Consider the following 144,179-nt stretch of genomic DNA (forward strand, 5'->3'; position numbering starts at 1 on the left):
AGAGCCGCCAACCAGACAGGATCTGCCAGAGCCGCCAACCAGACAGGATCTGCCAGAGCCGCCAACCAGACAGGATCTGCCAGAGCCGCCAACCAGACAGGATCTGCCAGAGTCGCCAGAGAGCCATGAGCAGCCAGAGCCGTCAGAGAGCCATGGGCGGCCGGGGCCGTCGGAGAGCCATGAGCAGCCAGAGCCGTCAGAGAGCCATAAGCAGCCAGAGCCGTCAGAGAGCCATGAGCGTCGAGAGCCGTCAGCCTGCCATGAGCGTCGAGAGCCGTCAGCCTGCCATGAGCGTCGAGAGCCGTCAGCCTGCCATGAGCGTCGAGAGCCGTCAGCCTGCCATGAGCGTCGAGAGCCGTCAGCCTGCCATGAGCGTAGAGAGCCGTCAGCCTGCCATGAGCGTCGAGAGCCGTCAGCCTGCCATGAGCGTCGAGAGCCGTCAGCCTGCCATGAGCGTAGAGAGCCGTCAGTCTGCCATGAGCGTCGAGAGCCGTCAGCCTGCATGGACCTGCCAGAGCCGTCCAAACAGGACCTGCCAGAGTCCTTCAGCCGGGATCTGCCCCTTGTCCCGGTGTTGCCCCTTGTCCCGGTGCTGCCCCTTGTCCCGGTGTTGCCCCTTGTCCCGGTGTTGCCCCTTGTCCCGGTGCTGCCCCTTGTCCCGGTGCTGCCCCTTGTCCCGGTGCTGCCCCTTGTCCCGGTGCTGCCCCTTATTCCGGTGATGGTCCTTATCCTGGTGCTGCCCCTTGTTTTTGTGCTGCCCCTTGTCCCGGTGCTACCCCTTGTCCCGGTGCTGCCCCTTGTTCCGGTGCTAGCTGTTTATTTAGGGGAAGCTAATGTTTGGGTGGTCAGTGGAAGGGGTAGAAAGAAGAGGGGAGTGACTATGGTGGTAAGGGGACAGCGTCCTGAACCGGAACCACCACCGTGGTCAACTGCCCACCCGGACCCCCCCCCTGGACTTTGTGCTGGTGCGCCCGGCGTTCGCACCTTGGGGGGGGGGTACTGTAACAGTCCTGACCTATTTATGTTAGTTTTTATGTGTTTATGGTCAGGGCATGTGTTTTGGGTGGGCAGTCTATGTTACCTGTTTCTATGTTGGTTTCGGTTTGCCTGGTATGGCTCTTGATTAGAGGCAGGTGGTTTGCATTTTCCTCTAATCAAGAGTCATATTTAGGTAGGGCATTATCACTGTGTGTTTGTGGGTGATTGTCTCTTGTGATGTCTTCGTTTGTGTTCGATATATTCACTTTTGGAGCTGTTGGGCTGTTCGTATGTTTCGATGTCCGTTCCTGTTCGTGAGTTTACGTTTGTCTATGTAAGTTTATGTTCAGGTTCCGTTGTACGTCGTTTTGTTATTTTGTAAGTTTTGAAAGTGTTTGTTTTCGTGTCATCAGTTTTCGTTATTAATAAATAAAGATGGCATATTTCCCGGACTCCGCATTTTGGTCGGAAGATCCTTCTCTCCTCACCTCTTCCGAGGATGAGGAGAGCGACAGCTATGACAGTCTCTTCATAGGGCTCTGAAAGAGAGAAAGAGAGCTGGAGGGTGAGGGAGAGAGAAAGCTATAACACTTCTGATGGCTTTACAGTGAATATCTCTCGATGTAATCTAGATGAAACATGGGACCAGATCTGATCCACCTGCTGGGTATCTAGAGGCTGAGCTATAGGCAAAGGGACATAAGGTCATAGGGTCAGTACCCACATCTTTACCCTTCAAACTGGCAGTCCACTTCCAGACAGATGGATAGAGGTGGGGAGTGGACATTGCTGCTATTAAGAGCTATTAATAGCATCCAAATGTCCAGGCACTGATGTCATTTTGTGTGTGTGTGTGTGTGTGTGTGTGTGTGTGTGTGTGTGTGTGTGTGTGTGTGTGTGTGTGTGTGTGTGTGTGTGTGTGTGTGTGTGTGTGTGTGTGTGTGTGTGTGTGTGTGTGTGCGCGTGAAGTGGCAGCGGCTGGGTTCCCTGGGAATTGAAATTAATGAGTGTAATCAGAAGCAAACAGCGAGCAAAGCAAGGGCAATTAATACAAACAGGCGGGCAGTGGGCTGAGGGCTGGAGGCTGGAGAGAGATGGGGATTAAGATGCAGCGTGGACAGGCAGGCAGCTCTCAGCAGCAGATGTCCAGGAGGACGGGTGCTGGGAGGCTGGCACCAACACACATCCGCCAACCGGACGCTCTGGTCGGGGCAGCCAGCAGGCCCAACGCGAGCTGACAACCTCCTGGCAACGTTCTGATAACGTGATGATCTCTATTTAGAGCCAAGCTGAGAGAGTTGTCAGGGCCCTGGGCTGCTTGGTGAAGGCCTGGCTATATCAGAGTAACACTGCAGTATGGAGGCTATACAGTGTGTATGTTTATAGAACTCTACTGTTGTTTTAAAGGGCTGTGTGTTTATAGAACTCTACTGTTGTTCTAAAGGGCTGTGTGTTTATAGAACTCTACTGTTGTTCTAAAGGGCTGTGTGTTTATAGAACTCTACTGTTGTTCTAAAGGGCTGTGTGTTTATAGAACTCTACTGTTGTTTTAAAGGGCTGTGTGTTTATAGAACTGTGCTGTTGTTTATAGAACTCTACTGTTGTTTTAAAGGGCTGTGTGTTTATAGAACTGTGCTGTTGTTTATAGAACTCTACTGTTGTTCTAAAGGGCTGTGTGTTTATAGAACTCTACTGTTGTTTTAAAGGGCTGTGTGTTTATAGAACTCTACTGTTGTTTTAAAGGGCTGTGTGTTTATAGAACTCTACTGTTGTTTTAAAGGGCTGTGTGTTTATAGAACTCTACTGTTGTTTTAAAGGGCTGTGTGTTTATAGAACTGTGCTGATGTTTATAGAACTCTACTGTTGTTCTAAAGGGCTGTGTGTTTATAGAACTCTACTGTTGTTTTAAAGGGCTGTGTGTTTATAGAACTCTACTGTTGTTCTAAAGGGCTGTGTGTTTATAGAACTCTACTCTTGTTTTAAAGGGCTGTGTGTTTATAGAACTCTACTGTTGTTTTAAAGGGCTGTGTGTTTATAGAACTCTACTGTTGTTCTAAAGGGCTGTGTGTTTGTAGAACTCTACTGTTGTTTTAAAGGGCTGTGTGTTTATAGAACTGTGCTGTTGTTTATAGAACTCTGCTGCGCAGAAACATCAGCCCACAGGGAGAAGCACGAGATTGAACTTCACTCAACTTTCTCGAGTAGTGGTCACCAACCGGTCGATCCATGGCATTCCTAGACGATCGTCAAACATTTCTGTAAAAAACCCAACGATAAGGCCTTATGTTCCAATAAAAAAATGTTGTCTCAGCTGTTGTTAGTAGGTGCACCAGATTCAGCTGCCCTGCACGCCGTGTAGGCGAACTGTTGCATTTTTAACCATTTCATGTGTCTGAAGGTACAAACTCTGCCTTCCCAGCAGGCCCAGAGAGCAAATCAAGTGTACTATAGGCCTACCACTTTGCCAGCAGCATACCACCCTGCATCCCACTGCTGGGTTGCTTCTGAAGCTAAGCAGGGTTGGTCCTGGATGGGAGACCAGGTCCTGCTGGTCTAAATATCCTAATGCCCCAGGGCAATGATTGGGGACATTGCCTTGTGTAGGGTGCTGTATTTATGATGGGTAGTTAAACAGGTGTCCTGACTCTCTGAGGTCATTAAAGATCCCATGGCACTTATTGTAAGAGGAGGGGTGTTAACCCTGGTGTCCTGGCTAAATTCCCAAGCTGTCCCTCATACCATCACAGTCACCTAATCATCCCCAGCTTACAATTGGCTCATTCATCCCCCTCCTCTCCCCTGTAACTATTCCCCAGGTTGTTGTTGTAAATGAGAATGTGTTCTCAGTCAACTTACCTGGATAAAATAAAAATACCACTGGCCAATTGGATGGCTCAGATGACTGTGTCTGTAGTAATGTAGCAGGCCTAAAAGAAAGTTGATACTGTGAGATTTCAAAATGTTTAAAACCATGACTAGAGAGAGACTCAATGAACACAGCAAAAAATGAGTGAGTTCATGTTTAAGTTCTTCCTCAGCACTGTATTCAACACTTTTATAAGCCATAAAATGTGTGTTCTTCCTATTTTCCCTCAGCGCTAAAAGGCACACTGCATCAGTAATGAAAGAGTTGGAAAGTGTATCTATAAACTTGCGTTGTTATTATTAGCGGCTTGGGTCTTTTTTAATATTGAGGAATATTTCACTTTCTCTGTTCATAGGAGTATCAACATGAATTTGAGCATCTGGCAGAAATAATGCGGTGCGACTCGAGTTTCGCCATCATCTGGAAGACGGTGTCCCTTTTTGGTCAGTGTCAGCGGAGGAAAGGGAGAGCGGAGGGATGTTGAGAGGCGGACCCTCAGTCTGTTCCTCTCTCCCTCCGCTGAGACTGACCATCAGATGCAGGCACCATCAGCCCAGTAAAATAAAAATAAAAAGCACATTTATTTAAATGTATGCTCACTCAGCTGTGCTTTATAAGTCATACAACAATGGATCTATTACCGGTATGATCATACAGCTTTTTTAATAACGAAAAATGTCCCGAACAACACTGTCTTGGCATGGCATTTCCAGCAAAGCCAATATGCGGTGATAATCTATTGGGCCTACAGTTTACTCCACCAATCTCATTGCTACAGTACTGTTTTTAATTGATTAATGTTGCATAGGATTATGTTTTTTACGTCATGTTAAAAAAATATGAGTGGTAGATATCGGCTTACATATGATCTTGACTCAGACCACTGTTCTAGAGTTTTCCCTGTTAACACTATTAAGGTTTCCCTTTACTGGGGCAATTGTGATCGAATCAACGCAATATTAGCCACTTTCAAAGCAATATACCGAAACTGTAACGGGTGACGTCGGAAGGAAGAGACCAAGGCGCAGCGTTCTTAGAGTTCCACATAATTTAATCACAAAGTGAAACTAAAACAGGACAAAACAATAAAGAATACAACGACCGAACAGCTTCGATGTGCAAACTCCCTGCGCACAAACAAAGAACAAGAACCCACACACAAAGAGGGAAAAGGGCAGTCTAAGTATGATCCCCAATCAGAGACAACGATAAACAGCTGCCTCTGATTGAGAACCACACTCGGCCAGAAACAAAGAAAAACAAAACATAGAATTACAGAACATAGAATGCCCACCCAAATCACACCCTGACCAACACAAAATAGAGACATAAAAAGGATCTCTAAGGTCAGGGCGTGACAGAACCCCCCCCCCCCCCCCCCCCCCCCAAAGGTGCGGACTCCGGCCGCAAAACCTGAACCTATAGGGGAGGGTCTGGGTTGGCATTTCACCGCAGTGGCGGCTCTGGTGCGGGACCAGAGGATGTGGGGGACGTGGACCCCGCTCCTTAGTCTTGGGCCACTTAGGTGGTGCCTCTGGAGCGGGGACCCTTACTGCCGACCCCGGACCGGGCACCCTCGCAGCGGGCCCCGGACAGGAGGGAAACTCTGGCAGCGGGCCCCGGACAGGAGGGAAACTCTGGCAGCGCCGGACAGGCGAGAGGCTCTGGCAGCTCCGGACAGGTGGGAGGCTCTGGCAGCGCCGGACAGGCGGGAGGCTCTGGCAGCGCCGGACAGGAGGGAGACTCTGGCTGCTCCGGACAGGAGGGAGACTCTGGCTGCTCCGGACAGGAGGGAGACTCTGGCTGCTCCGGACAGGAGGGAGACTCTGGCTGCTCCTGACAGGAGGGAGACTCTGGCTGCTCCTGACTGGAGCCCGTCACTGGAGGCTCCGGACTAGAGGGCTTCGCTGGAGGCTCCGGACTAGAGGGCGACGCTGGAGGCTCCGGGCTAGAGGGCGACGCTGGAGGCTCCGGACTAGAGGGCGTCGCTGGAGGCTCCGGACTAGAGGGCGTCGCTGGAGGCCTCGTGCCATAACTCCTCACTGGAGGCTTCGTGCCATGGATCTTCACTGGAGGCTTCGTGCCATGGATCATCACTGGAGGCTTCGTGCCATGGATCACCACTGGAGGCTTCGTGCCATGGATCACCACTGGAGGCTTCGTGCCATGGATCACCACTGGAGGCTTCGTGCCATGGATCATCACTGGAGGCTTCGTGCCATGGATCATCACTGGAGGCTTCGTGCCATGGATCATCACTGGAGGCTTTGTGCCATGGATCACCACTGGAGGCTTCTTGCCATGGATCATCACTGGAGGCTTCGTGCCATGGATTATCACTGGAGGCTTCTTACCATGGATCATCACTGGAGTGGAGAGACACACAGGAGGCCTGGCTCTGGGAGAAGGCACAGGACTCATCAGGCTGGGGAGACATATAGGAAGGTTACTTCTCGTCGCAGGCATAGGACTCACCAGGCTGGGGAGACATGCAGGAAGCCTTGTCCTTGGCCGAGGCACCGGATACACTGGGCCTTGGAGGCGCACTGGCGGTCTCGAGCGCAGATCTGGCTGCTCCCGTTCTGGCTGGGTGCCAGATTCCACCCGGCAAATGCGGGACGCTGGCACCGAGCACACCGGCCTGTGGATGCTCGGCCGAGACACCGTGCCCATCACCCCATAGCACGGGGCCTGACCAGTCACATGCTCGCCCCGGTAAGAACGGGGAGTGGGCTCAGGTCTCCAACCTGACTCCGCCACACTCCCCATGTTCCCCCCCCAAAAAATGTTTGGGTCTGCCTCTTGGGTTTCCTTGCCAGCCGTGTTCCCTCGTACTGCTGGTTCCCTTCTCCTGCTGCCTCCGCTCTCCTGGCTGCCTCCACCTGTTCCCATGGGAGGCGATCCCTTCCAGCCAGGATCTCCTCCCATGTGTAGGATCCCTTCCCATCCAAAATTTCCTCCCATGTCCATTCCTCCAGAAAACGCTGCTTGGTCTTTTTGTGGTGGGATCTTCTGTAACGTGTGTCGTCGGAAGGAAGAGACCAAGGCGCAGCTTTCTTAGAGTTCCACATAATTTAATCACAAAGTGAAACTAAAACAGGACAAAACAATAAAGAATACAACGACCGAACAGCTTCGATGTGCAAACTCCCTGCACACAAACAAAGAACAAGATCCCACACAGACAGAGGGAAAGGGGCAGCCTAAGTATGATCCCCAATCAGAGACAACGATAAACAGCTGCCTCTGATTGGGAACCACACTCGGCCAGAAACAAAGAAATACAAAACATAGAATTACAGAACATAGAATGCCCACCCAAATCACACCCTGACCAAAACAAAATAGAGACATAAAAAGGATCTCTAAGGTCAGGGAGTGACAGAAACAAAACAAACTATGCAAGAGATTTTGTTGTAGGCATAATGCATCGGAGTAGGATTCTATTGCATTGATACCACTACTCAGCCCATACTCCACACAGACCGGTGAGGCATAAACAATCAGAGCTGCAGTAGGTCTATATGCAAATAGACCATTGCCATATATGAATCTGTGCCATTTACTTTGAACTGGACTGTGTTTACTGCTTGAGCAGTCGTGATGAAAAGATGCGCTGGTTTGAGATCATAGCGAGAGCTACATGTAGCCACGTATACACATTTTGTTCATTTCCTTTGCTAGTTAGTGAGTTATTAACCAGCTATCGATCATTTGTAGTCAGCAATAGGGGAGTGAATGCTTCCTACAAGAGCACAAAACGTATACATCTCTAAACATCTTTGAAAAGCGAGTCAGGTAAAGAGCTTTTTTTGGTCTTAAAGGGGCAGTGTTGTATTTTGAGACGGGCTTGAATAAGCTAAGCAGCCAATAGGCAGAGGGTAGCATAATTTGTCTGATTCTCTGTAATAATGGTATGGGAATAATAATGCATTTTATTTTGTAAAGTGGTTTCTTGCATCAAACACCACAAGTTGATAAGTGGATAAACAGGTTAATGTTAAGCCCTGCATGTTTTGTTTTTTCCTAAAGTCTCATGGATTTTAGGCCTACATTGAATACCACACATTAGCTGCAACTGTAGGCTGAATGATAGAACAGCTACTTCCATGTTAAAATGTTATGGAATGCAATTTCTCCGTTGTTTTTAATGGTAGGCCACTCTGGTAGGCCTACAGTGCATTCAGAAAGTATTCAGAACCCTTTACTTTTTCCACATTTTGTTATGTTACAGCTTTATTCTAAAATGTATTAAATAGTTTTTTCCCCTCATCAATCTACACACAATACCCCATGACAAAGCAAAAACAGGTTTTCAAATTTGAAAAAACGAAAATATGACATTTATATAATTATTCAGGCTCTTGACTCAGTACTTTGTTGAAGCACCTTTGGCAGTGATTACATCCTTGTGTCTTCTAGGGTATTACGCTACAAGCTTGGCAAACCTGTATTTGGGAAGTTTCTCCCATTCTTCTCTGCAGATCCTCTCAAACTCTGTCAGGTTAGTGTCAGGTTTTGGCCAGGACTGTTCAGGTTTTGGTCACTAGATGTCCCCATTGCACCTTTTTTGTACCTTTTGTTTTTCCTTGCTCTAATTATTGTTTGCACCTGTGTGTCGTTCCCTTGTTAGTATTTAAACCCTGTGTGTTCCTCAGTTCCTTGCTCAGTGTTTGTATGTTAGCACCCAGCCCCAGCCCAAGCCTTGTTCTGAACATATGATTCTCTTATTGGATTTTCCAGAGGTTCTCTGGTTTAGTGCTTGTGTATTTTTGAGTAGTCTTTTGAGGTTTGTTTTTCCCTGCTGTTTTTACTACTTTGTGGAGTTTCTTTGTATTTTTGGAGGATATCCATTTTGTGCTTCTTGGCTTTATGTTTGGACATTGTGGATTTAGATTCTTTGCCTGAAGATTTTGTTCTTTAATTAAACCACCATCTCTAGTACTGCTGTGTCTGCCTCATCTTCTGGGTTCTGACGATTATTAGTGACTGTTTCTCGCACCGGGTCCTGACAGTTAGATGGGGAGGTCGCTGCACAGCTATTTTCAGGTCTCTCCAGAGATGTTCGATCGGGTTCAAGTTTGTGCTGTGACTGGGCCACTCAACGACATTCAGAGACTTGTCCTGAAGCCACTCCTGCATTGTCTTGGCTGTATAAGTTATGAAAGTAAGACCCAGATGCAGTCCACGTCGAATAAAAAATGTATAATTCAACAGGGGCAGACGATAGACAGGTCAAGGCAGGCAGGGGTCAATAAATCAGAGGTGGGGCAATGGTACCGGATGGCAGGCAGATCAGGGTCAGGGTAAGGCAGAGGTTGGTAATCCAGAGGGGGGCAAAGGTACAGGTCGGCAAGCAGGCTCAGGGTCAGGAAACAGGAGACAAAGGGCTGTGAGACATGGGTTTGACTCAGGACACATGAAAGATGGGATGCATATGAAGGTTACGGGGCAACAGAAGATGAACAGCAGAGGGGCTAATGATCTTGGACATGGGGAACGGGCCGATAAACTGAGGAGAGAGTATGCGGGATTCCACCAGGAGGGGCAGATACCGGGTGGATAGCCATACCTTCTGCCCGAGAAGATACCGGGGAGCTGGGGTCCGATGGCGATCCGCTTGTTGTCGTTTCCTGTAGGTGGTCTTGATGAGGGCCGACAGGGCTGTCCTTCAGGTACGACGACAGAGGTGGACAAACATCTGGGCAGAAGGTATGTCGACCTCCTCTTCCTGCTCAGGGAAGAGCGGGGGCTGATACCCCAGGGAACACTCAAGCAGTGATAGGCCCGTGGCAGAGCAGGGAAGGATGTTGCAGGCATATTCCACCACACCAGCTACTGGCTCCAGGTGGTGGGGTTGGCGGAGACCAGGCAGTGCAGGATGGTCTCGAGGTCTTGGTTGGCTTGCTCTGACTGGCCATTGGACTGGGGGTGGAACCCGGAGCACAGGCTGGCCAATAACCCAATGAGAGTACAGAACGCCTTCCAGAACCGGGACGAGAACTGAGGACCACGGTCGGAGACAATGTCCACGGGCAGTCCATGGATCCTGAACATGTGCTGGACCATGAACCGATTCAGCATGACGCAGAGAACGTAATTTACCAGAGCCTGGAATACGGCAGGGGCATTGGTGAGGCCAAAGGGCATTACCAGATATTCGTAGTGGCCACTTGCCTTGTTGAAGGCGGTCTTCCGCTCGTCCCCCTCTCGTATCCGCACCAGGTGGTAGGCGTTTCATAGATCCAGCTTGAAGAACACAGTGGCCCCCTGGAGCGGCTGGAAGGCCGAGGAAATGAGTGGTAGCAGATAATGTTTCTTTACAGTGATGTCATTGAGTCCCCGGTAGTCAATGCACGGGCACAGGGTCTTGTCCTTGTGCCAGCAGGAAAGGAAGAGGGACGGATAAATCCAGTAGTTAGGGAGTCCCCAATGTAGTCCTCCATAGCCTTGGTTTCAGTTCCCGACAGTGAGTACAGATGTCCCCGGGGCGGCGTGGTGCTAGAGAGAAGTTCAATCCCGCAGTCATAGGGGAGGTGCGGCAGAAGGGAAGTGGCCTGGGACTTGCTGAACATCTCCCGGAGATCCTGGTACTCCGTGGGAATGGCAGAGAGATCCAAAACCACATCCGAGGACACAGGAAGACGTCCCGGGGCAGGTTGCGCCAACTTCAGACAATGGGCGTGGCAGAACGGACTCCAGCCCATGATGGCATCCGTAGACCTGTTGATGAGTGAGTTGTGTCGCTGGAGCCAGGAGAATCCCAAAACCATAGGAATCTGTGGGGGCTTGATGAGCAGGAACTGAATGGTCTCGCTGTGATTCCCTGACACACGTAGGTTGATGGGAGTGGTGTTATGGGTGATCTGACCTATAGAGCGCCTGTCCTACGCTCTAACATCCACGGGAATGGAGAGGGGCTGAGTGGGGATGTTCAGCTCGGAAGCCAGTGTGGTGTCCAAAAAGCTCTCATCGGCCCCAGAGTCAATGAGGACACTGAGAGATTTGGACTGGTCTCTGCACAGCAGAATGACATGAAAAGGGATGTGAGTAAGGGAAGCAGAAAAGTTCCCCATTTGGCCCATCAGAGTACTCGCTCCTACCGGTGAGCCTGGTCTTTTACCGGGCACGAGGACACAAAATAACCAAAAGACCCGCAATGCAGGCAGCTCCTTGTGCTGATACGGTTTTGCTGCTCCGCTGGCAACAGCCCAGCCCTGCCTAGTTGCATGGGCTCGGGAAACAGTACCTCGGCCCTCGTCTGTGACTCTCGAAGAAGGTCGGGAAATCTCGGATGCTCTCGGCCACGGGACCGTCGGGGACTTCCAGGGTGACTCGGAGGCAAGGTGGAATCCCTGGACATGCGAGTGAAATCGAATTAAAATCCTCTCCATCTGTCATTCCTACAATTACCCATCGATGTGGATGGTCATAGCGATGAGGGAGTCAAAATCTGTGGGTAACTTCCAAGCCGCAAGCTCGTCCTTAACCTCCTCTGAGATGCTATGCAGGAACATGTCGAACAGTGCTTCCGGGTTCCACGCACTCTCCGCTGCCAACGTACAGAAGTCCACCGCATAGTCGGCCACAGTGCGGACGTCCTGCCGGAGCTAGATTAGCTTCCGGGCAGCTTCTCTCCCGGAGAACAGGGCATCAAAAACCTTCCTCACCTCTCTCACGAACCCCTCCAGGTTCGCGCATATGGCCGGCTGCTGTTCCCATACGGCTGTAGCCCAGGTGAGAGCCCTACCAGACATCAGTGTGATTAGGTAGGCAATTTTGGAGCGATCCGAGGGGAAGGAGGATGGTTGAAGCTCAAAATTGAGGGCACACTGAGTTAAAAACGCCCGACAGGTGCTCAGCTCTCCATTAAAGAGTTCTGGAGGAGGTAACCCGGGGCTCCCGGGAAGGTGGAGTGGCCGGTGGGGTTACCATCGAGGCAGGCTCCCCCCCAGACGACCCGCAGAATTGCTCCAGCAGCATGTCCAATGCCCGGTCATGGCGCTCAGCCAACGTTTTGTCCCCTCCATCAGCCCACGAAGCAATTCCTTGTGCCTACCAATTGAGGCTCCTTGGGAGGAGATGTTGTTGCGCAGCTGGTCCAGGTCTGCTGGGTCAGTCATGGCCAGTTCGTTCTATCAGGTATGAAGGTAAGACCCAGATGTAGACCACGTCGAATAAACAATAGTTACAATTTTCAACAGGGGCAGGCGATAGACAGGTCAAGGTAGAGCTCGGTAATCCAGAGGGGGGAAAAGGTACAGGTCGACAGGCAGGCTCAGGGTCAGGGGCAGGCAGAGTGGTCAGGCAGGCGGGCTCGGTGTCAGGACAGGCAAGGGTCAAAACCAGGAGGGCGAGAAAAGAGAGACTGGAAAAAGCAGGAGCTGAGACACAAAACGCTGGTTGACTCGAACAAACAAGACGAACTGGCAAAAGACAAACAGAGAACATAGGTATAAATACACAGGGGATAATGGGGAAGATAGGCGACACCTGGAGGGGGTGAGAAAATCACAAAGACAATTGAAACAGATCACGTTGTGACAGGCTGAGTGCTTAGGGTCTTTGCCCTGTTGGAAGGTGAACCTTCGCCCTAGTCTGAGGTCCTGAGCACTCTTGAGCAGGTTTTCATCAAGGATATATGTACTTTGCTCCTTTCATTGTTCACTCGATCCTTACTAGTCTCCCAGTCCCTGTGGCTAAAAAACATCCCCACAGCATGATGCTGCCACCACCATGCTTCACCGTCGGGATGGTGCCAGGTTTCCTCCAGATGTGACACTTGGCAGTCAGGCCAAAGACTTCAGTCTTGGTTTCATCAGACCAGAGAATCTTGATTCTCATGGTCTGAGAGTCTGTTAGGTGCCTTTTGGCAAACTCCAAGTGGGCTGTCATGTGCCTTTTACTGAGGAGTGACTTCCGTCTGGCCACTCTACCATAAAGGCCTGGTTGGTGGAGTGCTGCAGAGATAGTTGTCCTTCTGGAAGGTTCTCCCATCTCCACAGAAGAACTCTGGAGCTCTGTCAGAGTGACCATCGGGTTCTTGGTCACCTCGCTGACCAAGGCCCATCTCCCCAATTGCTCAGTTTGGCTGGGTGACCAGCTCTAGGAAGAGGTGGTGGTTGGTGGTTCTAAACTTCTTCCATTTAAGAATTATGGAGGCCACTGTGTGCTTAGGGACTTGCAGAAATATTTTGGTACCCTTCCCAGATCGACACAATCCTGTCTCTACCGACAATTCCTTCGACCTCATGGCTTGGTTTTTGTTCTGACATGCACAGTCAACTGTGGGACCTTATATAGACAGGTGTGTACATTTCCAAATTATGTCCAATCAATAGAATTTACCACAGGTAGACTCCAATCAAGTTGTAGAAATACTCAACGATGATCAATGGACCTAGGATGCACCTGAGCTCAATTCCGAGTCTCATAGCAAAGGGTCTGAATACTTTTGTAAATAAGGTATTGCTCTTTATTTTATTTTTATAAATTAGTAAAACATTCTAAAAACCTGTTTTCACTTTGCCATTATGGGGTATTGTGGGTAGATTGATAAGGGGGATTTTATTTTTTAAAGTTTAGAACAAGGCTGTAACGTAACAAAATGTGGGGTCTGAATACTTTCCGCATGTACGGCACATTATGATCAAATAGCCACAGTAGCCTACATGGCCACTGTTAAAACTGTAAGTTAAAAATGGAACAGGCTCAGTGTTCAAAGTAAGAAGTTGCAATGGAAGTTGCACAGAATTTTCACAAAGTTCAAGTTTGCGCTCAGCAGACCTGAAATTTGCTCAGTGCCGAAAAACATTACAGGGAACATTGGCTGTGTGTTTATAGAACTCTGCAGATGTTTTAAAGGGCTGTGTGTTTATAGAACTCTACAGATGTTCTAAAGGGCTGTCACGCCCTGACCATAGAGAGCCTTTTTATTCTCTATTTGGTTAGGTCAGGGTGTGACTAGGGTGGGCAATCTAGTTTTCCTATTTCTTTGTTTGGCCTGGTATGGTTCCCAATCAGAGGCAGCTGCCGATCGTTGTCTCTGATTGAGGATCATACTTAGGCAGCCTTTTTTCCACCTTAGTTAGTGGGATCTTGTTTATGTACTGTTGCTTTCCAGCCCTACAGACCTGTGCGTTTAGTTTTGTATTTGTTGTTTTTTCGGTGTCATCAATAAAAGTAAGATGTACACCTACCACACTGCACCTTGGTCTACTCCTTCCAACGACGAACGTAAAACAAGATCCCACCACCAAAGGTCCAAGCAGCGTGGCCAGGAGGAGCAGGGATCCTGAGCCCGAGAGAGCAGGGAGTGGAGGACATCATGGACATGGGAGGAGGTTATGGCAGGGGACAAGACCCTGCCATGGAAGCAGGTAGAGGCAGCGAAGGAGGATCAACAATGACTCCGGGGTTCGCAACCACGACGGAAGCCCGAGAGGCAGCTCGGGGGGGCACACGGAGTGGTCGGCGGAGCCAAGGGGTGAACCAGAGCCATTCAGGGATTCGAGTGAGGAACTCAACGAAAGATTCCGGAGAGAGGTGTTGGTGTTGAGAGCGCTGCAGAGCGGGCGTGCTGAGGAGCGTGACACCAGTCCGGTGTCATATGCACCAGTTTCAAGCATCTGGCCTCCAGTGCGCCACCCCAGTCCGGTACGTCCTGTGTCTCCTCCATGCACTCACCCTGAGGTGTGTGTCACCATTCCGGTACAATGTGTGCCGGTTCTACGCACCGTGTCTCCAGTGCGCCTCCACAGCCCAGTGCGTCCTGTGCCAGCTCCCCGCACTTACCATGCAAAGGTGGTCCTTTGTCCAGGACGCGTTGTGCCAGCTCTACGCTCCAGACCTCCAGAGCGCCTCCACGGTCCAGTATATCCTGTGCCAGTTCCATGCACCCGGCCTCCAGTGCGTGTCTCCAGCCTGGTACGTCCTGTGCCTGCTCCACGCACGAAGCCTCCAGTGATGATCCATGGCCCGGAGCCTCCAGTGATGATCCATGGCCCAAAGCCTCCAGTGATGATCCATGGCCCGGAGCCTCCACCTTAGTTAGTGGGATCTTGTTCTTGTACTGTTGCTTTCCAGCCCTACAGAACTGTGCGTTTAGTTTTGTATTTGTTGTTTTTTCGGTGTCATCAATAAAAGTAAGATGTATGCCTACCACGCTGCACCTTGGTCTACTCCTTCCAACGACGAACGTAACAAGGGCTGTGTGTTTATAGAATTCTACAGACGTTCTAAAGGGCTGTGTGTTTATGTATGTTTGAAAAATAAAGTTGCACACTATCTTTAATACTCCCATGATATGTATTGTGGATGAACCAGTTTTGAGCTGGCATTCAAGCAATAGAAAATCTGAGTTACTGGGTCAGTGTACCAGCCCCTTCCACCCCATGTCAACCACTGTATAGGATGATGGAGAGCAGTGATTGTTTCCTGGTTTATTTTAAGCTCTTCTGATTGAAACATCCTAGTTGGCTTCATGTATTTAGGTGTTCTTATCCCTGTGTTTTCCCCTTGTATAAATACAGAAAGTGTTCTGGTAGTTGTTTGGGTTAATTGATGTTAAACTAGACTGTCACAGCCACAGGATCCTCTCACGCTCTGCCTGTTTGTTTCCTGGGATCCTGGGTATTCCCCTGTGGTATAACGTTTCTAATGTTTATGTGAGGTAATTATGTGAGTGTAAAACTACACCAGGCCGGAGCACAGAGCACTGTCAGAACCTCTGAAGCCTGCCTCTCCAGTCCACATCAATTTAGCCTGAAATGGAACAATGATGTCAGCTGTAAATAGATGCATTTAGCTGACGTAAAGGGAAGGAAGGAAGAGAGAAGGTGACATCATTTGTCAATCGATAGAGACCGTGCCCAGAATCTAGTTTACCATCACCCTCACTTTTCTTGCACAAGTTTTTTATATTTTTTTTTAGACAAGTTTACTCAACAAAGTTTGTAAAAGCTTGTATGTATTAGAAATGCTCTGACTGAATAGCACTTCTGAGATTCCAATCACATTGATTGAATTTACCTCTTAATGTGATTTGTCAGTCAATTTTGAGGAGAAATATTATTGCCTATTGATTGATTATAGCTGCCAAACATAAATCCAGTTTTTATTGTCTTTCTTCTGCAGCAGCCAATGCTGTCTCTGTCGCCTTCATGTGCATTCATAAATTACTGCCACTTCCATAACTAGTGAAATATGTGTTTTCATACCTTTAAAAGGGAATAGTTTAACGTGCCACTCTTTTAGAACCCTATTAATTTAATGGCAGACAATTCACAGTAAACTAAAAAATTTACTGTTTTGTTCATGACCTAGGCTACAAGAAACTGCCAGCTTACATAAAGTAGCCCAGGCTGTGCTTAGGAATTGACAACTTTCCTCACATAATTGCTTTAAAAGCTTTATATTTGGCCAAGGATCAAAATATCACTGCTCCCTGATGTAGCATGCCTGCCCCCTTGTGGAATGATGGGACAATGTCACTTTGAAAGTCAACAAAACTTGAAATGGGGAAAAAAGATCAGTATCATTCTTTCAGTATGAGATTATTTTTAAAAATAGGGCATAATTATCCGGTATATAACGTTTTATTATTTCATATATTATACCATCATGAAACAGTAACCCAGTTCAAAAACAGACAGGATACGTTTAACTCCATCTAAGGGAGAAATCTGGGTTTACAATGCACCAGTAAACCCATCATTTTTGGCAGAGAGTGTCTGAGAAGGGATGATGGTTCCACCATACAGACTTTTACCAAAATCTTCTCTCATTAATATGCTCATTCATCTCTATACAAAAGCAACTGTGTAACGGAATTAGAACCGTCAAATCAAACTGAAGTGCAAAAACAAATCTACTTGGCAATTAAAGCTGTTTCCATGGTTCACCACCCGAAAGCTATTTCAAAGCTCCAGGGATCCAGAGTTTAGAGTTTAACATTTCCTTTATGAGAAACACACTTCTTCATTAAAGAAAAACTCCAGTCACAGGGATCAGGAGACGCCAAACATACACACACACACACTCAGACGCCAGTGAGTCGTATTTTTGAAGCTGTGCGTCAGAGCCGTGCCATGGGCCAAACCACTTATTAAACAGAGGAAAGCCAAGTGCCATAAAGGCAGGAGGCGGGCAACTTGTTATTATTCTTTCTGTGAGGTGAACAGCCAGAGATCAATGGCCGTGGTGGTTTCCTCTGCCACAACTATGGCCTAGTAAAGTACAGAGCCCCAGCCTACAGAGACAGATATTAACTAGCTCAGTTCCTTTGAAGCGAATGCCAAGAATAATTTCCCACATGTAACATTTCCCACCAAAACCACAGAGTCACTGCTGCATTCTCTACCCCACCACACAGAGCCAGGCCTATAGGCTACATTCACACAGAGTGAGAGAGGAGAGAGTGACAGAGAGAGAGATTGAGGGTGAGAGAAAACCAATGAAAAAGGGAGTGGACACATCATTTCTGTCATGAAATTGTCTTTGTGAAAGTACATACAGTGCCTTCAGAAAGTATTCACACCTCTTGACTTTTTCCACATTTTGTTGTGTTACACATTGGGATTAAAATATATTTAATTGTCATCTACACAAAATACTCTGCCATGTCAAAGTTGAATATTTGTATTATATTTTTATGAATATAAAATAAAACTAATATATCTTTATTAGATAAATGGCCCAAGTAAATACATGTTAGAATCACCATTGGCAGCGATGACAGCTGTGAGTCTTTCTGGGTAAGTCTCTAAGAAAGGGGGATAACTAGTCAGTTGTATAACTGAATGCATTCAACTGAAAGTAAGAGCTTTGCAATCCGGGATTGTACAATATCTGCCCATAATTTTTTTTCAAATTCTGCAAGTTCTGTCAAATTGGTTGTTGATCATTGCTAGGCAGCCATTTTCAAGTTTTTGTCAAAACTGTAACTAGGCCACTCAGGAACATTCAACATTTTCCAGACAGGTCACCTGTGATACAAGTCAGTATTCGACTTCCATTCATGTCTGAGGATGTCGTGAGATGACGTGGAAACCAGCCACTAGGGGCAACAGTGAGCGCTGTTACCTTCAAGTAGATTTTGGTTTTGTTAAGGTGTTGTGGAAAGTGGTGGTGGATGGGTGTAAGCGTCTGCCTCTGGGTGCATGTATGAATCCAGTGATAGAAAGTTGTTTTTGATATTTTGGTTTTAAACCTATCCCAAACCTTAACCTTTACATTAACCATTCGGAGTTAATGCCAAACCTTAAGAATTTGGAGTTAATGCCTAAACCTAACCTTGGAACGATAAAGAGAAGTAACCAAAAACTTTGAAATTTGACGTTTGAGAAACATGGATGAACATCTAATTCTGACGTGAGACTGTGAGAGTCTTGTTTTTTGCAGTATTATTTAGTGCCTTAGTTGTAAACAGGATGCATGTTTTGGAATGTTTGTAAGCTGTACAGGCTTCCTTCTTTTCGTTATGTAATTAAGGTTAGTATTGTGGAGTAAAAACAGTGTTGTTGATCCACAGTGGCGTGTATTCATGGATATCTCTGTTTCATAATTTTACTACAATTCGCAAGAAGCTGAATATATCTCACAGGAGAAAGCATCCGAGCGAGCAAAACAGCGCCCCTCTGTCTGTCTAGTTGCTGTCTAGTCTGTCTTGTCCAAACGAGTATACTGTTGCCACCCTTGGCATTGAAGGCAAGGGAAGCCAGCGAGCATCTGGCCTTCCTTGACAAAAATAGTATAATTTGCCAATCAGCGTTGTGCTAAACTTAGCGGGCTCAAGTAGGAATGGTCCTGTCACACCAAAGAAAAGTGTCAAAGGAAGGCAGCTTGGATTTTGCCATCACTCCTGTCTTTTAAATGTCACTGTATTAGACCAAGCAGAAGTGATTTGATAATGTTGAAATGTTGAAGTTGAAATGGTGGAGGCAGCTCCTGTTTTCCACTTATGGAATTGCTTCAGGGGGGGTTGAGCATTGGCTTCCCCAGGGATTTTACCATCCAAAGTATAAGTAATAACTTCACTAAGGAATATTCATTGCCTGCTTATTTTCTACCAACAGGTGCCCTTCTTTGTGAGGCAATGGAAAACCTGCCAGGTCTTTAGAAATGCATTGCTTGACTGAGGGATCTTACAGATAATTGTATGTTTGTGGTACAGAGGTGAGGTAGTCATTCAAAAAATCACGTTAAAGACTATTATTGCACACAGAGTGTAATTTATGTGACTTGTTAAATACATTTTTACTCCTGAACTTATTTAGGCTTGCCATAACAAAGAGATTGAATGCTTATTGACTTAAGAAATGTCACCTTTTGTTTTTGATGAATTATTAAATGTTGAAAATCATAATCACACTTTGACATTATGAGGTACTGTGTCTATGACAAAACAATCTCAATTCAATCCATTTGAAATTCAAGCTGTAACACAATGTGTGAATACTTCCTGAGGCACTGTAGCTACCTGGACTATCTGCATTGACCCTTTTTGCACTAACTTTGACTCATCACTGCTGCTACTATTTATTATCTTCACTTTATTCTTACATGTACATATAGTATCTACCTCAACGACCTTGTACCCGTCCGTGCACATCGACTCAGTACTGGTAGCCTGTGTATATAGCCAAGTTATCATGACTCATTGTGTATTCATTATTACATGTATTAATTTTCTATTATTTCTCTATTTTCTTTCTCTCTGCATTGTTGGGAAGGGCCCGTAAGTAAGCATTTCACTGTTAGTCCACACACGTTTAAGAAGCATGTAACGAAAAATGTGTTTTTGATTTGAAAAGATCCGTCTTTTTGTTAGTGACAGTAAATCGAAGTAAGGATGTCATCCTTTGACATCTTATCCAACAACTCTCTGCAACCATAAAGCTCCTTGTAATTAAATCCTGACATTTTAAAAACTACAAAGAGCTAATTTAAAATCAGAAACTTGTGCTGAAACTTTTCATAGTAACTTGATGTCAGATCATGCCAGCAATATATGCCAATTTAACCAGTTCCATTTCAGCAGAGCATATCTGGGAGCTTTTGATTTCAATTAAACAAAATAGAAAATAGAAACCTTTGTAATAGAAACCTTTGTAACCTCAATAAAAAATTGAATTAAGTGCTAAACATTTGGTTCATTAACCAATGTATTGATGGTCTATTGCAAAATGATTGTGCAAAACATTGAAAATTAATGCAAATTCGGTGAATTATAAGACTGCATAAGGCACAGGTCGAAAGAGAACATATACTGTAGGACTAGGTAAATGCAGTGCATTCGGAAAGTTTTCAGACCCCCTGACTTTTTCCACATTTTGATATGTTACAGCCTTTTTCTAAAATTGATTAAATTACTTTTTTTCCTCATCAATCTACACACAATACCCCATAATGACAAAGCGAAAACAGGTTTTTAGACATTTTCGTACATTTATGAAAAAATCTAAACAGAAATAGCTTATTTACATAAGTATTCAGACCCTTTGCTATGAGACTCGAAATTGAGCTCAGGTGCATCCTGTTTCCACTGATCATCCTTGAGATGTATTTAGAACTTGACTGGACTGCTGTAAATTCAATTGATTGGACATGATTTGGAAAGGCACACACCTGTCTATATAAGGTCCCGCAGTTGGAAGTGCTTGTCAGAGCAAAAACCAAGCCACGAGATCGAAGGAATTGTCCATAGAGCTCCCAGACAGGATTGTGTCTTGGCACAGATCTGGGGAAGAGTACCAAAAACTTTATGCAACATTGTTGGGGACCTTCTGTGGAGATGGGAGAACCTAAAGGACTGTCATCTAAAGGACTCTCCGACCAAGAAACAAGATTCTCTAGTCTGATGAAACCAAGATTGAACTCTTTGGCCTGAATACCAAGCTTCACAGTGAAGCATGGTGGTGGCAGCGTCATGCTGTGGGGATGTTTTCAGTGGCAGGGACTGGGAGACTAGTCAGGTTTGAGGGAAAGATGAACAGAGCAAAGTACAGAGATTCTTGATGAAAACCTGCTCAATACCTCAGACAGGGCCGAAGGTTCACCTTCCAACAGGACAACGACAAAAGCACACAGCCAAGACAACGCAGGAGTGGCTTCAGGACAAGTCTCTGAATGGCCCAGCCAGAGCCCGGACTTGAATCCAATCAAACATCTCTGGAGACCTGAAAATAGCTGTGCAGTGACATTACACATCCAAACTGACAGAGCTTGAAAGGATCTGCAGATGTAGCAGTGTGATGTTGTTCCCCTAGATTACGCACCAAATTGCACACAAGGACCAATTCAAATAGGCCAGGTCAAGAGGGGATGTTAATAATCTGATAATAATAATAATAATTCTGTGTATTTTTTTTATTTAATTACAGCTGCATAGCTAATGTTTTTATTTGGTGTACAAACACTTTTTCATACCAATATTGTACATACAAGTGATTGTAAAAGTTTTGTATATTTTGGTTTGGCCCATCGCGGGTTATCTGTATCCCCATACCACTTTATCGTTCTCTTTTGCCTGACCCTCGGCTAGCAAGGTGTCGGAGAGCTGTGACTGCACCAAGGGTAACGTGTGTGTTGTCTCTTCGTGTGCAGGGCAAATAAAAAGATTTCAACGAGCAGACCATCAGTTGTGGCAGCGTCTTCATTAAGAATTACACAACGCAGAACGAACCACGCTACAAACTGGTGCCGCGACCTCCGACTGGTTAGCTCAAGCTGACCACCGGAGCTGTGCATGTGGAGGAGATGCGCGACCCGCGCATGCGCACTTGTTGATGGTTTGCTATAAGTGAATGTATACTGTAAATAGTGAAGGTGAATGTAGCATATTCACTAGATAATTGTATTGGCGTTTATTTGCATGTTTTGAGGGAATTTGTTTATTGCATTTTTTTTTGTATTTGTATGCAGTAAATTACATTGTAGTTTAGTTCTCTATTGAGCCATGGAAGACTCTCAAGTCCATAAGATGAGTTATGCTGGGGATTTTGGTGTGGTTAGTGTGGGTAGAGGGAGGGGTGTCCATGCATTTACACCATTGGTACAGTCAGCTCCTGGGAGTAGAGTGGCTGCTAGTCCTGAGTTTACAAGCACTGGGAGGGGTAGGCTGTTTACTCCACCTGACCAGGGTATCCCACCTCTGTCTCTTGATGTACCATTGTCCCCAGTCCTCAGTAATAATGGGACACCGAGTCAGCTTAGTGACCTTATTAAGCAGATTGGTTCAGAGATAGGAGAATCTATCAGAGCGAGTTTACTGCAGCCTGGGGCTTCAAGTCTTTCTCCTGCCCATTCCCCTGACCAATCCCAGCAGTTTCCCCTGCCTGAACAATGTGGGTCAACTTTAATTGATGCGTCCAAGCTGAATCTGGTTGTGAAGTCAGAGGTTAGTGCTCCACCTTTCTTCAGGGGTGATGGCTCAGATAAGTACTCTGTCCTGGAGTGGGAGGAGCTAATGGGAGTCTACCTAGAGAAGAGGGGTTACACTGGGTCTGAGAATGTTGGGGAGGTGATGTCTAGGCTCATGGGGAGGGCACGGGATGTGACCAAAGTCTGGATGCGTAACAACCCTGTTGTCACAGATGTTAAGGCAGTGTTCAGTGTTCTCAAGCAACACTTTGGGGATACTGTCTACTCAGGTATGCCATTAGCTGACTTCTATTCAATGAGACCATATGCTAATGAGGGTCCACTAGATTTCTGGATTAGGCTTAACAAAGCTGCAGAGGCAGCTGAACAGTTCCTTGTAAGTGAGGGTAGAACCTTGCCCAATCAGTGCTCAGAGTTGGCAGTCATGTTTGTACGTAACTGTCCTGATAAAGAGTTGGCCCAAGTGTTCAAATGCAAACCCCTGCGTGACTGGACAGCCAGTGAGGTACAGGATCGTTTGGATGAACTGTTAAGGGAGCGTAAAGCATGTAGAACACAACTTTCACAGCAGGTGGCTGCTGTCTTCGACTCCCCCCAGGAGGAAGTGGATCCTGAGAGCAGACCTAATGTGTCATCTTTTTCTCGATGTGGCCGTGAACCAGAACAGGCCCAATCTGTATCTGAGGGTGGGACATTAGAGAAGGTTTTGAGTATGCTAGGGAAGGCTCTTGTCAGCAATACTCAGTCTGTGAACAGAGGGCCCCGTAAACAGTTCCCCAAACGTGAGTGTGAGTGCGCTGTCTGTGGAAGCACTAATCACTGGACCAAAGCTCACTGTCAGATGCACCAGCTGTGTTTCAAGTGCTTCTCTCCTGGCCACATGAGCTTTGACTGTAGTGAGACTGGGAAGCGAAAGAGCCCTGTATGTGGGCAGACTGGCAGGTCTCAGGAAAACTAGAAAGTCTCCATTCTGAGGAGGGCAATGTGAGGCAGTCTAATTTTTCCTCCACTGATGATGATATCCAATCTGTTTATTCTTATTTTTGTGAGTCAGTACCCAAGAACAACACAGTAATTTTTCAGAACACAATGAGAATTTCTCAGAATGACAGTTTGTTTTACACCACCGTGCTAGTACAGGATAAAGTTGAGCTGAAGGGGATGTTAGATAGTGGGTCCATGGCTACTACTCTGCGCGCAGATATTGTACCTCGGTTGAGGGAGGCAGGAGTGGTAGAGGGGAACTTTCTAGCTCCTTCAGACATCATACTGGTGGGTTGTGGTGGGACGCAAACTAGCCCAGTGGGCATGTGTGACTTGAAACTACAGCTTTATGGCTTCAGTTATGTAGTCCCAGTGCTTATTGTAGATGGGCAGGTTGATGAACTCATTGTTGGCACTAACGTGTTGAAGTCTCTGATTAGACAGTTCAAATCAAATGACAGCTACTGGCGGGTGGTGGGTACGCCAGGTCCCTCTGGACAGTGTGAGGACAGCCAGTTCCTGCGTCTCCTATCAAATCTGGAGAGATGGAGAGGAGACTCCATCCCAGATAAAGTGGGCACCATTAAGTTGAAGAGGGCAGTAACGCTCCAACCCATGAGTGAGCATCTTGTGTGGGGCCGCTTACCCCCAAAGACAAAACTCTCTGTGGGCAGTACTGTTGTTGTCGAACCCAGCACGTCTCGTTGTATGAATCGACACATACTAGTAGGGAGAGTAGTTACGCCTCTGTGGGGGGATGGATGGCTCCCTGTGAAGATTGTGAATCCAACAACTTCGCCAGTTACCCTGAGACGAAATGCTAAAGTGGCAGATGTGTACCCTTGTATTGCATTGGAGGATTTTGATGATGTCAAGCAGAAAGCTGCTTACCAGAACGTGGCAAAAGCACAATGTGACAGCTCACATGGCAGTCTTACAGCCAAGAGTTCAGTTGATGGCAGTGTAGTTAATGGAAACAGTACACTGAGCAATCTTGGACTTCAAGGCCTGTCTGTTGAGGAGTGTCCAGTCTCACAGTTCTGGAAAGACAAACTTGTCGGTTTAATTGAGAAGTATGACACGGTGTTCTCTAGACATAGCCTGGATTGTGGAGAGGCAAAAGAGTTCTGCCATCGCATACGGCTGACTGATGACCGCCCATTTCGATTACCTTATCGTAGGCTTTCTCCAGCTGATTACCAAAAACTCAGGGAAACACTGGATGATATGGAGGAAAAGGAAATCGTCAGAAAATCCAGCAGCGAGTATGCCTCACCATTGGTGCTGGTATGGAAAAAGAATGGGGACTTGCGTCTATGTACTGACTTTAGGTGGTTAAACGCCCGCACAGTGAAGGATGCTCATCCACTGCCTCATCAGGCTGATGTACTGGCGGCGCTGGGAGGTAATGCCTTCTTCAGCACAATGGACTTGACATCAGGGTACTACAATGTGCCACTGCATGAAGAGGATAAGAAATACACTGCCTTTTCCTCTCCTTTAGGTCTGCACGAGTACAATCGTTTGCCTCAGGGCCTTTGCAACAGCCCGGCTACGTTTATGAGAATGATGCTGACCATCTTTGGGGACCAAAACTTTCTAAGTCTCCTTTGCTATTTGGATGATCTGATGGTTTTTGCTAAGACGGAGGAAGAGAGTCTGCAGAGACTTGAGATGGTTTTCCAGCGGTTGCAGGAGCACAATCTTAAACTGTCTCCGTCTAAGTGCAAGTTTTTGAGGAGGTCTGTTAAGTTTTTGGGCCACATCATTTCTCAGGAGGGCGTAGCCACTGATCCTGCTAAGATTCAAACCATTTTGAATGTGACTGAGAGTGAGATGATGGAAGCTGATGGTGTCACTCCGTCTCCTAGCAAAATCCGTTCTTTCCTTGGTATGGTAGTATACTATCAACACTACATTGAGAATTGTTCCATGGTTGCTAGGCCATTGTTTCAGCTGACTACAGGTCAGAAGAAGCCTAGGAGAGGCAAGGGCAGAAAGAGGCCTGGTCCCTCTCGCAGGCTCACTGCTGCAGACTGGACTGCCGAGTGTCAACTCGCTTTTGAAGCTTTGAAAGCAGCACTAGTTGACCAGGCACTGCTGGCTCATCCAGATTTTTCTCAGCCATTTTTGCTTTCTGTTGATGCATCTACTAGTGGTTTGGGAGCTGTACTATCCCAAGTGCAAGATGGGAAGGCCATAGCCAGGCCAATAGCTTTTGCTAGTAAATCTCTTAATCATGCACAATCCAAGTATCCTGCTCACCGGCTGGAATTTCTAGCCATGAAATGGGCCATTCATGATAAGTTCAGCCATTGGCTGCGAGGGCATAAGTTTACGGTGTGGACCGACAACAATCCACTCAAATATATTCTTACAAAGCCGAGACTTGATGCATGTGAGCAGAGATGGGTTGCAAAGCTGGCACCTTTTGATTTTGATATCCAGTACATACCAGGGCCCAAGAATGTCGTTGCTGATGCTTTGAGCAGAGAGCCATTTGTCCGCCCCAAAGTTCTGCACCGACTGACAAGAATTCCATATGATGTCCTGCTGGAGGAAGCCAGAGGTCTTCGACTGGATGATGTACAAGACATGTTCCGTCTCTCCTGTGAGCAGCCCGAGGCTGGCTGTGGAACGTCTATGGCTCCTGGGAGTGAGTTGAGTAGAGCTGGAGACGATGTCAGTGGGTTGGTTTCCTGTGAAGAGGTGTCTGCTGTCCTCCAAGCCCATCGCCGATGGGATGATGGTGCCACAGTGAGGTCCGTTTCACATGTGCAGCACCTTGAGAAGTTGATGTCCATGGGTCAGAGCCCTTTACCTGTCCTTACACACAAGGAGCTGTATGATAACCAGTCACTGGATCCTATCATCAGCAGAGTAATGTTCTTTGTAGATAGAGGCCGGCGCCCATCTCGGAGAGAGCGAGTCTTTGAAGCTAAAGAAACAGTTTATACTCTAAGACAGTGTGGGAAACTCACCACGCGGTTAGGGATTCTGTATCGTGTCTCAAAACACCCAGTGAGTAAGAAGAAAATATTCCAGTATGTCGTACCTGTGTCTTTGAGAGGCCTTGTGTTGAAGGGAGTTCATGATGATGCTGGTCATCAGGGTCAGCAGCGCACATTGTGGCTCACGAGACAGCGGTTTTACTGGGAATCTATGGAGAAGGATGTCAAGGAATATGTGGCCCACTGTAAGATATGTGTGTTGAGTAAAGCACCTGAGCCTGAAGCAAGAGCTCCACTTGTCTCCATTGTGACAACGGCACCTTTAGAACTTGTGTGTATTGATTTCTGGACTGCCGAAGATTCAAACAACAAGTCTATTGATGTGTTAGTAGTGACTGATCACTTTACTAAGCTGGCCTGTGCGTATCCATGTCCAAACCAGTCTGCTAAGACTGTTGCTCGTGTTCTCTGGAATAATTTCTTCTGCATTTATGGGTTCGCTGATTGCATCCATTCTGACAGGGGTGCAAACTTCGAGAGTTTACTTATTGCAGAATTACTTCAGTTATCTGGTGTTGAAAAGTCCCACACCACACCTTATCATCCCATGGGTAACGGTCAAGCAGAACGTCTGAATCGCACACTGGGTGGGATGATTAGAGCTCTGCCAGCTAGGTCTAAGGCTAAATGGCCTCAGATGTTGAACACATTGACATTCTCCTATAACTGCACTGTTCATGAGACTACTGGGTTTCCACCCTTCTTCTTGATGTTCGGACGCACCCCTAGGTTGCCGGTAGATGTTATGTTTGAAAGTGTGCTGTTGGATGGGGACACAGTAGATGTGGATAAGTATGTCCAGTCTCTGGGTGAGGATCTGAGAGAGGCCATGACATTGGCCCAGCAGCATGCCAGTAAGCAACAAAAGAGACAAGCCGAGGTCTACAACAGACGGTCTAAGGGTCACTCAGTGCAGAAGGGAGATAGAGTTCTACTTGCTAACAAGGGGGAGAGGGGCAAGAAGAAACTGGCTGATCGCTGGGAGAGTGTGGTGTACATAGTGGTTGCAAAGAACAGCTCACTGAACACATATCGTATCCAACACCCTACCACTGGACGCATCAAAACTGTGCATAGGAACCTGATTATGCCAGTCAACTTTCTGCCTTTACCTTCGTGGGAGGAACCTGAGGGTCACGGATCTCTATCGAGTGGTGACGTGATCTCTGAGATGTCTGCAATGTCCAGCCAAATGGATGGGAGTGACGCCAGGACTGTCCACTGGGTAGCAGGCCTTCCTGAGTCTTCTGGGAGGATACTCCAAGAGGATGGTGAAGTCCCGGCTGATGGAAGTGAGGTGGAACAACCGTATGAAGTCCCCTTAAGTGAGGTGTGCTCAGCAGAAGTGGACCAGAGAGATATCCCCGAAGCCTACAAGAGTTCTGATTGCGAAACTCCATTCAGTGTGGATGATGTTACCTTGGTTGAAGATGCTTCGTCAGTGTGGTCTGTGACAATCTACCAGGATTCTGATCAGTCGTCTGACACTACTAGTGTTGAGTCGGTAACTGAAAGTGTGCTGGCTCCGGAGATGCGGATCTGTAGTACTCCCCATCCTGAGGTTAGACCTCTGAGCAGGGTTAGTGCTGTCTGTGACATTCCTGCTAGGTTTGTGGGTGAGGGTGTTCGGACTAGACTGGGTAGACTTATTAAGCCAGTGGATAAGCTAATCCAAACTATGTCTACACAGGAAATGAAACAGTTCTTGGTTTCTCAGTGACGGTAGGATATTGCCTACCTTTTCTTTTGTAGGAATGTAGGAATCTAAGCATGTCTTAGAATGATTTGTGGATTTGTCTAATATATTTGACAATTCATGTAACTTTGTGTGTAGTCCATCGGCATAAAATGTATATGGCATTTTTCGTATACGGTTGAATAAGGGATTAGCTACCCCTTATTTTTCCTAATCCTTCGCGGGATAGCTTTTCAGCTGATCGACCATTTGTGGGTCTAGAATTAAGGGACTACACTGGGTTACTCTGTCGCCCTGTGGGTGTGAATTTTTTTTCTTTCTTTGCTTTGTTACCTTTGAGGTCATGTGTTTTGTTTTGGGTCTATAATCTAGTGTAAAACAGTGGGGGTGAATGTAGCAGTGTGATGTTGTTCCCCTAGATTACGCACCAAATTGCACACAAGGACCAATTCAAATAGGCCAGGTCAAGAGGGGATGTTAATAATCTGATAATAATAATAATAATTCAGTGTATTTTTTTATTTAATTACAGCTGCATAGCTAATGTTTTTATTTGGTGTACAAACACTTTTTCATACCAATATTGTACATACAAGTGATTGTAAAAGTTTTGTATATTTTGGTTTGGCCCATCGCGGGTTATCTGTATCCCCATACCACTTTATCGTTCTCTTTTGCCTGACCCTCGGCTAGCAAGGTGCCGGAGAGCTGTGACTGCACCAAGGGTAACGTGTGTGTTGTCTCTTCGTGTGCAGGGCAAATAAAAAGATTTCAACGAGCAGACCATCAGTTGTGGCAGCGTCTTCATTAAGAATTACACAACGCAGAACGAACCACGCTACACAGAGAATGGGAAAAATTCCCCAAATACAGGTGACAAGCTTGTAGCGTCATACCCAAGAAGACTCGAGGCTGTAATCGCTGCCAAAGGTGCTTCAACAAAGTGCTGAGTAAAGGGTCTTATGTAAATGTAATATTTAAGTAGATTTTTAACAAATGTGCAAACACTTCTTAACCTGTTTTGGATTTGTCATTATGGGGTATTGTGTGTAGATTGAGAATTGTATTTTTTTTATATATATATTTTAGAATAAGGCTAACATAACAATGTGGAAAAAGTCAAGGGGTCTAAATACTTTCCGAATGCACTGTAAGTCACATACCTGATCAATATCAATACAGTTAATATAATATCAGCCAAACAAGATGACACAGAGCGAAGCAAACAGTACACAGGCAAAGGTTTAAATTATTTTTAGTACTGGTATGATACATATTTACAATATAATATACTTCAAGTTTTAGCCATATACCGTTACCGATGATAGAGGCATGCTTCTGCTTATAGACTATTCTACATAAGGCACAGATCACAGGTCATTTAAGGGAAAATGTCTCAAATGAGAGAAGAGAAGAATCGTGAAAACCACACATTCCTACACCAACCAAGAACTTTTCCCATTACATGGAGAGTAAACCTAAACATATCCTGGAATATAGTATTAATAGCAAAAACATTTTTCATCTTGATACAGCAGTACATAATAGCTTACTATATAGTATTGAGGAAAACAGACCATGAAATGTATGTTTACCTCATCATGACAATTAAATTACTTGCATAATGTATTGAGTGCACTTTGTCTTTCATTCTCACAGGCATATCTCTAACCACTGCTCCCTTATGGTCTACAGAGCAGACCTCTTCTCTTAGTGACACCAAGTGTGAATTTCAATGATCTGAAGTGTCTCTCACTCTCTCTTCTTCTCTCCTTTATCTGCACTGACCTGAGAACCCAAGATTGGTGAAAACAATATGGTGGATGTGACATTGGCAATTTACTTTCACCTGTCCATGTTTTTCACGAGTGCAGATAAAGGAAAGGAAGCAAGGAGAGGAAGCCCCTTTAGACTATTGGGATGCACCTCAGTTCCCTCATCTGCAGAGCAGCTGTAGTTCAGAGGAGCTGCAGGTCAGTGCAGGCGAGGCCAGCTCCTCTGCTCCTCCCAGGGCATCCTGCCCCCTGATCTTCAGGTTGACAAACTTGATCTTCCAGCTGTTCTGTTCCAGCGGTGAGCGGATGAGGCCAAACACCTGTTCATAGACTCCTAGGCAGACATCATCTCTGTGAATGGTCCCTGCCACAGCCACCAGCACCAGGCCGTGGGGGGAGGACAGGACCTTCAGGCCAGGAGGGTCAAGGTTGGGGCTCAAAAGGAGCCTCTCGTCCCTCGCCAGGGCCAGGAGACGCAGGCTGGTCAGTTCAGAGCCATGGAACTCTTCCATTTGTTGGCCATCAGCACTGAGACAGAGTGAGAGAGAGAGGTCCTATGAATTAATATGGTATTTAATACTGTATGTTCAATACAAAATAAAATGGTAAGTTAGTCAAAATCAATACTTAGTCCCTAAGAGACTAAAAACTATATCATTTGTGTCCAGATTTTTACCTGGAGAAGAGGCGCAGACGGACGTCCTCCCAGAAGTGTTGTGGTCCCCAGTCCTTAGGAGGCTGGCCCAGGGAGGGGTTCTGACTGTTGAGAAGCTGGAAGAACCACTGACAGAACTGTCTGGCCAAGGCCAGGTGGTCAAAACCAGGACTGTACCCTAACTCAGAGGAAACAGAGACACTCTCAGCTGGTCTCAGACTTAGGCTGGTCTCAACTGCTGGGGTTTGATAGTCCAATGCCTACAAACAAGACCACAGACATTAAGTGACAAAAGCATGTTAAAATGTTCTTGCCAAATTCAGCCTCTATGAAAACAGAAACACAAATGTGTCTATACCTTCCCAGTAGACCAAAACTCTAGAGTCCGCTTCACTAGCTGGTGTTTCTCACTGTTGGGGGGCATCACCACCCCCTCCTTTGCCAGGTACTTGAATATAACGTCACGGTGGACCTTTTTTCGTTTTAGCAGCTCCGCCGTATCCTTGGTGTATGAAAGAATGGCCTCAACTGCTTCTGTAACAGACAGAGACGACCCCAAGATTTTACTATGGTATACCATTTACAGATCAAAACTTGCAATGGTTGGCAGCTAGCTAGTTAGCTAGCCCAATAATGGACTAAAGGAGCCTAATGTTACTCCTTATAGTCCAAGGACCGTACATGTTCTGTTTAAAGGCGAATTGGCTGTCTGCCAAATACTCCATCTAAATGTGAATCGATTCTCAATTGAGGTATGGTCCTAGAAACAAAAAGCCCTTTACTATTATATCACAAAATAATTTCACAAATGAAAAATATACACTTACTGTACACTGTTTTAACACAGTTGCAGCCAACAGTGCTGTAACTTGGAAATATTGCCTTGTGGGAACCTTAACAAAGGTGTGTAATAATTGAACCTTTTGTTTTTTGAAAAATATTTCTCGATTATATGAAAGATGTACAATCCTTATGTTTCTAAAACTGTACCACAAGCGATGCGTTTTAACGTTCATAACAAGCATCGGGGCTCTTAACAAAATACCCTGGCCAGAAGACACTATCATCAATAGGCGCTAGAGGTAGTTATGAGTGGGTTAGCTACCCCTTGATCATGACTCTTATTACACACAAGAGTCATTGGATGAAGGCGTCTTCTGTATGGGGGTGTTTTGTTAAGAGTCCCGACTTTCGGTCTGAACATTAACAGCATGGCTTGGGGTATGGTTTTGGATGCATGAAAGGTCCTTATCTTTCATATCTGGGATAAATCATAAGAGGTTACATTGACACACATATTTATAGGGTTTGAATTCCCACACATATGTCCATGTTACAGCGCTTGTTTGCGGAAAAAATACGTTAGACAGTGGTTGGACTAGTTACATGTGCTAATTAGCTATCTGCGTCTCCGAACACCTACCTGTATGTAACCATACGGAAGCCAAAAACATGTTGACACTGAACAATACTGCGGGCTGCGACTGTATTAAAACAATGTACAGTAAGTGTGTATTTTGCATTTGAGACATTTTTTCGAAGTGGGGGGCGGCAGGTAGCCTAGCGGTTTGAGCGTTGGGCCAGTAACCGAAAGGTTGCTGGATCGAATCCCCGAGCTGACAAGGTAAACATCTTTCGTTCTGCCCCTGAGCAAGGCAGCTAACCCACTGTTCCCCGGTAGGCCATCATTGTAAATACGATTTTGTTCTTAACTGGCTTGCCTAGTTAAATAAAGGTTACATTTATTTAAAAAATACAAATTGTGATATGAAAGTAAAGGGATTTAGGATTATACAGCCTAACCGCAATTGACAATCGATTCACGTTTAGATTGAGTATTTGTCTGTTTCTGCATCCAGAGCCAATTCGCATTTAAACAGAACGTGTGGTCATTGGACTAAAATGCAGCAACGTTCGGCTCCTTTAGTCCATTATTATTGGGCTAGCCTAGTTAACATTAGCCGCTAAGTTCTCACCTGTAATGTTTTCCACTGCAATCATTTTGTTGGTGACTGTATCGCTAAGCGAAAGTATGTCGCCCCTTGACATGATAGCCAACATATTTTTACAGCCCTTACGCTCCGTATCGGACAATACAGGCATATTTAAAAGAATAGCGTACAACTTTTAACCCAATAAACACCTGCAACGGCTGTGGTTGTACTTCCGTCATCCACCACTCGAGGGTACCAAAGGGAACGTCCGGGAGGAAACACCGCATCCCTCAAAGGTTCCGCAAGTGTTTGCACGCTGCCTGTAGACAGAAGCAGAAGTGACAGTGCCATCTATAGTGAGTTAACTAATCATTTTCAGCATGTACTAGGTACTCTTTTTTTTTCTTAATAATGCATACTAAGGCATTATTATCACGACAGAAGAACATCATTTATTCCGTGCATCTCTGAGATTTGGCGATAACGGTTGTGGCGTATTGCAAGTAACGTTAGGGTGTCCGACGCTGTCCCAAAACAAGGTAGGCAACGATGATAACTAGCTAGCTAAGGTTACCTAGACTATGCCATGGTGAGTATCATTAACTAGCTATGTCAAGCATCTGCATTTTATATGATAGCTTAATGTTGGCCAGTGGCCAGTTGATAGTACATTACTGTACTACTGGGCTTCGCAATCATTTAGCGATTCAGTAGCTAGCTATATGGGACTTGCTAGTACAGTATGATGACGTTCATTAGCTAAGGGTGTTCCTAGTTAACGGTACGTTAATATCCCTAGTAACCCAAACAACCCCAACCCTTAACGAACCCTATTACCAGAGAGGATGAACCTCTTTGCAGAAGATTGGACAAAGTGGATGTCATCAGTAGCCAAGTTTTTTTTATTTCTCACGATTGCTCTATCTTGTCAGATTTATTAACAGGAAGTTGTAGGCAATGTTTAAACCACAGAGTCCTTAAACAGTGTGTTAAATGTCATCATGGAGGTAAAATATACTTTTTCCAGTATTGATGAACTCTGCAGGTAAGCTTGTTTTGAGGAGGAAGTTGAGTGTACCATGATTTCATCAACCCAATGAACCTATATTGCAAATCACTGTAATTTCCCCACAAGGAACTTGGTACATAATTATTGCTACACCTCTTCAAGGAAGTGTTGTCAAAACACTTAATTTCACCACTTACCACCCAACAATAGCTGCTTACTAAACCTCTGTCTCTTCTCTGTTTATCCTCTCCGGTGGCTGTTTAGATGGGGGAGACTGAGGGCAGGGTGCTGGGCAGGGTGACGGTGTACTCTGTACTGGGCTGTCCCCACTGTGTGCAGGCTAAGACAAGCCTTGGCCGTCTGGGTCTGCCTGTGTGTGATGTAGACATGGGAAAGCACCCAGAGCTCCGGGGGAGTGTGAAGGAGCTGACCGGACGGAGCACAGTTCCTCAGATCTTCTTCAACAGTGTCCACATCGGGGGGAATGATGACCTGCAGGAACTGGTAAGAACACTGTCTCTCAGATGGATGGATATATTGTCTCTTTGACTGCTCTATATTCAGTCATTCAGTTAAGTGAACTTTAGGTACTTTACCAACATTTTTACAAAAGGTGGTTTTGCTATTGTAGTAAGTAGAGGCTTGCTTCTGAATGCCTTGCCTGGCTAAATAAAGGTTAAATAAACACTACTCTCTGAAGCTTCCAGAGGAGTTGGAGCGTCTAGTGCGTTTGGTGAGGGAGGAGCCTGTCTTGTCAGAAGCCCTACCCCTGCCCAAGGAAAACCAATCAGATGGCTCAGACACAGCTGAGGAGGCTGATGGAGGTCAGTGGACACACAAGAAGCCCTGTGCCTGATTAGATTACAGTCGATTTAGAGTTGGGCCCTACTCTATAGAAATGTTTGCACCGTAGAACAGGAATGGGTAGACTGGAATGGCTGCAAAGATACATTCAGTCAAATGTGTTTATTAACCATTTTTAGAAGAAAAAGAAACGCACACCTATTTAGGCGAGGTGCTGGCTAGCGGAGTAGAAAACTTAAAAATAAAGGAGAGCCGGGAGCTCAGATGCAAAAATGTAATTACCAACGTTTTGACGGCCAAGCTGTCTTCATCAGGGTATAATCACAAACACTGCGGGATGACTCGTAGACTTTGATCTGAAGCCATTCTTGTGACTTTGCCATTGTAATTGTTTGTAAACTTGTATAGTCTAAAATGAATCTATGATCGTATGCTATACATTTGTTTTTTGTATGCTGCTCTTTGTATGCCATTTTAATATTTGAGAATTAACCAATGATATTAGGCCACACTTGGCCATGATTACAGACACCTGTGTGTCTTTTGACACTATATAAACGAGTCATCCCGCAGTGTTTGTGATTATACCCTGATGAAGACAGCTTGGCCGTCAAAACGTTGGTAATTACATTTTTGCATCTGAGCTCCTAGAGTGTGCGGCTCTCCTTTATTTTTAAGTTATTAACCATTTTTGCCTATTGCAGTTAAAAGACAGACCTCCTGTGGCGAGACTAATCTAGTCTTCCTCTAGTTATAAACATGAGCTCTGATTCGACAGGGTTATTTGGATATGATACTGATATTACTGGACATGCTACTGTTTGAATACCAGCTGTAATATCAGTGTCATAAGACCTGGGGAAGAAGTGTCTGTCTTGTCAGTGTGGAATGTTGGCGTTTGCTGCATGAGAGACAGGCTGGTTTTGTGGTTTTGTTTCAGCAGCCACAGCTCTCTGTGTGTGTGTGTGTGCGCCCATCTCCTGTCACCACAGCAGACGCAGAGACAATGGATCAGTGTTACCTGATAGCCCCAGACCAGCCAGCACCTGGCCTCTCTGCCCAGCCACAATATGTGTCTCTGAGTTCTAGTCTCCTCTGCTACCACTCAGGTCTATAAAATACATTCATATGGACTACAGTAAGAAATAAATATTGTCAATTGCTCCAACCATTTTCTCTTACACATTCCTATAGTGTTGATGTCTGGTGAGTGGCATCCATTCACACATTAGATGATTGCCAAGCCTTGTGTGCATTCTCTGCAGAGTTTAAGTGTGAGAGGGATGCGTTAGCAGACGTGGTAGAGGAACTCAAGCGGAGCGGTGTGATTGGATTTCAGTGGAGGGGACTGAGCATGTGCAGAAACAGCTTCACAGGAGCACAGCTGGTTGGCTGGCTGCAGAAAGAGAGGGGCATGGGTAAGGAATGAGAATGAGTAAACCGGTATTCCTAAATTCTACATACAAATTCTAATTCTATTGTTCTATTCTATGATTCTAACTGATTCTAATTCTCGGATTCTGGCAGAGATGACTAAGGCATGTGAGACTGGGCAGATGTTACTGGACAGGAAGTACATGGTGGGCGTGGCTGGGGCAGGGAAGGGGGTGGGGTTTGGAGTGAGTGACAGGCTGTACAGGCTGATGGAACGCAACCCTCACTCGGCCCTGAACGCAGGACAGACTGCTGCATGCTCCCCTTTACAGGGTAGGTAGGGAGGACTCTCTTTTCCGAGTCTGGTTCTTCTCAATGTTTCTTCTTGCTAGTGAGCTTTTCCTTGCCACTGTCGCCTCTGCTTGCTCTTTGGGTGGTTTAGGCACTTTCAGATAAATCCCACTGTGTAGGTAGGGGCTTTCCTGCATGGAGCTTCTCTTTCTACTAGTTAAACACACAAGTGTAAGAGGCAATCCACACCTGGTGTGGGCTATTACATTAATTCCATGATACGATTAACTGGGATTGCAGTAGGTGTCCTTAAAAGCAGCTGATCTGTCTGTGTTCGTGCAAACGTGTGTGTGAGTCTCTGTCATTGCATAAGTTTAGTCTTTCTGCATGCCTCTTGTTGTCTTGCATAAGAAGTAACCTTAATCAGAATGTCTTTCCTAGTAAGGACATCTGCTCATTATCTCTTAAAAATAGTTTATTCATTGTATGTGTCTATATTCTCTCTTTTTCTCCCTTTCCCTCTGTCTTTCTTCCTCTCTCAGCTGCTGAGTTGTCTGCCATTCTAAGGGATATGATCCTGAAGTTGTTCTCTGAGTACCTCTCTTCTGATGGAAAGGTAACAGTCACACTGAACTAACTGAACCCTCCACTACAGTAGATATATTATGACATGACAGTTGTACTACAAAATGTGTGTTTCCTTAGTGTGTGGACTACAAGGCCATGTCCCTGAGCCCAGTGTTTGAGCGCTACTGTGAGCTGGCTGTTCAGCTACAAAGAGTGGAGCTGCTGTCGCTGACCAGAGAGGAGAAACTAGCCTTCTTCATCAACACCTACAATGCTCTGGTCATCCACGGAAACGTCCGGATGGGAGCCCCAACCAACATGTGGCAGAGATACAAGGTAAGAGCACCATCTAGGATTGTGGAAAGACAAGTAATAGTCTGTTTAGCAGTGATATTACTTTGTTCCTGTGTGTTGTTTGCAGTTCTTTAACTACGTGAGCTACCTGATTGGAGGAGAGGTGTTCACTCTGCAGGACATAGAGAACGGAGTTCTGAGAGGGAACAGAAAGGGCGTCGCACAGCTTCTGAGGCCCTTCTCTAAGACTGACCCTCGTCTACAGGTACACTACTCCGCTGGACCGGGAAAACTATTCAACTTATTATCATTTTTTTATTCACATCTCTGATTTACTGGTGCAAATGTATGTTTTTATCTGAAATGTGCACAATCTGTGGCAGTGGTTGTAGTGGTGATAGTGGATGTTCTGTTTGTCCACCAGGTGGCTCTCCCAGACGCTGAGCCTCTCATCCATTTTGCTCTGAACTGTGGAGCCATGGGCTGTCCACCCATCAAAACATACACTCCACAGGTAACACACTGGGTTTTTACACTGAAAATAGTACACAGTATTTTCTGAATCTGGAGTTGAGTAAAGTCACATGATTTGTCCTCTCTGACCAATCAGGACATCGATAGTCAGCTGCGCACGGCGGCCGAGTCCTTCCTGGAGAACGATGATGGATGTGTGGTGGATTCTGAGAAGGGGGAGGTCCGTCTCAGCCAAATATTTAAGTGGTACAAGGCAGACTTCGGAGGCACAGATGAGAAGGTATCTCAACACTGACCTTTCACCTTTAACTGAAGAGTACGGTCTCCTGTCCTAACACAGCCTTGCCTGGTCTCTCCTTCAGCTGTTGAACTGGATCCTGGAGCACATGGGGGAGTCTCCCAAGAGGTCCAGCCTGCAGAGTGTCCTCTCCTCTGGGAAGATCAAAGTCAGCTACCTGCCCTATGACTGGAGCACCAACAGCTCTCAGAGGCAGAGTAACAAGCCATAGGAACACACTGTTCTGTCCACAACACAGAGAAACACACAGCTCAGCCTGCAGACATGTCTATCCTCAGTAAAGAGGTCTGAGTGTCTAACCCTTTCTTTCGATCTGCTTCCCTACTCTCCCACAGCATGTGAACCTATAGTTTAACCTGGTTTTACTTCCTCTTCTTACTGGGTCTTCCATATCCAGCCTTGGAAGTGCTAATGCTGCATTTTAGCACGCACCTACTTATTATAAATTTGTTTTATCATTGATTATAAATATATTTATTGATACTGTATATGTTAGGAAGGCTTGATTAATTCCATGCATGTTTATGATCCAATTCAACACTTAAAGGACACATTTGTACTTTTTCTAACAAAATAAAAAGTTAACTATTTATTTTTAAAAAAGGATCTAAAACTGTTTAGTAAAACTTTTATCCCAAATGGTTTGTTCATCTCCTGTTTTATGCACACCACATTGTGCTGGTCTCTGTATAGCCAGGTACCAGTAAATTGTTCACCAGAAAGAGCTTTGTACTGTGTAGCACACTGAGTCTGTTCTAGCCCATCTGTTTTTAGAACTCTCCCACGGTATGACAACGGAGGGATATGTCTCCCTCTTTACCCAACAATCACTGGTGTGTTTATCTCAGGTCAGCTGCCCCATGATGCAATGGTAGGACTTCTTGTATGAGCAAAATCTGGAAAACCGTTGTCATATCACTAACATGTAATATCTGTATCATTCATATACCTGCAGTATACTGCTATTTCTGTCAAATCCTGATGTATTAACCATTTGCTCTGTCTCCCACTCCGATGTTTGTCTTTGTTTGTTGGGTTTCTGTGAGAGACTTGCTGTACCTCTAGTGAAGCAGATTCTCCAGTGAGAGGAATAACTCTCCTGCTCTGAAGGCAAAGCCGACCTTAGATACTGTTTAGAAGTATTACTATTTTTACTGTCTCGTTCACTCACTGAAATGCATGTTACAATGACTGGAATGCGTTAGTTTGTTTGATGCATGTACTACTGTATGCTTGGGATGCTGAATCCTCTCATCCTGAAGCCTGTAGTTAGAATATATGACCCTGTTCTCTAGCCAGTGCCTTCTAACCCTGCATGAGAGAGAGAGTACCTCAGACCCTGGCCACATCTATAGCTAGTACTCCTATAACAACTACTCCTAACCCCTACTGCCAACAACAGGCACCAGTACTCCATACTAACAGTTATAAGTACTACACTGGTAGACATGTTGCTGGGAAATTCCAGTTGGGCAGTGTTCTTTACTCCTGGTCCTGGATAGCCACAGTATGTGCAAGCTTTTTTTGTTCCAGCCCTGCACTAACATACCTGTTTCAGACCTTGATTAGCTCCAGGACCAGTAATGAAGAACACTGCTTTAGTAAGGTTTCATGCATCTGCAACAGTAAGAGCTTGTACTCTGAATGATACCCTAAAGGTTGGAGAGCTCAGTCTGCTCTGACGACCACTGTACTTCCCTAAACTTACCTCATCTCTTTGTATTTGTCAGGGGGAAAAAAATGTGATGCAAACCTGTAGAGAACAACACTGTCGTGGCTTTTGCCTGGATCTAACTATGACCTAACTCTGAAGCAATATTTTTTATGATGGAAATGATGCAATTTGTCATCTGAAATAAATATCTTATAGTTCACTGGTTGTGCTCTCCCTTCTTGACCCATTGCAGTAAAGCACTACTTTGGTTCATACTGTAAATTGTTTATTGAAAACAAAAGGGACTTTTCTTTTAGAAAAATAGAGTTGAATTGAGGATATTTACATTGAGTACAAACTTATAACATTTGTACATATAATCAACCAATGCAGGTAAGAGCACATCACTATATTCATCCCATTATGGGCTCTTCAACAGTGATTTTTATTTTCAAATGCATTTGGACTCCTTTACAAAATAAATGCATAGATCAATTTCTAATACATTGTAAAACAGTTTAATTTGACAGAACAAAATCAGTTAAAATACTGAACTAAAATATAGATTTTATGTGCCAACTAAAACTTATGGCTAAAAATACAATTAGAAGTACTTTTGAAGCACCATACCTACAGTGCGATTCTTCATACTGATTTTAAAGCAAATAAGAATTGAACAAAGAAGTGTAATGACTGAAAGGCAGTACTGTTCGGTCCACATGTATGTACAGTGAAGTGTAGCAGTAACACTGATTCCAGAGGATTGTGTGTGTTGTATTTTTAGTGCCCGGCAAACTTCAGGCTGCAAGTATTAGTCTGCCACAAGAGTCTGGCCCTACAGCTCTCAGAGCCGACTGTCTGCAAGTAGTGCCTGTATTAGGCCCAGTTCAGAGTACAGATAAAACACAGAAGTGGAGACACCTGTCTGATAGGAGCATTGTGGAGCTTCATATGGACTCTGTAGTGCTCGAACATGAAGAGCATTTCACTCCCCTTCACCACTAACCTGGGAAGGAATAGAACAAAATGTATATTTGCTTTACAAAACAGAGTTGTCACATAACTATGCTTTTTGTATATGGTAGAAAAATTGTTGACCAAGTTCATGTTTCAAAACATTCTCTCCCTTTTGATATAAAGCTGTGCTCTATTCATTAGGTGTACAGTAGCTCATTTTCAAAGATGCATTATGGTACATTACAAGCTCAAAACATGTTTCAACAAATTACAATTATGATAAGTGGATATTTGCATGAGAATTAATCGTTACCCCAAATGTAATAATGGTCACAGCCCTAGCTCCCCGTTTGACAAATTCAGTGAACAGAAACTCCCACGTACGCTACTCACTGTCGTCATCGGAGTCGAAGCTGAAGAGGGAGGAGCAGGTATTTTGGGAAAGGTGTTTCTCCAGTTCCTCGGTGCTAGTGAAGGAGGAGAAACACTTGGAGCAGCGCTGTCTTTGAGGGGCCTCCTTCTCCTTCTTCCCCACCACACTCCTCTTTACCGCAGCCTTACTCTTTTTGCCAGGCCCGCAGGAAGTGACCTCGCTGGGCTTCCTGCGCTTGCGCATGCTGAGGGCTGCCTCGGTCAGGTATGTAGAGGGGGGCGGGCGGATGAGGGGAGCTTTGGCCAGTGGTAGGAAGGAAGGATCCTCTAGTTTGAAGGTCTTGTGTTCCGCGATTACTGGTTCCTCTCCGCCAGGCACCACCTGAGCCAAACTGACGATATTGTCCACGTCCCTCATAGTCATTGGCTCAGTGATGTTTTGGAAGATTCTGGGATGGGGGTGTGTGGATGTGGTTGTTTGGGATGGGGGTGTGGGAGAGGTGGTAGTGGTGGCAGGGACGGCTGTCTTGGGGGCTTTGTCTTTCTTATCCTTTTCATCATGGCCATTGATGAGTTTCAGTGTGCAATGATTAGGAGGTGTGGTGACAGCACCATGAACAGTGCCTGGAGTCTCCACTAGGCCGTCATAGTCGTTACCGTTGGTGTCTGACTCTGGAGTCTGCCCCTCCTCTTTGGTAGCGCTCTGCTCCTCTGTCAGCTCGTCATTAGGCTGGGCCTGGACGTAATGCCTCCACTCGTGGTCATGGAGAGAGGGGAGGCGGGAGAAGATCAGCCCACAGCCGGAGTACCCACAGGGGGCCTGGAAAGGCAGGTGCGTATCCATGTGCTCCCAGAGTAAGTGGGTTCTGGAGAAGCGCTGGCTACAGTTCAGGTGGAGACACACCTGTTTCAGAGGAGCATCATGGATCTTCATGTGTTCTAGGAAGTGCTGGTGGTTCCACAGGTACCTGGAACAGAAAATAATAGAGACATAAGCAACACCATTTTCAACAGGCCTTAATTTATCGGCTCAACCATCTATGGGCTGGTTCCCCAGCCTAATCATGGAGAGCAGTAGATTTGGTGTTCTCACTTGCTTCTGCAAGTCGTGTCTCAGGCCTGGCCTGAAGAACACCTCAAGGTTGAAATGTTGTTTTGATAGAAATAATTTGACAGCAGTGTGTGGAGTCTCCCTCTTTTCACCTGTTACAGTGAAGGCACTTCTCATGAGGATTAGAGCGCCTGCTTTTGGGAGTAGGCGTTTCCCTCTGCCCCCTCCACCCGTGCACTGTCACATCTTGGCCCTTCGCCCTCTGTTTCCAGGGGGCCTCGCCCTCAGGGCTCAGCTCTGTGGTAGCGCCCTGCTCCAGCTCGTCTTTAGACTGGGGCTGGGTATAGTGCCTCCACTCGTGGTCGTGGAGAGAGGGGAGGGTAAAGAAGATCTCCCTACAGCCGGAGTACCCACAGGGGGCCTGGAGAGGGCGGTGGGTGTCTATGTGGTCTTTGAGCTCCTGGGCAGTCTTGAAGCGTTGGCCACAGTTCGTGTGGAGACACGCATGTTTTAGAGGAGCATCGTGAAGCTTCATGTGGTCTCTGTAGTGCTCAATCACCAACAAGAGCCTGGGGCACAACAAGAAAAAGATGGAGACATAAGTGACACCATAGTAAAGTTGGAACCCCCGCCACACCTAGATACATTCTGATCTAGTTGGAGCCTACATATTTTTCTGTGCCTTTGCATCTGACCTGGGAAATAATCTGTGGGGAAAGACCCTTCTTACCTCTGGCAGATCTGGCACTTCCCCTTCCCCCACTGGAAGGTCTTGTCCAGGACGGCTGCGTCCTCCCTGTGGTAGGTGACAGCGTGTCTCAGCAGCGATGGGCCGATCTTCATAAAGATGCTGTCACAGCCCTCTGAAGGACACAGGTGGTACTGCTTCTGCTTCCCCTCCTCCTCTCCTCCCTCGCTCTCCTTCCCAGGCACCACCTCTCTCACGATCACCACTTTGTCTTTCACAGTCACCTGTTCATCAGTCACTTCCACAGACTTCAGGTTGTCCGTGTCCATTTTACACTTCTGGGTCTTTCTGATCAGGTTTCTCAGGTTCTGGATGATTCTACTCTGCTTACTCACCACCGGCTTGGCTTTAACACGTTTGGGTTTAGGAGGCTGGTCCGTCGGAGTCGAGGGCTCGGTCAAGTTCTCAACGGGTTTCGCTTCGTTCTCTGAGGCTTGATTAATATTCTTTGACGAATATGTCTCCCCATTGACAGCGGGTTTGACCTTAATGTTGGCTGTGGAAGTTCTCAGTTCCTCTATGTGCTCTAGAACGTGTTCCTTGGCACGGTTGTACCTTTGGAAGTGTTTACCGCAGAAGACACAGCTGAGCCTGGTCTTTCTCAGCTTCAGGTGGGCCAGGGTGTGTCTCACCACGTTGCCTCCCTTGAAGAGTTTCTGGCAGTGGCTGCAGTGGAAGCGCAGGTGTTTGGAGCGTACTGGAGCCTTGCCTGGCTCAGTCTCTTCACCCTGTAGGTGCAGAAACAAGCTGTTATGCTGTCAAAGTGGAGAGGTGATATTCACAGAACCGGGTGTACTAGATAAACACTAAAGAGCTCTGGAGGAAGGTTAAGAATACATTATAGATGAATGAATCACTAGATTTTTTTTGCTCCAGATAACACTAACCTGAGTGTTTGAGTCTGATCCCGCCTCTGTCACTGTGAATTCACTTTCTCTAGAAAGTAGTTCCTTAGCAGCTGTCCTTTTGGAAAGTTTGGCGTAGATGTGGAACAGTTTCAGTGGACACTCCTCCATCTCCAAGGCTGGACCATCCAACTCTGGGTCAGTCTGCTCACTGGGACCTTCTAAAACCTTCACACCTGAAGGCTCCACGTCTAAAGGCTCTACTTCTAAAGGCTCTACTTCTAAAGGCTCTATGTCAGAAGGCTCTACTACTGAACGTTTGGAGTCTGAAGGGTCTACCTCTGAAGGCTCCACTTCTAAAGGCTCCACCGCCGAAGGCCCCCCTGCCGAAGGCTCCACCACATAAGTCTCTACGTCTGACTCTGGTTTATACTTAAACGGTCTCTCACCATATACACCATTAGGCTGTCCCATGTTAACATATTTCTCAGACTCACTGTGCTGTTGTTTAATACGAACACTGGGTTCTAGATGACTCTCTACCACTTCCTGGTCAACAGGCACTTCATTTTCAGGGAAGGACAGCTCCATGCCAGATATAGTCCGACGGTAAGGTCTCTTACTCTCCCTTCCCTGCCTCATCTCTCTCTTATCCTCCTTTTCATGCCCCCTCTCTTTCCCCTCCTCTCCCTGTCTCTTACACTCTCCTCTCATTCTCTCCCGTCGCTTCTCCCTCATTCCCCCTGGGGACATGTTCTCCGTCTGTCTGGTCATCTCCAGGAGCAGCCATCTTGGTTTCCTGCTGCGTCTCTTCAGGATCTTGTTCTTCACATGTCTGGCCAGGTATTCTCTCTGCCGATTGGCCGGTAGCTTGGTGGAGCTTTCAGAACTGAGATTGTGAATGAGGGAGTACTTAATGTCTGGGTCGTCAGCATACTCAATATCTGACCTACAGTTTCTTCTCCTCCTCCACCTCCTCTTCCTCCTCCTCCTCCTCACAGGGAAGTCCTCTGTCTGTGACTCAGGAGCATCCCCATTCAATCCCTCTTCAGGTTCATGACCTACAGTGTCAGAACTCTCCAGTGCTGTGTTAGTGTGTGGGTGGAGGTGGGAGGTGTCTGTGTGTATTCTGCATGTCTCCTCCTCCATCCAGTAGCTTGGTATCCACTCCTCCTCCACCTGCTCCAACTCCTCTTCCTCCTTCAGCTCATTGAGAGCATCCCTCATGGCCTTGTCAGTCATCAGCTCCAGACAGTGGGTTCTCAGGGTCAGCAGATTCCAGAACTCTGGGTCAAAGAACAGACCTTCCTTCAGCACCTGGACCAGGACAGAGTTTTCAACTCTAAGTATTACATTGTTATTACAACATGTATCCTCAATGAGGATATCCAACATTTTCTTACATAGAAAAAAAATACATAGCCCAATGGGCTTTGAAATGCCATACTGTACAATGAAATACACTTTTGACAAACGTACTCCCCGGTGCCCCTCTCTGACCTGTAGGATATAGAAGCGGATGTTGGTTCTGACATGGGTGTGCTGGGGGTGTGGCTCCTCATCGGGGTATGTGTAGAGCAGATACATGGTCTTGTAGGCTTCCATGCTACGTTCCAGACAGAACACCAGCAGGGCACAGAGGCGACATACCTCCAGGTCCCTGGGGAGCAGGAAGGCGATGGTCTTACACAGCAGACAGCGTGTTACAGGGTCAGACTGGAGGTCTGTCTGTAACGCTGTAGCACAAAGCTCCACACACAACGGCACTCCCTCACTACCCATCTGTCAAAGAAATAAGAACACTGTGTTACATTTAATTATGTAAATAGCAGAACAACAAAGTTAATTTCTAAGTCAGGGTAAACTAGGACTATAAGCAAACAAGAGAGTCAGATGTGTTGGTGGTTGGCTGTACACTCACCTCTGCTGTGATGACTTTGATGAAGGGGAAGATGGCGCTGGCGTTGATGGCGAAGCCCATCAGCTGGCGACACTCAGACAGAAATCCCTGCTTAGAGGGATGGGCCCTGAGGTACAGTCTGCTCCACAAGAACACCAGATCCCTGTATGAACACAACATTCTATTATGTTACAGTACTGTATTATTACTGACCAGATTTAGTACAGTCGTGGCCAAAAGTTTTGAGAATGAAACAAATATTAATTTTCACAAAGTCTGTTGCCTCTGTTTGTATGATGGCAATTTGCATATACCCCAGAATGTTATGAAGAGTGATCAGATGAATTGCAATTAATTGCAAAGTCCCTCTTTGCCATGCAAATGAACTGAATCCCCAAAAAACATTTCCACTGCATTTCAGCCCTGCCACAAAGGACCAGCTGACATCATGTCAGTGATTCTCTCGTTAACACAGGTGTGAGTGTTGATGAGGACATGGCTGGAGATCACTCTGTCATGCTGATTGAGTTCGAATAACAGACTGGAAGCTTCAAAAGGAGGGTGGTGCTTGGAATCATTGTTCTTCCTCTGTCAACCATGGTTACCTGCAAGGAAACACGTGCCGTCATCAGTGCTTTGCACAAAAAGGGCTTCACAGGCAAGGATATTGCTGCCAATAAGATTGCACCTAAATCAACCATTTATCAGATCATCAAGAACTTCAAGGACAGCGGTTCAATTGTTATGAAGAAGGCTTCAGGACGCCCAAGAAAGTCCAGCAAGCGCCAGGACCGTCTCCTAAAGTTGATTCAGCTGCGGGATCGGGGCACCACCAGTACAGAGCTTGCTCAGGAATGGCAGCAGGCAGGTGTGAGTGCATCTGCACGCACAGTGAGGCAAAGACTTTTGGAGGATGGCCTGGTGTCAAGAAGGGCAGCAAAGAAGCCACTTCTCTCCAGGAAAAACATCAGGGACAGACTGATATTCTGCAAAAGGTACAGGGATTGGACTGCTGAGGACTGGGGTGAAGTCATTTTCTCTGATGAATCCCCTTTCCGATTGTTTGGGGCATCTGGAAAAAAGCGTGTCCGGAGAAGACAAGGTGAGCGCTACCATCAGTCCTGTGTCATGTCAACAGTAAAGCATCCTGAGACCATTCATGTGTGGGGTTGCTTCTCAGCCAAGGGAGTGGGCTCACTCACAATTTTGCCTAAAAACACAGCCATGAATAAAGAATGGTACCAACACATCCTCCGAGAGCAACTTCTCCCAACCACCTAGGAACAGTTTGGTGACGAACAATGCCTTTTCCAGCATGATGGAGCACCTTGCTATAAGGCAAAAGTGATAACTAAGTGGCTCGGGGAACAAAACATCAATATTTTGGGTCCATGGCCAGGAAACTCCCCAGATCTTAATCCCATTGAGAACTTGTGGTCAATCCTCAAGAGGCGGGTGGACAAACAAAAACCCACAAATTCTGACAAACTCCAAGCATTGATTATGCAAGAATGGGCTGCCATCAGTCAGGATGTGGCCCAGAAGTTAATTGACAGCATGCCAGGGCGGATTGTAGAGGTCTTGAAAAAGAAGGGTCAACACTGCAAATAATGACTCTTTGCATCAACTTCATGTAATTGTCAATTAAAAAGCCTTTTGACACTTATGAAATGCTTGTAATTATACTTCAGTATTCCATAGTAACATCTGACAAAAATATCTAAAGACACTGAAGCAGCAAATTTTGTGAAAATTAATATTTGTGTCATTCTCAAAACTTTTGGCCATGACTGTTGTACATGAAGTATACATCATAGTGTTACTGAGCAGATTTAGTACATGAAGTATACATCACAGTGTTACTGACCAGATGTAGTACATGAAGTATATATATCACAGTGTTACTGACCAGATGTAGTCATGAAGAATATATATCACAGTGTTACTGACCAGATGTAGTACATGAAGAATATATATCACAGTGTTACTGACCAGATGTAGTCATGAAGTATATACACTGCTCAAAAAAATAAAGGGAACACTTAAACAACACAATGTAACTCCAAGTCAATCACACTTCTGTGAAATCAAACTGTCCACTTAGGAAGCAACACTGATTGACAAAACATTTCACATGCTGTTGTGCAAATGGAATAGACAAAAGGTGGAAATTATAGGCAATTAGCAAGACACCTCCAATAAAGGAGTGGTTCTGCAGTTGGTGACCACAGACCACTTCTCAGTTCCTATGCTTCCTGGCTGATGTTTTGGTCACTTTTGAATGCTGGCGGTGCTTTCACTCTAGTGGTAGCATGAGACGGAGTCTACAACCCACACAAGTGGCTCAGGTAGTGCAGCTCATCCAGGGTGGCACATCAATGCGAGCTGTGGCAAGAAGGTTTGCTGTGTCTGTCAGCGTAGTGTCCAGAGCATGGAGGCGCTACCAGGAGACAGGCCAGTACATCAGGAGACGTGGAGGAGGCCGTAGGAGGGCAACAACCCAGCAGCAGGACCGCTACCTCCGCCTTTGTGCAAGGAGGAGCACTGCCAGAGCCCTGCAAAATGACCTCCAGCAGGCCACAAATGTGCATGTGTCAGCATATGGTATCACAAGGGGTCTGAGGATCTCATCTCGGTACCTAATGGCAGTCAGGCTACCTCTGGCGAGCACATGAAGGGCTGTGCGTCCCCACAAAGAAATGCCACCCCACACCATGACTGACCCACCGCCAAACCGGTCATGCTGGAGGGTATTGCAGGCAGCAGAACGTTCTCCACAGCGTCTCCAGACTCTGTCACGTCTGTCACATGTGCTCATGTGCTCAGTGTGAACCTGCTTTCATCTGTGAAGAGCACAGGGCGCCAGTGGCGAATTTGCCAATCTTGGTGTTCTCTGGCAAATGCCAAACGTCCTGCACGGTGTTGGGCTGTAAGCACAACCCCCACCTGTGGACGTCGGGCCCTCATACCACCCTCATGGAGTCTGTTTCTGACCGTTTGAGCAGACACATGCACATTTGTGGCCTGCTGGAGGTCATTTTGCAGGGCTCTGGTAGTGCTCCTCCTAATCCTCCTTGCACAAAGGCGGAGGTAGCGGTCCTGCTGCTGAGTTGTTGCCCTCCTACGGCCTCCTCCACGTCTCCTGATGTACTGGCCTGTCTCCTGGTAGCGCCTCCATGCTCTGGACACTACGCTGACAGACACAGCAAACCTTCTTGCCACAGCTCGCATTGATGTGCCATACTGGATGAGCTGCACTACCTGAGCCACTTGTGTGGGTTGTAGACTCCGTCTCATGCTACCACTAGAGTGAAAGCACCGCCAGCATTCAAAAGTGACCAAAACATCAGCCAGAAAGCATAGGAACTGAGAAGTGGTCTGTGGACCACTCCTTTATTGGGGGTGTCTTGCTAATTGCCTATAATTTCCACCTTTTGTCTATTCCATTTGCACAACAGCATGTGAAATGTATTGTCAATCAGTGTTGCTTCCTAAGTGGACAGTTTGATTTCACAGAAGTGTGATTGACTTGGAGTTACATTGTGTTGTTTAAGTGTTCCCTTTATTTTTTTGAGCAGTGTATATCACAGTGTTACTGACCAGATGTAGTACATGAAGTATATATATCACAGTGTTACTGACCAGATGTAGTACATAAAGTATATATATCACAGTGTTACTGACCAGATGTAGTACATGAAGTATATATATATATCACAGTGTTACTGACCAGATGTAGTCATGAAGTATATATATATCACAGTGTTACTGACCAGATGTAGTCATGAAGTATATATATATATCACAGTGTTACTGACCAGATGTAGTACATGAAGTATATATATATATCACAGTGTTACTGACCAGATGTAGTCATGAAGTATATATATATCACAGTGTTACTGACCAGATGTAGTCATGAAGTATATATATCACAGTGTTACTGACCAGATGTAGTACATGTCTCCGTTGTGTAGCTGTTGGCTGAGGAAGGCTTTGCACAGAGACAGCAGCAGCTCATCTTTCTCCTGGCTCTCTGCGTTACAGATTATCTCTACTGCGTCTCTGCCATCTATCTCAGCCATCTGAGGTAGGAAACAAAACCATGAGTCCATGCTGATGATGCTCATTGTCCATCAACCTACTCTGATTAGAGAGACTGTCTGAAGATAGAGTGAAAGGTAGTTATAGATGGTTGCTGTACCTCCTCGTGCAGGTGTTGGTGTAGTGAGGCCTTGTACAGGCAGGTGAGGTAGGCCTGGTGGAAGAACAGGTGCCTCCACACCTCTGGGTGCTCCAGGCAGCACTTAGCCAGGGCCATGGCCTCCTGCACGCGCTCACAGGCCTGCAGGTACCGCACACGCAACTCAAAGAACACTGGCTTCTCTGAGCTCAAATACTTCTCCACTTTAACAGGGAGAGAGAGTGGGAGAAGGAAGAGAGGAAAAAGGAAGAGGGGGAGAGGAGATAAAAGACAATAAGAAATGCATAGGAACCTCACAAACAAAAAAACAAACAGAGAATGTGTATGTACCTTCTGTCTGTGTGAGGGCTGTGTCTTTCAGGATGGCTTGCAGAGCGGGTCTCTCCCAGGGACCGCCATCTTTGATGATCTGCCTCACCTGCAGCAGGTACACATTCCTGTGTCTCAGCAGGCGGCGATGGCAGGCCTACAGAGGAGTAATAAAAAAATAAAGATAGTCACACACTCCATATATAAACTCCCAGCAATTTATTGGGTAAATCACCAACGTTTCGGCATCACTGTGCCTTCTTCAGGGTCAAAGAGGAGGAAATGGGACTCATGTTAACACAGTGTACATGGATCATCATGATGATTGCACTCAGTGAGAATAAAAACATGACACCTTTTTGCCTCACCTGAAAAGAGGCTAATATGTCCCTCAGGGGGGCCTCTAGGAACTCCTCTTTCCCGAAGAACAACATCAGCTCAAAGAAGCTCCTGAAAATGACATTTACACACACACACACACACACACACACAGTGCATTTGGAAAGTATTCAGACCCATTCCCTTTTTCCACATTTTGTTACGTTACAGCCTTATTCTAAAATTGATTAAATACATTTTTTTACTCAATCTACACACAATACCCCATAATGACAAAGCGAAAACAGGTTTTTAGACATTTTTGCAAATGAATTACATTTGAAAACAGATACCTTATTTACATAAGTATTCAGACCCTTTGCACCTTAGCCAAATACTTTTAAACTCAGTTGTTCACAATTCCTGACATTTAATCCTAGTAAAAATTCCCTGTCTTAGGTCAGTTAAAGGCTGACCACACCGCTCGCGTCGCGTCCGCGTCGCGTACGCGTCGCGTTGCAAAATAAATTAAGAAATCTATGTTATTCAATTATTGCGCGCGCCAACGAGCGTCTGCGTTGCCAAGGGCTAAAATAGAAATCAGTTCCATTTCTGACGCAGATTGCGCTGCAAGTCCTGCCTCTCCCATCTCCTCATTGGTTTATAGAAGCAGGTACCCATGTGCCATCTCCTCATTGGTTATACCCACGTGGGTGACTGAAAGACAAACAAGGTCAGTGGCGGTAATGCACCTAATTTATGAAAGTTGCCAATCGCAATATAAAGTCAAGAGAAGAAAAAGCCTGGAAGGAAGAGAGATGACTAGAGACGATTCGGTTGACTGTTTTATGTGTGGATTAATTGCCGGAGTAGAAGACCTTGTGCATTTCAGGTAAAATAACAACTCAATGTTTATATCCCAGGACAAATTAGCTAGCAACAGCTAAATAGGATAACTTAGCTAGCAAGTGCAAGCTAGCTAGCTAAATTGCCATAAAGGTTTAATGCTTTTCGACTTGTCTCCAAATTAATGTAATTGGTTCAGAGTTTGTTTTGATATTTTAACCTGCGTGTGGTGATTGCGTTTGGTGTGGGGGGACAAAATAAATGTATGCGCGCAGCCGGTTTGGGTTTCCCGTGTAAGGATCTTTAAGCTTTAACTTCCTGACTGATGTCTTGAGATGTTGCTTCAATATTTCTACATAATTGTCCTACCTCATGATGCCATCTATTTTGTGAAGTGCACCAGTCCCTCCTGAAGCAAAGCACCGCCACAACATGATGCTGCCACCCCCGTGCTTCACGTTTGGGATGGTGTTCTTCGGCTTGCAAGCCTCCCCCTTTTTCCTCCAAACATAACGATGGTCATTATGGCCAAACAGTTCTATTTTTGTTTCATCAGACCAGAGGACATTTCTCCAAAAAGTGCGATCTTTGTCCCCATGTGCAGTTGCAAACCGTAGTCAGGCTTTTTTATGTTGGTTTTGGAGCAGTGACTTCTTCCTTGCTGAGCGGCCTTTCAGGTTATGTCGATATAGGACTCATTTTACTGTGGATATAGATACTTTTGTACCTGTTTCCTCTAGCATCCTCACAGGGTTCTTTGTTGTTGTTCTGGAATTGATTTGCACTTTTTGCACCAAAGTGCGTTCATCTCTAGGAAACAGAACGCATCTCCTTCCTGAGCGGTATGACGGCTGCGTGGTCCCATGGTGTTTATACTTGCTTACTACTGTTTGTACAGATAAACGTGGTACCTTCAGGTGTTTGGAAATTTCTCCCAAGGATGAACCAGACTTGTGGAGGTATGCAAAACAATTTCTGAGGTCTTGGCTGATTTATTTTGATTTTCCCATGATGTCATTCAAAGAGGCACTGAGTTTGAAGGTAAGCCTTGAAATACATCCACAGGTACACCTCCAATTGACTCAAATGATGTCAATAAGCCTATCAGAAGCTTCTAAAGCCATGACATCATTTTCTGGAATTTTCCAAGCTGTTTAAATGCACAGTCAACTTAGTGAATGTAAACTTCTGACCCACTGGAATTATGATACAGTGAATTATAAGTGAAATAATATGTCTGTAAACAAACTGTGTATATATACACACACATATATATATACTTTCAGAGAACAGTCGTGCTGGATAGCACATTGTAGAAAGAGAATATTCAAGTCAGCTTTGTACAGTGTGGGTCAGCATTACATGATGAAAACCAAACAAGTACTTACAAAGCCAAGCTGCTGAGAGCATAACAGACGTGCTGACAGTCATCGGGGTAGGCAACAGTGGCTCTGGTGAAGCAGGTCAGAGCCGTCCGCAGCACCTTCAGCTGGGGCAGCGGCACCTGCCATCTCCCTGTGTGCACCTCTACCAGCTTTACAGAGAGACAGTCAGACAGAGATACAGGGGCTGTGATTGAGATACACAGGCCAGTGCAGATTATTGGATCCGTATGTCATTAGTTGTTGTGGTTGCTGAATTCTGAAATATTAAAACCTTTTTTCAGGTGAGGTATTGTAGAGATCTCAGCATCTGTGCAGTCGAGACTTGTGTAGCTGGCTAGCAATCTAGATTGTAGACCATGTGGCAAGGGAATGCTTCAGGGAAGAGTGCTGCTCATCTGAAATGTTTTACAGTAGCTAGCTCAAATTGGGTTTCATTGCTTGTTAGATGTGCTGGGTAGTACCACCTCAAGACTTACTATAAAATCAAGTGACAGCGCGCCTTATTTGTCAATGTTTTTGACAAGTGGAGTGAGCCAATATATTTTTTGCATAATCCTCTCTTTGACTAGACTACTGACGTTACATAAAATTCAAAAGGCAGTAAGGCACATTTCCTCATATGAATAAATTCAACGTTTTTGCTTACCGTTTCATACACATCTGTGTGGTTTTACTATGAAGATGATACGTTTAATTCGTAACTACATCCATCGTAAAAAGACATTGATTACACTCGTGGTCATTATGTCAACAATATCTATGTTTTTGTCACTCGTTATAACTAATTGGTGGAGCAGTCCGTTGCTGTTTTCATGTTATCCAGAGCGTTGGTGACTGGAACTGTGCTGCTGGCAACAATTTATTACGCTTTTTTGCAGACGTTTACTGACACCCGCCATATTCAATGGTGCGCGAGTGCTCTGAAATTGGAGTAGATTGACAATTCTTGCTATGTCCATTGAAACGCACAATGACTATCCCACTTAGCTAAGAATGATGTGAATAATCAAGTCAATAAACATTGGTTAGTTATTTAATATACTGCATGGCAAGTTCAATGTATTATTATCCAAATAGGTAACTAGGGCGGCAGGTAGCCTAGTGGTTAGAGCCAGTAACCAAAAGGCTGCTGGATCGAATCCCGTCATTGCATATAAGAAATTGTTCTTAATCAATAGGGTAGGGGGCACTATTTTCACCTCTGGATGAAAAGCGTGCCCAAAGTAAACTGCATGCTACTCAGGCCCAGAAGCTAGGATACGCATATAATTAATAGATTTGGATAGAAAACACTCCAAAGTTTCTAAAACTGCTAAAATAATGTCTGTGAGTATAACAGAACTGAAATGTCTGGCAAAAACCTGAGAAAAATCCATCCAGGAAGTGGGATTTTTTTATGTTTGTAGTTTTCCATTGACTGCCTATTTAGATCCATTGACTTAGAACTGAAATTGCACTTCCTATGGCTTCCACTAGATGTCAACCATCTTTAGAAATTGTTTCAGGCTTGTTTTCTGAAAAATGAGGGAGTAAGACCACTCTGAATGAGTGGACACTGCAGTGTCCCAGAGGTTTTTCATGTGCGCGACCGAGTGTGCGTCTTTCTTGTTTAACATTTATTTTAACTAAGCTTTTGTCCGGTTGAAATATTATTGATTATTATGACTAAAAACAACCTGAGGATTGATTATAAACATTGTTTGACATGTTTCTACGAACTTTACTGATACTTTTCGGATTTTTCATCTGCCTGTTGTGACTGCCTTTGAGCCTGTGGATTACTGAACAAAACGCGAACAAAACAGAGGTTTTTGGATATAAAGAGGGACTTTATCGAACAAAACAAACATTTATTGAGTAAATGGGAGTCTTGTGAGTGCAACCATATGAAGATCATCAAAGGTAAGTGATTAATTTTATCGCTATTTCTGACTTGTGTAACTCCTCTACTTGGCTGGTAACTGTTTGTAATGGTTTGTCTGCTGGGCGCTGCTCTCAGATAATCGCATGGTATGCTTTTGCCATAAAGCCTTTTTGAAATCTGACACCGTGGTTGGATTAACAAGAAGCTAATCTTTAAACTGATGTATAACACTTGTATGTTTTATGAATTTTTATCATGAGTATTTCTGTTTTTGAATTTGGCGCTCTGCAATTTCACTGGATGTTGGCCAGGTGGGTCGCTTCAGTCCCACACTGTAAATTATAGAGAGGTTATTAACTGACTTGTCTGGTAAAAAAAAAAAAAAATTGCTTACATACTGCTGTAATGCTATTCGTATCTGACAAATTGTCAGCCAACATAGCGTGTAATGTAACTTGTTTGAAAAGTCATTACATTTTCTCAACATTTGTCATTAGTCAGTTCTCGTTAAACTTTGGCTGTATATTTTCCACCATTTTCTTCAAAACTGAAAACGATGTGAAGCCACGCCCATTTCCTGAAGAATGTGTGTATACTTCATAATTTGGCGAATTTAGTACACAGGAACTTTTGGCATACTCACTACATCCATACTATGACCAATAAGCATACTATATAATCAGTGCGGGTTAGTATGAGTATTCGAACACAGTTCTAGTTAGTTTCTAGTAATCTCTCCTAGTTCAGTCTTCTTCTTTAGACTTTATATGGCATTTGGCAAGCAACTTCAAGGCGCATCAACCGACTGGACTGGAGTGTGGACCTCATTCATCTGTCAATCACCACGTGGGTATATCCTCCTAAAAACAAATGAGATGGGAGAGGCGGGACTTGCAGCGCAACAAGCATCTAAAATAGAACCAAGAACCAAAAAATTTTTTTTTTATATTTCTATGTTCTATCTACCAAGTTCTATTTTAGCGCCTGGTTACGCAAATGCTTGTTGACACACGCGAGCACTTTGGATGAAATTATTGAATAACATGCATGTGTACATTTTATTTTGCAGGCGTTGTGGTCAGCTTGTTACGCAGCAAGTGGCAATAGATTTCAGGAACTCAGCTCCTTACCACTGTGAGGTAACTGTCCAAAACCACATTTGTAAAAGATGGCCATTATTTTATTATGAGTGTGCCAGTGGACTTATGGTAAGTATGCTTTACTGAGAAAGTGTTGGGATCAGGTACAATTACCCACCCCTAAACGAATATTTATGAGCAATTCCCCCACCCACAACTTCTCACCTTAATGCATTATTTTTTTTTCTTGGAGGGGTTGATTTGGGGTTGATCTCAACGACGCGTATCCAGTCGTTGAGATCTGATTCTGCGCAGCGCAAGATGAGACCGGCATATCATCAATCAACCACATTTCTCAAATACTTTGGGGCTAAATTCCAGCAAAACTTGGGAGAAGGGTGCAAGTTCAGCCTGCAGTTCAGAGCGATCCTGCATCTGCAGGAACCCCTCTAAACTTATATTGGTACATGTTTATTAAGCTAAGACAGGTGGGAGCGCCCCAGTGCAGTACGTGGTGTTCATGCACAATGTTGGATATCAGCCGCAGAGAAAAAGGAGCGGGGCCGACAACAGTAGCTAGCCATACACTAGTAGACAGTGTCCTTCATCCCGCCTGTCGGGCACTGTTTTCCCGCAGTTCTGTTAACGACAGCAGGTGATCGGCAGGCTGGAGCGAAGGACACTGCTAGTTTTTCCAGCTAGTCCGGTACACAGCAGGCGGAGGCTACCTGTGGCTACACCGTGTACTAACTAGCTATGTGCGCTAGCTAACTAACACATGGTGTCGCTAACTAGCTAGCTAGTTAGCTAGCACACGGTATCGCCCCAGCCTGCTATTCTAGTGGGAAGCGGGTGCTACCGGTAGACAGTGTCCTTCGTCCCCGCCTATCAGGCACTATTTCCCCATAGTTCTGTTAAATACGATGAGGGCCATCTAGAACACGGTGTCGCTAACTAGCACGCTAACACATGCTATCGCTCCAACCTGATGTTCTAGCGGGAACAACCGGTAGACTGTCCTTCGCCACTGCCTGTTAGGCACTGTTTTCCAGCATTTCTGTTCCGCCTGAAGAAAAGGACACTGTCTACCAGTGTCGATCCCGCTAACTAGCAAGGAGGACTTCGGGAGGCAGGGGATTAAAAAACCTCAGATAATACTTTTATTTCTCACATTCAAAAGTGTCACAAGCATGAAGATGTGCCCGGGGGGGGTGGCCTAACTACTTACAAAATGCGTGTTTCTGACGAAGTAAGGTACCTTAACATTTAAGGTCATTTCATAAAACTTGAGGCTCTCCATGCTCACTAGTTTTTATTTATTTATTTTTTATTTTACCGTTATTTTACCAGGTAAGTTGACTGAGAACACGTTCTCATTTGCAGCAACGACCTGGGGAATAGTTACAGGGGAGAGGAGGGGGATGAATGAGCCAATTGTAAACTGGGGATTATTAGGTGACCATGATGGTTTGAGGGCCAGGTTGGGAATTTAGCCAGGACACCGGGGTTAACACCCCTACTCTTACGATAAGTGCCATGGGATCTTTAATGACCTCAGAGAGTCAGGACACCTGCTTAACGTCCCATCCGAAAGACGGCACCCTACACAGGGCAGTGTCCCCAATCACTGCTCTGGGGCATTGGGATATTTTTTAGACCAGAGGAAAGAGTGCCTCCTACTGGCCCTCCAACACCACTTCCAGCAGCATCTGGTCTCCCATCCAGGGACTGACCAGGACCAACCCTGCTTAGCTTCAGAAGCAAGCCAGCTGTGGTATGCAGGGTGGTATGCTCATTCAACATATTTGCTGCTACTTCAATCAGACCCGTTTTAAAAGACTCCCTTCTTATCTGTTTTACATTCCCTGAGACCAACCAGAAATGATTTCTTGGCCAAATATTCCCAGATTTTTATAAAACAGCCACACACGTGGGCTCTCGTTTCTGCATCACCAAATTTTACGTGAGGCAAAAAAGTAGGCTACGTGTGTTTCTATTAGCTCGTTCGGTGCAGCGGGAGCAAGGCTGTAGTGGAGCGCTTCTCACAAATGGTGCTCATTTAAAGTCAGATCAAAACATGTATTTGTACTGCTCTAATTACATTGATAACCAGTTTATAATGAAATAAGGCACCTCTGGGGTTTGTTGGTGGTATATGGCCAATATACCACGGCTAAGGGTTGTATCCAGGCACTCCGTGTTGCAGTACGCTTAAGAACATGTGGTATATTGGCCATATACCACATCCCCTCGGACCTTATTGCTTAATTAACACCATCTGCTGTAATTTGTTTAAAAAAAAAAAAAAAGATCTAAATGCATATTCCCATGAAACTAATTTGAGATCACATGATTGACATGCAGATGCAATTTGGACGTTTCACGTGAAGAATTGTCATTCATGATTAACAGTGATGGCCCATTTTGAAACTAGGTATGCCTTACTTGGTGTTTGGGGGTATTAAAAAGAGGGCGCTGCCGTTTTTTTATGTTATTGATGTAGGCTACAATGTCCCACATTCATCCTGTTGTTCATCCTATTTTAAATATGGTTACCCTAGCCTTTTGCCAACAGACATAGCTATGTGACAGCTTTAGCTAGCTTATCATTAGACAACTGGCTAAATGTAAACACGGTATTAACATATTAGCGAAGAAAAACGTATTACAGCACAACTAGCTACATGCCAGTTTATTGTCATTTTAGCTAAACTTGTGGACACAATCAGTAACGTTAGTCTTCTCCACAGTGATAGGTAGACAGTTTTGCATTCTAGCTAGCAATCCTAGGTTGTGTTCATAAATTCAGAGCGTTGTCAGATTGTCCGTTCATAAATTCCGAACGTTTCGCCACAGATTGAACAATGAGACAGATATTTTACCGGGTGTATAAATGTGAAGCATTTGGTTGGCGTTTCCACACACTACCAAATATCCTGCCGAGACGAAACCCAGTAGCAAGCAGTGGAAGAAGATGGATTTTGGGCGACATTCTGTACATTTTCTCATCGATGAAACATTTGATATCCATACAGTTCAGAAATGTAATCTGTAACAAACAGTGGACTGCGTGTTGTAGACTTTACTATTTTCAATATATATCCAACATTGTAAATGGTGTTATTTAGGAGTGCAAGGGCGAATCGTTCCCTAACGAAAATATGCAAATAAATGCTAGAACGCGCCAATTGGATCCCGCTAGCTCGTTCTTGGCTCTGCCCATCTCCTTGCTTGTTCTGCCCACTAGGATTTATTGCTCCCATTGCAAACGACAGGTCAAGATTTGGTTACGCTCTCCGGAGCGTACACTGGATGCTGTGGCCAAGGAGTAGGGTTGATCAGAGCGTTCTGGCCTCACAACAACAACAGTCAAGCACCCAAGCTAAATGAGCTTGATAACATGCTACTTCCAGACACAAATGAGAGAACACCTCACTCTGGCCATTTTAATCACCCCAGCAGAACTGGTTAAGCTGTCATTTAGAGCGGTGGTGACTGTGCTGCTAGCAACAATTTAATTGCTGACGTTTACAGTACTGACACCGGTCATATTCAACGGATGTTGCGTGTTCGTAAATTCCTCATTCTTCGAGAGTGCTTTGAATTCGGAGTAGATAGCTAGAGTGAATTTACGAACGCACCCATAGTTAGCGTGTAACGTCACATAGTGGTAGCCAACTCAAAGAGAAATAAAAGCTCTGTGGGGTAACGTTATAGCTAGCTAGACCAGTATGGGTTGACTAAATTTGCGATGAATGCTAGCTAATTAATGCGATGCCACGTAACGTTGGCTAGTAAAGTAATGTATTTGCTATCTAGAGTAGCTGAACTGCCTTGCTTCGTACTGCAAGCAACTGGCTAACTTACTTAGTAGCTAGCAAGCTTGGCTTAAGAACTCGCCTCTCTCCCAACTAAAACCAGGACTTGGCGTGATTTAGCTTACCTTACAAAACTCGGAGCAATATTCTTTGCTTTGTACCGAAGAATTGTCGTTAGAGTATATGTACAAAGTCTCCAGTTCCAATTCTAGCCTGTCTGTTTCTAAATCACTTTCCCCCTCCGCCATACTGTCTCGTTTACCTTGCACATAAAGGGCCTACTAGCGGATAGGTTGACATACTACAACAACTAATATCCTGGATCGAGATTGGATAAAAACTACATCAATATGAAGGGTTATGAGAAAGCAAGGCAGTTGCTCGTAATGCTTTTTTACATTTTTATGACCAGGCATTAAACAGTATGAAATCTTACGGACTGTGCATGTTTTTTTTATTAAGTGCCAAAGTGATGATAAACTGCTGGAATGGGTAGACAACAGAGATCACTACACATGGGTAAAGCCAGTGCTTGCTTGACTTGGGCAGGAGCTCACGAACTGAGTACCAGCACCTCAAATGTTCTTCTGCTGGAGTTCCTGCATCTCCTAGAATATTAGCTCAAAAGTATAGAGTTCCTGCACATAAATATAAATGGTATGTAGAGAGAACATTCCTCATGTCACTGTGCAAAGGGCAGTTGATGTCCCTCTCAAGAATCTCTGCCCTGCCAGGTGTGGCATCACTATCCACATACTACAAAGCAACGTGGAATGTCAAAGCACAATACAATAGGCAGAATAAGACAATACAATGCAAGTGATCCCAAACAGAGGAGAATACATGATTCAGACAGAAAGACATACAGTCGTTGATTGACGAGATTAGTTTTTATATAACTGAGAAATTATTTTGGAGGCAGTGATTTGGGTTACGAAGCACCTTTGGCTCTCAGCTTGGATAGCAGCATTTCATTCTTACGACACTCCTGTAAGAAAGAGTATTGGATTAATAAAGCAACGTCAGTGTTTCACTTTATCAGTTTAGAAGGGAAAATGCAAAAATAATTAAAAAATATATATAAAAATGTTTTTTTTAAATTAGCTCTGGGAGACTACGGTAGAACACATTCATAAAACAGTTAACTAGTTCCGTCATGTTTTACCATACATAACCAGAATGCGGTTCTCTCTCAGGCCTCACCTCTTTGAAGTCCTTGACAGTTTTGAAGTAGAGCCTCTGTTTGTCCAGCAGCTCCAGGTACTCATCATTCAGCTGGTCTCTCCTCATCTTATTCTCCTGCTTCTTCTTCTCCATCTGTAGACCAGGAGAAGGCATCCCCAATATGCATCACACAGCACTGTCATATTTAAGTGTTTTTCACTAGGGCCAGGAGGAAAGCACCTGGCGTCTTCAGCTCAAGCTGTCATTAGGCAGCGGACGGTGAGATAAGAGAGATGGTTAGTTACTGTACTCACCTTAATGCGGCTTTGTTTGATTCCCACCACTATCTGCTCCATCTGTCTCAAGAACTGCTCCTTGGCCCCCAAAGACGCCATCGCCCTGAGCAAGACAGAAGACCACGGCTTAGACAGGAGGTAAACCTGCTGGACTCCATTACCCATAATACAAAAAGCAGGATAGGTTTATAAAGGGTAAATTGTGAAAATACTCACTGTTGGAAGTTGTCATGGATGGAATTCAGCAAGTTCACCTACAGAAACAGATCAACACGGGGTGGCAGGTAGCCTAGTGGTTAGAGCAATGGGCCAGTAACCGAAAGGTTGCTAGATCGAATCCCCAAGCTGACAAGGTAAAAATCTGTCGTTCTGCCCCTGAACAAGGCAGTTAACTCACTGTTCCTAGACCATCATTGTAAATAAGAATTTGTTCTTAACTGACTTGCCTAGTTAAATAAAATAAAAAACATGAGTAAACAAGCTGATTTCAGCTGCAATGGCTCTATGAAATTGATGCCCTCTCCTCTTACCTCCTTCTCCAGGTATACCTTCTTGTCATCTAATGTGTTATACAAGGTGAAGAACTGCTTGGTCTCTTAATGTGTTGCTGAAACTAGGGGACACACACAAAAGTAATGTTTCTTTGATGTAAGAATTTGTTAACAAATCAATAAGTGGTTGAGGCTAAGATACCTACCTTGGCCATAGAGCTCAATGAACCTCTTCTGATACTGGTTCAGTTCTTCCCTGCTCGGCACCTCGTCCATCTTCCTCTGCAGGATGGCGATCTCACGGTTCCTCCGAGCCTATCAGAGAGTAGCCCTCAGGTCATGAGCAAATAAAGGACTTGATAAGAGGACCACTATTTGCATGCTCCAAACAGAATACCTAAGTGAATTCAAATTGATTAAGGAGGAATGAATCCTGCTACAGCAGTGTGCATTGGTGCTTTTACCATCAGCAGTCTGATCTTCTGTAGCTTATCTCTGTCTGTGTTGTACTGCTTGTCGATTAGCTGACTCCTCTCCTTAGGGAGAGAGTGAGAAAGAGGGGGAAAGAAAGTCAGTCACAGTGTAACATTTATTAAACATAGACAAAAAAAGAGTTAGCTGGTCTTGGGAGTGTATTACCTTCTCGTCCTCCGTATCATCTCCTGACTCCATCTTCAGGTCCTCAATGTTCTGCTGCAGGCGAACCATCTCCTCCTGGGAAAAAATTGCACTACATGTTAGTTGTTTTTCTCTTACCAGGAAATAAGGGAATTACATCACAAATACACCTGTGAAGTAGGTCCATTTCAAACTTAAATCTAACAAGTCATATATGGACGGACTATGACAGACGAGCTAAATTACTTCTATGCTCGCTTCGAGGCAAGTAACACTGAAACATGCATGAGAGCATCAGCTGTTCCGGACGACTGTGTGATCATGCTCTCCGTAGCTGATGTGAGTAAGACCTTTAAAACAGGTCAAGGCCGCAGGGCCAGACGCATTACCAGGACGTAATGCGCTGACCAAATGGCAAGTGTCTTCACTGACATTTTCAACCTGTCCCTGAGTGAGTCTGTAATACCAACATGTTTCAAGCAGACCACCATAGTCAATGTGCCCAAGAACACTAAGGTAACCTGCCTAAATGACTACCGACCTGTAGCACTCACATCTGTAGCCATGAAGTGCTTTGAAAGGCTGGTCATGGCTCACATCAACACCATTATCCCAGAAACCCTAGCCCCACTCCAATTTGCATACCACCCCAACAGATCCACAAGATAATGAAATCTCTATTGCACTCAATACTGCCCTTTCCCACTCATCACTAAGCTAAGGACCCTGGGACTAAACACCTCCGTCTGCAACTGGATCCTGGACTTCCTGACGGGCCACCCCAGGTGGTAAGAGTAGGTAACAACACATCCACCACACTGATCCTCAACACGGGGGCCTCTCAGGGGTGCATGCTCAGTCTACCTCCTAGTACTCACCGTTCACTCATGACTGCATGGCCAGGCACAACTCCAACACCATCATCAAGTTTGCTGATGACACAACAGCGGTAGACCTGATCACTGACAACAATGACACAGCCTATGGAGTGGTCATCAGAGACCTGGCCGTCTGGTGCCAGGACAACAACCTCTCCCTCAACGTGATCAAGACAAAAGAGATGATTGTGAACTACAGGAAAAGGAGGACCGAGCACGCCCCCATTCTCATCGCTAGGGCTGTAGTGGAGCAGGTTGAGAGTTCCAAGTTCCTTGGTGTCCACATCACTAAACAAACTATCATGGTCCAAACACACTAAGACAGTTGTGAAGAGGGCACGACAAAACCTATACTCAGGAGACTGAAAAGATTTGGCATGGGTCCTCAGATCCTCAAAAGGTTATACAGCTACACCATCGAGAGCATCCTGACTGGTTGCATCACTGCCTGGTAGGGCAACTGCTCGGCAACTGACCACAGGGCACTACAGGGGGTAGTGCGTACGGCCGAGTACATCACCAGGGCCAAGGTTCCTGCCATCTAGGACCTCTATACCCGGTGGTATCAGAGGAAGGCCCTAAAAATTGTCAAAGACTCCAGCCACCCTAATCATAGACTGTTCTCTCTGCTACCGCACGGCAAGAGCTACCGGAGCGCCAAGTCTAGGTCCAAAAGGCTTCTTAACAGCTTCTACCCCAAGCCATAAGACTCCTTAACAGCTAATCAAAGGGCTACCGAGACCCCTCTTTTACGCTGCTGCTACTCTCTGGTTATCTATGCATAGTCACTTTAACTCTACCTACATGTACATATTACCTCAACTTGACTAACCGGTGCCCTTGCACCTTGACTATGTACCGGTACCCCCTGTATATAGCCTCGCTATTGTTATTTTACTGCTGCTGTTTCATTATTTGTTACTTTTTTTTTCAATTTTTTTTTTTTTACTTAACACTTATTTTTCTTAACCAACAATGCTTCAAGAAATTTAAGGGCTTGTAACTAAGCCTTTCACTGTAAGGTCTACACCTGTTGTATTCGGTGCATGTGACAAATAACATTTGATTTGAAAGTGTGCAGACTCACTCTACAATGTGTCCGGAACTCCTGCTCTTGGTGCTTCAGGTTCTCATTCATGCCTACCAGAGCCCTCAGCTTCTCCAACAGTCTGTGGCACACACAGGGAGGATGAGAAAAGTCCAAAACACCTGTATAATTTCAGAAAGAAAGAATGCCCTAATGATTTGGTCTGTATGTGCAGCACTCACCCAGTATCAGCCTGGCCCTCAGCCTCTTCCAGGGCACTCAGCTCTTTCTCCAGTCTCTCTGTCTGCTCTGTGGCCTCAATCAGTTTGCTCTTAGCTTCCACACACGCTGATTTTACCTCCAAGTGTTTGGCTTGTAGCTGAAAACACACCAAATACACATACTTTTAATTACTTCTGACAGGAAGATAAAGTGCATCATATCCTTCCATTTAAGAAATGCATGGCTATTTTACACAATGTTCTATGAAATTCATAAAGTCCAGTCGTCACCTCCTCCAACTGCTTGGTCTTCTGTTGGATCTGTTTGTTAAGAGAGGTCACTATCCTACGGTGCTGCTGGACTGGCCCGTACCGCTCTGGACGGTCCTCTGCAGACCTCTCCAACTGATGGAAATGTGTATGTGGAAACACATTTAACTACACACTGTGGCATTGACTTATTCATTAAAATATGACAAATATTTTATGATTGCAGTTAACCATTTAACCCTGCTGTGGGAGTTGCTCACCTTCCCAGCATACTCAGATGCTATCTGTTTAATCTCCTCAGACTGCAGCCCAACTATCTGTCCCACTGTGCTAGCCGTTAGCCTCCCCTGTATTGATGTTACATATTAAATCAAATAACTTTACACAGTAATCAACCACACAGTAAAGGCACTGGCAAAGAGAAGAACTAAAGCCATGCCTACCTCCTCAGTCGCCATGGCAGCCATGCTGGTCATCAGTGTTTTGATGCACAGCTGAGAGGATATATCACAAAGAGTCAGGGACATCATCACAAAGAGGGATGCATTTCTGTAGTATTGGACATGAGGCTACGGTTAGGTTTAGTGATGTGACCTCACCTCCTCCGCTGCCTGCAGGTCCTCCTCCTCCTGCGACCCCTCTGTAATCCCTGGGGGTGTGGCCTGAGAGCCTGGCATCAACAAGGCTTTCCGTTCCTCTGCCTGTAGGGAACAGGGGGATACCATCTTTCATCGTGGTTTCACTTTCTACTATAGCTACAGTTCACAGAACACCTATGATCCACCCTGTAATATTGGTTGTAATGATCGACCTCCTGTCCCTGTCTTCATCATTCTGTAGTTATAGGCTTTGAATTCATATAATGCTACAATTAACTTGACAAATATGACAGTAATTTCAATAAATCTCACCTGGTCCTGTTTTGTCTGCTTGCTGAATCCATACCGTCTAAAACACAGGCGTAATAAGTACTTAAATCACTGTTAGGCACAGGAGGTTGGTGGCACCTTAATTGGGGAAGACAGGCATGTGAAAATGGCTAGAGCGTTATAGTGGAAAGGTATCAACAACATCAAACACATGGTTTCCATGTGTTTGATGCCATTCCATTTGCTCCGTTTCAGCCATTATTATGAGCCGTCCTCCCCTCAACAGCTGTAAGGATACTGGTACATGAAAGGAACACATAACACATGTATGCACACACTAACCCACTCCATGCTTTTTTTGAAGTTTTGTACCCTCTTCTGTATTGAAACACACACACACAACAAGCATTCATGTGAAACACTCCTTGCAGTGAATGAGACCATTTACATACTTACAGAAGGTAATCTGACATTCTAATATAAGGATGGATGAGACACAGGAAAAGAATAGGAAAATGAAAGGAACACAATTGTCAAATGGGATGAGATCACATTGGTTCTGATTCTCAATGACAAGGTAAAGATCTATCGTTCTGCCCCTGAACAAGGCAATTAACCCACTGTTCCTAGGCCGTCATTGTAAATAAGAATTTATTCTTAACTGACCCACCAAGTTAAATAAAGGTAAAAACATTTTTTTTTTTTTAAATGTGAACATGTAACATGGACTGTGGAGAAAGTTGGATATGGAGAGATGGAGAGAGACAGGCAGCCTACCTTCCGTACTCCAATAGAGTGGAGTGAACCCTGGACTCCTCGTCCAGCAGCGCTCCTGCCTCAACCTGTCTCTTGTATTTCCTATGAGGTTTATACACTTCCTGTCAATACCAGAGGAGAAAAACAACATGCTGTGTGGTTTTAAAGTTTCTATACTATTACAAGGGGGGCCTTTAAATCAAATAAAATTTCATTTGTCACATGCTACGTAAACAACAGGTGTAGACTATTTTTATTTAACTAGGCAAGTCAGTTAAGAACAAATTCACATTTACAATGACGGCCTACACCGGCCAAACCTGGACGACGCTGGACCAATTGTGCCCCGCCCTATGGGACTCCCAATCACGGCCGGTTGTGATACAGACCTGGAGACAAACCGTATCGAGTCGAATCGATGAGGTAATTGCGGTAGATATGTATATATAAGCAGAATTGGTCAGAAGCCTGTAAAACGACTGCTATCCACTGCAGCACCATCTTTATGCCATCTATATTGTAAAGGCTCATGGAATAATTTGACCCAGACATGGCATGACAGCTTCATGTCAGGGAGTCACTCACCAATACATCTAGGACTGCTTTCACAACCTTTTCCTTCCTCTGGAGGAAGTCTTCATCCTAGGATGGAGGGACAATACAGGGTACATAAGACAGGGGTTTATTCAATGAAAAGTTCAAAACATTGCACTTTGAACATTGAACATTGCAGCACAAATGTAATGAGTAGAGTTGGAATTGAATATCCCTGCCATGGAGCCACCCTACAATAACAGCACTCACCTCAGGAAAGCTGTGTGTCTTCTGGAACTGAGAGACAGAATAGGCTCTCACATAGTCTCCCATCTCCTCCCTCGTCTCTATGGCCCTCTTCACCAGCCACTGAAGATCATACAACACAGGCAATGAATCAGACATGAGGTCACAAACCAAGTGTGATACTCTATTACAAAACTCTAATGTCTAGGAATACACACCTGTGTCACTGGAAATATATGGATGAAATCCAGCCCTTGGATCTGATGGGGCTCCAGGTGATGAGGGCACTTCATTTTGGGCAGAACAGACACAATCTTCTCTGTGAGAGCTCTGCAAAGAGATACACAAGTTCATCCAACATCAGTTACACTGGTCCAGCAACATCACTAACAGTAAACAAAATAATGCTATATGTTAGCTACTTACATTTTCTGTCCAATAGTTGAATTCTCCTGGAACAGCAGATTCACATCAATGTCAAAGTTACATGTTGTGATGCACCATGTCATCCCTCCAACCACCTATAAAAATACATGGTTCAGGGAATGGAATTAGAAAGGGTAGCAAGGAGATGGTAAACTAGGAATCAAAAGCCTGCAGAGCTTCAGGAGGTTTGTAATGTAAGTCGGTTCTCACCTTGTCAAAAGGTCCCAGTCCTTTTATTCGGGCTCTGAAATATCCAGCAGCAAGCAGAAGTTCCAGGATTTCTGCTAGCCTGACACTCTGCTCCTCGTCCTCCCTTGTTTCAACCTGCAAGCCACAGTTGCTAACATCAGTTGCTTTATTTAGCAAACTGCGAATTCGCTAACTTAGCCCCAGTAGGTATCTAGCCAAGTGGCAAACCCAGAAATGTTTACATTACAATGTTGTGTTGTTATATTATGACAGAAACCGCACCATATTAGGAAAAATGACAGACTAAAAATGATGTTACCTGAATAAGATTGCCCTCTTGATCATATGGAGCTCCTATTTTCGAACTTGTTCTCGCTCTGTGGAAAACAGACGTGGCCGCCATGTTGGACTGTGGTGTGTAGTTACATGACGAAAGCATATGACTTTGGTCTTAATTCTTGAAAAATTGTGCGTTCAGGATGTAGCTGTAATCTTTATACAAAAAGTAAGCTAACCTCACTTAGATGTCGACTGCAACACGGCCACTGTCGAGTGATGGGAGTCGATAAAGTGATTATTGAGTTAACATTTAGAAAAACAAAAGGGAACAATGTTGCATGTGAATCGCTGCAGCGGTTCTAAACGTTGCAATTCCACTTTTGTCCACTGGAGAGAGCTCTAATGCCACTACAGATTATATGGAAAGGCTGACATGATGAAGCTCTAGGTCTGAAGCCTTTCCAACATCATTGCATCTTTCATTTCAACAGGGTTGTCAGTATTCCTAGAGACAAATAAATCATGCACGTTGTGATTAATGATCCTCAGTTGTTGAAGTCATGTAAGGAACCAGGACCATCAAGTACACATCCTGTCCAATGATCCTGCCATAGGCCTATAATGCAAACCATCAGTTTGTCACACAAAACGTAAAATCTATTTGGTGTGTGTGTGTGTGTGTGTGTGTGTGTGTGTGTGTGTGTGTGTGTGTGTGTGTGTGTGTGTGTGTGTGTGTGTGTGTGTGTGTGTGTGTGTGTGTGTGTGTGTGTGTGTCATCAACCATAAGCTGCTCTCAGATCCAGTGTTCATCTGTCATGGGGAGATATTCTCAATAGGGCAAAAGTGTGTCCTCTCCTCGACTCATCTGTCCTCCTTTCCAACGTGACCCCGAAAACCGTTAAGTGGTTGCCATATGTAGGAGAGCATCAATTAGTTAATAGGTGAACAGAGAGTAGTTTGCTCCTTTCCTCGACTGCCTTCTTCTGGCAGAGGATGCTCCAGTGTATCCTACATGGAAGAGTTTTAAAATCCGCAACAAACCCTTTGAAACATATATTTTCTCAGAGGTGAAAAGCATGCACATATTTAAAAACAATATGCTACGTATATTTTTATCCATAAAATGTCTAGCACAACTAACTAGATGTATTTAGGATCTAGGATTTTAAAAAAAATAGGATTTAAATCATAATTTACCTGATGGGATGCTAGAGGAGTGTGTGTGTGTGTGAGAGAGAGAGAGAGAGAGAGAGAGAGAGAGAGAGAGAGAGAGAGAGAGAGAGAGAGAGAGAGAGAGAGAGAGAGAGAGAGAGAGAGAAAGCGAGAGAGAGAGAAAGAGAGAGAGACACTAGAACGCTCCCATTTAACAACTTGAGTTTTTGAATTCCTTCTGCCTTTGTCTTCAGTATGCTTTTTGTTACAAAGAATAGATTTACCATATTTATAAATAATACTGCGCCATTGTATAAAAGAACAGCCATTACAGAGCGGGTTAGACCTTCACATAGGTGTGAGTGCTTTGGCAGGCACCTGATGTCTCTGTATTTCACATGAAGAAAGCTAAGATAACTGAGCTAAACGACTATCGCCCCATAGCACTCACTTCCGTCATCATGAAGTGCTTTGAGAGACTAGTCAAGGATCATATCACCTCCACCCTACCTGACACCCTAGACCCACTCCAATTTGCTTACCGCCACAATAGGTCCACAGACGACGCAATCGCAATCACACTGCACACTGCACACTGCCCTAACCCATCTGGACAAGAGGAATACCTATGTAAGAATGCTGTTCATCGACTACAGCTCAGCATTTAACACCATAGTACCCTCCAAACCCGTCATTAAGCTCGAGACCCTGGATCTCGACCCCGCTCTGTGCAACTGGGTCCTAGACTTTCTGACAGGCCGCCCCCAGGTGGTGAGGGTAGGTAACAACATCTCCACTTCACTGATCATCAACACTGGGTTCCCACAAGGGTGCGTTCTCAGCCCTCTCCTGTACTCCCTGCTCACCCATGACTGCGTGGCCATGCACGCCTCTAACTCAATCATCAAGTTTGCAGATGACACTACAGTGGTAGGCTTGATTACCAACAACAACGATACGGCCTGCAGGGAGGAGGTGAGGGCCACGGAGTGTGGTGTCAAGAAAATAACCTCACACTCAATGTCAACAAAACAAAGGAGATGACCGTGGACTTCAGGAAACAGCAGAGGGAGCACTATCCACATCGACGAGACAGTAGTGGAGAAGGTGGAAAGTTTTAAGTTCCTCGGCGTACACATCACGGACAAACTGAAATGTTCCACCCACACAGACAGCATGGTGAAGAAGGCGCAACAGCGCTTCTTCAACCTCAGGAGGCTGAAGAAATGTGGCTTGTCACCGAAAACACTCACAAACTTTTACAGAAGCACAGTCGAGAGCATCCTGTCGGGCTGTATCACCGCCTGGTACGGCAACTACCCCGCCCACAACCGTAAGGCTCTTCAGAGGGTAGTGAGGTCTGTACAACGCATCACCGGGGGAAAACTACCTGCCCTCCAGGACACCTACACCACCCGATGTCACAAGAAGGCCAAAAAGATCATCAAGGACAACAACCAACAGAGCCACTGCCTGTTCACCCCGCTATCATCCAGAAGGCGAGGTCAGTACAGGTGCATCACAGCTGGGACCGAGAGACTGAAAAACAGCTTCTATCTCAAGGCCATCAGACTGTTAAACAGCCATCACTAACATTGAGTGGCTGCTGCCAACATACTGACTCAAATCTCTAGCCACTTTAATAATAAAAAATTGGATGTAATAAATGTGTCACTAGTCACTTTAAACAATGCCACTTTATATAATGTTTACATACCGTACATTACTCATCTCATATGTATATACTGTACTCTATACCATCTACTGCATCTTGACTATGCCGCACGGCCATCACTCATCCATATATTTATATGTACATATTCTTATTCATTCCTTTACACTTGTGTGTATAATGTAGTTGTTGTGAAATTGTTAAATTACTTGTTAGATATTACTGCACGGTCGGAACTAGAAGCACAAGCATTTCACTACACTCGCATTAACATCTGCTAACCATGTGTATGTGACCAATAAAATTTGATTTGATTTGATTTGATGGACACTATTAAAGTGGAGGATCCCATAATGGAATATGCATCAGTGCAGGTAATAGTAGTCAGGTTGAGCACCCAGGAGGCAGTGGAGGGTTCCATTAGAGACTCACAGTTCCTAAATCAGTAATGCTCTCTCACTCTCTCTCTCTCTGTCTCCCTCTCCCCTATCTCTCTCTCTCTGAGTGTGTATTGAACTGCCTCTTTCAGGTAATTACCACAGCTTCATAAACTCTCTACTCCTCGGCCTCCTCAACAATGAAAAGAGACCTAGTCCTTGGACATATCAATGCCCACCCAGCTGAAACCATTACACAGTGGCTCTCACTCAAGCATAAGAGGCTTACAACAGAACATCACCTGACAACAGGTGTATAGACTGAAGCCATGTCAAAACAGGGTTTTGGGCTATAGGTTTTTGTTATATGTTGAAGCCATATTGCAAGTTATTTATAACAGAATAGGCTAAAGGTTTTTCTTAGGGTGATTACAATATTATTATTGCAATATTATAGCTTACTGTGACCACTATTGTATCATATATATATATATACAGTTTAAGTTGGAAGTTTACATACACTAATGTTGGAGTCAGGGGCTAGGCCCCTTTTTTCTCAATTTCCGCCTGAATGACGTGCCCAAAGTAAACTGCCTGTTGTTCAGGCCATGAAGCCAGGATATGCAGGTTTGTAGAAAAGTTAAAATAATGTAGGAGAATGTAACACAATAGATATGGTAGGAGAAAATCCAAAGAAAAACCAACCAGACTTCTTTTTTTGAGAGAGACCATGCTCTTACAAAGGAAAGTATAAGAAAATACTGGAAATTAGCTCCCTGGATGCAATTCCTATGGCTTCCACAGGGTGTCAGCAGTCCATGTTCAAGGTTTCAGGCTTGTAACTTTAAAAACGAAGAAGAAATATCAGTTTTAGTACAGGGACACAGTCTTGGAAATTCGTGTTTGGCGCGCCATGAAGAAGGAACGCACCTGCTAAAATCAGTTTCCTATTGAACATACCGCTTTCCATAAGAAATATTCTAGATTTATTACATTTTAGGGTATCTGAGGAGTAAATAGAAACTTATTTTGACTTGATGAAACAAAGTTTAGGGGTAGATTTTTGGATTCCTTTCCCTGCATGTTGAAAGAGTGGATTACTCAAATTGATGGCGCCAACTAAACAGACTTTTTGGGATATAAAGAAGGATTTTATCTAACAAAAGGACACTACATTTTATAGCTGGGACACTTTGGATGACAAATCAGAGGAAGATTTTCAAAAAGTAAGTGAATATTTAATCGCTATTTGTGAATTTATCTAACCTGTGCTGGTGGAAAAATATTTTGATTTGGGGTGCCGTCCTCAAACAATCAAACAATAGCATGCTTTCGCTGTAATAGCTACTGTAAATCGGACAGTGCAGTTAGATGAACAAGAATTTAAGCTTTCAACCGATATAAGACATTTACATTTACCTAAATGTTTAATATCCATAATTTTAATAAGTATTTATTTGAATTGTGCGCCCTCCAGTTTCACCGGAAGTTGTCCCGCTAGCAGGACGCCTAGCCCTAAGAAGTTTTAAAACTCGTTTTTCAACCACTCCACAAATTTCTTGTTAACAAACTATAGTTTTGGCAAGTCGGTTAGGACATCTACTTTGTGCATGACACAAGTACATTTTCCAACAATTGCTTACAGACAGATTATTTCACTTATAATTCACTGAATCACAATTCCAGTGGGTCAGAAGTTTACATACACTAAGTTGACTGTGCCTTTAAACAGCTTGGAAAATTCCAGAAAATTATGTCATGGCTTTAGAAGCTTCTGATAGGCTAATTGACATCATTTGATTCAATTGGAGGTGTACCTGTGGATGTATTTCAAGGCCTACCTTCAAACTCAGTGCCTCTTTGCTTGACATCATGGGAAAATCAAAAGAAATCAGCCAAGACCTCAGAAAAAAGATTGTAGACCTCCACAAGTCTGGTTCATCCTTGGGAGCAATTTCCAAATCCCTGAAGGTACCACGTTCATCTGTACAAACAATAGTACGCAAGTATATAACCATGGGACCACGCAGCCGTCATACTGTCACGTTCCTGACCTATTTCTGTTAGTTTGTTTTATGTGTTAGTTGGTCAGGACGTGAGTTTGGGTGGGCATTCTATGTTTTCTGTTTCTATGTTGGTTTAAGGGTTGCCTGGTATGGCTCTTAATTAGAGGCAGGTGTTTGGCGTTTTCCTCTAATTGAGAGTCATATTTAGGTAGGTTGTTTCACAGTGTTCGTTGTGGGTGGTTGTCTCCTGTGTCAGTGTTTGTCGCACCATACGGGACTGTTCGGTTTGTTTGTACATCGTTCTTTTTGTGTAGTCTATTTTTCCCTGTTCGTGCGTTCTTCGTGTTTCATGTAAGTTCGTCGTCCAGGTCTGTCTACATCATTTTGTTGTTTTGTAATATATCAAGTGTTCTTCGTGTGTTTAGTTCGTCTTGTAAATAAATCATTATGTCTTCACAACCCGCTGCGCCTTGGTCGAATCACTACTCCTCCTCTTCTTATGAAGAGGAGGAGGAACACCGTTACAGAACCACCCACCAAACCCAGATCAACCAGCGGGTTAATGGACAGCAACGACAGCGCACGAAGCAGGATTTATGGTCTTGGGAGGAGATCATGGAAGGAAAGGGACCATGGGCTAAAGTGGAGGTGAATCGCCGCCCATGGGAACAGCTGGAGGCAGCTCGGAGAGCGGAGGAGACCGGAGAGAGGAACCTGCGTTATGAGGGGACGCATCTAGCACGGAAGCCCGAAAAGCCCGTGAGTACTACCCAAAAATTTCTTGGGGGGTGGCTAAGAGGTAGTGGGCCGAGGGCAGGTAGGAGACCTGCGCCCACTTCCCAGGCTAACCGTGGAGAGCGGGAGTACGGGCAGACACCGTGTTACGCAGTAGAGTGCACGGTGTCTCCTGTACGTGTGCATAGCCCGGTGCGGGTTATTCCACCTCCCCGCACTGGTAGAGCTAGATTGAGCATTGAGCCAAGTGCCATGAAGCCGGCTCTACATATCTGGCCACCAGTACGTCTCCTTGGGCCGGCTTATGTGGCACCAGCCTTACGCATGGTGTCCCCGGTTCGCCTACATAGCCCGGTGCCGGTTATTCCACCTCCCCGCACTGGTCGGGCGACGGGGAACATTCAGCCAGGTAAGGTTGGGCAGGCTCAGTGTTCAAGGGAGCCAATACGCCTGCACGGTCCGGTATTTCCGGCGCTACCTCCCCGCCCCAGCCCAGTATCACCAGTGCCTACACCACGCACCAGGCTTCCAGTGCGTTTTCAGAGCCCTGTTCCTCCTCCACGCACTCTTCCTATGGTGCGTGTCTCCAGCCCAGTGCCTCCAGTTCCGGCACCACGCACTAAGTCACCTGTGCGTTTCCAGAGCCCTGTACGCACTGTTCCTTCTCTCCGCACTCGCCCTGATGTGCGTGCCCTCAGCCCGGTACCTCCAGTTCCGGTACCACGCACCAGGCCTATAGTGCGCATTGAGAGTCCAGTGTGTCCTGTTGTTGTTCCCCGCACTAGCCTGAAGGTGTGTGTCCTTAGCCCGGTACCTCCAGTTCCGGTACCACGCACCAGGCCTACAGTGCGTCTCATCCGGCCAGAGCCATCCGTCTCACCAGCGCCATCTGAGCCATCCGTCTGCCCAGTGCCATCCGAGCCATCCGTCTGCCCAGTGCCGTCTGAGCCATCCGTCTGCCCAGTGCCGTCTGAGCCATCCGTCTGCCCAGTGCCGTCTGAGCCATCCGTCTGCCCAGTGCCGTCTGAGCCATCCGTCTGCCCAGTGCCGTCTGAGCCATCCGTCTGCCCAGTGCCGTCTGAGCCATCCGTCTGCCCAGTGCCGTCTGAGCCATCCGTCTGCCCAGTGCCGTCTGAGCCATCCGTCTGCCCAGTGCCGTCTGAGCCATCCGTCTGCCCAGTGCCGTCTGAGCCTTCCGTCTGTCCCGAGCCATTAGAGCCGCCCGTCTGTCCCGAGCCGTCAGAGCCGTTAGTCAGTCAGGAGCCGCTAGAGCCATTCGTCAGTCAGGATCTGCCAGAGCCGCCAACCAGACTGGATCTGCCAGAGCCGCCAACCAGACTGGATCTGCCAGAGCCGCCAACCAGACTGGATCTGCCAGAGCCGCCAACCAGACTGGATCTGCCAGAGCCGCCAACCAGACTGGATCTGCCAGAGCCGCCAGCCAGACTGGATCTGCCAGAGCCGCCAGCCAGACTGGATCTGCCAGAGCCGTCAGCCAGCCATGAGCGTCCAGAGCCGTCAGCCAGCCATGAGCGTCCAGAGCCGTCAGCCAGCCATGAGCGTCCAGAGCCGTCAGCCAGCCATGAGCGTCCAGAGCCGTCAGCCAGCCATGAGCGTCCAGAGCCGTCAGCCAGCCATGAGCGTCCAGAGCCGTCAGCCAGGCCGGAGCTGCCAGTAATCCAGAACTGCCCCTCAGTCCAGAGCTGTCTCTCTGTCCGGAGCTGTCTTTCAGTCCGGAGTTGCCCCTCTATCCTGAGCTATCTATCTATCCTGAGCTACCTCTCTATCTCGACCTACCTCGCTGTCCTGAGCTACCTTGTCTTGGTGTTGCCCCTTATATTAGGTGGGTGGAGAAAGAGGGTGGTCATTCTAAGGGGGAGATGTAAGCTGGGTTTGACTATGGTGGGGTGGGGACCTCGTCCTGAGCCTGAGCCACCACCGTGGTCAGATGCCCACCCAGACCCTCCCCTAAACTTTGTGCTGGTGCGCCCGGAGTTCGCACCTTAAGGGGGGGGGGGGTTATGTCACGTTCCTGACCTATTTCTGTTAGTTTGTTTTATGTGTTAGTTGGTCAGGACGTGAGTTTGGGTGGGCATTCTATGTTTTCTGTTTCTATGTTGGTTTAAGGGTTGCCTGGTATGGCTCTCAATTAGAGGCAGGTGTTTGGCGTTTTCCTCTAATTGAGAGTCATATTTAGGTAGGTTGTTTCACAGTGTTCTTTGTGGGTGGTTGTCTCCTGTGTCAGTGTTTGTCGCACCATACGGGACTGTTCGGTTTGCTTGTACATCGTTCTTTTTGTGTAGTCTATTTTTCCCTGTTCGTGCGTTCTTCGTGTTTCATGTAAGTTCGTCGTCCAGGTCTGTCTACATCGTTTTGTTGTTTTGTAATTTATCAAGTGTTCTTCGTGTGTTTAGTTCGTCTTGTAAATAAATCATTATGTCTTCACAACCCGCTGCGCCTTGGTCGAATCACTACTCCTCCTCTTCTTATGAAGAGGAGGAGGAACACCGTTACACATACCACTCAGGAAAGAGACGCGTTCTGTCTCCTAGAGATGAACGTACTTTGGTGCAAAAAGTGCAAATCAATCCCAGAACAACAGCAAAGGACCTTGTGAAGATGTTGGTGGAAATGGGTACAAATGCATCTACACTACTCAAAAAAATAAAGGGAACACTTAAACAACACAATGTAACTCCAAGTCAATCACACTTCTGTGAAATCAAACTGTCCACTTAGGAAGCAACACTGATTGACAATAAATTTCACATGCTGTTGTGCAAATGGAATAGACAAAAGGTGGAAATTATAGGCAATTAGTAAGACACCCCCAAAAAAGGAATGGTTCTGCAGGTGGTGATCACAGACCACTTCTCAGTTCCTATGCTTCCTGGCTGATGTTTTGGTCGCTTTTGAATGCTGGCGGTGCTTTCACTCTAGTGGTAGCATGAGCCGGAGTCTACAACCCACACAAGTGGCTCAGGTAGTGCAGTTCATCCAGGATGGCACGTCAATGTGAGCTGTGGCAAAAAGGTTTGCTGTGTCTGTCAGCGTAGTGTCCAGAGCATTGCGGCCCTACCAGGAGACAGGCCAGTACATCAGGAGACGTGGAGGAGGCCGTAGGAGGGCAACAACCCAGCAGCAGGACCGCTACCTCCGCCTTTGAGCAAGGAGGTGCACTGCCAGAACCCTGCAAAATGACCTCCAGCAGGCCACAAATGAGAAGAAGAAGAAGCGTCCTCTCACTGTCAACTGCGTTTATTTTCAGCGAACATAACAAAATTCAACAACTGAGACATAAACTGAACAAGTTCCACAGACATGTGACTAACAGAAATGGAAATGTGTCCCTGAACAACGGGGGGACAAAATCAAAAGTAACAGTCAGTATCTGGTCTGGCCACCAGCTGCATTAAGTACTGATGTGCATCTCCTCCTCATGGGCTGCACCAGATTTGCCAGTTCTTTTTTTTTCTCTCTTTTTTTCTTTTTTTAATAATTTTTATCCCATTTTCTCCCCAATTTTCGTGGTATCCAATCGCTAGTAATTACTACCTTGTCTCATCGCAACAACTCCCGTACGGGCTCGGGAGAGACGAAGGTCGAAAGCCATGCGTCTTCCGAAGCACAACCCAACCAGCCGTACTGCTTCTTAACACAGCGCGCCTCCAACCCGGAAGCCAGCCGCACCAATGTGTCGGAGGAAACACCGTGTACCTGGCCCCCTTGGTTGACGCGCACTGCGCCCGGCCCGCCACAGGAGTCGCTGGAGCGCGATGAGACAAGGATATCCCTACCGGCCAAACCCTCCCTACCCCGGACGACGCTATGCCAATTGTGCGTCGCCCCACGGACCTCCCGGTCGCGGCCGGCTGCGACAGAGCCTGGGCGCGAACCCAGAGACTCTGGTGGCGCAGTTAGCACTGCGATGCAGTGCCCTAGACCACTGCGCCACCCGGGAGGCCTGATTTGCCAGTTCTTGTTGTGAGATTTTACCCCACTCTTCCACCAAGGCACCTGCAAGTTCCCAGACACTTCTGGGGGGAATGGCCCTAGCCCTCACCCTCCGATCCAACAGGTCCCAGACGTGCTCAATGGGATTGAGATCTGGGCTCTTCGCTGGCCATGGCAAAACACTGACATTCCTGTCTTGCAGGAAATCACACACAGAACGAGCAGTATGGCTGGTGGCATTGTCATGCTGGAGGGTCATGTCAGGATGATTTTTACGAATGATCTTTGAAAGACAGGGTCCTGAAAAGGTATGTTTCTTATTTTGCTGAGTTTGGTATACTATTACCTTAACTGTAATGAAAACAGAAGACATTCACAATGGTGTACTACATATGATATAAAGCCTGTTTCATAGAAGTCTTTCCTGTTTGCCCGTGATCCAAGGCCCTCTCCGCACTGACAGTTGTAAGATTAATGTGGTTAGGTGATAACCTGCTCATGCGCACCAAATTAAATCAATGGAACAAATTTCCCTCCTAATTAAGATGGAAATTTGTGTCAGTTGTAACCTTGCTGAGCACTAATTATGTACAAATGATTTGTCATCTGTTTGGTCCTGAATAGCAATGGTCTCACCTCACTGATAGCCGTGGCCGCAGTAAGAGATGGCTGCTCATTAACACTAACAGTTTGTGCTACAGAGGAGCAGCCAATGAGAACATATGCACTGAATCTCCCTCCTTTCAATTCACCTATATTGGATGCGTAACTGAGTTTCACTGGGCTCGGCTCCGACGTATTTCTCTTTCCTGAATGAAAATAAAGTGTCTGCTGACTGAAATTTTTTGATGAGTGTTTCTCGGTTTGTAATTGATGATGAATCCCATGTAGACCATTTCAAATTTAGAGTGCCCTGATTATACCTGTATGATGACTGATAAATATACTGTAGGGGTAAATAAACATCCTCATATAGCACTCCTCATATATTGTCTTCTCTTTCCTCCCAGTAGAAACAATGGGTTCCGTTAAGCACATCTGAGTTTGTGCATTTGACTTGATAGGCTGACCAGGCCAGTTCTATGATGGTGCCAGTAGATGGTGCAATAGGTTAAGATTGACGGTGAGCAAGTGGGGTATAAAATGCAGTTGGGCTAAAAATGGCAAAACACGCAGCGCTCTGTGCAATGGTGTAACTGGTGTATTCCATTCTATTTCCCTGCTTTAGAGCTACATGGGAAAATACATTTCAATGGGAGCCAACAGTGATTAGCATTAGAATCCTGGTCCTCTTGGGGGTGAGGACACACTGGCCAATCTGTAATCAGCGTTCCACAGACTTGCTCACAAGGGATATGGCGTGCTTTGTCATTATCATTCAAGATGCCACACACATGCTGGTATTGGTGCTTCCGTGTGGCCAGCTAAATTACATTAGCATTTTACCTCATACTCTTAAGAATTTTCATAGACAATGATGAACTAGTAGACTACCCTCTGTTTCTAAAGCTCCAGCATATATATTATTTTCCATACTGTGTTTCTTTCTCATTTATTTTGAATTATAGACATAAGTATGTGTCCCTATGTGCCTGAATGCTGTGCTCCTTAAATTTCACATGGAATGTCTAATCATGCAATTATGGACCATTTGACTTTCCATTATTACTCATTGAGCAATACCATGAATATGACGGTTGGTATTTTACTGTTGCATTAAATGCCAATATACTTTCTGAGGGAGGTACTTGCATGGTTCTTTATTAATTATTGGCTTATCTTCTGATTGGCCATCCTCTGCTGCTGTAAACACAACACATTACAGATGTTCATGCAGATTCACAGCATGTCAGTCAGGCAGAGAGAGACAATAAATATGTCAAGCCCTGCTGATACACCATGTGAGCCCTGCGGACCAGGGGGCACGCTAGAACGTGCAAACAGATGTGCGTTAGTGGAATTTCAAATAAGACATTTCATTAATATTATGAGTTTATGTTAGAAAACTATTCTTAATTCTATATGGCATTTAGACAACAGCTTTATAAGTGATTGAAGACTACCACTGTTGTCCGCAACAGAAATGACACGCAACGGCATAAAAAATGTTACAGGTATTTATTGGTCATGATGTACAGGCAGCCCCAGTGAAACACATACTCAGCCATTTTCCTTTGTTGCCCTCAGTGGTTTTTAGTTTTAAATAACACCTCTGAGAGGCTGAGAGTTCCAGTGGCACTGCAAAACGCATCTATTATCCCTGTCTGGGGATTGGTGGGCAAGTCAGAGAGGGGAGGGGTTTAGGGGTTAATTAGAGACAACAGAAAGGTCAGGGGACCTATTATGTGTGAGCTGAGACCTGTAACGGGCCAATAGGGGTTGACTTTAACTAGAGCACACCTCACCCTGTACCTTCCCCATCAGTCACATTTATACCAGGGTTGTGTCTGACTGGGACACACGGGGCTGGTAATGAAAAGGCCCTTAACATTGAGCCAGTCAGGATGATGAATTGGGTCCCTGACCATTTTCTCTTAGTGCCAGGGGGCCTCCAAATAGCCCTTGACAACTAATTGAAACCCCTTCTGTATCCTGCCTGTACCTAGCAGGCTCCCTCCATCACTCTGATTATTAGGGTTAAGGACATCTCCCCGGGGATTGTTGGTACTGCTGTAGTGGATGGGATTTGCAGTGTCCCAATTGAATCCAGAAAACCCAAGGTGATAACAGTTCTAAATGAATTCACCACCACTATTCTTCTTCTCCTCTTCTATGTGATTTTACGTCCTAGCCATCCAGTGTAAATGGATACTAAGGCGTTTTCACTGGTGTGTTGGGAAGTAGTTTAGTGACAGTTCATCCTACTGTATGTCAGAAGAAATGGAAATATCCCTTAATAGTTCAACTATCTCTGTGCCAAATAATTCAAAAGGCTTTTGTGTCCCTCAAAAGTACAGCTGCCCAATATCCCTGTCCTGCTTCTCACTGTATACTCAAACAAAAATGTAATCCCATTCTCTCTCCTGTCATCTTTCATTCATGATGGCTGAATGGCTTCCCTTAAAGTCTCTTACCACTGTTCAGTCAAGACATTCCTTTTGCTCCAGCATGTGGTCTACTAGGCTTATGCTATGTAGGTGAGGCAGTCACAGTGTGGAGTAGATCACAGATAATCCCCATTCCCATTTCCACCTGATTTGGTATTCAGTATTCAGACTTTTGCCTTCTCAAAGTCTTACAGACCATTCACACTCTCTCAGCCTATTAGGATTTATTGTTATGTTTACAGCAACTCTGGATTTCATCCAATGGATAGACCAAAAATTACAATAGGCCTACACTAATGACAGATGTGATCCACATTAAAGACATTCTTATATAATGGGGTGGCAGGTAGCCTAGTGGTTAGAGTGTTGGACTAGTAACCGAAAGGTTTTTAGATTGAATCCCCGAGCTGACAAAGTAAAAATCTGTTGTTCTGCTACTGAACAAGGCAGTTAACCCATTGTTCCTAGGCCGTCATTGTAAATAAGAATGTGTTCTTAACTGACTTGACTAGTTAAATAAAGGTTACTTTTTTTTTATATATATATAATCATCATTGCTTTGATATGCACATCCAATTATACCTGTTGACAACCAATTGCCAAACAACTCAGCCATTTTATCATTATGTTTATAAATTAATGTATTTTAATTTGAACCACTTCTGTGCATTTTCTAATGTTTTATATCAAAGACAATTTTGCATTTATTCTACCTGGGCAAAACGTGGCCTTTGTGCAATGAGATTACGTCAGGGTTTTAGAAGCCGATTGGTTGGCCACGTAGCCAGTGCCAAACCAGTTCATCCGAAATTAGCGAGAAGGCGAGTTTTTTTTCCCCCCTCGAAGCTAGTTCTCAAACTCCTGCTACTACCTAAAACAAGAAGCAAAATGTGTCTTTTACCATTTTAAAAAAATACTTTATAAACATTGAAGGTAATATTTATTATTTAATTCAAGGCAAATAGCGTGTGACTGTAAATATCAGCTGACGAAGTGTGCTAGCTAACGTTAGCTTGGCTAATAAACAAGATGTGTTTGCTGATTATCAGCAATCAACTGTTGCTAGCATATATACAAAAACTATCAAATTCGTTTTATTTAACACTACACTATATAGTTAGCTAACGTTTGGTATTTATTGTTTGTATCCAACAGTGTATTCAAAGTATTAATGTTAGCTATTATGCTAACTAGATATTATGCTAGCTGGCTATCTTCTAACGTTAGCTAGTTTAGCTGATTTCAATGACCTTCGCTAGCTAGTTAGATAACGTTACGTTGCTCTGGCAGTGCCAATACTGCCACAGGTTACTGTTATATCAGCTTCCAATCTCGAAGTAGATGAAACGTCACTGTAGGTAACTAACTAGGTCAAAAGTAGCGAGCCATCTGGCAAATGTGATGTATTCATTTGCTGAGGCTGAGCATAACTTGGTTTGATCAAATGACTGAAGAGTTATTGTCTCTTCTTGAGACAAAGAAATCCACATAACGCATAGCTAGCTACTCTTAATTATTTCACTTGTGTTTGTAAGCTGAGACATGAACATTGACTAACTAGACCAGGGATTAGACTCAGGGTCTGGAGTGGTGTCACACTTTTTGCCCATCCCTAGCAAACACAGTTGAAGATCATGATTAGTTGATTGTTTGAGTCAGGTGTGTTAGCTGGGGCTGGGGCAAAAGTGTGACGCCAATCAGGCCCCAGAGGACTGGAGTTGCCCATCCCTGAACTAGACACACATCTATGTTTGTCCACTGACTTCACACCTCTGGGCTGTGGTTGTTTTGTTGGATGATCATGTAGCCACATCTGAATCCCTAAACATGTTCCTGTGTTTTAGGGTATTGGTGATGTCAGTGGACAGCGCGATCACTGGAGGATAGAGTTAGCATTTCCCCTGGTGTCCACGATTGCCCCAGCCATGGCCGACTCCACAGTAGTCAGCAACCAGCAGCAGTCTGGGTCTGGTCAGACCGCTCCTTCCAGAGGACCATACATTGCAGTGATCACCAACAGAAGCACCACCCTGGTGATCCGTGGGTTCATGCTGTTCTCTATAGGAGTTTTCCTGGCTCTGGTGCTCAATCTGCTGCAGGTGAGCTATGTTTGTATTTTAATGATACATCTCTTGAATGGGGAAACATTTAAGGGGAAGATATGACTAAGAGTACTAAAGTAGCTAATATTTGTTTTCTCTCACTGCAGGTACAGAGGAATGTCACTCTGTTCCCGCCTGATGTCATTAGTAGCATCTTCTCATCAGCCTGGTGGGTGCCGCCCTGCTGTGGGACCGCCTCAGGTAGGACACACACATTTACATTTTAGTCATTTAGCAGACGCTCTTATCCAGTGTAACTTACAGTTAGTGCATTCATCTTAAGATAGCTAGGTGGGACAACCACATCACAGGCATAGTAAGTACACTTTTCCTCAAAGTAGCTATCAGCAAAGTCAGCGCTAAAAGGGACACACACACAGGTTTTTGCTGCCAGACTTGACTACTATCATTATTGAATTGTTGTCCCCTGGGTCTACAGCACAGCACAGAGAGTAGATGTAGCTGCTGATTCCTAGTGGACCAGTAGAAAAGCACAACAGCCGCAGGCCTGCATCCCCCTGAGACTGAGACTGCCGCGCTCGACTGCTCAGCCTGGGGGAGATGCAGGTTTCCACTGTTACTGCGCACTGGGCTGTTTGCATCATGCAGTAGTTATCGGGTTTTATTTACTAGTCAAGACCAGAGCAGTTTACTGTACATAGTTACCTAAATTTGCACAGCAATCTGTATAGTTATTGTGTAATATTTAAACAATCGCTTTAAAAGGAGGCCAACCTCAACAAGTGTTAAAAAAAATGTTTGGTGTGTCATCAGAATAGCGTTGATGCTATGTGGTGGGCTGGCATGGCAGCATTTCTCTCCACAAACATACTAACAGGAATGTACGGCACAGGCCGTGCTACTGCAGCAATAAAGCTGATTGTTGATCTATGATCCCCTCTCCATATTTCTGCACCCTCAATCCCTTACTTTTATCCCGTCTACCCCTCTCTCTCAGCAATAATCGGTTTGTTGTATCCGTGCATTGACTGTCGGCTCGGCGAGCCCCACAAGTTCAAGCGGGAGTGGTCCAGTGTGATGCGCTGTGTGGCAGTGTTCGTGGGCATCAACCATGCCAGTGCTGTATCCTCTATGCCCCTCAAACTCAAGTCTGGACCTGGAAGCCAGTTCCACTGCATTTTTTCATTATTCCCCTCTATAATCAGGGACTGATTTAGACCTGGGACACCAGGTGTATGCAATTAATTGTCAGGTAGAACAGAAACCCAGCAGGCTCCACACCACGTAGGGTAAGAGTTGAGTATCCTGCTCTATTCCTACCTGCCTGTCTGACACTCACTGAATTTGATGTGAATAATAAAAAGATGTGTAAAAACCTGTAAACCATGGGGCAAAAGCATTCCTTGTTGACATTTTTACTTGCAAATCAAACTTGATTTAAATTGTATTTATAATCACAACACACTTTACAGTAAAACAAAATTAATCTGTCGATGTGCCCATGGGCAAGGCACTTTACCCTAATTGCCTCTAAGTTGCTCTGTATAAGAGCATCTGCTGAAAGACTCAAATGTAATGTATAAAACAATAAGATCAGTGACTAAAGGCCCAGCTAAAACGATGGGCTTTTAAATGTGATTAAAAGAGCCTGTTTACAAGAAAGAACCTTACTGAGTAGAACCCATGGTTCCTGTGTGGACTATCCTACTACATGATCAGCTGTCCTTAACCCCTCTCAGAAAGTGGACTTTGCGAACAACGTGCAGCTGTCCCTGACGCTGGCGGCCCTGTCCATCGGCCTCTGGTGGACATTTGACCGGTCCCGCTCCGGCTTTGGCCTGGGGGTGGTCATCGCCCTGCTGGCCACTCTATCCACTCAGCTCCTGGTCTACAACGGAGTCTTTCAGTGAGTACTAATACAATACAGTTTACAGGACATACGTGTATAATAATTAAGCAATAAGGCGCGAGGGGGTGTGGTATATGGCCAATATACCATGGCTACGGGCTGTTCTTGTGCACGAGGCAAAGGGGAGTACCTGGAAACAGTCCTTAACCGTGGTATATTGGCTATATACCACAAGCACCGAAGATGCCTTATTGCTATTATAAACTGGTTACAACCTAATTAGAGCAGTAAAGATATATGTTTTGTCATACCCGTAGTATACATTCTATTGTATACTGGGTGGTTTGAGCCCTGAATGCTAATTGGCTGACATCTGTGGTATGTCAGACCGTATACCACAGGTATGACAAAACATTTTATTTTTACTGCTCATATTACGTTACGTCATGCCTAAGAACATCTGTAGCCGTGGTATATTGGCCATATACCACACCCCCTCGGGCCTTATTGCTTAAATATACAACAGCTTTGACCCAATCAGCATTCAGGGCTCGAAACACCCAGTTTATAATATTTTTCAAGATACAGGAGGGATTTCTGTGGATTTTCATGCTCATTTGGGGATCGTCCTACGTTTAATACCTGTTCTATTGTTTTGTTTCAGGTATACCTCTCCAGATTTTCTGTACATTCGCTCCTGGTTACCTTGCATCTTCTTCGCTGGTGTGATAACCATGGGGAACATAGGACGACAGCTAGCCCTGGTGAGGAAACTTTATTATGCTGAATTAAAGTGTCATAGGTTTATAAATGTCCTACATGCATGTATTCATTCATTCCAACCAGAGCTTTTTACTGAATGTTCAACTGCCACATTACATTATCCCTTGTCTCCTGGGTTCTCTTTTCCAGTATGAATGCAAACTTATGTCAGAAAAGACTCATCAAGACTGAGAGAAATTCTGGCTATATCAAACTTTTGCACAAAATAAAATTTTCGTAGCAACAAAAAGCCAAAAGAGGATGGTAAAGGACATCTGTATGCAGCGTTGATGGAGATTGGTCAACCTTGGAGGCGGAGCAGTCATCCACAGGCAACAAATTATGTGCTTCTGCTTTGCTGATGAGTGCTTTACTGTGGAAAATAGTGTTTTGGTTTGTTCTTATGTGCCCTTTCTGGGCCTAGGGGGACAGACACCAGCTCGCTTTATTATAAGCATTCAATGGATGTCTAAGGAGAGGAATAACGACTGCCGATGTGATGTTGTGTGTGTGTGTGGTAGGTAGGCCCCATCTACAACGCAATCTGTGATTGCAACTCAACGGGCACCAATATTAGTGTAGCTCTGCTGTTGTTCAGGGCACTTTCGGCACCAGTGGTGCCAAACAGGATCATCTGAATTATTTTCTTTCTTCATCCATTCTTTCTATCCTTTATATACTGGTAGAAGCTGCAGTGTATATAGCCCATATATGTAGAGACATTTATTCCATGCTTTTACAATGTACAATTATATACACATAGTTATTTTTCTTATGCCGATAATGTCTGTGTTTGCTGGCAGTCACGAAGGGGTGAAGTGTTCAGTGTTGCACTTATTTGTGCCATCCCAGCGTTATATCAAGGCAACCAGCATCCTGGGTCCAGTTTGGTATTTCATCCAGCCTTACCAGACCCTGCTTTTCATTCATTTCATTTTGAAATAAAACGCTCATAGAAGTTTATGGGCAAATTTCACTTCATTAACTTAATTTTGGTTAATTTCCTAAATTCAAAACTGAATTAAACCAAACCCTGATGAGATCCAATCAGAGACCAGGCTTCCCATTTCATTGTCCAACCTCCAGGTGCACGCAAGTATCCACATCATCAGTGGGTTCTTGGGTCAGGCATCTAATGCCAGATCTGCATTTTTTTTAATAGAAAAATTTGATATAATACAGTGTTACATTCCTGGATGCAGTTAGACTTGATTTAGGAACCTCATTTCTCATTGTAAAGATGGTCTTATTGGAAATATAGAAAGCCATCCCTTTTTCTTGGTCTCTATCTAGAAAATGCTGCGAGACTGCTAAGTGAAGGAATTTTATTCAAATGTTATTTTTTTTCTTTAGAAGAACTAAACAAATTTAACATGACTGATTGAATTAGAGGATGCTGAAAATGTGTTAGTGTCTCAACAGTGTTTTTGTAAAATATTGTTTGTAATAATTTCACTGTGCATGATAAGGCAAACAAACTGCCAATGACTACAGAGGAAAGAAAATTAAGAACCAACAATCAATATTAAAATGACTAACTTGGATATCCTAGCATGTCAGCGTTATAGCTATGGTGAATTTTTCTAGAAATAAGATGAACTAGTTTTATTTCATCCATCTCTTCAGGAAGTAGAGGATTTAACTAGTTGAACTGGGACATGTTTATCCTCTCACCAAACAGAAAATCTGGAACTTGTGCAATCTCTTTGGTTAAATAAAGAACATGCCTTTTGTTGACGACAGGTTTATGTTTCTCCTTGATCACGCACACGGCTCTGAAAGATTTTAGGGAAAGTTTGGGAAAGCATTTTTTTTGTTCTAGACATTGTACATTTTGTTATATAGAGAGCCACTTTGTCATGATGCTTAGGCTACATGGTTAAATGAATGTGTTTTGGCATGAATATACCAGTGCTGCAGTCCAAATGTGCAGTGCCTGTTATGGCAGGTTTGGCCTATCTAACTGGTGTATTCTACTAATGTGGATTGATGTCGCCTGTCTTCACCTGCCTCCCACAATAACAGGCTTCTATAGACACATAATTAAGATGAATAATCTGAAGTTGACTCCTTTGTTTGCGTGGTTGCTAAATTCCAGGATATGTGGATGCTTTTTTTTCTTTGGTTTTACAGTCCTGTATGAGGCAATTTACTGTGTGAATGTTATTGTTCAAGACTAACTAGCTAAAACAATAGGCGTGATGTGTCATAGCAGAAAGTGGTGCTGTGAAGAGCTAAACTCCCTTCTGCTAATGAATTCATTAATCTCTCTATTTATTCCTGACAAGTAATTATCTCTTCTTAGAGACTGAGGGTCCGGAGGCAAGGTTGAGAGCACTCAGATACACTGCAAGGAAAAACTGAGATGGGTTCTTTTCCCAACCAGCCAACCATTCCACAGGCTCCTTAGCATGGTCGTGGATAGCACGTTCCTTTGAAACGTTCACCTTGAGTGGTGTTAGCTATCCCCACTTCTGACACCAGTGTAGCGGGTAGCTGGTATTGAACCCAGTAGTACCCTATTGCACTGAACGGTAAGGTACAGTTGTGTCCAACACACCTCAAAGCAAGTCTGTGGTTAACTGTGGTCACTGCATATGCTCATCACATGACAACAATGGTAGGAGTTTGACCTTGCCCACTGAGGTGTTTTCACACACGGCAGGGCACAAAATCCATAATGTCTCAGTGAAATTGAAATGGGGGTGGGTCTTCATACAATGAAATGGATGCTCCACTGCCACGTTTCCTGTAAGTCTCTGAGGAATGACCATCTAAATCGGAGCAAAATCCTGTTAAACGGTGTCAACATGAATCACCGGCTGCACAGACATCCATCAGGGCTAAGAAGTTGACCACAAATGACCTGTGGACCACTATATATTGATTACTCATGTACGGCCAGTGTCAGGTTTAATGTTGTGGCCGCCTGAGAGTGGTGCCTCTGACAGCGCGTGATCTAACTCTCCTCTAATAGATTTTAATGGTGAGATATTGATTTCTCTGTGGCCAAGGTCTCCCATTGAGGATCATTTATTGGGGTAATGCAGGACAACCCATGCATCCATCACAATCTATCACTTTGACAGGGAGCACCAGATATTATCCATGACAGAGGGTTGAGCAGAGTGCTACAGTACATGGCTGAGAGCTCCTGCAGAGAACAAACTCCAGCTAGATAATATGAATACTAAGATGTGTTTATTGAGTGGGAATGCTCAGCAAATCAGCGCTGACGTGAAAGCAGCTAGTCGGAGTGTCTGGAGCAGGGAATGAGGATCTCAGTGAGAGGGTCTATATTTTATTTGAACGTCTGAGGCTGCTCGAGACTGCAGCAGGTAATGTGTTGTGTTACAACCCAGTGGCTGTATGGTTCTCTCCACCCACAGCGATAACACACTAGCTAATGGGAGCACATCAATCACAATCACACTCCTATTCCACCAGTGTCTCGATCTGCTCTTTCCTCCTCCCTACCGGCTCTGTAGCATGAACAGCACAGGTAATAATGGAGTTTTGTAGCCTAACACATTCCAGGATCATATTTACAGCTAAGGAATAAAATGGCTTTGCCAAGTCAGCATCTCTTTGACAAGGTAACAGAAAAGTCAGTGAAAGAATCATGAGAATCATGAGATGATGAAAACTGGCCTTGTGTCAAGTGGGACATTATAGGTGGATGTTTGGTGCTGAATACAGCTAATTATTTTGGTTTCATTACCTTGCAGATGCAAGGGTGCTATCAAGTCAACTGCTAAATAATCTGAGCACAGAATGGACAAATTAACACATTGTTAGGATGATTTTCTTACAATATTCTACATCGCTTGATATATTTTAGGGCCTTCCATTAGTACTATAGTGATATATTTTGCTATCACAAAGGCTGCGTTTAAACAGACAGGCAGCCCAATTCTAGTATTTTTCACTAATTGGTCATTAGACCAATCAGGTCAGCTCTGGTAAAACAGCTGATGTGAAAAGATCTGATGTGATTGGACAAAATACCAATTATAGGAAAAAAGATCAGAATTGGGCTGCCTGTCTAAACGAACCCATGTGTTGTGAATAGGACCTGGATGACCAGAAGGGGGCACAAAACTACAGGACTGTTACACCAACCTTGATCTGTGTAAAACTCAATTGCTCTGTGAATGGAGTTCCTAAATGTATTATTGTTTCCCTGTAGATATCGTTTTTTTATTATAGATGTACAGTACCAGTCAACCTACTCATTCCAGGGTTTTTCTTTATTTTTACTGTTTTCTACATTGTAGAATAATAGTGAAGACATAAACTATGAAATAACACATATGAAATCATGTAGTAACCAAAAAAGTGTTAAACAAATCAAAATATATTTTATATTTGAGATTCTTCAGTAGCCACCCTTTGACTTGATGACAGCTTTAAACACGCTTGGCATTCTCTCAACCAGCTTCATGAGGTAGTTACCTGGAATGCATTTCAATTAGTAGGTGTGCCATGTTAATTTGTGGAATTTCTTTCCTTCTTAATGCGTTTGAGCAAATAAGTTGTGACAAGGTAGGGGTGGTATACAGAAGCCCTATTTGGTAAAAGACCAAGTCCACGTTATGGCAAGAACAGCTCAAATAAGCAAAGAAAAAGGACAGTCCGTCATTACTTTAAGACATGAAGGTCAGTCAACCTGGTAAATTTCCAGAACTTTTAGTTTCTTCAAGTGCATTTGCGAAAACCATCAAGTGCTATGATGAAACTGGATCTCATGAGGACCGCCACAGGAAAGGAAGACGCAGAGTTACTAATGGATTAGTCCATTAGAGTTACCAGCCTCAGAAATTGCAGCCCAAATAAATACTTCACAGAGTTCAAGTAACAGACACATCTCAACATCAACTGTTCAGAGAAGACTGCGTGAATCAGGCCTTCGTGGTCGAATTGCTGCAAAGAAACCACTACTAAAGGACACCAATAAGAAGAAGAGACTTGCTTGGGCCAAGAAACACGAGCAATGGACATTAGACCGGTGGAAATCTGTCCTTTGGTCTGATGAGTTTTTGGTTCCAAACGCCATGTCTTTGTGACGCAGACTAACAGATGATCTCCGCATGTGTAGTTCCCACCGTGAAGCATGGAGGAGGAGGTGTGATGGTGTGGGGGTGCTTTGCTGGTGACACTGTCAGTGATTAATTTAGAATTCAAGGCACACTTAATCAGCATGGCTACCACAGCATTCTGCAACGATACGCCATCCCATCTGGTTTGCGCTTGTTGGGACTATCATTTATTTTTCAACAGGACAATGACCCCACACACCTCCAGGCTGTGTAAGGGCTATTTGACCAAGAAGGAGAGTGATTGAGTGCTGCATCAGATGACCTGGCCTCCACAATCACCCGACCTCAACCCCATTGAGATGGTTTGGACCACAAAGTGAATGAAAAGCAGCCAACAAGTGCTCAGCATATGTGGGAACTCCTTCAAGACTGTTGGACAAGCATTCCAGGTGAAGCTGGTTGAGAGAATGCCAAGAGTGTGCAAAGCTGTCATCAAGGCAAAGGGTGGCTACTTTGAAGAATATAAAATATTTGTTTTAACACTTTTTTTGGTTACTACATGATTCGTGTTATTTCTTAGTTTTGATGTATTCACTATTATTCTAGAATGTAGAAAATAGTAAAAAATAAAGAAAAACCCTTGAATGAGTAGGTGTGTCCAAACTTTTGACTGGTACAGCATATATGTATAAACATGTTAAATGTAATTTATTTTTAAATAGCACTTAAAATTGTTCAGCGCTACACAATTTCTATTTTGGTAAAAAATAAAATAAAAAGCTTAGATCGACCAACTATCCTATTGCACCTTTAACATATTTTTCGGGAAAATATATTATTTAACAAAACACATATTGAGAACGTATATGAATAACAATTTCCAATGGTGTGTGTATTGAAATATATGGTCATCTTCTCTCTCCTTCCCCTCACTGTTATCATCATTATCAATGAATTACACTACCACTCTGGTATTTGGGCTGCTGTCAAATAATATAGCTTACCAAAAAGTCTGTTTTGCTCTTGACACACACACACACACATACACACACACAGCTAGACCTAAACATTGCATCCCCAGAGGGATCAAGACAAGGTTAGACTTGTAACCAGACTAATGGCTGACTTCCTCCCTGTATTGTTTTGTGGCCTCTAAGCCGTCGGCAGAGAGCATGTATGTCAATCAAAGGTTTTCTGTATGTGCCAACATGTTGTCATGGCAACAGGGTAGAATCTGGAACAATGTAGGGGGGAAGGGGCCCTAGCTACCCCACCCCTGTACCTGAAACCAATCAGAGGCCTTTGAATGAATTTAATGTTTTTGCCCAACACAAATCAACATAGATGATCCAAGTTGAGTAGCTCTTTTGGTGTGTGTTTTTTTTATGCACCCTAACATTTCACAGAGAAGCAGCCCTTTAAAATCGATTGAATTATCTTAAGTTCAGCATGGTCTCAGCGTAGCATGGCGAGCCCAGTTGGTTTTGAGAGGGGCACTGAGCAGAGAGGATCGCACATCAAAGTGAGCATTTTATGTGAGAGGAGCAATGGTGGAGTCACACATGAGGGGCTGTGTATTGTGCTGGATGTGAATCTCCACGGGAACCCAGTCACTGTAGGCCAACACTTCGACTAAGATTAAGACCAAGGTTAACAGTCTCAGATTTTTTTTAAATAGAATTTATTGAAGAATGGAAACCAGTTGTACTCCTTGGGAAATTCACAATCCAGACACTCACACTTACTCTGTAACCAGGAACATGTAAATCATTATTTCTACTATTATTTAAATGTATTAATAAAAGACACATACCAGCCATGATAACAGTAAATAATGTTACAGTCTGAGGACTAAGGCTGTATTCTGTGGCTCAGAGACAGTGAGTTTTTGTGTAATCACATATGGCGTTGTCATCATACAGTGAATTCCTGCTTTGACACTGACTATACATTGATTCTGTCACAGGGTCAAATTGAATTTTCTGAAGAAGGGTCTGAAGATTCAAAGCACTGTCATGGTCCCCTTGGTGATACAGCATCCCCCTCAGGAAAGATCCAAAAGACATTTAGAAGGAAAATAGAGCTCTCCATTGTAGTAAAGGCATGTGGGGTAGTGGCTAGGTTAGTCTTAAAACCCAATAGGTTGAGATGAGCGGAGGGTTATTGGAACCGAACCACACATGACAAACTAGAATTCCAACACCATTTCAAATTATACTTTTTTTACACACCAGACACTTACAGTATATATCCTGTAAATAGTTTAATATGTCTAACTTCATCTTGACGCTATATTGTTGCTTTCATTCTATCTTTGACTTTTCTTCGGTTCGTAATTAGCATCGGCTTCAAGTATAGGCTTTCATCATGAATCAGTATTGTTAACTGTCTTCGATATAGCCTACTATCAGTAGCCGGTATGAGTTTTGCATATTGACTCTGTCTACGAGCCACATCATTACATATACACCATATGTAATGATGTGGCTCGTAGACAGTCAATATGCAAAACTCATACCGGCTACTGATAGTAGGCTATATCGAAGACAGTTAGCGATACCAATGTTGAACTGAAGACCAAACCAGACCAGAGCATTTTAACTCAACCTCCATTCAGATTCAGTTCATATTTCTCCAGTTGGTCTCTCTCTCATACAGTAGACAGTACACAGTCTCTATCTATCCCACCCTGTTAGTTTACATGCTGACAGACACATCTGACATGCTAAATCACCCCCACCATTAGCCATGGTTGCTGACCAAACGGATGACATGCTAGAATCCTAATCACGAGTTTGAATTGCTGTGCGCTCCGTGACTAAATGCTTTTGGTCAAACACAAATCATCAGTGTGTAATCCACTTAGCTGTGTGTGAGACTGTGTGTGTGGTCCCACATAACACAGCCTAGCAGAGGTACTAAAGCAGCCATACATGAGCGGTGGTGTGGGCCATGGGTCATGGGATGAGCTAACCCACAGCAGAGAGGAGCAGTCGGTCCACAGTAGTAGTTGAGCTCATGTACATTTGCTTAGGTCTGCTGATTTTGTGGTCAGAGGCCTGCAACTTACAGTGCAACACTGATAAGAAATTCATGGTTATATTTTCCTAAAAGCTCTAAATGAAAAACAATGGACAATGTTACTATTGCAGTAGTAGTCTTATTTATTACTTACTGTGATCATGTTATTATATGCCATTTAGTTAGAAGCATTTATCCAAAGCAACTTAGTCATGCATGTATACATTTGTACGTACGGGTGGCCGTGGGAATCGAACCCACAACCCTGGCATTGCAAGTGCCATGCTCTACCAACTGAGCCATACAGGACCATTCTATTATTACATTTTAATAAACTAATAATTACCCTTTATTCCATTCATACATTCCAATCAGATGGAGTTATATTATTAAGAGCTACTAAAGTGTGTGGCTCACCCTCACAACAACTAGCATCATTTTTTACACCATTTATAGTGATGTTTTAAATGCGTCCCAAGACGTATCTCAAATACAACTGTGAACGTGTGTCTGTGTGCATGTTTATCTGTGTGTGGATATGTACATGTATGTCCTGCATTCATGAGTATCATGGTATTCGTGAGCATTTAAAGGAGTAATCTCCCATAATCCTCCAGAAAAAAACTATTTAGCTTCCATAAAAGAGCTGCTTTACCTTGCCTTTCTGTATCCACACGCACACACAGTCCCTCTGATAATGGAGATTAGGGTTATTAAGAGGGGTTTTTGTCTGTGGTGTCATGGATACCAAATTATTACATATCCCATGGCTGCTCCTCCTCTGTTCAGCTTCAAACCTCTGGGGTATCTCTCGCTGCCAAAGTCAAATAAATCATTTTTCACATTCACCTCTGATGTTATGGTGCAACTATAGTGCACTGTGCCATCGACTAAGATTTGGTGCACTGTGCCATCGACTAAGATATGGTGCACTGTGCCGTCGACTAAGATATGGTGCACTGTGCCGTCGACTAAGATATGGTGCACTGTGCCGTCGACTAAGATATGGTGCACTGTGCCGTCAACTAAAGATATGGTGCACTGTGCCGTCGACTAAGATATGGTGCACTGTGCCGTCGACTAAAGATTTGGTGCACTGTGCCGTCGACTAAGATATGGTGCACTGTGCTGTCGACTAAAGATATGGTGCACTGTGCTGTCGACTAAAGATATGGTGCACTGTGCTGTCGACTAAAGATATGGTGCACTGTGCTGTCGACTAAAGATATGGTGCACTGTGCTGTCGACTAAAGATATGGTGCACTTTTTTAATTTTTTTTATTTCACCTTTATTTAACCAGGTAGGCTAGTTGAGAACAAGTTCTCATTTGCAACTGCGACCTGGCCAAGATAAAGCATAGCAGTGTGAACAGACAACACAGAGTTACACATGGAGTAAACAATAAACAAGTCAATAAAATGGTAGAAAAAAGAGAATCTATATACAATGTGTGCAAAAGGCATGAGGTAGGCAATAAATCGAATAATTACAATTTAGCAGATTAACACTGGAGTGATAAATCATCAGATGATCATGTGCAAGAAGAGATACTGGTGTGCAAAAGAGCAGAAAAGTAAATAAATAAAAGCAGTATGGGGGTGAGGTAGGTAAATTGGGTGGGTAGTTTACAGATGGACTATGTACAGCTGCAGCGATCGGTTAGCTGCTCGGATAGCAGATTTTTAAAGTTGTTGAGGGAGATAAAAGTCTCCAACTTCAGAGATTTTTTCAATTCGTTCCAGTCGCAGGCAGCAGAGAACTGGAAGGAAAGGCGTCCAAATGAGGTTTTGGCTTTAGGGATGATCAGTGAGATACACCTGCTGGAGCGCGTGCTACGGGTGGGTGTAGCCATCGTGACCAGTGAACTGAGATAAGGCGGCACTTTACCTAGCATAGCCTTGTAGATGACCTGGAGCCAGTGGGTCTGACGACGAACATGTAGCGAGGGCCAGCCGACTAGGGCATACAGGTCGCAGTGGTGGGTCGTATAAGGTGCTTTAGTAACAAAACGGATGGCACTGTGATAAACTGCATCCAGTTTGCTGAGTAGAGTATTGGAAGCTATTTTGTAGATGACATCGCCGAAGTCGAGGATCGGTAGGATAGTCAGTTTTACTAGGGTAAGTTTGGCGGCGTGAGTGAAGGAGGCTTTGTTGCGGAATAGAAAGCCGACTCTAGATTTGATTTTGGATTGGAGATGTTTGATATGAGTCTGGAAGGAGAGTTTGCAGTCTAGCCAGACACCTAGGTACTTATAGATGTCCACATATTCTAGGTCGGAACCGTCCAGGGTGGTGATGCTAGTCGGGCGTGCGGGTGCAGGCAGCGAACGGTTGAAAAGCATGCATTTGGTTTTACTAGCGTTTAAGAGCAGTTGGAGGCCACGGAAGGAGTGTTGTATGGCATTGAAGCTCGTTTGGAGGTTAGATAGCACAGTGTCCAGGGAAGGGCCGGAAGTATACAGAATGGTGTCGTCTGCGTAGAGGTGGATCAGGGAATCGCCCGCAGCAAGAGCAACATCATTGATGTATACAGAGAAAAGAGTCGGCCCGAGAATTGATCCCTGTGGTACCCCCATAGAGACTGCCAGAGGACCGGACAACATGCCCTCCGATTTGACACACTGAACTCTGTCTGCAAAGTAGTTGGTGAACCAGGCAAGGCAGTCATTAGAAAAACCGAGGCTATTGAGTCTGCCGATAAAAATATGGTGATTGACAGAGTCGAAAGCCTTGGCCAGGTCGATGAAGACGGCTGCACAGTAATGTCTTTTATCGATGGCGGTTATGATATCGTTTAGTACCTTGAGCGTGGCTGAGGTGCACCCGTGACCAGCTCGGAAACCAGATTGCACAGCGGAGAAGGTACGGTGGGATTCGAGATGGTCAGTGATCTGTTTGTTGACTTGGCTTTCGAAGACCTTAGCTAGGCAGGGCAGGATGGATATAGGTCTGTAACAGTTTGGGTCCAGGGTGTCTCCCCCTTTGAAGAGGGGGATGACCGCGGCAGCTTTCCAATCCTTGGGGATCTCAGATGATACGAAGGAGAGGTTGAACAGGCTGGTAATAGGGGGTGCGACAATGGCGGCGGACAGTTTCAGAAATAGGGGGTCCAGATTGTCAAGCCCAGCTGATTTGTATGGGTCCAGGTTTTCCAGCTCTTTCAGAACATCTGCTATCTGGATATGGGTAAAGGAGAAGCTGGGGAGGCTTGGGCGAGTAGCAGCGGGGGGGGCGGGGCTGTTGGCCAAGGTTGGAGTCGCCAGGAGGAAGGCATAGCCAGCCATTGAGAAATGTTTGTTGAAGTTTTCGATTATCACGGACTTATCAGTGGTGACCGTGTTACCTAGCCTCAGTGCAGTGGGCAGCTGGGATGAGGTGCTCTTGTTTTCCATGGACTTTACAGTATCCCAGAAATTTTTGGAGTTAGAGCTACAGGATGCAAATTTCTGCTTGAAAAAGCTGGCCTTTGCTTTCCTGACTGACTGCGTGTATTGGTTCCTGACTTCCCTGAACAGTTGCATATCGCGGGGGCTCTTCGATGCTATTGCAGTTCGCCACAGGATGTTTTTGTGCTGGTCGAGGGCAGTCAGTTCTGGAGTGAACCAAGGGCTATATCTGTTCTTGGTTCTGCATTTTTTGAACGGAGCATGCTTGTCTAATATGGTGAGGAAGTAACTTTTAAAGAATGACCAGGCATCCTCAACTGACGGGATGAGGTCAATATCCTTCCAGGGTACCCGGGCCAGGTCATTAGAAAGGCCTGCTCGCAGAAGTGTTTTAGGGAGCGTTTGACAGTGATGAGGGGTGGTCGTTTGACCGCGGACCCGTGGCGGATACAGGCAATGAGGCAGTGATCGCTGAGATCTTGATTGAAGACAGCAGAGGTGTATTTGGAGGGCAAGTTGGTCAGGATAATGTCTATTAGGGTGCCCATGTTTACGGATTTAGGGTTGTACCTGGTGGGTTCCTTGATGATTTGTGTGAGATTGAGGGCATCAAGCTTAGATTGTAGGACTGCCGGGGTGTTAAGCATATCCCAGTTTAGGTCACCTAACAGGACAAACTCTGAAGCTAGATGGGGAGCGATCAATTCACAGATGGTGTCCAGGGCACAGCTGGGAGCTGAGGGGGGTCGGTAGCAGGCGGCAACAGTGAGAGACTTATTTCTGGAGAGATTAATTTTTAAAATTAGAAGTTCGAACTGTTTGGGCATAGACCTGGAAAGTATGACAGAACTTTGCAGGCTATCTCTGCAGTAGATTGCAACTCCTCCCCCTTTGGCAGTTCTATCTTGACGGAAAGTGTTATAGTTGGGTATGGAAATCTCAGAATTTTTGGTGGCCTTCCTAAGCCAGGAGTCGGACACGGCAAGGACATCAGGGTTGGCAGAGTGTGCTAAAGCAGTCGACTGTGCTGTCGACTAAAGACATGGTGCACTGTGCTGTCGACTAAAGATATGGTGCACTGTGCTGTCGACTAAAGATATGGTGCACTGTGCTGTCGACTAAAGATATGGTGCACTGTGCTGTCGACTACACATATGGTGCACTATGCTGTATGTAAACTCAGCAAAAAAAGAAATGTCCCTTTTTCAGGACCCTGTCTTTCGAAGATAATTCGTAAAAATCCAAATAACTTCACAGATCTTCATTGTAAAGGGTTTTAACACTGTTTCCCATGCTTGTTCAATGAACCATAAACAATTAATGAACATGCACATGTGGAACGGTCGTGCACATGTGGAATGGTCGTTAAGACACTAACAGCTTACAGACGGTAGGCAGTTAAGGTCACAGTTATGAAAACTTAGGACACTAAAGAGGCCTTCTACTGACTCTGAAAAACACCAAAAGAAAGATGCCCAGGATCCCTGCTCATCTGCGTGAACGTGCCTTAGCCATGCTGCAAGGAGGCATGAGGACTGCAGATGTGGCCAGGGCAATGAATTGCAATGTCCGTACTGTAAGACGCTTAAGACAGCGCTACAGGGAGACGGGACGGACAGCTGATCGTCCTCGCAGTGGCAGACAATGTGTAACAACACCTGCACAGGATCGGTACATCCAAACATCACACCTGCGGGACAGGTACAGGATGTCAACAACAACTGCCCGAGTTACACCAGGAATGCATAATAATCCCTCCATCAGTGCTCAGACTGTCTGCAATAGGCTGAGAGAGGCTGGACTGAGGGCTTGTAGGCCTGTTGTAAGGCAGGTCCTCACCAGACATCACCGGCAACAACGTCACCTATGGGCACAAACCCACCAGACAGGACTGGCAAAAAGTGCTCTTCACTGACAAGTCGCGGTTTTGTCTCACCAGGAGTAATGGTCAGATTCGCATTTATCGTCAAAGAAATTAGCGTTACACCGAGTCCTGTACTCTGGAGTGGGATCAATTTGGAGGTGGAGGCTCCATCATGGTCTGGGGCGGTGTGTCACAGCATCATCGGACTGAGCTTGTTGTCATGTCAGTCAATCTCAACACTGTGCGTTACAGGGAAGACATCCTCCTCCCTCATGTGGTACCCTTCCTGCAGGCTCATCCTGACATGACCCCCCAGCATGACAATGCCACCAGCCATTCTGCTCGTTCTGTGCGGGATTTCCTGCAAGAAAGGAATGTCAGTGTCCTGCCATGGCCAGTGAAGAGCCCGGATCTCAATCCCATTGAGCACATCTGGAACCTGTTGGATCGGAGGGTGAGGGCTAGGGCCATTCCCCCCAGAAATGTCCGGGAACTTGCAGGTTCCTTGGTGGAAGAGTGGGGTAACATCTCACAACAAGAACTGGCAAATCTGGTGCAGTCCACGAGGAGGAGATGCACTGCAGTACTTAATGCAGCTGGTGGCCACACCAGGTACTGACTGTTACTTTTGATTTTGACCCCCCCCCCCGTTGTTCAGGGACACATTATTCAATTTCTGTTAGTCACATGTCTGTGGAACTTGTTCAGTTTATGTCTCAGTTGTTATGTTCATACAAATATTTACACATGTTAAGTTTGCTGAAAATAAACGCAGTTGACAGTGAGAAGACGTTTCATTTTTTGCTGGGTTTATATCCATTATCATTATTATTTGTATATAATCTATTGATGTTGTCCAAAGAGTATTTAAGTAACTCATTGACAGATAGGCTATAGAGTAGGTGGTGATTTGTGTTCTCCTGCAAGCTCCATGCAGTCCCAGTATTGTTTCTAAACTCAGAACATTAAGCCCCATAGGTGCCTCTGTACCCTCAGGAGATCCACTGGTCTTGTCCCAGGGGCCCAAGGGGTTTAGATGTTCCTTTTGCAGCTAAGGCACTTGACCCTGGCTGCCCTGAGAGCACCGGTTCAACAGTGATGTCATGTCGCACTGTTTTCAGTGCTGGAATATTTCAAGGAGGCTGAGACTTAGAGGGCAATAAAACTGTGAGCGCAGAAGGCCTTGAATCTAAACATATGGGCCAGCAGTTTGGCCTTAACTCTCACTTGGCGTCCGAACGCATTTTTGCAGGTCCCACAAATCATCAGGTGGAGAGTGAAATTACCACAGGGTCAAAATAGGTCACATTTTCCAGGAATTACTTGTTGTGTGGGTGCGTTTGTTATGGTAACGTATGTTCTGTATGTGTGTGAGGTGTGGGGCGACTCACATTTGCCGAGTCTGAGTCAGCGTTCCTAATCCTCTGGTGCTGCTGCCGCGCCTGCTCTAGATCCTCCTCACACCAATCAGGTGCCACCGCAGCCACAACTTGTCCACATAAATGTGAGGTATCTGAAGGGAAAAGATTGACTGACGTTGAACTATGAGCTGTGGGCTGTGAAACCTCCAACACAAGTAGCACACAGTTGTGTAATAAAATGTGTAATAAAATCCACAGCTTCTAATTGTGATCTCGGGTGTCAGGGCTCTAAAATGTGAACAATTTGTTAGTTTTAGTTTGGAAGCACTGTGCTACTATGAAAAAAATCTCCCAGATAATAATTATTGTAATGATAAGGCTTCACTAAACCGTTGTTTCTGAGTGTCCTGGAGAAACAAGAGAGTGCAGATTCGTTAGCGTCACGGATGCACTATTACTACAGCAAAAATGGCTTGCTTCTAACCCAACCAGGTAAAATAAATCTGACCCATATTACGGGAGCAATATTTTTATTTTCCTATAGCGGATCGCCGAAACCGCATTTTACATTCATAAACCATGTCATCGGCCGTTCTAAAACTACTCACGCGTACTTAACCATTTGTTTACACTTTGTTCAGTCAAATAAAATAAAATGTATTTATATAGCCCTTCTTACATCAGCTGATATCTCAAAGTGCTGTACAGAAACCCAGCCTAAAACCCCAAACAGCAAGCAATGCAGGTGTAGAAGCACGGTGGCTAGGAAAAACTCCCTAGAAAGGCCAAAACCTAGGAAGAAACCTAAAGAGGAACCAGGCTATGAGGGGTGGCCAGTCCTCTTCTGGCTCTGCCGGGTGGAGATTATAACAGAACATGGCCAAGATGTTCAAATGTTCATAAATGACCAGCATGTTCAAATAATAATAATCACAGTAGTTGTCGAGGGTGCAGCAAGTAAGCACCTCAGGAGTAAATGTCAGTTGGCTTTTCATAGCCGATCATTAAGAGTATCTCTACCAGTCATGTTATCTCATTGGCTAGCTAGCTAACTAACTACCTGGTAACTTCACCCGTGTATACATTTGGGGGCACATAAAGTGTTACATATTTGTTTCTAGGGCACACCATGTTCTTCAAAAGCACTGGAATTCATATAGGCCCAATATAGGTTGTATCTCAATCAATTAAAAAATCGTATTTTCTGGTGCTCCGAAATTTCATGTGGTGCTCCTAACTTTTTTAATTTGGGCGCACCAGTGCTACCAATTACATGTTTTAATTTAGAGCCCTGGAGGGAGTCATGACGATCTTTACTGATGTTCTTGTGATTTTTGGCTCCACCTTGACTGCACCTCGTTGGTTGAAATGCTATCTACACCCCTCTGAGAAATGAACAATTAAGAATGTTTGTTGAGATAGGAGAGAGAGTATAATTGAGGTTATGACAGAGACAGGTTATCATCTGCAGTCAATAGAAATCCAACACAAAGGTGCTGCTCTTTATGTGTGAAGACAGCAGCGCCAGGGGGCTGGGGGTGCAACCAGACAGAGAGGTCTCTAACATCCAGAGACCAGGCCATTGATAGGCTGATAGGCACTAAGCAGGCCTCTTCAGCCGGTTAGCGTTGACATAATTAAAAAGATAAACCTTTTGAGCAGGGCTCAAAGATAAGGTTGTAATGAGAGGGAGACGTGGGATGAGACAGTGGAGAGAAGAATTGGGGGGTAAGAGGGGGCTTGGAGGGGGGTACTAATCCCCAGGGAAATAAAGACCCAACCTGTCAATCATTTTCTCCAGATAAGTGTGGATGGATGGATGGATGGATGGATGGACAGACAGACCTGTCCCGAAGATGATCTCTGTCTGCTAACTAGGCTTGATCTGTACCTTGACTCACAGAATGTACAGATGATTGCAATGCCTAATTTTGAAACAAATCAGCTAATCTTGGTGCTTGATCATACCTAAGACATACACCCTTCAACAGATGTTGCCAATAAGTAGGCATGAGATCAGATTATTTGTTCAATATGGCCGATGACTCAAGAGCTTTGATGCGCTTGTTGTTTTGAACAACAACATAATGTAGTTTACAGGACTAAGATCGAATCCTACTACACCGGCTCTGACGCTCGTCGGATGTGACAGGGCTTGCAAACTATCACAGATTACAAAGGGAAACCTAGCCACGAGCTGCCCAGTGACACAAACCTACCAGGTGATCTAAATGCCTTCTATGCTCGCTTCGAGGCAAGCGACACTGAACCATGCGTGAGAGCACCAGCTGTTCCAGAAGACTGTGTGATCACGCTGTCCATAGCCGATGAGTAAGACCTTTAAACAGGTTAACATTCACAAGGCGGATTACCAGGATGCGTACTCAAAGCTTGCGCTGACCAGCTGGCAAGTGTCTTCACTGACATTTTCAACCTCTCTCTGACCCAGTCTGTAATACCTACATGTTTTAAAAAGATCACCATAGTCCCTGTGCCCAAAAACAACAAGGTAACCTGTCTAAATGACTATCGCCCCATAGCACGCACATCTGTAGCCATGAAAAGCTTTTAAAGGCTAGTAATGTCTCACATCAACATCATCCCAGATACCTTGGATCCACTCCAATTCTTAAAAAGATCCACAGTTGAGACAATCTCTATTGCACTCCACACTGCCCTCTCCCACCAAAAGGAACATCTACGTGAGAATGCTGTTCATTGACTGCAGCTCGAATCTCATCACTAAGCTAATGTCCCTGGGACTGAACACCTCCCACTGCAACTGGATCCTGGACTTCCTGACAGGCTGCCCCCAGGTGGTGAAGATAGGCAACAACACATCCACCACGCAGACCCTCAACGCACAGGCCCCTTGGGGGTGAGTGCTTGGTCCCTTCCTGTACTCCTTGTTCACCCATGACTGCGTAACCATGCACGACTCCAACACCATCCTTAAGTTTGCCGACATCGTGATGGTGGTAGGCCTGATCACTGACTAACGGAGGAAACGCACTCCTCTACTAAACTAACGTGCGGGAAAGGAGATGATCGTGGACTACATGAACCAGAGGGCTGAGCAAAAATTCATTCACATCGACGGGCTGTAGCGGAGCTACAGGGCTGTAGCGGAGCGGGTCGTTAGCATCAAGCTCTTCAGTGTCCACATCGCTAAGGATCCATTATGGTCCAAACACACCAACACAGCCATGAAGAGGGCACGACAACACCTCTTCCCCCTCAGGTGGCTGAAAAGATTTAGCATTTGCCCTCAGATCCTCAAAAAGCTACTGCTATTACTGCTGCTACTACTACTGCTGCTACTGCTACTACTGCTACGACTACTGCTACTGCGTAGGTAATAGCTTTTTCCTACAGCAAATCATTACTTCCCTTCAGAAAACACAGAGCAATCTGTTCCAGCTGCAGATGTACCAGTCTCTCTCACTGGAGTGTGTAAATAATCTCAGAGTACTTTGTCTTTCTGTCCTCCAGTACAGCCAGCTTACCATGTAAGCCTTACACCGGCGAGAGCCTCCAGACTGACAGGTAGCTTGTCTCTTTGACACTCATATATAGAGTTAAAGCCGTGAACAGAACCCTGCGTCTCCTTTGAGATGCTCTCACTTTTTCTGACACCTCGATTAGAAGGCAAACCTGCGTGGAGAGAATGCATCTCTAACTGGAACAGTGTGTGTGTGTGTGTGTGTGTGTGTGTGTGTGTGTGTGTGTGTGTGTGTGTGTGTGCGGTGCTGTGAGGTGGAAACACAGCTCTCTTGTTACAGGGCCAGTGGTGGAGGTTGTTTACATGACTACTTTAGGAAGAACAATGTACAGGCTGACAGGCAAACCGTGTTACTTCATTTCCAGGGCTTCCTTGTTTAGAAATAAGAGTACATAACTGAGTGCCATACATACACGATGGAGCATATCTGAAGATGTGTTGTAAATGTACTGACTTATAATACATAGACGTATGACAGTCAGTCTGATAGTGCATCAATGTAATTACTCTAATCACATATTTTTATAATAATATGAAGAAAAGACACTGCCATGTCGTAGATGCCTAGCGCTAAATTCCAAACCGACCCCAAGCCCTTTCTCCCATAGGCACTACTTTAGATCTGAAAGGGGTGCATAGATATAAACATTATGGTAATAGCTTCGTTTTATATTCTGCTTGGCTTGGTAGAAATGTCACAATGTTGCTTCCACCTACTTAATTATCCCAGATCTACAGGAGTGGCTATAAGGAGGGTTAATTGGCGATCCAGAACCAGACAGACGCCAACCCTACAAGTATAACGTTTTCTGTACACAGCTTGCCTCTGCTGTAGAACGTGCTCCAGCCTCTGTCAGATGTACCTAAAACTTCACATGTTCTATTCTAGAGGAAAATAAAACACAGCAAAATAGAAACACAGAAGTGTATCCATTTCAAACCTTCTCAGTCTCGTTCACTATTCAATTACGTCTTTCATTTCATCTTTTCAGTATTTCCAGGAAACATTTTTACTGAACCTGACATGCTGCATTATTTGCATTGGAGAGATTTACTAAACAAGAGACATCTACAAAATAGCAGCTCCAAGACAGCTATGTTTTAATGTGTATTTGTAAATGAAGCTTAATTCATCTTTGTGTGTAGTGAGAATTATTTTTCCCTGATGGTGCTACATGAATAAGGCTTTACTGACGTAATGGAGACAATATGTAACTCTCATACAAGAGCTTCTGACAGATAATTAGCGTTATTCATCAACCAAAACAACCCATAAAGATGTTGAGAAATCTCTCTCTCTTCCTAATGAACAATGTGTCTTCCTTCAATCTGCGGTCTGTGTATTCAAATGTGACAAACCCACAAATTAGGATTTAAACAAACGTCAGTCATTTCTTTTTCTTTTTCCATTGCAGAAAAATGGAAAGATGAGACTGTTTGTTGGTGAAAATGAAATGCTCTCCAACCATATGAATTTAGTTCAATTATAATTTCACAATGCATGGTTAAAAATCCCTCAAACTATCCATCTTTCATTAATATGACATGTAACACAAACAGTGTAGCTACTGTATATGACTGATGCATTATAGTCTTATTTCTAAATGTATTCTCTGCATACCTATAGGACACAAGCACATTATTAGAACCTTAAAGGAAGAAAGTGATTTATCATTTTCTAGAATACATTTGATACATTTTCCTTAAAAAAAATGGTTTTCTCTGTCAAAATAATACTTGTATCCCTTGATTGATTTGTTGCTCCTTGTAAGCACTTTTATGGCATGATATATTAATCAGAGAGCTGGTGAACAGAAGCATTCTGTGTAATCAGCAGATGTGTACTGTTTATAGGCTTGGCACAGCGTCGCTCACAGCAGCTGAAAATCTCTACCTCTGTGTTGGGAGGTCTTCCTCCTGAGGACAACTGAACCCAAGGAAAATGCCTGTCTCAGTGGAACAAGTCTTGATTTGCAAGGACAAGTATAGCTGGGACTTTCTACATTTCTGCGTTAGAGCTGGAATTACAGTTATTTTCTAAATTTGTAAATTAAATCCACAATTATTTTGCGCTTAATTCATTATTCATTCTTGTGAATGAATAATCTTGGTCTTAATTTACTTGTTTTTATTTTATTTAGTTGCATTTTATTCTTTACAATAGCGTATCTGTGTAGAAATGAGAGAGGTATGTTTTGAACTGTTCATTTTGAGTTCTATGGGTTCTCTGTGTTGTAAAAACTCCTGATGTCCAGCCAGTCAGTGGACATCAGGACATTGGTTACACCAACACTGCTTCGGGCATATTATTAAGCAGCAATGTTGGCAACCATGTTAGCGCTCCAAACTTCAGATTTCACACCACAGGGTCCGAGGATGACATAGCTGACGCGCTATGCAGCCCCTCACCATGATAATACACATTTGCACAGAGCAATGGATAATTTATATTTTCTCAGCAGTCACCCCTTCTAGAGAACAGAGCTATAGTCACTGGCTCCATTGTGAGCCGCAGACTAATGCATTATTAATCTGGATTTATGTTGTTACTTTCCTTACATGGTTTGGAATAGGACATCACATCCAATAACCTATTTATACAGAATGGACCAGTGTAAACAGGACAGGAAAGGGAATATATACTGTAAGCTCTTAGGACTTCTACTCAGTACTTCTACTCAATAAAAGTAATGTTCTTGGATGGATTGCAGTTAGGGTGATAGGGCTATACAGTTGTGAATGATCCTGTTGAGGTGACTGATGCCTCTGAAGAGACAAGCCATGTGAGAAGACACAAAGATTGTATTGGAGATTTGTTGGAGATCTATTGGCCCTGGTCCAACATGTTAGTCCTCTGTTACGCCACTAGAACGTGCTCTTCAGCAGCCTATCAGTCCTCTGTTACTACTGTAACATCATCTCTCTCTCTCCATTTATATATATATCTCTCTCTTTCTCTCTCCATTAATTTATATATATCTCTCTCTCCATTTATATATATATATCTCTCTCTCCATTTATATATATCTCTCTCTCCATTTATATATCTCTCTCTCTCTCTCTCCATTTATATATATATATATATATCTCTCTCCATTTATATATATATCTCTCTCTCTCCATTTATATATATATATATCTCTCTCTCCATTTATATATATATCTCTCTCTCCATTTATATATATATCTCTCTCTCTCCATTTATATATATATCTCTCTCTCCATTTATATATATATATCTCTCTCTCCATTTATATATATCTCTCTCTCCATTTATATATCTATCTCTCTCCATTTATATATATATATCTCTCTCTCCATTTATATATATCTCTCTCTCTCCATTTATATATATCTCTCTCTCTCCATTTATATATATATATCTCTCTCTCCATTTATATATCTCTCCCTCTCCCTCTCCATTTATATATATATATATATATATATATCTCCATTTACATATATATCTCTCTCTCTCCATTTATATCTCTCCCTCCTCCTCTCCTCCTTCTCCTCCTCATCTCTGTCTTTATATCTATCTATATCTCTCTCTTTCTGTTCTCTTTCTCTCTCTCTCTGTCTCTACCTCCCTCTCTCTGCAGATCCTAAGACAAAGCTCTGCGTCTAATTTGTTGAGGAAGCAGAAAGAATGTGATTTAGAGCTGTGAAGAGCAGCAGACCACCAACACACACACTCTCAGGGGTCTCCTGGGGTTCTCTGGGCTGGTCTGTGGAAAACACACAGGATGAATAAATCACAGAGACATACAGTATCAGAGACCACCATACCATACCCCACTGCTCATAGTCCATACCCATTGATTGATTGTGTGTGTGTGTGTGTGTGTGTGTGTGTGTGTGTCAACCCTGTATCTTCACAGTCTAATAAATGTTAATGACACATCAAGAAGACATTAGGGAGTCATGGTAGACCGAGTCACCATTAGTTTCTCTCATAGATAACTCCTGAGGGACCAAATATTTTAGGTGCCCTGTCTGCTGACCTGTAATGGCCAATACGTCTTAATTATTGACACTCTTCAACAAGCACTGAACTCTTTAGTGAGCATTGAATATAACTTCTAGGTGTGGTCCTCAGGGAGTGAAGGGGTGTTGGGATGTTTTCTCCATGGGGTCCTGGTTGACTGGTCCAGGGCCTCCCCAGGGCCCCTAGAGAGTACTGAGTCTCACCATGGAGTCACAGTTACATACTGGGGTTAAATCTCTACAAAAGAGACCTGCTCAGTCTTCCACTTATAAACAAAGGAAAAAACAAGTGCATCAGGCATACAACACCATTCATTGATTATTCATTACAATCTTTAGATCAATAGGTTTATTTTCATGATGCAGACATTGTAAGTGAGATAATTTATGTGTATTTCAGACTTATAAATGAATCCAAATCCAATCCAAAACCTTTCACTACTGCACCATACAGCCTGGTTGTGTTAGAGGCTTCAAGCATTGAATGTGCTGATGGCTTCCATTACCCCTCCATTATCCATCAACACACTGATGGCTTCCATTACACCTCCATTGTCCACCCAACAAACTGATGGCTCCCATTACCCCTCCATTGTCCACCCAACAAACTGATGGCTCCCATTACCCCTCCATTGTCCATCAACAAACTGATGGAATCCATTACCCATCCATTGATCATCCACAAACTGATGGCTTCCATTACCCCTCCATTGTCCACCCAACAAACTGATGGCTCCCATTACACCTCCATTGTCCACCCAACAAACTGATGGAATCCATTACCCATCCATTGATCATCAACAAACTGATGGCTTCCATTACCCCTCCATTGTCCACTCAACAAACTGATGATGGACAAAGAAATACTTGGAAAGTCTTTCAATGTATATTTTGGTAAAATAACTTTAGTTGTACACATCATTCTGTGTATTACAAAATGGAGCTAATGATTAAAATCAGCAACCTGACTTATCTCCTTTCATTCTCATTTTGAATGACTCATCCCTCTCTGTGCAGGGATACCTAGGTCTTTCACTGACTGGCATAATAGCCCTTTACAACACTTTCATTCATCTGATGAGGAGATATCAGTAGAGGTTGATATGGATAGTAATTGAGGAGATATCAGTAGGGGATAATATGGATGGTAATTGAGAAGATGTGTGTAACCACCCACACTATTATTAAAATTCTTAATTTCCTCTTTCATTTGGAATTAATTGGAATAAAATCCATCCTACATTAGTCTCATAATGAAAGGCAATAATCTATAAAAGAAAATGTATAAGTGCGAAGATCTTCTCCTTAGGTTCAAATTAAGGAAATTCCTTTTTAGCCATATTTGATTAAATTGCTCTCATTTCACCAGTATTGGGCCTATGCCATTCATTCTCGAAGTGCATAAATTAAGAAAATAAAAAAGTGAATTATCTGAGAGGAGCCAACTGTCAGTGAATTCAGACCAAGTTCATTATTTCAGCCTGATAACCCTTCTCATCTCCTTGACTCGCTTTATAGAGACAATTAATTATGTCAAACATGCTCTCTTTCTTTTCAGAGAATAGCCAGGCACAGGCAGGCTGGTGGGGGTGTTTACGATACGAGGGATGGGGGGTCTTCAGGACGAACGAGGGAAAAGCTTTCCCTAATCTGGACACACCTGTCAGACATATAGATCGTTATGTTGCCACTGAGGGCTAGATAACAAGCTGAATGTTGAACTACAACATCCAGGGGAGTGCAGAGCTGAGCTGATCAGACCACTGTCCACTGGTAGACAATTCATTCAATTAGCCAACAGCACTCAGCCATGGCTGTAATGAGCTTGTAACAGGGCGTGAGTTGGGCTCATTGACTGAAGATCCTCAAACCTCGTCTATATTATTGATACGGGACATTGACTTCATCTCCATCAAGGACGTTTTGCCGTTCCCTGCTTGTGGCTGCATGAAGTGGTGTTTGGGAATAGCAGGAAAAAGCAGTAACGTCTGGCAATGAGAGAGAGCCTGATCATCCTAGTGTTGAGTGGGGGACATCAGCATGACACCAAAAGAAAGCATGAGCACATGGCAGTGTCCTCAGAGCTAGCGTGTATCCTGTCTGAGCATGTGGACTTGGCTGTGACACCTGGAGATGCGGGGGGAGCATTTAAGAATTCCCTGAGTCACTATTGGAGGGAAGTGGGACCCTATGGTGTAGCTACCAGAGCTGTTTCATCGGCAGGAACACACTTGGGAGACAAAAGTCTCTAGAAAATGCATGGTTTGTAATCCATCTCAGGAAAAAGGGCGGAAAATCACGCCCTCTGTCCGAGGGGCCCGCTGCATAGTTGCTACGGCTGGTTACACTCTGTCAGTCATTGGGTAAGGTCTGAGATGAGAGGGTGACGTTGGGTAACAGTTTTAATGGCTAGGGAAAATATGAAGTTGAGTCACAAGGTTCTGAAATGGTAGTCATTTTGAGGAGCATGGTCTTCAAAACATTTGATCTTTGCGTGTTTGCTGTATTTCTTCATTTGACTTCATACAAGCCGCCTCTTCCTCATGAGAGAGTCTGAGAGAGTATGCATAAGCACATCTGCCTGCCTCTCTAGCTGTAACATACCACAGATGTGAGTACAGACAATTTACAGACAATTTAGTAAAAGTGTGAGCCATGGTAGCCGTGCATGGGCTTCCCCCCCGACATCAAAGAGATGGACAGAGGACTGGTTGGAAGAATGAGGAGAAGAAGTGAATTAGAAACTGTAGCTTTCTACAGCTCAGCGTGAGAGTCTGACCTCCACCTCTGACAGCAGGCCATCCAGGTAAACACACTGTCTATCAGCAGGGGATCTGAATGCTGCTGGAGAAATGTAGGCTCAACTTACAGCCTAGAAATTAGCTAGTGATATACCACATATACATGTGTGTGTGTGTGTGTGTGTGCCTACGTGTGGGTGTGAATGTGCATGTGCGTGTGCGTGTTTGTGTGTGTTTGTATTTTGAGATGCCTGTTGGTTGAGTAAAAAGTAATTCTCTTTGATTCGTTCCCAGTCACACATCCAAATGAGTCGGGATGAGAAAGACAGCGGGGAGTCTCTTGGCCTTCCCAAACTCAAGGCCCATTTTTGGTGCATGGAATTGGCCTCTCTCTGTTTGGATTTATTCATTTGATATGTGGAACCTGATATTGAAATGAATGGCTTTAGACTGGTGCTGAAACAAAGAGAAAGACTGAAGGTTTTAACCATTTTTATATTGACTCTTCAGCAGTATTCCGTTTTATGTCTCATCAAATTCAAATAGTTGTTTAAGCCCCCTTTTTCTCCCCAATTTCATGATATCCAATTGGTAGTTACAGTCTTGTTCCATCGCTGCAACTCCCGTACGGACTTGGGAGAGGCGAAGGTCGAGAGCAATGCTTCCTCCGAAACACGACCCCACCAAGCCGCACTACTTCTTGACACACTGGTCGCTTAACCCGGAAGCCAGCCGCACCAATGTATCAGAGGAAACACCATCCAGCTGGCGACCAAAGTCAGCTTGAAGGCACCTGAAGTCAGCTTGAAGGCACCTGAAGTCAGCTTGAAGGCACCTGAAGTCAGCTTGAAGGCACCTGAAGTCAGCTTGAAGGCACCTGAAGTCAGCTTGAAGGCACCTGAAGTCAGCTTGAAGGCACCTGAAGTCAGCTTGAAGGTGCACGGCCCGCCATAAGGCACAAGTCCTGCCTTAATTTTGCTGGACCCCAGGAAGAGTAGCTGCTGCTTTGGCAAATTCTACCTCAATTTGACTTATACTGTTACACATAGTCCAAGTGAAAGCACTGCTCCAGTACTGCAGGTGCACTGACTGTGTATGTGTTGAGGGTGTAAAGGACGGCTCAGTGACCCGGCCTCTGGAGGTCATCCCAGAGAGCTCTGGTGTCCAGAGCTGCCTGAGTGGTGACCTAAAAGTCAGCGGACAGCAGTCCATGGCAACAGGTTGACCACATTTCACAGCCAGCTTGTGCAGGTGCCTCTGAGGTCAGGGGTCTGTAGCTGGAGGTCATAAGGGTCGCAGTCTGTTTTAAACAGTAGGGTCCTCCCCTGCCCCCTGGCCACCTGTCCTGAGCGTGCTATGTTTGGTGCACCAGAAAGAGTGTGTGGGTGATCAAATTCATTTCCCAAATTTCTCCAGCGGTGCTGGGCCTTAAAAGGACGGATCATTAAAAACAAGAAAAGCCTGCACACTATAAAACAGTACAACTTGATGAAGGCTATTGCAGCTAAAACATTCTCCATGTTTGTGCAGGGGGAAAGCATGAGAGCAGCATATACTGCCATGTATACCATATGCATGTTGTTCTGTCTTTACTATGGGTGTGGTGATCAGCCAGCCAGACTCAGGGAGAGCGGTCAGCGGCCTGTCCAGTCTGGATGGACACCAGCAGGGGGTATGTGTGGAATGTCCAGACTGCAGGCCACTCTACCCCACCATGGTATGCATATGGAAGGGAAGACCAACAGGACCTCACTCTACATGCACCTGTGTTTTTGATGCATGTGTGTGCGTACATGCGATAGTGTATGTATTCGCGAGTGTGTATGCATGTTGAGTGTGTGTGGGGTGGGGAATCCTGGCATTGGAATGTGTGTTAACTCTTGACTGCCAGGCCACACCATCAGCTGGACATCTGGCCTGGATTCATTTAGGCTTTCTTCCTTCCCATCAACCCCCCTCTCTCCATCAACCTGTCGTCCCCCTCACCCTCATCAACCCCCTCATGCCCCTTTCTCACCCATCACCCCCTCCTACCCATCAACCCCTCACCCCTTCTTTCCCATCAACCCCCCACCCCCTCTCTCCCCTCACCCTCCTCTCCCTACTCTCTCCCCTCACCCCTACTCTCCCCCATCAACCCATCAGCCCCCTCTTTCCCATCAACCACCTCTCTTCCATTACCCCCCTTACCCCCACAACCCCCACCCCCCTCTCCTTCTCACCCCATCAACCACCTCTCCCCATCAACCCCTCTCTCTATCCACCCTCACCCCTTCAACCCCTCAACCCCTCTCTTCCTCACCCCATCAGCCACCTCTCCCCATCAACCCACCACCCCCTCTCCCCATCAACCCCTCTCTCTATCCACCCTCTCCCCATCAACCCACCACCCCCTCAACCCCTCTCTCTATCCCCCCTCACCTCTTCAACCCCTCAACCCCCAGCCCCCTCTCCCCCTCTCTCTATCCACCCTCACCCCTTCAACCCCTCACCTCCCTCCCCCATCTTTCTCCACCCTCCCATCAACCCCCCTCCACACTCCTCTCTTCCTCTCTTTTCCTACTCACCCTCCACTCATCTCTGGCAAACCCAACACTATCTTCTTTATTCTCTCATCATCTCCTTCTCTAATCTGTAACCCTCTTTAACCTGTTCTCTCTATTTTACCTCTAGTTCTCCTTCACCTGCTGAGCCTCTATTGTCTGCTCCCTCTTTTCCTCTCCATTAACTCCTCTCACAGATGTTTTCTTTGACTTTACTGGTGTTCGCCCATAGTACATACACCATCTGATATTATGCTCTATCCGGTGGCTGTAGTGGTATGTTAGCCAGCTGTCCTGTGGGTGTCTGCTATGTGTCTGCAGAAATGGCAGCAGGGGTGCGGGTCAGGGAAAGAGGGTTTGTTTCATCACTATCGCAGCCCTGAGTTACGGCCCCGCTAGACGTGTTACTGGATAGCCTGCTCCCCTGTCGGTGTTTGAAGTCCCGTCAGATTTAGCAGTAGGGTGTACATCCATAGGCGATGCATACGGACACTTGCTCTGACACCGCTGATGCGTCGTCCAGTGCCATCCAAACATATTCACACATTTGCGCAAGCATGCGCGCACACACACACACACACACACACGAGTAGCAAGGCCAGGGGCAGCCCTGCAAACTGTGCCGTAATAGAGAGAGTGTAGAATGTGGAGGGGTCAGGGACTAGGCCAGGGTTCATACATAGGCCCACCCACATGTAGACTCACTCAACTCCATACAGACAGACAGAGGCTTACAGTTTCCCAGATGCAGATTAAGCGTAGGCCTACTCATGGCCTAAAGAAACATGCTCAATAGAGAAACTCCACTGAAAGAAGGTCTGGATAAACAAAATAAGTCTATAATCACTGCATGGCGGAGAAACAGACTCTATTCTACCCAAGGTGTTACCCATCAGAGTTATTGAGACAGTCAGTGGGCAGAGCTGTCACCATAGTCTAGTCAGAGTCTAAACAGACAGTACAGCAGTTTGAATCGCCTCCAGATTATCTTCACTCATTCAGAATGTTGAAATGCTCCTCTACAGTCCGAAAATAGGCTTGTTCCCTGCTGCTCTCCTCGTCACACCAGCAGCCTGTCCTCTCCTCTCAGCCCAGTATCCAGAAGCCATCAGCAGCCCTGGCCCCCTGCTGGGACAGTCTGGCTGGCTGACCGACAATATCCAGAGTTAACAACAGCCATGATGTCAAGAATCAGAAGACAGATGTAGTCGTTTTGACAGAGAGAGAGAGTAGAGTATTACGATCTTATATTGTAAACTCTTTTCAATGGCCAAAGTAACATGGAGTCAGATGGTATTCTACAGTTGTGAGTGAACACCAGGAGAACAACTTTGGTCTGATGCCTCCACATCAATAACTTATTCATCTGCTATCATGCTGAATCCTTTCAATACCCTCTCTATTTATAAGCAATACCTTTCAAATATTTATAAGTCAGTGTAAGCGGGTAATTTGTGACTGACTAATGATCCTTACAGTCTGTCTAATTCCAGCAATTGAAAAGGGATTAGTCTGTTTTCATGTCTTAAAGGCCCTTGAATACCAACCACCATCATTAGACATTCACACTGACACAGAACATTACAGGAACGCTAATAAAAGTGTGTAGTTTAATTAAGGCTAACGTTTCTTCACATAATAAAGCACCGCGCTGAACACCGTGAGCCTGGCGTATCTGGTGATTTGTATTACACCCCCGCAATGTAATTAATAAGACAACAATATCGGTGCGCAGTGCCCGTGGTTTGGAATGCCAACGGCAAACCCATGCAGCTAATGTACAAAGCCACTAATAAACAATATGGAAATAGAGGGACCCAGATGAGCCCCTGAGGGCCAGGCCATTCTGATGCGTAATTACAATCACACTGTATTAATGAACACAGAACACTTATTCTCTGAAACGTGAGAAAGAACAAACCGTATTATATAGAGAGAGCAGACAGAGCTCAAAGCCAAGTCCTTCAGCACTTTGGGGAAACGGATTTGAATCGGAGAGAGGATACACAGTGGCCTCCCATACATCACGGACAGAAGGTCATTGCTGATATGGAGAGGCTTTGATAGCTATTATCAGGCAGCACAAACAATGAAGGGTGTTGATAATAAGCGTATGAGAGTGGTCTTTGTGGGTGGGGTCTCTGTAGAGGCAGCCCCTCTGGTGTGAACAGAGCCAGGCACGCTGTGGCTCCTCCCTCTGGCTGGTGTGGCCATGTAGTCATTAGCTAGTGATAAGACAGGACAACAAGGAGGCAGGGAGGAGGAGAGAGGGATGTTTACTGGAACAGAGCTGGCTCTGACTGGAATATACGAGGTGTACAGTGAATCTCAACCTAATGCTCAGGTACACTGCATTCTCGCAGTCATTAGGATGGCAGAATTGTGGCAGGAATCCTGAATGATTTCACCTTTGAGTGAAGCATTCAACACAATCACTACCCTGGCAAATATGTGAGATGTGTTAATGCATGGCATGTCAACATTATGTCGGCCATGATAGTAACAATTATTCAGTCTGCAGTCTAATGTTGTTTTCTGTGTGATTGACAGCTGCATCCGCCAGCCCTTGGAGTGCAGCCAGGCGTTAACGCCCTGCATGAGCGATCATGGGGTCCGCCCCCGAACCCGGGCTGCTGGGCCGGTGGGGCGTCCCACTACCACGACACGTTTAGGAAGTGGCAGAGGCCAGGGATTGTCTCTGGCCAGCAGGGAAGATGGAGAGACACCAGGATAGACAAAAGGAGGAGAGGATGAACGTGAGGGCTGAGGCCTCTGTCTCTTTCATTAGAGAGGAGCCGTCTAGACATCAATGTTCCACAGGAGAGCAGGGCCTCTTTTAAAGATGACTTTGAGAAAGTCTTTGCTGGGAAAATAGGGGTGGGGGTCAAAGTCAGTGATCAGTATAGGCACCACAATACTAAGGTAAAACTGAATGTCTAAATAAACCTACATTCATCTCAAATCACATTCTGTGACATTAAGATACATCAATCACAATATTGTGATCACAATGTTTTGTATACAGTTTGTGTTTTCTGGTGTCTTCCTACACAAAATAGCAGGTGCAATGTGTGCATGTGTGAATGTGTGTGCACACATGCGTATCTGTGCTTTGTGGTGTACCTTCCTTTCCACAGCAGCAGCACAGGGAGACGGTGGGGGGTGGGGAGGAGAGGGTAATGAGCCACGGCTCTATTTTGAACACGTACTTACTGGTTCTTTAATAAACCTTTGACCCCCCCATGGGGTCATATATCCCAAAACAACTGTGCAGCTCCGCCACCCACAGAGCCTGCTGCCTGGCTGTCACAGTCACAGAGAGGCTCTGTCTCACACCAACTGCTCTGTACCCAATACCCTTGTGCCCTCATATAATTATTGGTGGTATGTTTGTAAGAGGTTCTCTCCCTTTTAACCTCTGCTCCTTAGCTGAATGTATGTGCTAAACTGGACAACCATCGGCTCTCATATAAGAATGCGTGTATTTACACTCCTGCATACTGTACATGTAATGTATTGTTATACAGTGAGGCCATATTTCTTTCCCGTGCATGATTATATAGCACCTCTGCACTGTTTATTCTATTTGTTTGCCTAATGCAATGATTGCGTACTGTTATGATGGTCCTGCATTGAGTCACATTCATTACCTAAACCTGCACTGACATTTGAAATATGCACCTGCAGTGCTCCTTCTAGAATGTTACATCAGGTTCCTGTTATAAAGATACACTCAGACATTAAACTTGATGGGAACATTTGTACATTTTGTCTTGCAAATAGTGTTATTAAAATGTCTAACTAATTGCAGGATGTAATGGCCCGAATATAGACATATAGACCTATTCAGATTTTAGAAATATTTAGTTACCTCGCATAAAAGATGTGATATACAGTAACCTGGGTAGAAAGATGCTCTACAGCGTGTGACCATTTTAGATAATCCTATTCCCAAAATAAGTTATTGTTTTGTATAGCTTTGTTTGTAGATGCTTCCTCTCCTTACCTGCACATTAATCCCTGTATCTAACCCTCTCTAAAAACAGTTCACCGAAGGCAGATGGGTCACTCTTCTGTTATTTAGTTGTTGATGGAAAATGTGTTCATCCTTGTCGTCTGTTCATCCATTGAGCACTGGCATTGGACTGAGTAGCGGGTGGAGGGGACCAGACGGTGGCACATTTGCATGAGAAAGTGTTTATGGTACCCTATCTCTCCCCTCTCCTCTCAGGCAGTGCATTTTGAATCAGTCTTGTTGGCTTTCTGGCCCTCTAGATGAGGGGAGGGGTCAGGAGGGCAGCCTATTACAACGCCCCCTATCACTTCTATGTCACTCAGACCCCGTCACATGACCCTTTGTCAACCAGAAGGGCGACAGCCCTCTTAAGAATAATCAAATTAGTTATCAATAAGCTCCATAACTCTGGATGTAATTGGCTTTTTATGGACAGAGGAGGTGTGCAGCTGGTGGCAATGATTGAGGTGACACACACACACATAAATACACAAAGGTGTGCGAAAGAATGATGGGATGGAGAATAATGCAGTCTCTAGGGGGTACTCTCTCTTCAAACCCTCAACCAAAATCCTAATTGAATTAGCGGAGCTACATTGAGAGAACTGGGAGGGCAGTGTATTATTGAAAATTTTGTGCATTATTTTGGCTCCTTTTTGGTCAAACTTGAGTCCAAAGTAGTTTAGATAATACTTGATCGTGACATTTCCTCAACTAAAATAATTGTTTTGAATATTTCATTTTTAATGAATACAACCAAGAATTGGCCCATATGGCCACTCCACTGACATGTGCGTGAGGTATATCACCTTCACGTACGAGGTGTCCTAATCTTATATTATGTGTAAATTGCAACATCCCTCCTAGCTGCTATCAGACAACTCACCCTTCTGAATTGTTCTTTCCCCAATATCAATTCTCCTCACCCTGCAGAATCGTTCTCCCCAAGGCTCCTAGCTACAGCCAGAGCCACAGTGCTGCCTCGCTACATTAGCTGATCGTCCAGCACCAGGGCCCGGGCCCTCCTAATGAGACGGGGGCGTGGGGCCCTGTAGCTCGTTCATCATCCTGCTCCCTCCAATCCCAAGCCCTTTTATCAAGCCCCCTGTCATCTCCACCAACATTAATCAGCTGTCCGCTGAGGCACAGGCTCTGATAATGCCCTATTAGTCGCCATGCTGCAGAGTCATTACGGGCCAATGAAAAGGCCAAGGAATTACATCCCCAAGACGCTCACAGAGCGCGCTCAGACAGCGCGACTGGTATGGCCCGGATATTAGTGTTAGCTAGCAACAATGGCTCAGGTTCTGAGAGAGGAAAGGTCCTGCTTGGCTTGTTTGCTCTCTCACTCTCTCTGGAAAAATACTATTCGGTAATACTGAAGGGATGAGAATATTTCAAAGTAAGACCAAATAGTCAATTTTCTGTAAATAAAATCTTCGACTACCAACTAAAGAACATGAACCAAAAGCTAACCCTGGACAGAGATAATTTACATCCCCATCTTATCAGACAAAACATCACAATGTATTCTAAACAAATATGTCCTTTCAGTTCCTCCGCACCCATCTTACAGCTAGCTCCCTGCAATAACTCATTCATTATCACCATCAAGATCAACACTATGATCCACACTCTTAGAACATAGGGTTCCAAAGGGGTTCTTCAGCTGTCCCCATAAGATAACCCTTTTTGGTTCCAGGTAGAATCCTTTTGGATCCATGTAGAACACTCTGTAGAAAGGATTCTAATGGGTTCTACCTGCAACCAAAAAGGGTTCTTCAAAGGATTCTCCTATGGGGACAGCCAAAGAACCCTTTAAGGTTCTAGATAGAAAAAAAAAGAGTGCATGGTTATGAATATCATCAGAGCCATGCTGAACATATCCCCACCGTCAAAATATGGTGCTTTGGATCTTAATGGTAATTATCTGAGATATGCGTTCACTTCCCTTTATGATTATCTCTGTGTATGCTTGAGTGATCTGGCATTAGAGGTAGCATAACATCCATCATGGGGAGACACAGGGAGATTAGCAGGGTTAGTCGTGTGATAGATAGCCCCTGATAGGCTAATGATAAGCTTCTTAGTGTCCATGTAGCCAGCCTGGTTCTGAGCTCCACTAACCATGCAGATGAGAGCCCATTTGTATTCATTAGACCATGGAGGTCCTGTCTCTCTCTTTCATTCTCTCTTTCTTCCCCTCTATCTATAGCCCCGTTTATACCTGGTGCTAACATAAGTCCTTTGTCCTGATCTTGTCTACATTCTGATTGTGCCCACATTTCCAGAAATGTGTCTACACGTGGTATTAAAATATGTTTGTTATCCGTCCACTGTGTCTACCTTGTGACCATATTTCCTGTTCCTTTCCTTTATGCAAATTATTTCATAGTTATTCATTCAAAATATTATTTCTTTATTTAAACTGATGTAATCAGCCAATGATGCCACCTGTCAATGATTTTAGAGAGCGGAATAATGATGATTTAAACAGTTTTTCTGTCCAGATCTGTCGACACTTGTAAGATATAGAGACACAATGTGTGTCTAACTACCTTAGGAGGTGGGCAGGATGATCTGATCACAATCAGATCACAATATGTCTTTTGATTGTCTACACCTGTCTAAAAATGTGGGCCCAATCTGAATATGGACAAGATCAGGACAAAGGAATCAAGTTAGAACCAGCTATAAATGTGGCTTTTGTCTCTCTACCTCTCCATGAACATAAAAGGGTAAAATCTCTGCGGAAATTAAATCAGCACTACAATTCTAGAAAACCTATAAAAACCTGAATTCCTGGAAGATACAAAAAAAGCTGTATGTTTAAATTGACCAGGTAGACTTTCCTGAGAGACGTTGTTCCCGTCAGTGTCAAAACGCAGCCTGTAAGTCTAGACTGACTGAGACTATCTCTTCTCTGGCCTTGTAGATGAATGGTGTGCATCTGACAGCTCAGCTTGTTCTGAGGGCTGATAGCATCTCCACACCGGCCCAGGCCCTGAGGTGAGGTGAGTCTAGCCTTATACTACAGTATGTCAAGCTGCTGCTGTGACACTGAACAGAGTGCTGGCCGCAGGCTACGTGTCGAGTCATGTGCCACAGGCAGGTGGACACACCCCTGACTCTGTAAAGTGTATCTACTACCTGTAATGGTTCCTGTGATCCATAATCATTAAGCTTTTAGAACAGCTGGAAGAGAACTGAGCCATAGACAAAAGAGGGAAAGGACTGTGATATTCCTCTCTTCACTACATGCTGCCAATGTTCATTGTTGATATTGTTGCTGAGAGTAAACCAGGAAACATGTTGGCCAATTAACTAGCTGTGTTGTCATTCAGACAGTAGACAACAGGTTAGATGACGTTTGATATTCTAATTAGTCCAGCAGGGTATTACAACATGTTGGTTCCAAACAGTTACCTCTGAAGGCAGGCAAGGCACAAACACACACTTTCTGTCAGTAGATCTCTTTCCTAATGACAGCAAGGCACAAACACACACTTTCTGTCAGTAGATCTCTTTCCTAATGACAGCAAGGCACAAACACACACTTTCTGTCAGTAGATCTCTTTCCTAATGACAGCAAGGCACAAACACACACTTTCTGTCAGTAGATCTCTTTCCTAATGACAGCAAGGCACAAACACACACTTTCTGTCAGTAGATCTCTTTCCTAATGACAGCAAGGCACAAACACACACTACTGTTACTGCAGGCTAGGTCCCTTTCCTAATGACAGCAAGGCACAAACACACACTACTGTTACTGCAGGCTAGGTCCCTTTCCTAATGACAGCAAGGCACAAACAAACACTACTGTTACTGCAGGCTAGGTCCCTTTCCTAATGACAGCAAGGCACAAACACACACTACTGTTACTGCAGGCTAGGTCCCTTTCCTAATGACAGCAAGGCACAAACACACACTACTGTTACTGCAGGCTAGGTCCCTTTCCTAATGACAGCAAGGCACAAACACACACTACTGTTACTGCAGGCTATGTCCCTTTCCTAATGACAGCAAGGCACAAACACACACTACTGTTACTGCAGGCTAGGTCCCTTTCCTAATGACAGCAAGGCACAAACACACACTACTGTTACTGCAGGCTAGGTCCCTTTCCTAATGACAGCAAGGCACAAACACACACTACTGTTACTGCAGGCTAGGTCCCTTTCCTAATGACAGCAAGGCACAAACACACACTACTGTTACTGCAGGCTAGGTCCCTTTCCTAATGACAGCAAGGCACAAACACACACTACTGTTACTGCAGGCTAGGCCCCTTTCCTAATGACAGCAACAGAGAAGAGCACCCAACTAGCAACTTTTTTAGAAGAAGTGAGCAGGTTATTTATCATTTCATCAACACAGCCCATCCCAGCCAGGTGATTTATGGGACATCAACAGCTCAGGATGTGGAGTCGTCTGCAGACAGAGGAAAGGTGTTTATCTGCTGCTGTCTGGATGAAGGGGAGGGAGGACAAGACACTCGACTTGGCTGTAACCGTCCGGTGTGATCTTTAATATACACCCTTCAGACAGTTTGGGTCTGTCCTCCAGACCTACTCTGATGAGGCCAAGAGATCAGAGTGAACTGAAGTTCAAGATTTCAACAGGCTTGTTGCTGCTGACTTACACTTTACACTCCACCTAGTGTGTCAAAAGGCCACTAAATTAGTGAAATAATGCTTCTCACTTTGTCTCTTTCTATGAAAATTCCTGACAACTCAAACAAATCTTCTTCCTCAAAACAAATTTAGTCAGATGCCAGTGTGAGGCAACGTTACCTTGTGACCTGAAACCCTATGGAGAAGAGACCTCTATCTATCGCTGCGTCTGTGCAGTGTCAGGGTGTGTGATGGAGGGTATTAGTCAGGACCTCTGTGGAGGAGAACAGGAGGTCTGTCATTACCACGGGACCAGGAAGGGATTACTACGCCTGAATTATCTGCACTGATAAGGACAGAAGGATGAGCCACAGACATCCTCCACTCTGACCCTGTTCCCCCGTACAAACATTTGATGTACAACATCTTGGGGTTGTGTCTGTCTCTGTAATTGGAGTCAAATGCAAGATCCAAAAGTTCACAAATATCACAGACAGAGACCATAGATTTATCTCCAAACCCCAACATACTAAATTAGCCAAATACCCACAACCAAATAGTGAGCAAACAAAACACACACTCTACTCGCATCACTGGATCAAAAAGCAGAGATGAGCTGCAATGTGAATGCCACGACAGATGTACGTGACGCACTAGAGAAGCGATGCAAGACAAACAGGCCAACATGGGTACAGAGAAGCGCCAAGGGGAAATGGTGCTCTAATTATACCATTCAATGGTTCCCGACGAAGGATGGCCTGCCTGTGTTTCTCTGCCTGCTGCTGTGCCGTGAGCCGCCGTTCAGCAGCACAGTCATACGCCCTGGGAGGAGACAGACACCCACCGTCTGCCTCCTCGGTATGTGTGAATGCTCCGTCGCCCGTCCTCCCCCACCTCGTCCTCCTCCCACCGTCGCCCCTCTTTCCCCCACTGTTGCCCGTCCTCCCCCACCGTTGCCCATCTTCCCCACCTTGCACGGGATACTTCCACTGAGATAATTAGTCTTTATTGCAGATGAGAGAGTGTGGTGCTGACAGCCAGTCAGCTCAGCAGACTACCTTTCATGTAGTGCTCAATATTGTGGCACCAACCAACCACACTTATCTTTGGCGCTGCTTTGATGCAGTGTAGTGTTACAAGGTGGTAAGGTTTTGTTTCTATGTTTGTGTTTGTACACTGAACAAAAACATAACCGAAACATGTAAAGTGTTGGTCCCATGTTTCATGAGCTGGAATGAAAGATCCCAGAAATGTTCCAAAAGCACAAATAGCTTATTTCTCTCAAATTTTGGGCACAAATTTGATTACATCCCTGCTTATGAGCATTTCTCCTTTGCCAAGATAATCTATCCACCTGGCAGGTGTGGCATGTCAATAAATTGATTAAACAGCATGGTCATTACACAGGTGCACCTTGTGCTGGGGACAATAATTGGCCACTCTAAAATGTGCAGTTTTGTCACACAACACAATTCCACAGATATCTCAAGTTTTATGGGTGCGTGCAATTTGCATGCTGACTGCAGGAATGTCCACCAGAGCTGTTGCCAGATAATTTAATATATACTTCTCTACCATAAGCCGCCTCCAACGTGGTACGTCCAACCGGCCTCACAACCGCAGCCCACGTATAACCACATCAGCCCAGAACCTCCACATCCGGCTTCCTTACCTGCGGGATCGTCTGAGACCAGCCACCTGGATAGCTAATGAAACTATGGGTTTGCATAACCGAAGTATTTCTGCACAAACTGTCTCAGGGAAGATCATTTGTGTTCTCACCAGAGTCTTGACCCGACCGCAGTTCGGCGTCGAAACTGACTTCAGTGGGCAAATGCTCACCTTTGATGGCCACTGGCACGCTGGAGAAGTGTGCACTCCTCAGATGAATCCCGGTTTCAACTGTACTGGGCAGATGGCAGACAGAGTGTATGGCGTCGTTTGGGTGAGCGGTTTCTAATGTCAACGTTGTGAACAGAGTGCTTCATGGTGGCAGTGAGGTTGTGGTATAGGGAAGCATAAGCTACGGACAATGAACACAATTGCATTTTATCGAGGATGCCCATTGTCATGCCATTCATCCGCCGCCATCAACTCATGTTTCAGTACGATAATGCAAGGCCCCATGTAGCAAAGATCTGTACACAATTCCTTGAAGCTGAAAATCTCCTAGTTTTTCCATGGCCTTCATACTCACTTCACATCACCCATTGAGGATGTTTGGGATGTTCTGGATCGACGTATACGGCAGCGTGCTCCAGTTCCCAACAATATCCAGCAACTTCGCACAGCCATTGAAAAGGAGTAGGACAACATTCCACAGGTCACAATCAACAGCCTGACCAACTTTATGCAAAGGAGATATGTCACGCTGCATGAGGCAAGTGGTGGTCACAACAGATACTGACGGGTTTTCTGATCCACGCCCCTACCTTTTTTAAAGGTATATGTGACCAACAAGTTAATATCTTTATTCCCAGTCATGAAATCCATAGACTAGAGGCTAATGTATTTCTTTGAATTTACTGATTTCCTTATACGAACTGTAACTCAGTAAAATCTTTGAAATTGTTTCATGTTGTGCTTTTATTTTTGTTCAGTGTATTTAGCTGCTCTTTGATCAAATAACTGTCTTTGTTTTGTCTGCTTGTAGTTTTTGTTATGTCTGTGTTTCAGTTGTTGTGTCTATGTTATTTGTTTGGTACATATTTAACCCATATTCAAACGCAACCCAAGCGTCTTTGGTGTGAGAAAATCTACTTGTCCCTCTCAACCTGATCTTCTACCTCACACACGTCTACAGAGAGCTCTTGACCTACCTCTGAACGGTAAATCTAATGAAAGGCAATGGCACTGCGATCAAGGGCTGGTTTCACAGCTGCTTTGGGCTCGAGTTCTATGTTCTTTGAACCACAACCACCAAAGGACGCTGGGTATTAGACTAAACACACACACAGTCCCCAAAGAATTGCTGGCCGTTTTGAGTTTTTCATATATTTTCTCTCCACATGAGCGAGGGGCACGGCACAGGAATTCTACCCCAGAACTTTTATTGATTCTGAGCACAGTCTATTAGAGCCCCCCGCTAGCCTTAACATTGAGTGCACTTGAACCAACACTGGATCGAACTGCCGTTTTTCATTATGTGAAATCCAGCTAGATGTGATTGAGTAATTCTCTCCAACTATTCTCAGTAGTCGAAAGGAGTCGTAACCACACAGATCTGATACCATATGAGAAAATATACAAAAAAAGTACAAGAAAAAAAACAATTTTTACCAGGTGATATTGTATGTATAGGCATTGAAACAAACAGTATGTCTCACTAAAGCCCAATGACCATATAAATGGACAGTCATCGATCACGTGACACCAATCATTCCTATGTGAAGAATTAATAGCGCATTGAAGCCAATAGGAGGTGGGCCGAAGCCGAAAAACATGAACCCCGTCGAGGGAGGATCTGATTTTTTGTATATGACAGTAAAACATTCTTAGGATTATTGGCACCTTCAATTCTTGCACATTTTCTCATAAAACGTATATTTGAATACTCTGTCCGCTCAGGTAAATTTGCCGAATTGCTAACCTTGGAACCAATCAGAACCACCGTACATACCCCTCGTGATAAAGGCAGCCAAAGGTCTGCTTCTATCTATGATGTAAGCATAGCCTCTTGTGAAAACACGAGCTGCTGTCTGATGAAGAGGAACAGATATAGCTAGCTCCGAAAGACTGCAATAAGATGAATATATTTTTTTAGAGTGCACTGGAAATATGCAGCATGATTTTCGAATTGTCTTTATCGTAAGAAGAGGTGACATGCTAGCTAGTATAGTTAGCTAACTAGCAAGCTAGCTACATTACTAAGGTTGCTGTGTTCTAAGTTAGGAGTCGTTTTACAGCTTGCATTGATGGTATCACGTTTCTATAGCTAAATAGTTAGATTACAAATAAAAAAATACTCTACCTGGTAGCAGTTTGTCGGAAGGCGATCTCTTTCAAGATGTCACCAGCTGTCTACTACCTTAGATATGGACAGATCTAGGGACAGATCTAAATTTACTGGGGGTGATTGGCTGGTCCAACTCAAGGTGTCGTAAAAACAATTATCACCATCCTCCCCTTTTTTTCACCCTCCCCCTCATAGAATTAACTCAAAATAATGTTTACGACCAAATATAACAATAACTACTGACCCTTTGTTTAGAAACATGGATATCAACTTTGCAACTTCAGCATGCTTTTGTGGCACAGTCGATGCCACACAGGGCCACGGGCCAGAAGGTTGGGGGTTCGCCGACCACTATAAACGAGCTCACTCTCCCTGCCTGTTTTATTCCACTACAAACAGAGCTGGCTGCAGACAATGATCAGCTTGGGGGAAATCAGATTTTCAACATTTTGATGCCATATTTATAATTATGTCAAATATATGCAACTCATTATCCACCAACAGATTTCTGTGCCAATGCACCACACAACCAATAAACAAAGCATAACAATTTCGGGCACTTCACTATCATGGTATATCATGGATTCAACATCACAATAAATAGACCATGTAAATCTCGACAAACAGAAAATACATCCCTCCCTACCTTGTAGGCGTACCCAGTATAGAAGGCTTGGCTTGACCATCTCCGAATGTCATTAAATGTGTGTGTTTTGTAACAGATGTTTCTTCCCATTCATCAATTGGCCGCTGCAGAGTTTGGATTGATTGATTGATATTATTTGCCAATTAAAAAAATACATAGTGTACAGTATATACACAAAGATTTATATAAGTGACCGGGATTGCACAATAAGGTTGGGGACTTATTTCCATTGTGATCCCTGTTTTTTTACATAAATACATATACAATTACATAAATAGACACATTACAGAGATAAAGACAAAAAAATGCTCAACCTCCAGATGAGTATGAGGGGAGAGTTTAAGTACAATTCTTACAAGCTTTTTTGGTTTGTAGCTTATTCTTTAGATGTTTGGGGCTGCTGGTGAACCATGATGTGCAGACATAATCAAAGTGACACTGGACTACCACACTAGCTAGGTTTCCATCCAATTGGTGACAGATTTTCATGTGAATATTCTGAAATCTTCAAATAAACAAAATTAATTTCCTTTCTGAAAATGTAGTGCCGAAAAACATGACAGGGAAGATTTTCATATACAAGACATTTGAGAAATTTACCAGACATCCATATGCATTCAGATCCAACCTGGCGCAGCCAGCGCTATCAATAAAGGGATACTGGCCAAATTAGCCACATTTACGTGTCCTTAAAAACAGCCTATAACACATTACAAAAAAAACAATTCCTTGTGTTTCGATGTGAAGCATATGCAACACTTGATAGCCTATTTTTGTAATAGTTTTTTAGGCTACTTTCCTAAAACCATAATTGTCAATCTCAAGGTTCAGTTGTCAGAGATTTGAGCACTAAATGTATCAGGGCATTGCATGCATAGGCGTATAGGCTTAGGTGTCCACTGTATGATAATAATATTTAATAAATATAAACTCAGAAAAAAAGAAACGTTCCTTTTTCAGGACCCTGTCTTTCAAAGATAACAGATCACAGATCTTCATTGTAAAGGGTTTAAACACTGTTTCCCATGCTTGTTCAATGAATCATAAACAATTAACGAACATTCACCTGTGGAACGGTCGTTAAGACACTAACAGCTTGCGGACGGTAGGCAATTAAGGTCACAGTTATGAAAACTTAGGACACTAAAGAGGCCTTTCTACTGACTGAAAAACACCAAAAGAAAGATGCCCAGGGTCCCTGCTCATCTGCGTGAACGTGCCTTAGGCATGCTGCAAGGAGGCATAAGGACTGCAGATGTGGCAAGAGCAATGAATTGCAATGTCCGTACTGTGAGACGCCTAAAACAGCGCTACAGGGAGACAGGATGGACAGCTGATCGTCCTCACAGTGGCAGACCACATGTAACAACACCTGCACAGGATCGGTACATCCAAACATCACACCTGCGGGACAGGTACAGGATGGCAACAACAACTACCCGAGTTACACCAGGAACGCACAATCCCTCCATCAGTGCTCAGACTGTCCACGATAGGCTGAGAGAGGCTGGACTGAGGGCTTGTAGGCCTGTTGTAAGGCAGGTCCTCACCAGACATCACCAGCAACAACATCGCCTATGGGCACAAACTCACCGTCACTGGACCAGACAGGACTGGCAAAAAGTGCTCTTCACTGACGAGTAGCGGTTTTGTCTCAACAGGTGTGATGGTCGGATTTGCGTTTCTCATTGAAGGAATGAGCGTTACACCGAGGCCTGTACTCTGGAGCGGGATCAATTTGGAGGTGGAGGGTCCGTCATGGTCTGGGGCAGTGTGTCACAGCATCATCGGACTGAGCTTGTTGTCATTGTGATCTTAATCCCATTGAGCACGTCTGGGACCTGTTGGATCGGAGGGTGAGGGCTAGGGCCATTCCCCCCCAGAAATGTCCGGGAACTTGCAGGTGCCTTGGTGGAAGAGTGGGGTAACACAGCAAGAACTGGCAAATCTGGTGCAGTCCATGAGGAGGAGATGCACTGCAGTACTTAATGCAGCTGGTGGCCAAACCAGATACTGACTGTTACTTTTGATTTTGACCCCCCCCCCCCCCCCCCATTATTCAATTTCTGTTAGTCACATGTCTGTGGAATTTGTTCAGTTGTTGAATCTTCTGTTCAAACAAATATTTACACATGTTAAGTTTGCTGAAAATAAACGCAGTTGACAGTGAGAGGATGTTTCTCTTTTTGCTGAGTTTATATATCCTTTATAAAGGAAGAGAAGCTTATGCCTAACCCCAGAGATATAAAGATATTCCCGTGGCATGCTATGACACCGACATACATTTCTTTAAATGTCAGATGGCTGCTGCATCTGCTATACAGATATAAACACGAGACTAAATTGTACATTTTCTATCAGAATATTTTGTATAAAGTTAAGGATTATATTGTTAGAATATAGCAGGAACTTTGGTAGGCCTGAAACAGTCTTCCTCACCTCAAGTTCAACTGTCGGAGTCAGTTGGAGCGCCGGGGCGCACTGCCTTCTTATCTTAGGCCTGCAGTAGCCAAAGCTTAATAGTCACACCATACCAAACATTTCTAAACTTTATTAGGGTAATATCAAAAGTTAGTCAAGGCATTGTTACAGGGAAAATACGAGCAGAGCAAATGTAAACCAGGGAAAAAATATATACTTAGAAAACAGCTCCTCTCTTGACAGAGATCGAGCTCGAGAGATTGAAGCAAATAGCTTTCTACTGCTCACCACCTACAAATGAAGTCGGTTAAGATTGCATTTCATAGAGACATAACATGGGCAGTTTGAGCTACTCCAGTCTAGTTCAGTGCTGCCCCCTCTCATTGAGCATCTCAAATTGAAGGCCAACCAGGGTACTACTGCAGGCTTCCAATAGCAACTAAATTAGCCTGAATTTTAAAAAATGATCCTTAACTTCTGTGTGCAATTTTAAAATAGTCAGTTCAAGGACATACTTCTGGTGTATTAGATGCAATTGATACCACGATGGTCTTAGAATATTTTTTTTTTTACACAAAGATTGCCATTTTTTCCATTCACTATAATTCGGGGAGATCTGGTTTTCTGCTAATGTCAAAGGCTGGTCAAGAGCAGCTTTGACTAGACACAGTTCAGTACCATAGATAAGACTACACTTAGGTTTAGACCAAGAGCAAATAAACACCAAGAGACCAAGAGCTCAAATAAACACTTCTACCATTGGCTACACAGGTTCTTTCAGTTTGAGTTTGAACAGAGGAATATGAAAGGAGGATCAGAGGCATGCTACAGTTCACAGTTTGTTTTTTCTCCCAATTTCAGCTTCCATACCCACTTTAGCATTAGCACAAATGGAGGACGGATAACAAATACAAACATTTATATCAAACAAAACAGGTTTCAGTGCATGTGGAGCATTTTAACATTATCTTTAGCTTAAATCATTATTTCATCAAGCTAACACTTCTCTTAGCAAAACCCTCGGCTTCCAACGCTCTGTCACAGCTTTAATCAACATCACTTCCCTCTAACCTGAGCCTTCCCCTGGACAGCCACGCTTCAAACAAGGGTTATAAACAGAGCCAAACACATTGCTCCATGAAACATCAATTAAGAATCAATTAGGAACACTCAATTAGGGCAAAAGCATACACAGTAATTAAGGGCATTCGTCACACCTGGGACACTTACAATGTCTTCAGTACAGCGGTCGGTCTTGAACTTCCGTGGCTTCAATGAGAGGGGGTAGTTGTTTTCCCCTTACAAACAGTAGCTCTCTGCATCTATGATGTCACCATAGTGTCATGAACTTAACATTCTCTTTGACAGGTTAGTATTATGACTTTATGTAATCTAGTAGGGGTCGGAGACATACAGCTCTGTTATGGCTATTCTATGTCCACTGACTGACTTGTCTGATGGATGTGGCCAAAAAACTTGAATAAGTATCTGCCTAAATGAGGCTAAATGGTTGGCAAAGAGTTATAAGTGTTGATAGGTAATGGTGTTGAAGAGAATGACAGTGAACGACAGATTCATATTTACTACTGGCTAGCTCTAAGTGTTGACCTGAAATGTCTGTTAGATCAGTGTAAATATGTTGAGGCGAACTTGGCCAGTTTATGTCCCTAATGAGCTTATCTTCTGTAACTGATGAGAGTTTCTTTCAAGGTTCCTCTGAAGGGTGCAGAGTGACACATGATCCCATCTCTTTCTCCAACGTTAACACAATGTATCTTGTCTTCATATTTATTTTACTCTGTATGGGCAAAACTCTGGCATTGCTCTTCATCTGGGGTGTCAGACATAAGTCTGCTGTGACTATGATGAAGAAAAAAAATCCCTAATTTTTCAACAAAAGTATTCCTACATGGCCAAAGTTCCTGGGCCAAATCACTTTGAGCATGGTGTCTATGAAAACCAGGCATACAGTGGAATCTAAGCCTCCACAGCTTCTGAATAACAGAAAGATATTTTAGGGACATGTCTGCATTTCTGGTGTCAGGGCATCGGGTATCTAAACATTGCCAGAGTTCATTTGGACTAACATTGCGTCATGTGACATATTTTTCATAATGTACAGCAGACCACTGCAAAAGAATAAGGTCCAAAAATGATTTTGTTCAATATAAAATACATTTTCTCTGTGTTTTTCTAGGAATATAGGCATGGACATTGATACGCCTTTCACTTAAAAAATGTATGTGTTTGATTTATGGTAAATGTAAAACAGCTTCTAAGATTGAGCAATGAGGTGGTGCTGAGTTGAGTTCTGCATTGCTGAGCTGATATTTTGTGTTCAAAGGTATGCCTGTGATGGTGAAAAGGGGAAGAGGCAAAACTACATTGGCACACATAATTCTGTCAGAATTCTGGTGACAGGGATGCAAATAGTTCTCAAACCTTCAAGAGCATGTGACCTTCATATCACTAACACTCTGCCACTCCATGTACGGTAACCACGTCTCAGATTATGCCGGACAGTCCCGCGTTTTGGCCCTTTGTCTCGCGTCCTGCAACCAAACAATCATATCCCGTATTTTATCAACAAATTTAAACACCACTAATTTAGAAAAAAAGGTTGATTTGGCCGTTATTTCAGTCCGACCTGTCTCTTGCAGTCACACTGTGCTTATGAAAATATATACACTACCGTTCAAAAGTTTGGGGTCACTTAGAAATGTTGTTTTTGAAATAAAAGCAATTTGTCCATTAAAATAACATCTAATTTATCATAAATAGTGGAGACATTGTTAACGCTGGAAACAGCAGATTTTTCTTATGGATTATCTACATAGACATAGAGAAGCCCATTATCAGCAACCATCACTCCTGTGTTCCAATGGCACGTTGTGTTAGCTTATCCAAGTTTGTCCTTTTAAAAGGCTAACTGATCATTAGAAAACAATTTTGCAATTATGTTAGCACAGCTGAAAACTGCTGTCCTGATTAAAGAAGCAATAAAACTGCCCTTCTTTAGATTAGTTGAGTATCTGGAGCATCCGCATTTGTGGGCTTGATTACGGCTCAAAATGGCCGGAAACAAAAAACTTTCTTCTGAAACATGTCAGTCTATAATTGTTCTGAGACATGAAGGCTATTCCATGCGAGAAATTGCCAAGAAACTGAAGATCTCGTACAACACTGTGTACTACTCCCTTCACAGAACAAAGCAAACTGGCCCTAACCAGAATATAAAGGAGTGGGAGGCCCCGTTGTTGAGCAAGAGGACAAGTACATTGGAGTGTCTAGTTTGAGATACAGGCACCTCACAAGTCCTCAACTGGCAGCTTCATTAAATAGTACCCGCAAAACACCAGTCTCAATGTCAACAGTGAAGAGGCGATTCCGGGATGCTGGCCATCTAGGCAGAGTTGCAAAGGAAAAGCCATATCGCTGTCCAGTGTCTGTTCTTTTGCCCATCTTAATATTTTATTTTTATTGGCCAGTCTGAGATATGGCTTTTCCTTTGCCACTCTGCCTAGAAGGCCAGCATCCTGGAGTCGCCTCTTCACTGTTGATGTTGAGACTGGTGTTTTGCGGGTACTATTTAATGAGGGGCCTGTTTCTCAAACTAGACACTAATGTACTTGTCCTCTTGCTCAACAACGGGGCCTCCCACTCCTCTTTCTATTCTGGTTAGAGCCAGTTTGCGCTGTTCTGTGAAGGGAGTAGTTGTATGAGATCTTCAGTTTCTTGGGAATTTCTCGCATGGAATAGCCTTCATTTCTCAGAACAAAAATAAACTGACAAGTTTCAGCAGAAAGTTATTTGTTTCCGGCCATTTTGAGCCTGTAATCAAACCCACAAATGCTGATGCACCAGATACTCAACTAGTCTAAAGAAGGCACGTTTTATTGCTTCTTTAATCAGGACAGTTTTCAGCTGTGCTAACATAATTGCAAAATGGTTTTCTAATGATCAATTAGCCTTTTAAAATTATAAACATGGATTAGGATGTGCCATTGGAACACAGGAGTGATGGTTGCTGATAATAGGCCTCTGTATGCCCATGTAGATATTCCATTAAAAACTCTGTTTTCTAGCTACAATAATAATTTACTACATTAACAATGTCTACACTGTATTTACGATACATTTTATATTTTAATGGATAAATGTGCTTTTCTTTCAAAAACAAGGACATTTCTAAGTGACCCCAAACTTTTGAACGGTAGTGTATATGTTTTCATAAGCGCAACGTGACTGCAAGAGACAGGTCGGAATGTGACTGAAATAATGGACAAATCAACCTTTATTTTCTAAATTAGTGGTGTTTAAATTTGTTGATAAAGTACAGGACATGATTATTTGGTTGCAGGACTCAACTAGTCTAAAGAAGGCAAGTTTTATTGCTTCTTCAATCAGAACAACAGTTTTCAGCTGTGCTAACATAATTGAAAAATGGTTTTCTAATGATCAATTAGCCTTTTAAAATGATAAACTTGGATTAGCTAACACAACGTGCCATTGGAACACAGGAGTGATGGCTGCTGATAATGGGCCTCTACACCTATGTAGATATTCCATAAAAATCTGCTCTTTCCATTTTATTCATATAGGCTACACTGTCCCACAAATCACAATATTGTCCTGCATTTGGGTATTTTAAATATGGTCACCCTAACTCTGTGTGTGTGTGTGTGTGTGTGTGTGTGCGTGCGTGCGTGCGTGCGTGCGTGCGTGCGTGCGTGGAGCATATAGACCATACTGACATCAAGCAGGCAGACAGACTAGTATGATATCTTATTCAACAACCTCTCACTGTCTCACTCCATAATTAGAAGCTCATCCAAGTTCTCCAAATATCAACTTTTGAAGTTAACTTTAGGCGCTCATTCCGAATGGTTAAGGTAAGTGTTAAGGTTTGGCAGAGGGTTAAAACCAAAAATAAAAAAACAGTGCCCAAGACTGGGATGGAACACACAACTTTTTGAGCCAGACTCATGGGGTTACACCATCCACAATGCCCCAGCAAAACCCAACCATACTCAACATGAATGGCGCTCACTGTTGCCCCAAGTGGACGGTTTTAAAGGCATTTCCGGTCGTACTCAGGACATGGATAGACGTCCAATTTTGACGTCAATCTTGAACAACCTGGCTGATGTTATTGTACCTGAGGGGCACTGACAAGATATTGGCAGGGGTGGGCAATTCCAGTCCGTGAGGACCTGATTGGTGTCACAGGTTTGCCTCAGCCCCAACTAACACACCTGACTCCAATAATCACCTAATCATGATCTTCAGTTTGGAATACAATTTGATTAATCAGCTGTGTTTGCTAGGTATGGAGAAAAAGTGTGACACCAATCAGGCCCTCGAGGACTGGATTTGCCCACCCCTGGTAGTGCAAGTGAGTGCAAACTCAGGGTGTACGGCCCTTTGCTCACCAATGGAGGCAGGCTACTCCCATGCACGTACACAAAATGGTTAAATCAACATTGTTTCAGTGTAATTTGTCTACGTATTGTGATGTGGAGAATACATTGGATTTGAAAAAAGTAATCAACTGTCATTTTTATCCACAGGATTATTTCATTATGGTAACCAATTTTCAACATAGACAAACCTTGTATAAAATATGTTGAATTTGTTCCTTTTGAAACAACGTCAGATCTTCAACGTAATATCCACTAAAACAAAAACAAATAGGATGGGTAGCACCTCCTACTGGAGAGTTGATCTATCTACAGCTATCCCATTGGTCTCCCATCAAGGGTTTTAGCCAAGCCCAGCATTAATATTTGTCACTGACTATTACCAATGTGCTATCGTGAGAATTACTGTTGAGAACTATCCAGTTAACAGATTCACTGTTGTTATCAAAGTCATTCCAAAGGGTAGGATCAACAGAGCAAATTAAATGTAACCATACAATATCAAGCATATATCATCAATGGGGCTATTTAGCCCTATATAGCATTTGGGAAGTCATCAACAGCTAATGCTTAAATTCAGCCCAGGATTAAACTAAAAATAGACAATACATACAGTGCATTTGGAAAAGTATTCAGACCCCTTGACTTTTTCCACATTTTGTTACGTTACAGCCTTATTCTAAAATTGATTAAATAGTGTTTTTCCCTCATCAATCTACACACAATACCCATAATGACAAAGCAAAAACAGTTTTTTAGAAATAGTTGCAAATGTATAAAAAAACAACTGAAATATCAAATTTACATTTTTACATTTTTACATTTTACATTTACATTTACAAATGTACATTTACTGAGTACTTTGTTGAAGCACCTTTGGCAGATATAACATCCTTGAGTCTTCTTGGGTATAATGCTACAAGCTTGGCACACCTGTATTTGGGGAGTTTCTCCCCTTCTTCTCTGCAGATCCTCTTAAGCTCTGTCAGGTTGGATGGGGAGTGTCACTGCACAGCTATTTTCCGGTCTCTCCAGAGATGTTTGATCTGGTTCAAGTCCTGTCTCTGGCTGGGCTGCTCAAGGACATTCAGAGACTTGTCCCAAAGCCACTCCTGCGTTGTCTTGGCTGTGTGCTTAGGGTGGTTGTCCTGTTGGAAGGTGAACCTTTGCCCCAGTCTGAGGTCCTGAGCACTCTGGAGCAGGTTTTCATCAAGGATCTCTCTGTACTTTGCTCCGTTCATCTTTCCCTTGATCCTGACTAGTCTCCCAGTCCCTGCAGCTGAAAAACATCCCCACAGCATGATGCTGCCACCACCATCCTTCACCGTAGGGATGGTGCCAGGTTTCCTCCAGATGTGACACTTGGCATTCAGGCCAAAGAGCAATCTTGGCTTCATCAGACCAGAGAATCTTGTTTCTCATAGTCTGAGAGTCCTTTAGGTGGCTTTTGGCGAACTCCAAGCGGGCTGTCATGTGCCTTTTACTGAGGTGTGTCTTCCGTCTGACTACTCTAACATAAAGATCTGGTTGATGGAGTGCTGCAGAGATGGTTGTCCTTCTGGAAGGTTCTCCCATCTCCATAGAGGAACTCTGTGGTCACCTCCCGGACCAAGGCCCATCTCCCCGATTGCTCAGTTTGGCCGGATGGCCAGCTCTATGAAAGAGCCTTGGTGGTTCCAAACTCTTTCAATTTTAGAATGATGTTGGCAACTGTGTTCTTAGGCACCTTCAATGCTGCAGAAATGTGTTGTTACTCTTCCCCAGATCTGTGCCTCGACACAATCCTGTCTCAGAGCTCTACGGACAATTCCTTCGACCTAATGGCTTGGTTTTTGCTCTGACATACACTGTCAACTTTGGGACCTTAGATAGACAGGTGTGTGCCTTTCCAGATCATGTCCAATCAATTGAATTTACCACAGGTTGACCCCAAGTTGTAGAAATATAAGGATGATGAATGGAAACAGGATGCACCTGAGCTCAATTTCGAGTCTCATAGCAAAGGGTCTGAATACTTATGCAAATAAGGTATTTATGTTTTTTATTTTTAATAAATTTGCAAAAATGCCTAAACATGTTTTCACTTTGTCTTTATGGGGTACTGTCTGTAGATTGAGGAGGGGAATTCTTTTTAAAAATCAATTTTAGAATAAGGCTGTAACAAAATGTGGAAAAAGTCGAGAGGTCTAAATACTTTGTGAGAATGCATAGTATAGGCCTAGGGTTTCAAGTGTTGGTTGATTTCAAATGGCATCTACAAGTTAATTATAAATATGTTTGATTCACATCTCCATCTAGACCAAAAATATAAATTAAAGAATAGGATTAAGCCAGTAACTCAGATGGAACTGTCCAAGCAGTAGATACAGCTCCTTTAAATGTTGATATTTGGTTGCATTGTCAACCAAACACAATTCAATATTATGCTGAACAAAAATATAAGTGCAACATGCAACAACTTCATATAAGGAAATCAGTCAATTTAAATAAATAAATTAGGCCCCAATCTATGGATTTCACATGACTGGGAAAACAGATATGCATCTGTTGGTCACAGATACCTTAAAAAAAGGTAGGAGCGTGGATCAGAAAACAGTCAGTAGGGTCTCCCGGGTGGCGCAGTGATCTAGGGCACTGCATCGCAGCGCTAGCTGCGCCACCAGAGACTCTGGGTTCGCGCCCAGGCTCTGTCGCAGCCGGCCGCGACCGGGAGGTCCGTGGGGCGACGCACAATTGGCCTAGCGTCGTCCAGGTTTGGCTGGTAGGGATATCCCTGTCTCATCGCGACTCCTGTGGCGGGCTTGGTGCGGCTTGGGTGTGCGGCTTGGGTTGGGTTGTGTTTCGGAGGACGCATGGCTTCGACCTTGGTCTCTCCCGAGCCCGTACGGGAGTTGTGGCGATGAGACAAGATAGTAATTACTAGCAATTGGATACCACGAAAATTGGGGAGAAAATTTAAAATAAATAAACAGTCAGTATTTGGTGTGACCACCATTTGCCTCATGCAGCTCGACACATCTCCTTTGCATAGAGTTGATCAGACTGTTGATTGTGGCCTGTGAAATGTTGTCCCACTCCTCTTCAATGGCTGTGCGAAGATGCTGGATATTGGCGGGAACTGGAACACGCTGTCGTACACGTCGATCCAGAGCATCCCAAACGTCCTCAATGGTGAGTATGCAGGCCATGGGAGAACTGGGAGATTTTCAGCTTCAAGGAATTGTGTACAGATCCTTGCTACATGGGGCCATGCATTATCATGCTGAAACATGAGTTGATGGCAGCTGATGAATGGCATGACAACAGGCCTCAGGATCTTGTCACGGTATCTCTGTGCCTTCAAAATGCCATAACCCCATTCTGTTCACAATGTTGACATCAGCAAACCGCTCGCCAACACGACGCCATACACGTGGTCTACGGCTGTGAGGCCGGTCGAACGTACTGCTAAATTATCTAAAATGACATTGGAGGCGGCTTATGGTAGGGAAATGAACATTAAATTATCTGGCAACGGCTCTGGTGGACATTCCTTAAGTCAGAATTACAATTGCACTCTCCCTCAACTTTAGACATCTTTGTGGTGCACCTGTGTAATGATCATGCTGTTTAACCAGCTTCTTGATATGCCACACCTGTCAGGTGGATGGATTATCTTGGCAGGAGAAATGCTCACTAACAAGGATTTCTGCCCCAAAAAATATAGAAATAAGCTTTTTGTGGGTATGGAAAATTTCTGGGATCTTTTATTTCAGCTCGTGAAACATTCAACACTTTACATGTTGGGTTTATATTTTTGTTAAGTGTACTTTTGTAAGACAGTTAATAGCCTAATGCTTTCACATTTTGAGGTTACTGTAGCAAAACAATTCTTGGGGGCTAGGGTCAGTTTGTTATATCTGGAGTACTTCTCCTGTCTTATCCGGTGTCCTGTGTGAATTTAAGTATGCTCTCTCTAATTCTCTCTTTCTCTCTTTCTTTCTTTCTCTCTCGGAGGACCTGAGCCCTAGGACCATGCCTCAGGACGACCTGGCATGATGACTCCTTGCTGTCCCCAGTCCACCTGGCCGTGCTGCTGCTCCAGTTTCAACTGTTCTGCCTGTGGCTATGGAACCCTGACCTGTTCACCGGACGTGCTACCTGTCACAGACCTGCTGTTTTCAACTCTCTAGAGACAGCAGGAGCGGTAGAGATACTCTTAATGATCGGCTATGAAAAGCCAACTGACATTTACTCCTGAGGTGCTGACTTGCTGCACCCTCAACAACTACTGTGATTATTATTATTTGACCATGCTGGTCATTTATGAACATTTGAACATCTTGGCCATGTTCTGTTATAATCTCCACCCGGCACAGCCAGAAGAGGACTGGCCACCCCTCATAGCCTGGTTCCTCTTTAGGTTTCTTCCTAGGTTTTGGCCTTTCTAGGGAGTTTTTCCTAGCCACCGTGCTTCTACACCTACACCTACACCTGCTTGCTGTTTGGGGTTTTAGGCTGGGTTTCTGTACAGCACTTTGAGATATCAGCTGATGTACGAAGGGCTATATAAATACATTTGATTTGATTTGATTTGTCATAGAAAGCATGCACAGAATCTCAAACGGCATTGATCACTTGGACCATGTACTTGAATGTAATCCCAATTAACTGCAATCCAGGTAGGTTTTGCTATCAGATTAAGCACAGTGATAACACGTTGTATAAATAAACTAAATATCTAACATTGTATTCCCATTTTTTAACTTTGGTGTGCTTTTAGATGGTTGAAAGCACAGTGACAACATTGGGAATGAAACTTTAGGCTTGTTGAGTAGGTGAAAATAGTTTGGAATCTCATTGATCAATGTATCTACCAAATAAGACCACAATGTTGAAATTCTACCAGCTCTCACACTCTCACATCAGAATTAGACATTCATCCATGTCAAATTTTGAAGTAGTTCCAAATGTCTAATTTCAAGGTGTTTAAGGTTAAGTTTAGGCATTAACTCTGAATGGTTAAGGTTTGTGATAGATTATATTTTAGTTTTGAGCCTATCACTGGATTCAAACTTGCAACGTTTGGAATCAGAGGCGACTGCTTACGCCCATCCGCCATCCCCATCAACAATGCCCTTGCAAAACCCAAGCATACTTAATGGTAATAGTGCTCACTGTTGCCCCTAGTTGCCAGTTTACAAGTCATCTCCTGATGTCCTCAGACATGGATGGACTTTGAATACTGACTTCTATCACAGGTGACCTGGCTGATTTTTATTATTTTTTATCCAGCTGAATTGAGACACTCCCCTTGTCATGTGTTTGACTGTTTGACTGAGTGGAGTGGAATGCTCAAGCCCATCAGGTGAAATTAGAATTGCACTGTGGCATCTGCCTATTCTGCTGTAAATGCCTATCGTGTGTGTGCCTGTGTTCGCATGCATATGATCACAAGGGATCATTACAATGCAGTCTTATAGAGTGTGTGTGTGTGTGTGTGTGTGTGTGTGTGTGTGTGTGTGTGTGTGTGCGTGCGTGCGTGCGTGCGTGCGTGCGTGCGTGCGTGCGTGCGTGTGTGCGTGTGTGTGTGCAGGAGGTCTAAAAGTAGACAGGTAAAGGCCATCCTCCTGGGTTGAGGACTATTAGACATGGTTTGGGTCAGACGTGCCCAGATTCACAAGCCTAAAACTCATTCCATCTCTGTTTGACCTTTGCCACGTTCCCTCAGTGGCTGAACGTTAAGGTCGACTGCTAAGGTTGAAGTCGAAGACGGTGTGAATCCTTTGTTTTTTTTGTTTTTTTACTGCACACACTCTCTGAATGAATCAACCCCAGAGTGTTTTGACAAAGAAAAGGATCTCTCGTACATTTCAGTTGTAAGTAAATGAAACAGTGGAGGCTGCTGAGGGGAGGACAGCTCATGATAATGGCTGGAATGGAGTGAATGGAATGGCATCAAACACATGGAAACCATGTGTTTGATACCATTCCACATATTCTACTCCAGCCATTACCACGAGCCCATCCTCCCCAATTAAGGTGCCACCAACCTCCTGTGAAATGAAAGTACTAAATACTAAATAAATTGAATGTAAAAAGGCAATGTGGAATGTACATAATAACAGTTCAATGCGATCTGATTCAATGATACATACAGTATGTTTACATATAGTACCTACGTATGAAAATAAATGAGGTGCATGTCTTTCAACTGATGTTGCAAAATAAGCTTCATAGCCAACAGTATGGCAATACATATGGCTGACAATGTTCCTGTCAGGAACCACAAGGTAACAATACAGCAACTTTGGCATCACAATACATATTGGTTCAGAGAATGTACAGAATTCTGTCCGTTTATTTAGCTATTTCTGCATTGTTGTTAGTGTGAGTCACCTTAATGTATTCAAAAAGACAGTATTTTAATGTATGAAAGATCTATGTGTCATTACTGAATAATTACTGAAACTGTAAACAAAATATTATAGTACATATTCAATACTAAAACTAACTAGTTTTAGTATTGTAGTTTTTTTTAAAGTGTAAAGACAGTGTAAACCTGTTGACAATATATAGACCTCCATATTTGGATATCTTTGTATTTTTCATTTCGTCTCAACCCTGTATGCAGAGGTTCATGTGAGACACATGTAAGGTGTTAAGCAGACCACACAGACTCTCATCTTAACCTCTGCTCTGTCTGACCGTCAATAACCCATTCTATACAGCACATCCTCTACAAACAACAGATCAGCTCTGAGAAATAGGTAAGCATGATTTACAACTCCACAAACTAATCTGCGATATGGTTACTCTGTTTACACGCAAACACCTCAGGGCACAAACACGTAGTTGAACTTTCTTTCTCCCCTCAACATCAAAAGAGTTGTCGAAAGAAAATCTGTTTCTTGCAACTATGTAATGGATTCCACATGTGAGAGCAGACTCCACGTCCACCACCGAGGCTGAGGCAGTCTATCAACCTTTGAGGTGCACATGTACTGGTATTCACAGATCAGGGCTTTAAACCAGAGTGTATCATCAAGGCACAGTGATAGACAGTGATCGACCTTCATCAGTGTCTGGGTGGGTGGCTTTCACTTTGGCAGATGGGGAAAGAGAGGAGTAGTCTGAAGTGTTTGTTGTCGTATACTCTCATAGTGTACAACAGTATGTTATGAACCATGTTGTCTTACTTTTCAAACCAACCTAATTACTTTGCCAGGTTAATCCACTGACTGTGGTCTCCAAAAAGCACTGACATCCCCACTCGGTGCTATCATATTCCATATCACGTCTTGGCTGTGTGTGACTGCTGTATCTAGAACAACATACAGTAAAGTGAATGGTAGAGGCTTGGGGAAGCTTGCAGTATAGTAGGGTGATAAAGAGTGACTGTTGGGTTTGAGCGGGCGACTGAGCGGGCAGCGCTGACTGGTCATGCACCTGCAGTAAGTTAATCAGTCAGTGTCTGGGTAGGCTTATACAGACCAGCTGGGCACACTGGAGATCTTCAGTAAAGCTGCACATTTCTCCCCTATGCTAGAAGTGGGAAGATGACAAATAGGAGTTCAACAAAGAACCATTCAGTCCTTGCTAAAGAGCCCAGAACCAATGTGTGAGATGAGCGATGAATGAGCATTAGCTATCCCTCACAGTTATCTGCATTTCTCAGCCTTAACATGTTGAGGATCACCCACTATGAGGAGGCCTAACCAGTGCTGATATGCCATAGCACTTGTTTTTGACCTGTTGTGGGGTACCATTCAATTATATTATCATCAGATATACCAAGGTCATTACTGGGATGAATCATTGTAAGCATTGTGCCTTAATAGTAAACTGCCCAGAGAAATGTTTAATGGACATAGCTATGCTTAATTAGCCATGTATTGTCCATCCCCTTCCTTGTCTAATTACATGGAATGCCCCTTTATTAAGGTGCCACTACCTCCATTAAATTAATAAAAAGGGTCAAATAAAACTGTAGTTCAGAATGAATTATTGTTATATGTGTAGTTTTCTCAGGCATTGACTCCATAAGCCTTCAGTTCATCATGACCTTTATTTTAGTGAGGTAAATCCTTGACCACACACACACGCACATAGAAACACACCAACAGGATTTTTCATGCCTGCCCAGATGCATTTGGGGCCCAAAATATTGCAGATGACATCACAACAGCCACATGACCAGCCGTGAAAGCCTACTGCTCCACACATACTAAATAGATCTCACACCACCGGTTAACTAAATGATTCTGTACTGTTTCACTGGTGTCTTACTGTTTAGTACGTCTAATAACTTTATATGACACTGAAATATTATGATTAATTTATACCAGTGCAATTAGTGTTGTTCGACATTTGGCAATGGCTTCTGTTATCTTTCAACACACGCACACACAGACACACACACACACACACAGAGAATTCCGTTGGGACCACACATGACGCTGGCTGGTGTTAAAGCAGTTATCCACGGTCTGTGCCGAGCTCCATTCCCAAGATGACTCCCAGTTGTAACCTGAACTCTTTGAGGAACACATGGGATGAACACTTTCCTCTTCACTCTGTGTGTGTGTGTGTGTGTGTGTGTGTGTGTGTGTGTGTGTGTGTGTGTGTGTGTGTGTGTGTGTGTGTGTGTGTGTGTGTGTGTGTGTGTGTGTGTGTGTGATCAACCATAAGCTGGTCTCAGATCCAGTGTTCATCTGTCATGGGGAGATATTCTCAATAGGGCAAAAGTCCGTCCTCTCCTCAACTCATCTGTCCTCCTTTCCAACGTGACCCCGAAAACCGTTAAGTGGTTGCCATATGTAGGAGAGCATCAATTAGTTAATAGGTGAACAGAGAGTAGTTTGCTCCTTTCCTCGACTGCCTTCTTCTGGCAGGGGATGCTCCAGTGTATCCTACATGGAAGAGTTTTAAAATCCGCAACAAACCCTTTGAAACATATATTTTCTCAGAGGTGAAAAGCATGCACATATTTAAAAACAATATGCTACGTATATTTTTATCCATAAAATGTCTAGCACAACTAGCTAGATATATTTTTTAACCATTTTCTTTAGAATTAATTTGTTTTATGATTTAAATCATAATTTACCGATGGCATGCTAGAGGAGAAGGAGAGTCTTATTTCATGCAAGCACATTTGTTTCCAAGGCCTTTTCTCAATTGGATTTGTTCAACTCCTGCTGTCCTCTCTCCTCTGTCCTCTCTTGCCTCCTTTTAAAAAAGGACAAAGTGTGAAGGTTTTCTTCCAGGGGTAAAGGAGAGGACCAAAATGCAGCGTAGCCAGTGCTCAACATGTTTAATTAAACAATAACCATGAACACTTAACAAATAACAAAATAACAAACCGTGAAAACCGAGACAGTCCTATCTGGTGCAGAACAAACACTGAGACAGGAAACAAACACCCACAAAACACCAGTGAAACCCTGGCTGCCTTTGTATGACTCTCAATCAGAGACAAACGATACACACCTGTCTCTAATTGAGAATCATACCAGGCCGAACACAAAACCCCGCATAGAAATAGAACACCTAGACTAACTCACCCAACTCACGCCCTGACCAACTAAAACAAATACATAACAAAGGAAAACAGGTCAGGAACGTGACAGAACCCCCCCCTTAAGGTGCGAACTCCGGGCGCACCAGCACAAAGTCTAGGGGAGGGTCTGGGTGGGCGTCTGTCCACGGTGGCGGCTCTGGCGCTGGGCGAGGTCCCCACCCCACCATAGTCACTCCCCGCTTCCGTATCCCCCGCCCAATGACCACCCTCCAACTAAACCCACCTAAATGAAGGGGCAGCATCGGGATAAGGGGCAGCACCGGGATAAGGGGCGACAGGTCCTGGCTGAGGGACTCTGGCAGGTCCCGGCTGAGGGACTCTGGCAGGTCCCGGCTGAGGGACTCTGGCAGGTCCCGGCTGAGGGACTCTGGCAGGTCCCGGCTGAGGGACTCTGGCAGGTCCCGGCTGAGGGACTCTGGCAGGTCCCGGCTGAGGGACTCTGGCAGGTCCCGGCTGGCTGGCGTCTCTGGCAGCTCCTGACTGGCTGGCGTCTCTGGCAGCTCCTGACTGGCTGGCGTCTCTGGCAGCTCCTGACTGGCTGGCGTCTCTGGCAGCTCCTGACTGGCTGGCGTCTCTGGCAGCTCCTGACTGGCTGGCGTCTCTGGCAGCTCCTGACTGGCTGGCGGCTCTGGCAGCTCCTGACTGGCTGGCGGCTCTGGCAGCTCCTGACTGACGGACGGCTCTAGCGGCTCCTGACTGACGGACGGCTCTAACGGCTCGTGGCAGACGGGCGGCTCTAACGGCTCGTGGCAGACGGATGGCTCAGATGGCGCTTGGCAGACGGATGGCTCAGACGGCGCTGGGCAGACAGATGGCTCAGACGGCGCTGGGCAGACAGATGGCTCAGATGGCGCTTGGCAGACGGATGGCTCAGACGGCGCTGGGCAGACAGATGGCTCAGACGGCGCTGGGCAGACAGATGGCTCAGACGGCGCTGGGCAGACAGATGGCTCAGATGGCGCTTGGCAGACGGATGGCTCAGACGGCGCTGGGCAGACAGATGGCTCAGACGGCGCTGGGCAGACAGATGGCTCAGACGGCGTTGGGGAGACGGGCAGTTCAGGCACAGCTGGGCAGACGGCAGACTCTGGCCGGCTGAGACGCACAATCGGCCTGATGCGTGGTGCCGGAACTGGAGGTACCGGGCTGAGGGCACGCACCTCAGGGTGAGTGCGGGGAGGAGGAACAGGGCTCTGGAGATGCACTGGAAGCCTGGTGCGTGGTGTAGGCACTGGTGGTACTGGGCTGGGGCGGGAAGGTGGCGCCGGATATACCGGACCGTGAAGGAGGACACGTGCTCTTGAGCACCGAGCCTCCCCAACCCTACCAAGTTGAATGGTCCCAGTAGCCCTGCCAGTGCGGCGAGGTGGAATAGCCCGCACTGGGCTATGCAGGCGAACCGGGGACACCACCTGTAAGGCTGGTGCCATGTACGCCGGCCCGAGGAGACGTACTGGAGGCCAGATACGTTGGGCC

General features: G+C 44.6%; 5 protein-coding genes across 17 annotated transcripts; 2 read left to right on the top strand and 3 right to left on the bottom strand.

Annotated features, from left to right (window-relative positions):
• Window positions 1-29,154: 29,154 nt before the first annotated feature.
• Window positions 29,155-32,631, bottom strand: c23h3orf38 (chromosome 23 C3orf38 homolog). Of its 2 annotated transcripts, none has more exons than XM_055878120.1 (4): window positions 32,490-32,631; window positions 30,705-30,880; window positions 30,368-30,606; window positions 29,155-30,219 (listed from the first exon to the last, which is right to left on the bottom strand). In XM_055878120.1, the coding sequence occupies exons 1-4, from the start codon at window positions 32,629-32,631 to the stop codon at window positions 29,853-29,855; spliced, it is 924 nt and encodes a 307-aa protein (XP_055734095.1). In that variant the 3' UTR covers window positions 29,155-29,852. The 2 variants fall into 2 exon arrangements, with proteins under 2 accessions (XP_055734095.1, XP_055734096.1); XM_055878121.1 differs by having other exon boundaries at window positions 32,323-32,551.
• On the top strand, window positions 32,554-39,265 carry zgc:152951 (uncharacterized protein LOC569013 homolog). 5 transcript variants are annotated; one of them, XM_055878114.1, is made up of 12 exons: window positions 32,554-32,636; window positions 33,554-33,793; window positions 33,990-34,113; window positions 35,086-35,202; window positions 35,359-35,511; window positions 35,621-35,800; window positions 36,301-36,374; window positions 36,464-36,661; window positions 36,747-36,884; window positions 37,044-37,133; window positions 37,230-37,373; window positions 37,456-39,265. In XM_055878114.1, the coding sequence occupies exons 2-12, from the start codon at window positions 33,554-33,556 to the stop codon at window positions 37,600-37,602; spliced, it is 1,605 nt and encodes a 534-aa protein (XP_055734089.1). In that variant the 5' UTR covers window positions 32,554-32,636; the 3' UTR covers window positions 37,603-39,265. The 5 variants fall into 5 exon arrangements, with proteins under 5 accessions (XP_055734089.1, XP_055734088.1, XP_055734090.1 ...); XM_055878113.1 differs by lacking the exon at window positions 32,554-32,636 and adding an exon at window positions 32,736-32,819; XM_055878115.1 differs by lacking the exon at window positions 32,554-32,636 and adding an exon at window positions 32,736-32,819 and having other exon boundaries at window positions 35,089-35,202.
• Window positions 39,266-39,439: 174 nt separating this feature from the next.
• LOC129820954 (zinc finger protein 654-like) lies at window positions 39,440-59,025 on the bottom strand. 5 transcript variants are annotated; one of them, XM_055878109.1, is made up of 13 exons: window positions 58,867-59,025; window positions 51,984-52,129; window positions 49,800-49,881; window positions 49,453-49,588; window positions 49,123-49,325; window positions 48,867-49,003; window positions 44,940-45,081; window positions 44,519-44,800; window positions 43,061-44,335; window positions 42,156-42,901; window positions 41,578-41,994; window positions 40,396-41,342; window positions 39,440-40,051 (listed from the first exon to the last, which is right to left on the bottom strand). In XM_055878109.1, exons 1-13 carry the CDS (start codon window positions 58,987-58,989, stop codon window positions 40,047-40,049), a joined length of 4,641 nt encoding a protein of 1,546 aa, XP_055734084.1. In that variant the 5' UTR covers window positions 58,990-59,025; the 3' UTR covers window positions 39,440-40,046. The 5 variants fall into 5 exon arrangements, with proteins under 5 accessions (XP_055734084.1, XP_055734083.1, XP_055734086.1 ...); XM_055878108.1 differs by having other exon boundaries at window positions 40,387-41,342; XM_055878111.1 differs by adding an exon at window positions 52,252-54,704 and having other exon boundaries at window positions 39,440-41,342; window positions 58,867-58,954.
• A 1,194-nt stretch (window positions 59,026-60,219) lies between these two features.
• On the bottom strand, window positions 60,220-67,390 carry LOC129820956 (coiled-coil domain-containing protein 93-like). Of its 4 annotated transcripts, XR_008754258.1 has the most exons (20): window positions 67,046-67,389; window positions 66,748-66,861; window positions 66,538-66,632; window positions 66,330-66,441; window positions 66,136-66,234; window positions 65,917-65,973; window positions 65,353-65,453; window positions 64,618-64,654; window positions 64,306-64,407; window positions 64,150-64,200; window positions 63,967-64,053; window positions 63,728-63,841; window positions 63,458-63,594; window positions 63,276-63,357; window positions 61,332-61,406; window positions 61,157-61,228; window positions 60,899-61,007; window positions 60,732-60,814; window positions 60,418-60,455; window positions 60,255-60,304 (listed from the first exon to the last, which is right to left on the bottom strand). XR_008754258.1 is itself a non-coding variant. In XM_055878118.1 (19 exons), exons 1-18 carry the CDS (start codon window positions 67,163-67,165, stop codon window positions 60,430-60,432), a joined length of 1,590 nt encoding a protein of 529 aa, XP_055734093.1. In that variant the 5' UTR covers window positions 67,166-67,390; the 3' UTR covers window positions 60,220-60,304; window positions 60,418-60,429. The 4 variants fall into 4 exon arrangements, 1 of the variants encoding a protein (XP_055734093.1); XM_055878118.1 differs by lacking the exon at window positions 60,732-60,814 and having other exon boundaries at window positions 60,220-60,304; window positions 67,046-67,390; XR_008754259.1 differs by having other exon boundaries at window positions 60,243-60,304; window positions 60,418-60,814.
• A 13,329-nt stretch (window positions 67,391-80,719) lies between these two features.
• Window positions 80,720-86,359, top strand: insig2 (insulin induced gene 2). Its single transcript, XM_055878122.1, has 7 exons — window positions 80,720-80,881; window positions 81,793-82,047; window positions 82,158-82,251; window positions 83,009-83,133; window positions 83,751-83,917; window positions 84,525-84,624; window positions 84,773-86,359. Exons 2-7 carry the CDS (start codon window positions 81,874-81,876, stop codon window positions 84,812-84,814), a joined length of 702 nt encoding a protein of 233 aa, XP_055734097.1. The 5' UTR covers window positions 80,720-80,881; window positions 81,793-81,873; the 3' UTR covers window positions 84,815-86,359.
• Window positions 86,360-144,179: the final 57,820 nt, after the last annotated feature.

This window comes from Salvelinus fontinalis, chromosome 23 (genome assembly GCF_029448725.1).
Source record: "Salvelinus fontinalis isolate EN_2023a chromosome 23, ASM2944872v1, whole genome shotgun sequence".
Lineage (NCBI taxonomy): Eukaryota > Metazoa > Chordata > Actinopteri > Salmoniformes > Salmonidae > Salvelinus > Salvelinus fontinalis.

Bases quoted from the DNA above. Each gene is read 5' to 3' on its own strand.
- LOC129820954 (XM_055878108.1), bottom strand. From the start codon at position 58,989: ATGGCGGAGGGGGAAAGTGATTTAGAAACAGACAGGCTAGAATTGGAA. The intron at 52,130-58,866 runs GTAAGCTAAATC...CTCTCTGTAAAG, and splicing joins ATTGCTCCGAGTTTTGTAAG to CTGGTAGAGGTGCACACAGG. The intron at 49,882-51,983 runs GTAAGTACTTGT...TGTCATTTTCAG, and splicing joins GCTCTCAGCAGCTTGGCTTT to GAGCTTCTTTGAGCTGATGT.
- c23h3orf38 (XM_055878120.1), bottom strand. From the start codon at position 32,631: ATGGCACTGTCACTTCTGCTTCTGTCTACAGGCAGCGTGCAAACACTT. The intron at 30,607-30,704 runs GTATAGACACAT...TCTTGTTTGTAG, and splicing joins AGTTTTGGTCTACTGGGAAG to GCATTGGACTATCAAACCCC. The intron at 30,220-30,367 runs GTAAAAATCTGG...ACTCTGTCTCAG, and splicing joins CGTCTGCGCCTCTTCTCCAG to TGCTGATGGCCAACAAATGG.
- zgc:152951 (XM_055878114.1), top strand. From the start codon at position 33,554: ATGGGGGAGACTGAGGGCAGGGTGCTGGGCAGGGTGACGGTGTACTCT. The intron at 36,662-36,746 runs GTAAGAGCACCA...TGTTGTTTGCAG, and splicing joins ACATGTGGCAGAGATACAAG to TTCTTTAACTACGTGAGCTA. The intron at 36,885-37,043 runs GTACACTACTCC...TTTGTCCACCAG, and splicing joins AGACTGACCCTCGTCTACAG to GTGGCTCTCCCAGACGCTGA.
- LOC129820956 (XM_055878118.1), bottom strand. From the start codon at position 67,165: ATGCTTTCGTCATGTAACTACACACCACAGTCCAACATGGCGGCCACG. The intron at 63,595-63,727 runs GTGACGACTGGA...GTGTGTTTTCAG, and splicing joins AGACCAAGCAGTTGGAGGAG to CTACAAGCCAAACACTTGGA. The intron at 61,008-61,156 runs GTAAAAGCACCA...ACTCTCTGATAG, and splicing joins AGAAGATCAGACTGCTGATG to GCTCGGAGGAACCGTGAGAT.
- insig2 (XM_055878122.1), top strand. From the start codon at position 81,874: ATGGCCGACTCCACAGTAGTCAGCAACCAGCAGCAGTCTGGGTCTGGT. The intron at 83,134-83,750 runs GTATCCTCTATG...AACCCCTCTCAG, and splicing joins GCATCAACCATGCCAGTGCT to AAAGTGGACTTTGCGAACAA. The intron at 84,625-84,772 runs GTGAGGAAACTT...TCTCTTTTCCAG, and splicing joins TAGGACGACAGCTAGCCCTG to TATGAATGCAAACTTATGTC.